The 114,626-nt window shown below is 37.4% G+C and overlaps 2 protein-coding genes across 9 annotated transcripts; one reads left to right on the top strand and one right to left on the bottom strand.

Annotated features, from left to right (window-relative positions):
• Positions 1–4,325: 4,325 nt before the first annotated feature.
• On the bottom strand, positions 4,326–35,781 carry LOC127620585 (tyrosine-protein phosphatase non-receptor type 18-like). Of its 7 annotated transcripts, none has more exons than XR_007967756.1 (18): positions 35,519–35,781; positions 31,021–31,129; positions 30,345–30,421; positions 30,022–30,117; positions 29,829–29,867; positions 28,593–28,661; positions 28,274–28,336; positions 27,301–27,443; positions 24,346–24,412; positions 19,582–19,659; positions 17,710–17,787; positions 16,441–16,532; positions 12,948–13,255; positions 10,038–10,069; positions 9,466–9,499; positions 8,638–8,736; positions 7,133–7,259; positions 4,326–4,514 (listed from the first exon to the last, which is right to left on the bottom strand). XR_007967756.1 is itself a non-coding variant. In XM_052093750.1 (17 exons), exons 1-17 carry the CDS (start codon positions 35,612–35,614, stop codon positions 7,186–7,188), a joined length of 1,554 nt encoding a protein of 517 aa, XP_051949710.1. In that variant the 5' UTR covers positions 35,615–35,781; the 3' UTR covers positions 5,979–7,185. The 7 variants fall into 7 exon arrangements, 4 of the variants coding, with proteins under 4 accessions (XP_051949710.1, XP_051949711.1, XP_051949713.1 ...); XR_007967755.1 differs by lacking the exon at positions 4,326–4,514 and adding an exon at positions 5,979–6,212; XM_052093750.1 differs by lacking the exon at positions 4,326–4,514 and having other exon boundaries at positions 5,979–7,259.
• A 14,975-nt stretch (positions 35,782–50,756) lies between these two features.
• On the top strand, positions 50,757–112,319 carry LOC127620583 (GRIP1-associated protein 1-like). Of its 2 annotated transcripts, XM_052093746.1 has the most exons (28): positions 50,757–50,955; positions 52,808–52,874; positions 53,286–53,347; positions 56,440–56,466; positions 57,569–57,676; positions 58,054–58,210; positions 58,339–58,475; positions 59,810–59,858; positions 60,514–60,584; positions 62,550–62,597; positions 62,820–62,851; positions 64,086–64,133; positions 66,778–66,877; positions 67,164–67,241; positions 68,849–68,941; positions 70,746–70,880; positions 71,667–71,762; positions 72,999–73,211; positions 73,466–73,579; positions 74,312–74,389; positions 74,879–74,974; positions 76,348–76,404; positions 76,771–76,870; positions 79,267–79,400; positions 82,649–82,765; positions 83,468–83,561; positions 104,724–104,893; positions 110,561–112,319. In XM_052093746.1, the coding sequence occupies exons 1-28, from the start codon at positions 50,914–50,916 to the stop codon at positions 110,639–110,641; spliced, it is 2,604 nt and encodes an 867-aa protein (XP_051949706.1). In that variant the 5' UTR covers positions 50,757–50,913; the 3' UTR covers positions 110,642–112,319. The 2 variants fall into 2 exon arrangements, with proteins under 2 accessions (XP_051949706.1, XP_051949707.1); XM_052093747.1 differs by lacking the exon at positions 68,849–68,941.
• The last annotated feature ends 2,307 nt before the right edge of the window (positions 112,320–114,626 follow it).

Raw genomic sequence — 114,626 nt, 5'->3', positions numbered from 1 at the left:
TTAAAAAGTAGTTAGCTACTCTACAAGCTACTACCAACATAGTCTCATCAGAATTCGTCACAATACTACAAGGTGTCGAATTTGTACCAATACGTACAAAAACGTATGACTACATTAACCAATCACAAACGCTTCACGAACACATGCTAGGAACCCGGAAGTGTCGCTTTCTTCCACATTACACTTTAGACCTTTTAACATTAATATCATGGTTATGTTTCTCCTTTGCGTAGGGTACGGTGTTACAATATATGGTAAGGTTTAGGGATCGTGTTAGGAGTTAAATTTACGGAAACAAAGTTTTGGATTAACACGGAACTACAAGGACACCAGGGAAGCGTCTCTCATTGGTGGGTGTATAACTCATACATTTTCAAATGAATTAACTTGAATTGGTACGAATTTGCCACCTCGTACTATTGTCACAAATTCTCGTGAAATCAGGTTGGTTAATACCCTGATAGCACACGTATATCACCCAGACGTCTATTTGATGTGTGTGTTTACATCTGGTAGACGTATTATTAAGATAATTTGCTCATTTGCTCATCTATAAGAGGTTTCCTTTCAGATGTCAAAAGGACATTCAGCAGATGTCGTTGAGAACTTTATGATTTAGAATGTAGTATGTAAATCTTCTCTTTTTAACCCTTAAATACTTGGGAAGTTCACCAAACACTCTTTCATATTTGGGTCTTTAGCGGACCGACACTTATACTGCATATCTATCACAAATGGATTTACAAAATGCACAGATATTGAAAATTTACTAAATATTTTCAAGACAATTAGAAATTAATAGAATCAAATATATTTCTGTTTATGTGTTACACTTGCAATAGTTTTCTTCCATGTTGTTTCTCCATAAAATAGTAATGTCGAATATAAATCAAGTCAAGTCACTGAAACAACAGTGCCACTTTGAATAAGAAATAAAATGTATTTTTTTAATTGATTACATATGTGTCCATGACAGAAGTGGGTACCCAAAATATTTACTCAAGTAAAAGTACAATTATTTTCAAAAAACTGATACTCAAATTGAAGTAAAAGTATTCATGTAAAACATTACTTGATTACGTGTTTGGGTAATTTCCATCTAAATGAATTGAATAGTCTTGAAGAAAATGTAATTAATAAAACTTTCATTTTGTAAGATTTATGCATTTTATTTTGTTAAAGATTAGGCAATTCAATTAGATGGAAATTTGTTATTCAATTGAAATTGATACATCTTGGAAATAGGCTAAAATATTTTTTTTGAGTGAGTAAGAAAGTATCCAATTAAAAGAATACTCAAGTAGCAAGTAACTAGTTACTTCCACAAAAAACATAATGGACGATAATGGATTTAACATGTAATACAGAATAATAATAATAATAATAATTTTTTATTAATGGAATTTGTCATCATACACCCTCATGTTGTTTCAAATCATATGACTTTCTTCAATGCAACACAATTAAAGAGATGTCAGACAGAATGATAGACTTATAGTCCCCATTTACTGTCTCTGCATGTTTGTATTTTCCTCCATATTTTAAAGGGAATGGTGACTGAGACTGTCAGTCTCTAACATTATGTCAAATATATTTTTTGGGTTCGACAAAATACACAAAGTCACATAGGTTTGGAACAACATGAGGGTGGGAAATTATGACAGAACATTAATTTATGGTTGAACTATCACTTTAAGTACACTTGTCAGATTTGGACGAATCTGTCAATTCGAAGAGAAGTTTGGAAACCAGTCCCACAGGCCCAATTATATGAATAAAACGAAACAAGATCATGCTTTATTAACGCCTACTGTCACTATTTCAAAAGTCCCTTTGCTTTTTAAAGTCCTGTATGGATTCTTAGATCAGTGTAGTTACAGTATTTTCAATGTTGAAAGACTTTAGATCATTAGTTCTGTACACTCATGGGAAAACTGCAACTTATCTCTGTATTTGGAAGCGTTTTGGGTTTATTTAAGAGCTCGGTTGTCCATGAGAAAAACGCGCCGCATCTGTCAAACGCAGAAATGCTGTGCATGCGCAGACATACTGTCAGCTCGCGCTCCAGAAGTCATGCACGCAGATCCGCAAAGCATAAAACATTCACACTTAACGCAGATGTTTACATGGATTTTGGAACTGATATATTGCAACACTGATATAAAAGTGTACACCTATAAACTGAGGTCATAAGAGCCCATAGTTACAGAATCACCCTGAACATGAGACTAATCTTGAAATATCCGCTTGTCTTGGTGTAAAATGTCACGGGATGATGAAACTACTGTTTTTCATGGTGTGGAGCGAAGAAAGTGTTTATTTAGCGCGCTTCCTGCTGCTGCAGTGGTGGACTCGACTCCATTGACAGAGCGCAGCTGTAAAGTTCTGCTGTTGTAAAAGTCCCTTTCAAAAATCTCAATAAAATACATATTTATTTACACGTATTCAATTAAAACCAGTAATGTAACAACAGGAAGATTGCCTATTGTAATGAAGTAAAAGGTTTTTTTTTTTCCATTCGAAATTTACTTGAGTAAGAGTGAAAAGTACCCAGCTTTAATTATACTCATAAAAGTTAATTATTTCCAAAAAGTTAATCAAGTAAATGTAACTGAGTAAATGCAGCACGTTACTACCCACCTCTGGTACATGCTTAAGAAATAATGATAATTCACCAATGTTGATCATTTACTGTTGCACCGAAAATCAACATGATATAGTATTTGTATGAATATAGTATTTGTATGAATATAGGGCTAATTTCTCTTGTAAAAAAACAAAGAAATACAGTAGATATCCTGTGATAGTAAACTTGAAATAATCATAAAAATATAATTTAAGGAAGTGAAAAAAGAAATTACACTCTAACACACCTAGGGTCTCTAATGACCCTATACACTTTTGATACCATTAAACAAATTGTATTTAGCAATTTTGGCTTTGTGTGTGTGTGTGTGTGTGTGTGTGTGTGTGTGTGTGTGTTTGTGTGTTACACTATTTATAAGAGTGAGGTTGAGGAATACCAAAGAGTTCACCGAACCATGGAAAGTCATTTCTTTGGGCACCGCTTTGTCCATTGTTCACTTTAATGGATTTTTACTGTGCCCAAATAAAAAAAATTCCCATCCTGTACCGTTGTGCACCGGATACATGTCCTGACAATTTCGGCGAAACTCTGCCTGCGACATTGAACCCGCCTCAATCAAGGGCATTGGCCCAGAGAAAGCCCAGAGGAGTCACAATGGAGCCCCGGAAGTTACAGTGGGAACGCAACTGGCCCTGGCAAGCACTAGCACGCCCACATTTGGCCTGATAGTGGGAACGCAGCTATTGATTTTAGTGAGTCAGATTTTTGCCGACAGTTTATGTAAATTAACTAGTTTACATAAATAATTCATTGATTCACTTTAGCGCCTCCAAAAGATTAGACGCCACTAAATTAGAATGCACTAATCCTAATTTCGCACACTATATAGAACAGATAGTATGCAAATTGAGGTGGAGCCAAAGACCATGACTGTAAATCACAATAATAGTTCACTTAAACCATAAAATTACACCCAATCTGAGCGATGGTGTGGATAAGAGAGATTTTATGGTAAGATCAAGAGTGTGTGTGCTAGCATGCTTGTGTGCCACTGTGTGGGCTTTCTTGGAGAGAGTGAGTCTCTATGGGTGAGATGTAGCTATGAGTTTGTTCAAGGCTGGGGTTGAAAAGCCATGGCAGAAGGTCATTAGATACAAGTTTCACATTAGCATGTGCTGAATGGGATTACCCAGCCAGAGGAGCTTAGAGGAGACCAACCAACCAACCCACACACACACTTAGTTCTCAGGAGTTATTGCAGATCTTGAGTTTGTGTTTGACGTAACTTTCACTGCATGCCTTTAAATGGATTCTTTGTTGACTGCATCTCCTTCAGAGAAAAACTCCCTCAGACTTAAAACACATCCAGAGGGCCATTTTGATATATTAATCATGTTTGGGTTTTTTTTTTTTTTTGCCAGCTCTTTTAGAGTAAATAAACAAAACCTGTCAAAAACATGCTGGGTCATATATATCACACCAAAATGATCAATTATTTATATTTTGCTTAAAGATACGCCTATTTCAGTACAATTAAATGTATAGTTCACCACAAAATATTTTTTTTTTTATAATTTACACACCCTCTCATGTTGTTCCAAACCCATATGACTTTTTTCCCCATTAAAATATCCATACCATACTTAAAAGCATAAGAAACACTTCCATTATCATATCATCTATGTGTGTTTCATATTTGCTGTGGCCACAAAAAAAGCAATAAGTCTTAACCAGGTGATATATGTTTAATATAGTGTAAACAGCAGAAGAGAGCAATGCACAGCATTTCTGCATAATTCTGCTGTTATACTGCAAGAATGATTCATCATGAAAGACATGCATCCAGGAACGCTGCCAGTTGACAGAGCATCTGGGAATATGTGCTCTCTGCTTTAAACACAACTTAAGATTCCATTGATTTTCATGACTGAAATAAAAAAGCACCAAAGTTTAAAGGGCAATCTTTATAGTTTTGTCCATGATGAATGCAAGTGTTTATACAGATCATCTACACTGACTTTAGAACTGTGATACAATGTTTTGTTATGGCTTAATATAAATTCATAAATAAAAGTCACAAGATGTGGCATCAATAAATATGCATACACATTACATTGCTTCTAAATAACTTTATTTTAAATAATGAGTAATATGTCCAGTCCAAAAAGGGAAATTAAACCTCAACACTGCCCTCTACTGGCAATAACATTATATCTCAACAACAGATTTCACATCGTATCACATTTTAATTTAAGAGTCATACATTGAGAACTCAAATTTCCTTGATGTTTGAAATTAAATGTTTGCTTAAAATGAAAATAAACTGTAAAATGACTTCACTATCCGTACTTCAGGAACTTTCTGACATCAGATGAATATTTTTGAACAAATAATGGTGTACATTTAGATGACAATGAGACCTAGGGTTGCAGCAGTATACCGGTTTTATGGTATACCACGGTTTGAAAATTGACTGTTATCATACCATGTACATTTGCTTATTATCTACGGTATTGAGAAAAAAAATGCAACCGGATGGAGAATCTCACATGCACGTGCGTGCGCATCTCCTTTCCTCCTTGTCTGTCAGGCTCGTCAACTTGCATCACACACACAAACACACATGCAGCAGAGAAAATGTCAGAGAGAAGCGAGGCGGTCTGAGTCAGAAACACTGCTTCAACTCACACACTCATGTCAGACCGTCTGACATGAGTGTGTGAGTTAAAGCAGTGTTTCTCAACTGGTCTATACGGACTGGGTTGTGGACAGCAGGGAAAGAACAATGCCATGGTTCTCCCATTGAAGATATTTTGCGGCCGCCCAAGTGATAGACTATTTAGGACTGCCGAGGCAGATTTAATGATCGCAAACAGCTAAAGCAGACATGGGCAATTTATGGCCCGCGGGCTGGATCAGGCCCTCCACATGGTTTATTGTGGCCCACGGCTCATTTATTGTAAAAGCATTTTTTGAATATTTCGGTTAACTTGCATTGGGATGCAAAGCATCTCCACAAGCGTTTAACATGCTATGGGTTGCCAGATAAGAGACGTAACACCCCAGTTCGAGATTTATACTTGCGCAAATTGGAAATTTTCCGCCTAATGTAATACTTGCACGCGAGTGCACTATTTCAGTCTCTCGTTTTCCCCTTTGAACAAATGTAGCGATCTGTAGTGCAATATTCTGCTCAAGGAAATGTGTTAAACGGCTACTCTGTGTCCATTCTTGAGGCTGCTTGTGATGTTTGGTGCTACTAATTTTGCATGTAAACCTCAGTGATTAAAATATAAATATATAATATAAATATAATGATATATATATAATTATATATATATATATATATATATATATATATATATATATATATATATATATAAAAGTAGATCTCAGCATCATTGACATGCGAGCAAAAGCAAGCCAGAGACAAATATGTATATGTATTTATTATTTGTGCAATTTAGAAATGTTGAAGTCCCTTCGCACCTGTATGTTAATCTAACTCTTGCAGTAATCAATCATAGTTATGCAGCCTGTGTTATTCAGTTGTGTGATGAAAGTCAAACGTTGACATCAACAACAAAAATAATGACACTTGATGCATGTCCTTGTACTGGAAAATCTACAAAAGGAAATTAGGATTCATTAAATACAGGTTATGTTTAATCTATAGCAGGTCGACACTTGATGTCCAATGTAAAATCTGCGTCCTGAAGCAAAACAAGTTGAGAACAAGTGAGTTAAATGTACAGAGAGGACCAGTCTGCCTGTGCTGTCGCACACCTACAGTACATGTTAACTGTTAATAATCATCGGACATTACTTTAAAAGCTCACACAGCTGATATTATTTTTCATTTAGTAGTTCATTTAACATATAAACTAACATGCTTTAGTTATATAACATGTTATAGTTACATGCTATTTTTTATCATGTTTATAATTCAATTTATTATTATAATTCTGTTAGATTTCTTATTTTTTCAATTAATTTTACTTTCAAAAGGGAGACTTTTTTATACACACTTCAATAAAATAAATTGTTTCAAGATTCAATTATAATAAAGTGTTTGCTCAAAAATAAATATATAAATAAAATAATCCTTCCATTTTCACTGATAATAGTAATTGTGTAATACCGTATATGTGATACCGTGAAACCGTGATATTTTCTGAGACGGTTATCATACTGTGAAAATCTCATACCGTTGCAACCCTAATGACGCCTATTCGTTGCTTAGATAGTAATTTTGAAAAAGACAAAAAAAAGTAAAAAAATAATAATAATACAAAAAATGAAACAAACACCTTTAAATTCTCACACAAGCATTCACACGTAAACTATTTGCATTGCAAAAATCAATAATCAAGAAATATACACTCTAATAAATTGAGTCAATTATACATTCCAACAGTAAATAAAACAATTAAATTAACAAAAACACAGAAAACAAACATAATTTGTGGTGTATATTCATACTGTATATATTTTAGAGGCAAGACATCCAAAACCCAGTGCAAAGAAAATGAATAAACAAATTACCAGTGTAAAAATAGGTGCATCTCTACAAGATCAGGTGGAAACCTGTCGCTGTTTCATCTTTCTGCTCGGCTCCATTCGGCCGGTGGATCTCGTGGGCCTTTGGGTTTCTTTACACGACAGTTAAAACCTGAATTGCAAGACAAACAATTTTACAAATCTCTTTACAGTCACATAAACACATGACACCAGCGCATAGGTCAAATAGAGAAATAATTTAGATTTAGATTGATCTTGGATTAGGATCATATTCAGGTAAACTAGATTTGCACATTTTCTAACACAAAACTTGCCACCATGATGATGTGCTGATGCCAGGGCATTGCTATATGGTTGCTAGTTGCAAGGACATTACTAGGGTCTTCTAGGGTGTAGCTAGGTTGTTGCTTACTAGCCCAAGTCATAAATGAGCTTTAAACTCGAATGGGCCCACCGAAAAAAAGAAATATTATCAAAACATTAATAACTACAGTCTTGACCAACACAAAACAGGTATGATTTTAAAGATTAGAAGCTCTACTTTACAATGCATGAAGGCATTATAACCAAAACTGAACAAGAGCTTTGAAATTTGCAGACAAATTTCAGATAGCGAATAAAAGCTAAGTATATGTCTTTGGCATACATGTTACATGCAGACAGGTGTTGCATTTATGCCGTTTTTTCGATTAGAAATTCACTGTTTATTTTCTCACTTACAAAATAAACAGAACATAAAATATCACATAGAGTTACTTAGAGGAAATTATTATCTTTAAAACAAGCCCACACACAACGTAATCAGATGCATAGAGTATTAGATAATCCACAAGAGGCACAATGTGCACACAGCACATAATGTCCAATCTGGTAATGACACGTTAGCTATCCTGGGTCTGATAAATTCATTGGAAATGATGTAGTAAGTTTTCATGGTATGCTAAACCAATCATATAAGGATTCAGATCCCTGCAACCAGTATGGAAGTCATCCAAATAAGGGCAGAGAGGATCCTTAATCTAATTACATATGGCCACCAGGAGATGGCGCCAAATACATGACACAGACTCAAAGATGACTCAAATGACACAGAATGGAACTGAATGATATCTCGTTACTCATGCCTGCAGGCTCTGGATAGCATTCATTTAGTCATTGTTGTATTTGCATGTGTAATTAGTTCTTATGTACAATTATTTGCATTTGTTTGGAGAGGCTTTTTGACACTTGAAGGCGTTTTTGGACACTAGGATAACATGTTTTGTAATGCTATAAGGTTTTAATTGATTTGTTGTATCAACACAAAATTTTACTCAGTTACAGGTGAAATGATTGGGAACAAAAGAAAAGAAGTTTTTCGTGAGACTAAATGTAATGTACTAAAAAGTGCATTTGGCAACACAAATGCTAGCCCATAACTAGAAGAATACTAATTTGTCCAAAAACTCATGAATAACCCATTCATGCAATTACTTTAACTAATCAAGACCTAAATCATTATGATTTAGCATTTATATGGGGTAACACACCTAGACTGCCAGGAGCAAACAGGCTGCTGGTGTCCTTGATCGGGTTTGACACATATTCATAATCATCATCTATAGAGGACTGGCTTGTGTGTATTTCAGCTGCAGGAAAAATATAGTTAGATGATGTTAACAAACAGAGAGATGTTTGTGAGAGAGAGTGAATATGAGACTGTGATCTAACACTTCTTGTTGACTGTTTGATACCATTTCACACTAATGTGTTCGATAAAGAGTCTCCAAAGAAGAGAATGACTCCTATCCCATCAACAACACAGACGTCACCCTTTACGACCCCGAATTTGAATACATTTATACAGTTAGTACATTATAAGTACATTTATACATTTTGACATAAACATCTTTAGTTTGTGGAGTAAAAAGGTTTTTGCAAAAAATTGAATGATGTGAATATCAGCCTGTTTCACACACAAAACTATTGTATGGCTTCAGAAGACTTGGAATATAGCACAGTCGTTTGGACCACTTTTATGATACACTAAAAAACATTTTAAGATTTACGCATTTCAATTTCATAACAAAATTCCATCAAATTGAACTGAGTAATCTTATTAAGTTTTATTAATATTTTTTTTAATTACTCAGTTCAATTGATTGAACAATTTTGTTATGAAATTGAAATGCTAAAATATGTTTTTTGTTTTGTTTTGTTGTGTGTTCCATGTAATAAAGAAGGTCATAAGAGTTTGAAATGACATGAAGGTGAATAAATAATGACAGAATTTTCAGTTGCATTTTAAGTGATAGTTTTGAAAAAACACTGAAAACATTTCTTCAGCTTTAATCAAACGATGTAAATGAAGCACTTACGTTTACTCGTGGTTCTTAAAAGGTGAGTTTTTGGCTGAGAAAAAAAACAAACGTAATTTAATTTAATTATATTCTTTGCAAATCTAAACCTATAAGCATCAGGGTTAAACCAACGACTATGTATATCAGTCAAAAACAAATAAGCCCCAAATTCTCTGGTTACATTCAGTCAGTCAAGTTATTTTTAATCTGAAGTGCAGTGTGCAAAGGCTTGTTAACTCAGTGAGTGAGAACTCAGCTAGAAGTCTCATATCACACAAAGAGAGAGCGTTGATGTGAAACGCAAACAAGCGAGAAACTTGACACATATACAAATGTGCAAACAAAAATTATAGACCGATAAAAGCATATAAGTGCATCATGTAAGAGTGAAGAACTTAATTACTTTTTTCAAGGGTAAAATTATCCAAATAAAACTTCGAGAGGGGCCAAACCTTTTTCAGATTAAATATAAGAGCACTTTAATTTGAAGTCTAACCTGTTAGCATGTAAAACAAAACTAAACCACTATCTGCCAATCAAATATCTGCAAAAACGTATGGCAAGTATCTTATTACCAAGAGGGCAGTTACCTGTGTGTCTCGATTCAATGACCTCAACTGCCCTGAGAAAACAAAACAAAACAAAGTTTTACTCAAATTTTTATTAAAGTTTTAATTTTCATAAAATGTTTCTTGTATGTAAATATTGACATTTAAAGGTGAACTGTGTAATTTCTGCACCACTACCATTACCAAACTTGCAAAACTACAAAAATAATGACTATCTTCAAACATTCCCCCTGTCTTCCATTGGTCGAATTAACAGATAGTTCCACCCAATCTGATTTAGCCAATGTTGTCCTGTTGGGATGCTCAAATAAATAATGTTTTATCAGTGCCACTGAGTCACAGTTTACACTTTTCGGAGGAATCAACCTAGTAAATGTGTGAAATGATGTGACTTTTTCAATGTCATTTTTGGTGGTTTTGACATACTAAATTTTTTTTTTACTTTCTCATATCTTCGCTTAAAGGAATAGTTCACCCAAAAATGAAAATTGTCATCATTTATTCATGCCATCCAATATGTTTACAACTTTCTTCTGATGAACACATACAAAGATTTTTAGAAGAATATCTCAATGCAAGTGAATGGTGGCCAGAACTTGGAAGCTCCAAAAGTATGTAAAGGTGGTATAAAAGTAATCTATATGACTCCAGTGGTTAAATCCATATCTTCAGAAGTGAGAAACTGGTCAATATTAACATTTCTTTTACTATAGATCTGTACTTTCATGTTCTTCTTGTTTTTATTTTGTTTTTTTGGTGATTAACATTCTTTGTACATATCGCCACCTACTGGGCAGAGAGGAGAATCTGTTGTAAACAATACTTAAACAGGAAACTGTTTCTCACTCACACCTATCATATTGCTTCTGAAGACATGACTTTAATTCACTCAAATCTTATGGATTACTTTTATGCTGTCTTTATGTGCTTTTTGGTGATTCAAACTTTCGATAAACATTCACTTGTATTTTATGAACCTACAGAGCTGAGATATTCTTCTAAAAACCTTTGTTAATGTTCAGCAGAAGATAGAAAGTGTGGGTAAGTAAATTATGTGAGATGAGAACATTTATTTTTAGGTGAACTATTCCTTTAATGTGGCATTTGTAATAAAGCCATTTGTAGGCTGACTTCCTGAAGACTTTTGTGGTGCTTTCAAAACATTATGACCAGCTTGACACAGCAACAATGGCACAACCAATGGTGAGAGTTTTGGGGAAGTTAGTGGCACGGAAATGACACTTCACCTTTAAGGACACTTAAGATGTATTTCAATTCCCTGAGAGATATGGTAATTTGAGCTTAAAAAGCATGTTGTTTTAAAAGATAAACACCAAACTAAATGGCTCTGAATATTCTGGTAATTTGACATTAACGAGAAGAACTCAAAAAGGACAGTCATTAGAGGACAGTAAAAACTGTAAGCAGAAGTTTCCTGACAATAACCCTCACTTTAGCCTCCTCTCCACAGAACAACAAAAAAGTTCCCATTCTTTCATAAATGATCACGAGACAAACTTATTTCTTCCTTTAAGTCATGAGTTTGCATTTTTGTCTATTCTGATTCATTTTCAATTCAGCACGTTTCTCAGTTTTCACAATTCTGAGAGAAAAAAACTGTGATTGAAAACAATCAAAAGAGGAAATAAGCTGTTGCCAAATAACATTGGTATTAAATCATTTGTTTCAGCATCAGGATTTTAGGTTAAAATTTGCATGAATATATAATGGTAATGTGCATTTACGTCTTGCGCACAGTCAAGTGCTCTAGCTTTTCAAAGAACACTCTGTTGACCACGAGCAGGGTTGGGGAGTAACAGAATACATGTAACAGGATTACATATTTAAAATACAAAATATAAGTAATTGTATTCCACTACAGTAACAGTTTAAATCATTGGTAAATAGAATACAGTTACATTCAAAAAGTAGTTTGATTACTGAAGAGATTACTTTGCATTTTATTGTCATTTGTGTCATTTAATATTTAGTCCTTTCAGATGGAAAACATTTATACATATAACTGATACGATCCAAAGTGCATTTGAACAGTGGTGAAACACTTTCTTATGATGTGTTCCATTCATACGAGCAAACGGAGAAGTAAGTTTGAAGTAAGTTTGGAGCAGAAGAAATAGAAATAAACCTTGTGTAAACTGTCAGCTTTACGCTAAGCTAAAATGCTATTTCTAGCCATTTAACATGCACGTGTTACCAGGCACGTTCCGTTTTTTTATCAAGAAAATTCAATTTTTGTCTTACTGTACTGCAAGAGTTTTTATAGTCAAAACAAGTGAAAAAATCTACCAGTGCTGAAGAAGTAATCCAAAGTATTTAGAATACATTAATGACCTTGAGAATTCTAACGGAATACGTTACAAATGACAATTTACAGCATGTATTCTGTAATCTGTAGTGGAATACATTTCAAAAGTAACCCTCCCAACCCTGACCACGAGAACGTACAGACACTTTCAACCAGTGCTGAATTCTCAGGGCTGGCCTAACATGCCAATAAATAAATATTATTCATCCATTCTTTCTCAATCACCTTTTTGCCTATGAATTTTTAATCGCTTTCCACTCTTAATTAATCTACAAACAAATAGAGAAAAATGCAAAGTTTAAATTGATGCAAACTAAAGCCAAATGGCTATTTAAAAAACAGACACGCCCTTAAATATGTCCTTCCCTAACTTCATGTTAGAATAGAAAATACTGTACATCAACACAGGTAAGAAAACTTCACTTGTCAAGCGATTTCATGGGGTCTTTAACTGTCTACTGTGCCAAATGAATATTTAAAAGTACAAATTTACCATATTATTATGAGGGCATAAAATCGGCATATATGATAATTATACAAGGATTGCCATGTCTACTACAAAAGTAATGTTTAATAAAAACAAAGCAATTCAATTAATCTCTTACCTGGCAATATCTCATAACCTTCATAGTCTGCCCCTTTAGGATCCACCCCTCCACTCTGATTGGCTGTTGCTCTATTATACACAGGTGTGAGTGAAGGGGGAATACAAGATCCAGGTCTGTTTTTAGGTTTGACTGTGCTGTAGAGAGCATTGTTGTTGGTTCGCTCTAAATTAGCATTGTCATAGTGATGAACAGTTACTGAAGGGGGGGTGGAGGTGGGCAGCTTGGGCTTGTTGACTATGGCGTAAGTGTCGTTCATTCTGGTCTGAGGAAGAGTATGAGAAAGCCGGGGCTTGAAAGGGGGATTTCTGTAAGACAGACAGGTACATATGTATGAGTTATGAATTTAGCCAACACTTTTCATAAGCAACTAACAGTTCACTTATTCCAGGAACAATCTCCCTGGTTCCTAGATACATTTTTGCAGGGTTTGAAACTACAACCTTTCAGATACCAGCCCAGTGAATGCTTGTCCTCAACACAGAATCCTGGTGTGCTGGTGTTGCAACAAGGCTTTTTGACAACCTTAACAAGCATTACCACAAAACCATGGTGGTCTACCAGCTAGACCAGCAGCAAGCCAGCACTGACCAGCATAAACCAACCTAGAGCAGCATGGAAAGTGCATGCTGGTTAAGCTGGTCTTTTGCAGCAGGGTACACCAACCACAGCTGTAATTATTATTGCAAAACATCTCTATTACAATTGCTCATAGTTAGGCAAAGGAATCTAAATATTAACTCTCTGATTGCATGACCCGGTGGAATTCAAGCTTATAAATCATACATAACCTGATGGTTTTTATCTAAAACTATATTGTAAGTCATTAATAAGTTCTCAACTATTAATACATGTGAAAATATTGATATTTTTGGCATGTTAACTGACAAATAAAAATTTCAAATATGCATTGTGAAGACATATTTTTCTCTAAATATAAAATAATATACAATTTATATAAAAATCTAATATGAGAATTACTAGTAAATTACATACATTTTCTATTACTTATAGAAAATGTAACCACCTAGTAATGCCCTAGTTACCACCCAGAATACCCTAGCAACTGCATAGCAACATGCTAAAAAAAAGAATCACACACATTAGGAACCACATAACAAAGCCTTTGTAAACAGAATCCCCTCCTGGGGTCACTAGCATGTCAATAACATTGCAAGTCTTTGTGTTAGTGTAGTTTGTATTAGATTTTACCAGAGATTATTTATCACAGATTGGCCACTTCTATTAAAATGAATGGGAGAAATTAGAACACTCAACCAAGAAGCTCTGAGTGCTCAACGGTCAAGTTTACAGTTAAAAGAGCCAATCACCTTTTAGATACAGACACTACCTGTCAATCAACTCTAGAATGCGCATGCACATTAGCTATACAAGCCTGGAAAACGTTGTTTTTTTAGCGTAATATGAGGTAAAGAATCCCAATTTATAATTCTAGTATTGTCATATTTTATTGCTGATTTGAAATATGTTCTTTGATCGTAATCTTGACCAAACATTTTGAGATTTTGTTATTTCGCCATTCAAGTAGATAGGAGCTGCACTGGCATGACTGGAAATAGCCTCCAGAGAGCATTCCAAAGATGGCCGACAGTGGACTGACTTGCTAGAAAGACTTTGATTATACCATTACATTCTATAGTATACAATCAAACAAAGGAAACACAGAGTTTATCTTCCACATTTTCCCCTGGGTGGCTTGAATACATTAGTGCATAGTGGGACTCTATTTACAGCAGCGTCTAATGACCAACTGTCACCATTTGCATTCAATGTCTCCTATGAAATATGTTATTGACCTGAGGGGAACTGCAATGGCAGAACATGATGACTCTAGAATTATTAAATAGCTTGTTTGCTCAGTATAATCTCAGCATTAAAATGGACAACTTTTGATCAATCATCATTACAAAAGTCATATTCCATCTGCATGCAAAACAGATGAACCATGAACAAGTGATAGCTGGATGCATTATTTGACTGCCTAAAAAAAATGAATGAAGGCAGCACAAAGATTTCGTCAACTACCCAAACCCTTTCTCAAGTACATTACATTCTGTAAGCCCCAAAAAATCCAGATTGAAAATAATCGACAATACAAAAATAAAATGTATTACAAAAAGTGTTATCAAATAGCATCATCATTTACTCACCCTCATGTTGCTCCAAACATCTGTGTCTTTCTTTCTTCCATGGAACTCACAGCTTCAGTCACCTTTCAATTTTATTATATGTAAAAAATATGCACTGAAAGTAGGGCTGCACAATGAATCGAAAAACTGATCGCGATTACGATTACGACTGCCACGATTATGTAATCGGTCAAAATGACGATTACGACGTTCAATTTAAGTCTGCTCCTGTTGCGTCAATGGTTTATATTTACAACATGTTTTTGCAGCGGTTGAGTATTTTATGTCCGTTGACCAATGAAATGGCAATGGCCAATCAGAGCCGCTTAGATTAGTCTTCCGTCCTATCAGTAAAGACAACTAATCCTAATGCACATCACCTGACACTTGAAAAGAAGCTGTAGAACAAGATTGAAAAGCACTTTGTAATTATTTTGGGTTCATTGCATATTGCACCGCTCGCTTTGAATGTAGATGTTAAATAGACTGAAAATGAGCAACACGACAAAACTAAAGGGATCCCGTTCTACAAGGCGCAGACACGGTGTAAATAATTGAATTGTTATGCTGGTTAGACAGCTTTGTTTTTAAAGAGAGCATTCATGAGAGTGCAGAACATTGCGCGGAGCGTCACTGAGCTCGCGTCGAAATGCAGATCTCAAACAGTGTAAACCTGCAGTGAGTGACAGCAGTCATTGTAATGGGAGAGTTTGTCTCGTTGTTTGATTTCTGTGTGCAATTTATAAAAAATGCAATTACAGTTTTGTTTTGTCATGTTAATAAGTAGGCCAATGCGAATTTGATTTGTACAAAATAGCAATAAAATAATTCATCTTAACTGTTCTAAGTGTGTTTTGGAGGTGTAGCCAACATAAAGAATATGGCATGAATAGCATATTTCAGGAATCACCGACATTATTATCGCGTCTGCTCTAAGAAGACCCATTTGCCATGCAGCTGGTATTGGTAGATTTAACATTTTCACAAATCACACCTAAAAAACCTGCCTTCTCATTTCATCAATCCACCACACCCACTGGCTGCAAGAATATATACTGCTATACATTGTTGACTCACAAAATTAACTAACATTAATGCTGACGTAGTAAGCGCTAAGGGTCAGACAAAGACAGTTTAAATTGCACCATGTAGTGTACGAAACAGAACTGACAACCGTTTGTTACAGACAGTGCTCTATATTTTTGCACTGGTTGTCCTTCTTAAATTGGCCCCCGGCAGGTGGACGCTGACGAGATGCAGGCTGTTGTTGTTATATTTTCTCTGCTAGTTTTAATCACAGATGTCCACAAACAGTCAAGCAAGGTTAGAAAATGTGGACTTACCTTGTTTTCGGAGGTGTGCCGATACTGCCAGACAATCCTGATTTCAGTGGCAGCTCTGGAGGGACTACATTGATGTCCAGAGTGTCCGAGGTCTTTTGTTTTAAATATGAAAAACAAGAAGGGATAAGAAAACAAAAGCAAAATGTGGTAAATGCACAGAGTGTGGAAGAACTAGTTAGACAGAGCGTCTGTGCTAAACCGTTAAAGGATGTGTGAGAATTTGCATTGAGGAAGCACAGAGTGTGACTGTTTCCTGTTAAACTTCTACAATTAACACTCACAGATGAAGGTCTGGGGGAAGTAAAACATGACATGTTAAAAAACAAAAGACAGCAGCAGATTAATTCATTTCAAACACACCAATTGCCATAGAGGAAATTTTGGATGCTTTTTCATGCTATGATGAAATTCCTCCTTTCTTTCAAAGAACAGTCACCTTCTAAAAATCACTACCCGTAATGACAAGCACTGGAACAGTAGTACGTCAGCCAGTAAAGAACATTATAGTAGTGTTCCCTATTGTGGCAAATGTTTGCTATTAAAGATCATTCAACTTTTAAAGGAATAGTTCACCCAAAAATGGAAAGATATTTTTTAGAATGTCCAATTCTCTCTTTTCTGCACTGAGGAGCTCTAGTAAAATTTTCCATTCAACCATATTCTATAAGTATCTGAAGCCGTATGATGGCTTTGTTTGACTGAAATTTAAACGATACACAGAAAGTGTTGCCCTCTGCAGTAGAGGTAGACCGATATATCGGTTTTACCGATTAATCGGTGCCGATAGTTGCTTTTTGGAACTATCGGTTATCTGCAAAAATCTATGCTGACAGATGCTGCTAGATTTTGTATCATTTTGTACTTTCAAAATAAGAGTCCCCAGTGTGTTTCGGGCTTGTTTATGCTTAAAAGTTCCTTATTATGCACCAAATCTTATTTGGTCATTATTGCGATTTTGGTTGAACAATAAACCACATTCGATTTTAAAAACTACAGTCCAATTAATCAGTTATCGGCCTTTCCCACCACCTTAGATATCGGTCTCTGCAATATTGGTCGACCTCTACTGCGCAGCAGTTCTCACATTTTTTGGTGGACCTTGACAGTGTTTGTCTCCATTCACTTTCATCATATGGAAAAGAACACCTTGGACATTCTTCAAAGCATCACCTTTTATGTTCCACAGAAGAAAGCAAGTCATCCCAATTTGGAATGACATGACGGTAAGTAAACAAACTTGTTTTCATTTTTGGGTTAGTTGGGCCCTACCTTGGTATTATTTTGTTGAGCTTGCAAGATCTTCTGAAACATCTGAGCAACCGTATGAAAGACAAATCCATACTGCTCCTGCATACATTCACAATAAACATGACACTTGACATCAGGATGTGTAAACACAGGGTTTGTACAGTGAACAGGGTTCGAACAGATGCTTCAATGTTACATTTTTATTTGTTTTCAAGGACTATGCTTGAGATGTCATTAAAACTAATTCTTTAATTATTAATTTTAAATAAAAATATTGTATTCACTCAGTTCATTTGTTTTGATAAAACACTACTTATTACAAGTACAACATATCTCAATGTGCATCTTTAACTACATATTCTCACAGTAACAATTCTTGGTTCATTCATGATAAAATTTACTTCACATTCCAACAAAAGTGAATAACTGGGTCCATAAATACTAGTGAATATGACTCATGTTTTCTAAAGTCACACAACAGATTTATTTGAGGAACTGACCGAAATTGCATATGGGTCATTCTCAAAATAATTTGACTTTCCAACTTACATAATATAGGAATTTTCCATTCTGTTTATTTTTTGCCCATAAAGGCTGAGGGTAAACATTTTTTAACATGTTGACATACATTTTTATTCAAAAAGGACAACTTGGCTGTTGTTCTTTCTTTTATTATTTAATGGGGTACAACACCAAATACTGAGGGTTCAGTGGGGTACAACCATTTGGTTTTTGTGTGAAAATATTACAGGTAAAATGTGAAATAATAACTTTTTAACATGCTGGGAAAACTCACTATATGCATATTTAAGCAGCCTCTGAAAATATTTTTACAACATAATTTTTTTTTTTTTTTTAATAAATCAAACATTCTTTTTAAACTATTTTAATTGTTAATAATAATTTTGTTTTGCTTTTTTGCACACTGTTTGGCCTTGCACTAATGCTTGTATTAAAAACAAGAACAAAATAAATACATAAATATCTTTACATTTCACAAGTGGTGTAGAAGAAGGGGACAAGGATTTTATTTGTATTTATTTTTCCAGGCAATTGATTTCAAATATATTTTCTAAATAAAATTGAAAACAGAGTCAAGCCATCAATATAATTTAAGGTTAGATTATAGAATGATATCTTTTATTTAATTGTATCGCTATTTGAAAGTTATTTCATGACTAATAAAGTCAAGGGACATATTTTGATATTGACCCAAATGTTGTCAGAAATAACTTATTTTGTGAGAAATAAAGCTGTCTTTACACCAGGGGGCGCTAGACTGCTAAACAAAACTGAATCTTCCATTGATCTGCATTCAGATCTCAGACCGTTTTACATCTCATCTAATTTTTTCACTCTGGAGAGTAATTTTTAATTAAAACTGATAGTTGAAACAATTTAAACTTGTTAAATCCACCACAGCAGTATCTATAAAATAAATATTTTCAAAATCCTCCAGTAACAATGATTGTGATTGTCCCATTCTGAACAGCGCTGCCAAAATAACAGGTGCCACGTGACAGCGCCTGTCGTTTTTTTCCGATACAAAATAAATACATTTAATTTATTAAATGATTTAAGCAACGCGTTTTACGTTTTTCTATAAATCAATCACTTTTTAAACACCTCTTGGTAAAAATGGCTATTTTCAAGGGTTTTCCAGGACTTAAATTTGAAAAAGCCAAATTCAAGTACAAGCACTTCAAGCACCTTGTTCGAACCCTGAGTGAAAATGACCGACAGGGTTAAATAGATATATCCATTGATAATCCTGGCTTAATATTGTTAAATTAAATGGCTAGAATGATCAATTAAAGTTCACAAATCCATAATGTACTGTAGATTAAGGCCATTGTTTGTGCTATGAAAAACACATTTTTAATGTTACCTTACCTTAGTCTGCACAGCAGAAGGTCTCTGTCTTCTAAGCTCCAACACCAGGTCCAAGATATTAAAATCCTCCTTTATTTGCTGAGAGAGAGAAACATAAGTCAAGAATCAGAGCTACCTTTTTCCACCATTTTTCTCCCCAATTTGGAATGCCCAATTCCCAATGCACTCTAGTGCCTCGTGGTGGTGTAGTGAATCAATCCGGGTGGCGAGGGACGAATCTCAGTTTCCTCCACGTCTGTGACCGTCAATCTGCGCATCTTATCACGTGTCTTGTTGAGCATGTTACCACGGAGACATAGCATGTGTGGAGGCTTCACGCTATTCTCCGAGGCAACCATGCACAACTCACCACACAGCCCACCTTGAGCGAGAACCACATTATAGTGACCACGAGGAGGTTACCCCATGTGACTCTACCCTTCCTAACATTACCTTAGGAGAATAGGAGACCTGGCTGGAGTCACTCAGCATACCCCGGCTTCGAACTCACGACTCCAGTTGTGGTAGTCAGAGTCTGTACTCACCGAGCTACCAAGGCCCCCGAATACTTTTACTTTACTTAAAGTTTCACTACATTTGCACTTACAACGTGTACAATATCAGTAATCAAATCATAATTAAAGCTGAAGTGTGTAATTTCTGCTATTTCAGCACCCAACAGAATTGCCAAAACAAGTGCATTTTTACATTTTCTTATGTGGTCCTTGCCCTTACAAAACTCACTGCTATAATTCCAGGGTGTCAAGGGTGGTGCAGAGTGTTGCTATATGGCTGCAAATATAGCGAGTGGTTTTTAGTACATTGCTGCTAATGCTCCTTCTGACTTTTGTTCTGAACATCAAGTAAAATACTTTCTTTGCACCTTGAATACATGAGAGTGTTCCCCCCATTCATCCATTATGTAGGTCTTCGGCTGCACAATTGTACGGGGTCTTCGTTGCCATATTGTGCGCTTCATAATGCACTACACATTATCAATTGGAGACAGGTCAGGACAGCAGGCAGGCCAATCTGGCACCCGCGCTCTCTGCTTATTTGGCCATGTGGTTTGAAATTGCCCTGCTGATAATGCCAGTACGTCCCTGGAAAAGACGGTGTTTGATAGCAGTATATGCTGCTCCAAAATTTGTACAAATCTGTCTGCATTCACGGTGTTCTCACAGATGTGCGAGTTACTCATGCCATGGGCACTGGCACGCCCCTGGCCCATACAGACACTGGCTTTTGGACCCGACACTGATAACAGCTTGGATGGTCCTTTTCCTCTTTGGCCCAGATAACACGATAGCTTTGTTTTTCAAAAACGTTTTGAACTGTGGACTCTTCAGACTAAAAAACACGGTTCCACTGTTCTACTTTCCATCTAAGATGAGACCAAGCCCAGAGAAGTTGGCAGCGCTTCAGGACAGTGTTGATGTACGGCTTCTGCTTTGCATAGTAAAGTCTTAACTTGCATCTGTGGATGCAGCAGTGAATGATGTTGACTAACAAATGTTTACTAAAGTAATCCCAAACCCATGTTCATGATATCCATTACAGATGAATTATGTTTTTTAAGACAGTGACATATGAGGGATCAGAGATCACGGGCATTCAGAAGTGGTTATCGCCTTGGCCTTTACTCACTGAGATTTGACCAGATCCTTGAATCTTTTAACTATATTGTAGACTGTAGAGGGTGAAATGCCCCAGATCCTTCCAATTTGTCTTTGAGGAACATTGTTCTTAAAGTGCTGGATTATTTGCTGAAGCATCTATTGGCAAATTGATAAGTCTTTAATTATCTTTGCTCTTGAAGGACTAAGCTGTTTTTGGAGACTCATACAGTATACAAAATGTTGACACAATTGACACAATACTATGACACAATTGCCTCACCTGTTTAACATCTGTTTCACATTGCCTTTTTAACTTTTTTATTAGTCTTAAATTCCCCCTGTCCCAACTTTTTGGAGTGTGTTGCAATCATCCGATTTGAAATTTCTGTATATTATATATATATATTTCACAAGGTAAAAACATCATATCAAGTTTAGTTGTAGTGCTTTCAATATAGCAAAGGGTGAACATAATTTACTAATCACTCCTTTTGTTTTTATTAGCATTTTTCATACTGTCCCAACATTTTTGGGATTGGGTTTGTAGATCACTGTAACATATACACATTTCTTCTACTCTAATAACTGAACTAGTAAAGGAAGTTTTGGCTGTTTCTAAGAAGGATGCTTAAGCATACTCAAACCAGCACGCTTAAAATTTTTCCCCATTCTGATGGTTGATGTGAATATTAACTGATATTACAGTTACATGACCCGTATCAGCATAATTTTATACATTGCACTGTCGTATGAATAAGTAGATGTACCTAATAAAGTGGCCGGTGGGTGTGTGTATATATATATATATATATATATATATATATATATATATATATATATATATATATATATATATATATATATAACAGTTAGTTCTGGACCTTGAATCTGATTGGACGAGAGACGTTCCATGAGCACTGATGGTGTGACACCTGCTACTCGGACGCTTCACTGTGTGTGTATCTCTCCGATTTATTACAGAACTCATGTGCTCGTGTGATATTGCTTAAAAAAAAAAAAAAAAGGTAAATCGTCATAATAATAAAGATGTAGCCTATGTATTAAGTAAACCAAGAACACAGTAGGCTAATAATAACAAATAAACAAAGAGCAGTCAGTGGCTTTCTTTTCAGTATTAATAATTCAGTATTAATTAATATTAACAACATGATAGACAGCTGCAGATCTATTAGGCTGCATTAGAGCATTTACACTGCGTCTTATGCACTGATCCGATATTTTGACACATACTGTATCTGATTTGTTGCAAGTGTTTGCATTAAAGTAAGACATAAGCGACTATACAGTATGTTATTTATTCATTGTATAGGCATTGACCATGATGCACATTTAAACGTTCGGCCACGCAGCTACATTTAAACATTCACCAATAGAGTGCATCAGTCTGGTTTTTGAAGTAAAAATCCCTTTAATTTCTCCCATAGATGATTAGATTATCAACGAGAACTTATAAACCTTTAAAGACAGACCTACCTTGAGCTCCGAAATTGTCCATCAATGGTATACGGCATGCTTCCGTAGAAGCCACAACTTCATTGTTTAATAGCAGAATTCATGTTAAACAACTACATTACCCATGGTCCAGCAGAGAAATCTTCACCAATCAGAGAATCGCGGCCAAGCAAGCCCGTGAAACGTACTTCGGAGCAACCATCCACTCTTATGACACTCTATGAGTGAGGTAATCGAGTTGATGTCTCTTCATCATTAAACTACTTCTGTATTTGTACATATCTGAATATTTAGCAATAAACATAAAATATATTGATTATATATTGATCCGTTTGGATTTAAATAATGGTTATGATCTGGTTATTGGGTTGCTTCAATTGGTCAGGTCTAGACTCAGCAACGTTATGTGGCAATGAAATTAAGTTAGTTGACAACCTGAATGTACTGAATGACCAGGTTATCCCATCAATGGATTTTTTCTTCCCTAACGGCACAGGCTTATTCCAGGATTACAATGCCAAGATTCCTTGGGCTTAAATTTTGAAAGAGTGGTTCAGGGAGCGTGTGGAATAAATTGGCCAACACAGAGTCCTGACATTATCCCCATTGAAAGTCTTTGGGATGTGCTGGAGAAGACTTTACGGAGACAACGGCAATTCTTGAACCTTTGTCTTTTTGTTCGAATTTCAAAACAAAGTTTGAGATGTTGTGATTTACCTCGGAGCTGGTTGGTTTGGTTCATGGATTACAACTCTTTTATGAAGGATATTATGAAAAGTCTATGGAAAAAATGAATGGGAAAAATACTTCTGGAACCAGAGGGCTGAAAAAGTGAGCAGACACTGTTGTGCTCTCTAGCGCTCATGCCTCATGGTAAATGGAGTTATGTGTATGTGTTGTTTCACGGCTCAATAATGCATATTTCTACCTTCTTTAAACACAATATTTCACTCAAAGCATTAGCTCCATACTGGGAAATAAATTCATATTAACACTCATATGGAAACACTTGCATGCATGTAGCTCTGATTTCAGAAAATCTCTAGGTTTTCCCACACACTTGAGTCTGCCATTTGATTGGCCGTTTTTTTTCCGTCTGCACAGGAGCAACATCAGAAGTGCATGACCATAAAGGCAAGCAGCTTAGAGGGAACATTGGTTGCTAGAGTGTTCTGGGTGGTTGCTTACTGGCCCGAGTCAAAAGAGCCCAGCCAGGTTTCTATGATATTTTAGTCCCTGGATATGGTTTGGGTCCCTCTTTCAATGTAAGTCTAATGGATTTTTCACCTGTTTTATCATCTAGAAGGTGAAATAACAAACCAGAGTGGTTAGAAACTTAATAGCACACCTCTCCTGCATGATTTGTGGTACTATTCATATCTGTAGCACAACAGTGCACTGAAGTTTACTAGACATACTCAGTAGCCCTAATCACAACTACTCCCACTCCAAACTCATGCCATTAGTTGAGCCAGTTGAAAAAAGCTGCTCAAATAAACAGAGCAATGTTTTGAAAATGCAGCAGAGCCACTGAGTTTAGACTTTTCAGGAAATCATCCAGCAAATGGCTTCATTTATAGTTGTTTCTGCACATTAGACTTGGATAGGAGAAGTATTTTAACATTGAACAAAATCAAATACTTCACATTTATGCCCTGTTTATAGAAATTTGGGTTGGTTATGGAGTTAATACCTGTGTAAGAAGTAGATCGTTGACATAGTCGATGGCACAGATCACCCCTGTTCTTCCGCAGCCAGCACTGTTAAAACAAGACAAGGCATCATAATTCCATTTCATGATATGATCCATAATCTCCCACATCTCAGTTCAGAGGATCAAAGGAGGAATTATGAGCCATATTGTCAGACAGAAACTCTCTTATGTACAGTATAGAGAGAGGGTAATGGGATGGAGTCTGGAAGTTAACTGGTTTTTCCAGCTTCACATCAGGTGCTGAATATTTAACATGTCTCGCTTTATTTAAATGGTGCTATTAAAATGCATGGAACCGCAGAAACACAGGCTGGCCCTGTCTTTACCCAAACAACACGGATGGACACAACCTGATGAATTTTCATGGGCAGATGGGTCATTTGTCGGAGACTTAGAAAAACACAGAGCCAGTCACAGAAAGGGAAAAAGGTTGGGGTGTGTGTGTGGACTGCAACAAATAATTTTCTTTATCAGTATTTTTGTCTTGTTTACTAGTAAAAAAATCTTAAATAAAAATTCTCTCATCATTTACACACCCTCATGCCATCTCAGATGTTTATGTCTTTCTACTGCTGAACACAAACAAAGATTTGTAGAAGAGCTCTGTAGGTGCATACAATGCAAGTGAATGGTGATCAGGCCTTTGAAGCTCCAAAAGGACATAAAATCATCATAAAAGTCATCCATAATACTCCAGTGGTTTATGCAATATCTTAAGCGGTCCAGATGGTTTTGGTTGAGAACAGAACAAAATATAACTCATTTTTTCATTATAAATCTTACAATTGTTATCTGTTGGCACAATCATGATTTTAAGTTCGATTACACATCCTAGTCCTTGAAGCATGCAAAGAGATGTCACTAGGAAAATGGCGCTAGGAAGTGTAAGTTGTCTTTGCTGTAGATTTGTGTTTGTATAAGTGTATTGTTCAAAATGTTCGTTTGGTGTGGATGCTTCAAACTTCAGAAACCCCAAAGAAAATGCACGCCGGGAAAAATCTAAACATTTCATCGATTGCTTATACATGATCACGAGCGATTGAAGCGCTGGCTTATCACGCTGAACCTGGATATCAGTTCACCCCTACATTCTCTCAAATATTGGAGTGTGTGCAGTGAACATTTTACCCCTGAGAATTTCAGACCATTGAAAGAAACAAAGGGTCGATATCTGAATTCAAGCGAACTCAAATATAACTTTGTCATTGTCACGCCTCCCTCGGGCTCTGCACCTCCCTCAGCGCACTGCTCCTCATAACCTGATTTCTAATTCACCGCACCTGCTCTCAATTCACTCGCTCATCACAAATATGTTTGTGATGCCTGTACCATTGATCTCACTGTGTAAATCCTGTGAATCTCAGTAAAATATATTTGATATAATCCCAGAATATATATTGTTTTTGAAATTGTTTTAGTTTGTGAACAGCGCTTGGTCTATTCAAGTTTCTTTTGTAAACAATAACACTCTTCCTGCCTCTTCCTCCACATGGCCTTACAAATGAGCTTACGTCATCCCTCTCATCATCCCTTTTTGGTATCACAGCATCAGAACCCGCACCAGCCTATATATTATATATACTCTCTCTTAGAACAATACAACCTACTGTATATTTGATATATACTTTATATACTATTTTTATTGTATATTCTATGTGTATTCTCTATTGTGTGTATAGTTTACTGTACATTGTATATTATTATTGGGTTGTATAATTATGTGTATATTAGATATGTAAATTGTGTTGTGTAAATCTGATGTTAATTGTAAATTGGTATATGTCTCATCATTGTCATGACTGCTATGTTGCTCGGGACTACACCCAAGACTTTCACCCACTGTTGCACTTGTGCACATGGTTGTGTGACAATAAAAGATATTTGATTTTGATTTTGATTCATGAGCACGGGTCACAAAGATGTACAGAACCGAACATTTGTAGTTAAAAAGTATAAATGTATTGTTTTGTATCTAAAAAGAATCAATCGTTTGGTTTCAGAAGAACTTTACTTGTTGACTGCAGTCATGTGGATTATTTTGATGCACCCTAAATATGCTTCAAACTTCAAAAAAATAATTTTGGACCGTCAAAAAAAACAGAGTACATTCACTTGCATTGTTTATAGGAGGAGGCCAGCAATGAAATCCTAAAAATCTTACATTTACATTTATGCATTTGGCAGACGCTTTTATCCAAAGCAACTTACAGAGCCCTTCTTACAGGGACAATCCCCCCAGAGTAACCTGGAGTTAAGTGCCTTGCTCAAGGACAAAATGGTGGTGGCTGTGGGGCTCAAACCAACATCCTTCTGATAACCAGATTACCAGTTATGTGCTTAGACCACTACACCACCACCACTCATCTTAAATTCTGTTTTGATGAAGAAAGAAACTCCGATACATCTTGGATGGCCTGAGGGTAAGTAAATTATCAACAAATTTAAATTTTTGCAAATTTTTGGGTGAACCTTTAACCAATGGAGTCTTATGGATTTCTTAATGATTACTTTCTATCTCCTTTTTGGAGATTCATTGTTTTGGTTAACATTCACTTGCACTATATGGGCCTACAGAGCTAATGTTCTTCTAAAACTCTTTGTTTGTGTTCTCCAGAAGAAAGGAAGTCATACACATCTGGGATGTCATGAGGGTGAGTAAATGATGAGGGAATTTGTATTTTTGAGTGAACTATTCCTTTAAACATAAACCTCACAAAATTGTATTAGATAAGCAATTGTATTAAGCATAAGCTTGAAATAAATGTAAAAAAATCCCAATGGGCTAAAAAAATAAAATAAAATTCAAGTCTTAATAAACGTATAGAATTTTGCTTCTCAAGTAATCTTGCAGTATCTTGTTTCAAGGATGTTCATATAATTCAATGGAAATAATGATTAAGAAAATGATTTTTGCAGTGTGTATGTGATACAGACCTGCAGTGGATAACTATAGGGTCCGTATGGTTGCACTGTGTTTGCCGTGCCAGCTCCATCATGCCCAATATGCCATCCGACATGTTTGGAATTCCATGATCCGGCCACGCCATGTACTGGAACTGAGATACTTTGCGAGTTTCCTGTGTGGAAAGTTGAACAGTTTTGACCTGTGAAGGGATTCCACACGTAAATTCTGTACACTGCACAAAATGTAAATGCTAAATTGGGAAATTTCCCACACTGAGGTAGTTCCTTATTTGGAATAGTTAGGGTAAACAGCATTTTTACAGGATATATTTAAAAAGAATACACTGCAATTATGTGGTTTGACAGAATTTTCTTTAAAACCCACAAATGAAAATCCAAAAATAATTCTTCTGCTTTTTGATACTGTTGGTAATGCATTTTTTAAATGTCCTTACATTTATATCCTACTTTCATACTTTGTTTCCACCTCTGTTGTTTTTATATGTGCTATATAAATAACCATTGACTTTGTGTCATCATTTACTCACACTTATGTCATTCTTAACCCATATGATTTAATATTCTTCAAATATCTCCTTTTGTGTATCATGGAAGAAATAATATAATTTGGGAATGGAAAGACATGGGGTGAGAAAATTATGACAGAATCTTCATTTTGGCCGAACTATCCCTTTAAAAATAAATGTTCTTTACAGCACCTTAAATTCAACAAAACACCTTTTTCTCGAGTTGCTATATGGATCTTTGGAAAGTTCTTGCTGTTTCAGATTATTGTTTTGATTTCTGGGTTCTTTAAAGCACTTAAAAACACTTTTAAGAAAAAAAACACTTTTAAAAAGGCATCCAATGACATCAGGCTGTGAAATACTTATGTTTCTAATTTAACCCTCTTTTTGAGTGAATGTGCCCATTGTGAATTAACTTCAGTGCTATAACATCATATCTAAGGGTTGACACACTGGAGACACCAGGGAACGCTTACATCACAATATTTTACTGTCAACATCCGAACAACGACTTCTTCATTTGGTCGGGACTCCTCAAACTGCAGACAAATGACATGAAAATTAAAATTCAGTAGAACTTCCTTTTGTGGGGCTTTCTTTGCAAATGAGAGTGTGCAAACTAAACTGAGCATTGAATTGCTGACAAAAAATGACAAAATGTGCATGTTTCATGAAGTGCAGAGAAAACATTAAAAGTCGTGAAACATGAATATCCTGTGTGATGCAGCTGAGCCCTAACTGTTGAATTACAAACAGTATTCACTTCCGTTTATGTGGAACAAAGCAAACACTTACAGTTGAAATAGTGAAGGGACCAAAAGTGGTTGTTACTTTGATTGGTGCCCAGTAGACCTCACATTTTTTCTAAAAAACAGAGGAACAGATGGATAGTTCTCCCAAAAATCATAATTTACTCACTTTCATGCCATCCCAGATAAGTATGACTTTCATTCTTCTGCAAAACACAAACAAAGATTTTAAGAACAATATCTCAGCTTTGTAGGTCCATATAATGCAATTTAATGGTGACCAAAACTTTGAAGCTCCAAAAAGCACATAAAGGCAGCATGAAATAATCAATATGTCTCCAGTGGTTTAATCCACATCTTCTGAAGCGATCCGGTCAATTTTGGGTGAAAACAGACCAAAAGAAAACTTCCTTTTTACTGTTCTTCTTGCCATTGTAGTCTCTAAGCATGATCATGATTTCAAGCTTGATAACACTTCCTGTGCAGAATGCTAGATGGTGCTAGGAAGTGTAATTTAGCTTAAAATCATGATCGCTTAGGAAATTGCAGAAGTCCAGTTTACTAGTGAAAATTGAGTTACATTTGGTCTGTTCTCACCCAAAACTGTTTAGATCACTCCCAAAGACATGGATTAAGACCACTAGTGTCTTACGGATTCCTTTTATATGACCTTTATGTGCTTTTTTGAGCTTCAAAATGTTGGTGACATTCACTTGCATTGGACCTACAGAGCTGAGATATTCTTCTAAAAATCTTTCTGCAGAAGAAAGTCATACATATCACCGTTCAACCTGAAGAGGGCAGCACTCAGACGTTTTTACACCATATATTGTAGAATTAAAACACTTTATACACAAATGTCAAAAAAATTACTTGAATCAATGACCAGTACTAATAAAGCCCCATGCTTACAGATCATTAACTAAAAAAAGTTGGTTTAGGGTTTAGTTACCCTTTAAAGGAATAATAAAACAAAAGTTCTGCTTCATGTTATTCCAAGCATGTATGCCTTTCTTCAATAGAACTTTTAAGCAATATTTTAAGGACCAACAGTCTCCATCACCATTCATTTTCATTGTATGGAAAAAAGATGCAATGAAAGCGAATGGTGACTGAGGCTGTCCTTCTGCGTAACATCTCCTTTTGTGTTAAAAAAGGTAGTCATACGGGTAAATGATGAAACTCAAATTTTCATTTTTGGCTAAACTATCCCTTTAAAACTGTAAATGCAAAAGAATGATAGGTGTATGATACAGACCATTAAAGTAAAAATGAATATTACCTTTCCCATCTCGATTTCTCTACATGCCATGATTATGACCTATCAGAAATAGACAGACCAAAACAAAATCAATGCTTTCTGTCCCACAATAAAATGCTTTAACTTTATAATATGACAATTAGGCAATAAGCTTAAAGTGAGATAATACATAATTATATATATTTTTTTAAATGCTTCTAAAAACACAGTTCACCTTAACATTGTGTTGCCAGATCATACGCCAGAAGTCAACCACAGTGCTGCTCAGAGGGCCTTGAGTGGCGATGTACATTCTGTTCCCAACGGCACCCTATTGAAGATACAATAAGAATTGGACTTTAACAAGAAGACACCTTAAATAGGTCACTGGACAGCTCTTTCTTTCCATCCAGACTGTGATTTCAGAAATTGCTCTAGTATTGAGACACTCCAAACAAAGACTGAACCCGCAACTTAAAAATGACCTGCCCAGGTTCTTCACCTACCATCTTGTTAACATGAAATGTATGGTTTTAAGGTTAGAAAATATTGCAGTACCTTGATGAAGTTGGCATTAATGTAATCAGACTCGTATTCAGATGTGGTTGGAGTCAGACATACTCTGGTTTGATCATCTGTGATAGAGAGGGAAAATAGAAGTCTTATTATTATGATTCTCTCATCAGTGTGACTAAGAGTATTTTGATCATTTATCATGCAACACATTTGGAGAATCAATTATGAACTATTATGACAATGTTAATGGCATTGTGGTGAGAACAAATATGAAATACAGTAACCATAGGTGGCATGTTTTGACAGATTTGCTCTATTATGACAGTGAATGCAAAATGATGTGACAGCGAACGCAGTAAGATCATTTCACTGCATCATTGTGTGTCACACTGTGAGCTACTGTGAGTCACATATGTTTAAAAACTGATGAGATCTGTGCTGTCTGTGAGTTAATATAATGTTGAATTCATAATAGTGCTGAGATCAAATCACATCTAAGCTAAATGCACCAGAGGTTATTCATTTTCTTCCAAAATACAGTAGTTCTTTAAATTGAGTTTTTACACCCATTTCTTATAAGAAAACATAAAAAAATGATTCATCTTTGTTCATAATTTATTTGTTGTTTGCCGTATTAATTTAGCAAAATGTTTACAAAAGAAATTAGCTTAATAACATCCCTATTATTTAAGCTCTTAAAGAAACTAAGACTACATACAGGGCAGAATATCCCTATAGCGGTTTTTCTTCACGTTTTCTTTGCTTTTTCCTGCCTCAGTGGTCAACCTATATTCATCTTTCATTGATGCATCTCTCTGTCGTACCAACTGCAAAGAGAAAGAGAAAACACAAAAAGTTAAAAGTCCACTTTTCAGGCCAGGCTCCACCTGGACCATGGCACTTGTTGTGTACATGAAAGTCCACTCAAGTCGTAATTATGTCTGGGAAACTCAGATAATTTTGATACCAGAATTTCCGAGATGGGAGGAGTCGTAAACTTTCAACATGGTGGAGAAGAGTACGTTTTCTGTAGTGAATGACGTTTCCAAAATTCCATTATCGTCAGCAAGCTGCGTAATTATTATTTTTTGGCAACATAAAGTTCCACAAGCTATATATATATATATATATATATATATATATATATATATATATATATATATATATATATATGAATGACATTTTTTTACAACAACAAAGCACTTTAATGCGACGTATTCATAATTACCACTTCAGAAATGGAAAGTAAGATAATTCTGATAGCGTATGAAGGCAGCATATATGTCTATAAAAAGAGGACCATTGATATTTGAGGATTGATGTGGTTTGTGAAACAGTACAGAGTAGACCCCCATAAACAAAGACGAAACACATAGGAAACACAGGTATTACTAGTTTATTTGAGCCAGAGTTAACCTATCAGACAAGTATAATTAAGCCACACAAAACCTCTCAGCACTTCACTAGAGCTATTCAGTAATGACAACAATTCATAGGCCAACCCAAAAGGCTATTTCCCCATGGATACCCTCTAATGTCTAATATCTGGAATGCTTTTAGAAAAACGGTTGTTGATTTATCACTAAAAATAAGCCTGTGGCAAACATTAGTTAAAGGGACAGTTCACTCAAAAATGTAAATTCACTCATCATTTACTCACCCTCATGCCATACCAGATATGTATGATTTTCTTTCTTCTGTTGAACACAAACAACATTTGTTTTAAATAGCTCAGCTCTGTTGGTCTACACAATGCAAGTGAAGCGTGGCCAGAACTTTGAAAGTCCAGAAAGCAAATAAATCCAGCATAAAAGTAATCCACACAACTCAAGTGGTTAATTCCATGTCTTTAGAAGTGATATGATAGGTGTGGGTGAGAAACATAAATATTTAAGTATTTTTTAACTATAAATTCTCATCCCTGCCCAGTAGGTGGTGATATGCAGAGAGAGTGTGAATCGTCAAAAACAAAAGAAGAATGTGAAAGAAAAAGTGGATATTTATAGTAAAAAAGGACTTAAATATTTATCTGTTTCTCACCCACACCAATCATATCCCTTCTGAAGACATGGAATTAACCACTGGAGTAGTATGAATTAATTTTCTGCTGCATTTATGAGCTTTTTGGACCTTCAAAGTTCTGGCCACCATTCACTTGCATTGTATGGCCCTACAGAGCTGAGATATTCTTCTAAAAATCTTTGTGTTCAGCAAAAGAAAGAAAGTCATAGACATCTGGGATGAAGATGAGTAAATGATGAAGAATTTGCATCTTTGGGTGAACTATACCTTTAAAGAGACATTTGTGTTTTGTTCCAAAACAAAAATTAGGAAAGTCATACAGCACCACAAATGTGAATTTTACAGCCGCTGTGTTATTCAAAATGCAAGTTGCTAAATAAGGACTACAACTACCACAAGGACGTGAATTTACATACTTGATGAATTGGACAGCCATTGCAGTCCTTAAGTAGCAACTTGTGTGGAAAAGTATGTTTTTGAAGGACACATTCATCTTATATGTGAATTTATTGTTAAAAACTTAATTTGCTAAATAAGGTTTACAACTACCACAAAGACATGAGTTTATGTTTACTTGAATCGGACAGCAAATTCCAGCAACTTACGTTTTTGAACACAAAGTCTCACCTCAAACATGACTTTTGATGCTGCTGTGTTTTTAAAAACACAGGTTGCTAAATAAGGACTATAACTACCACAAGGACATGTAATACAGACTTGAACAAGGAACATTTGAGGGCTATAAATGTCTGCAAACAGTCTGTAAAGAGAAACAGGTTCCGTTTCATGACTGTTTTACTTCCATATAATAGCAGAAAAGACATGTTTGCATGCACTATTTTCAGTTTTATACTCTCAGTTGGATCTCAGCCAAGCTACTTCTGTTTCTCTTTACCACAAGCACTACCTTTTCTTTCCACTGGTTTAAAACCAACCTAGCCTTAACGCTAGCCTTAGTTAATAAATGACTGTTGTTAAGAAACTCAGTGAGGAACTTCATTGGCATAAATGCCTTCTTGCTTTCATTAAATAAGCCAACTGAGTCAAAATGGACACTTCTGTAAATGTATGGCCTAACCTTAGGTTAAACCACAGCAGAAAATACTTGTTTTAAGATAATTAGTTCACTTGCACAGAGCAAGAGTTAAGTGAAATCACAACATTCAAACAAAAACTATTATGATGCTACCTACACTGTATACAATTAATGTGACGTTCTGCACTGTAAGTGGATCTCATTTCTGGTCTGGCTTCTGCAACATTCTCGGAGGAAATCAACTGATTAAGTTAACAGATTAAATCAACAGTTAAAATTTAGTGGACATATAAATGCCAAGTTACTTGCCATTTAGTATATACTTCCATTTGAATTTACTGTAGATGCAGTACACTAAATGCTGGCACAGGTTTATTAAAGGAATATTTCAGGTTCAAGTTAAGCTCAATCTACAGCATTTGTGGCATAATTTTGATAACCACAAAAATGAATTGACAATTTGTATTTTTTTTAATTTTTTTTTTTAAAGAGCAAACTTTGAACTTACAGTGAGGCAACTACAATGGAAGTGAATGGGGGACCATTTTTGGAGGGTTTAAAGGCAGAAATGTGAAGCTTATTGTTTTATAACATTAATTAAATCATCATTTTACAGTCGTTTTAGGGTTTGTTGATATTACATCGTCATGGCAATGAAGTTATAAAATTGGCTGTATCTTTACACAGAAAAGGTTATTAAGTGATTATATCACACTTAACACACATGTTAACACGCATATTGTTTAAGTCTTGTGGTTATCCTTTTAAAACTGTATTTTATCATTAATGGACATCATAATTCAGTTTTGAACCTGCAAATGTGGAGTGATCAGACCTGAACCTGAATGGTTGTATGGACATATACTGTACATCAATAAGCGGCAGACTAAAACTTTTAAACAATAAGATAATATTTATACTGACTAACATTTTTAACATTATTAACCAAAATGTATAATACTTAACAGGCCATTGATTAATGAACAGTGCATTCAATATGTTTGTGGCAGGGCGGAGGGCGGGGCCGGGCCGAGTCGTGATCCTACGCACCCGGTCCCGTATTTGGGTGCGTACACACTGAGAGAGATCATTAGCCTAATACGGGACCGGGTGTGTAGGATCACGACCCGGCCCCGCTCTGCCACAATGTTCATTAAACTTTGATTCATATTTTCATGCCTTTATAAAAAAAAAAAAAAGGTACTGTGGCAGTACCAGTGATGGTATCAGATGGTAATACCAAGATATTTTAATATATACCATGGTACTACAGTATATGATAACCATATGCAAATAGGCTCCTGTGGTGTTTCCATGGTACCTGAAAAGATAATTATGGCATTATTGAACTGACATCAACTAGCTGTTATGTATTTTAGAGAGGCCCAAAAAAGGACTGTATTTAGACACTTATGCCATGCTTAAAATGTATTAATGCCATTGCAGTACATAACAATATATATATATATATATCCAAGTGCCATTTATATAAAGAAGAAGAGGCATTTCACAAAAAGAGATTTGTTAGGTTTTGAATAGTAAAACAATAGACACTGTTCAAAACAAAAACGTATTTTCACATATTCTGGCTGTCAAACGTTAGTGCAACATGTCCATAGTTGATGAACTACACATGTGGTTTAGGCATGTTGGTTACAAGTAATCACAGGAATAAGAAAAGTGAAGTTTGTTCTGAGGAAAGCTCTAGCAACATTTGTTTGCACATACCACTTGTTTTGATATAGTTTGCTATTTAATGCATTGCCACTACATTTTTAAGTGTGACTTTAGTGTTGAAATAACTTGGCACCATATTACAGTGATGGTACCAGAAGGCAATAACATGGCATTTTGGTATAAGCTGCCTATAGTAATGAATGATTTTAATATTTATATAACATGGTATTCATAACCCATTCCGAGGAATTTAAAAAGTACCATGGTATTATCATATCGAAAAAAATGTTAATACATGTTACTTTTTTAATACAAATGTTGCTATGATAAGTTCATTTTAATACAAATGAACTTATCTGTTTCTAAGTATTATATCATGTTTTTAAATGACTTATTAATGTAAGTTATTATGAGGTTCTGACACTAATATAGAAGTAAAACGAATAAATACACTTGTTTAAAGTGAATATTACACACTCACGCTGAACTCGGTGAAGATATGTTGATCTCCTCTGCTGTCATTATCGGACAGACACCGGACCCGCTCCACGAACCGCAACAGGTGCGTCTCCATCATCAACAAAAGTTAATTCGCGTCAGCATCTTTCAGACTAGTCCCACAAATGTGTCTGAGGTATTTTACAAATGAATGGAGCACCTAACATCAAAAGCAAAACGGGTTCCGTCTTTGCAAAGCTGTTCAGCCAGCAGAAATGGCACGGCGAACTTTCCCCCGCTGATCTGAGGTCTGTTAACAGCGGTCAGTCATTTTCTAGCGTCATTTCCAGCGGCGAATCAATCACCAGCCACAGCCATGCCTACTTTCTAATTTCAGCCAATCCGCTGTCAGAACCTCAACTGTTGAAAATATGTGGTTGTTTGTCATGTAAAAACACCATCGAGTTAAAGGGTAACTAAACCCCTGCTCAGAGTCTGACTCCACCCACTAGCAATATTTGAAAAATGCTGGAAAAGTGGGCAGACATCAGAGGGGATAGAGGGGACGAAACGGGGGGCGTGCACCTGAGACCCGTAGTGACGGATTAATTGACAGCTGCTGTCAGACTCTAAAATGGAGAGTGACTGGAGTGGTAATTTTCTCCAGGAGTATTACTATTACGTTATTATTATTCCTCACACGGTCGCAAGACGACATGTACATGAATCTGATGAGTTTTATCGAGTTGATGTCAATAGCGCGCTCTGTAGGCATATTCATATTTTGCCGCTATGTGAAAAAATCTATATGATCACTCACCTCAAGACGCCACTGCGGTGGTGGAGTCCATGCAGGAGGAGCAGCGTTTGGCACTGCGTCGCTTTTCAGCGCGAGCTGTTTGGAGAAGCCCATTTCCACCTCCATTGCGCTGGAGAAGCAATCCCGCGTAAAATGCAGTTTGCACACTCCTACAGCTCTAGGCGGGAACTCGCGGTCTTCCAGGCCAAGGACATGCAACCACTGGCGCTTAATTTCCAAGTCTGCTGGAAAGCTATACAGTCCAGCAGTGCTGTTCCAACCAGCAACACTACACCTACATACCATCCTGACCACTGTACTAAATACAGATGATCTACGCTAACTTGAAGCTATCCTAACTGACGCAATACTATGCTACTAACTAACTATGCTTCTAACAATACTACACTAACAAATATGCTAATTAACTACCTAGACTACACTAAATAATCTAAATAACTATATAAATGCTATGCTAAATAGATGCTAAAATACTCTATCCTGATCGTTTTCAATACTCGCAATTCCAACTCCTGACTCGCTACAGTGGTTTTGACGAAACGAGATGGTTTTTATACTGCCATGGGCGTGGTAGCTCGTACCAAGGGCGTGGTGAGCTGGAACCTGCTTACGTCAGCTGTCACCGGTTACGTCACGAAGTACCGCAAACAGCCAATAGGAAAATTCAACTGCAGTAGCCACCGTTCAACCTGAAGAGGGCAGCACTCAGACGTTTTTACACCATATATTGTAAAATTAAAACGTATCGGTTACCTAACGTAACCTCGGTTCTCTCTAGATGAGGGAACGAGTATTGCGTAAGCTAGCTTACGCTACGGGAAAGATTAATCTTTTCTGAGATATTGAAGCCAAAAAATTATCCTTAATTTTTGTATCCATTGTCAACGCAGTGCAGCAGCTGCAGACCTTGAGCGGGCTAGCTAGCGAGCTCATAGGTTGCTCTGCGGCAACTGCTGCAGCCTATAGACGAGCTTGGGCTAACTCGCATCCAATGAGAGGCGTCCGCGGCTCACTGCAACAAAGCCCGCCAAAATGGGCATGACTAGAGTGCATATAAGCGTAGTTCGTAGGGCTGGAACCCTGGTTTTCATTGACTGAAGCGAAAAGTCGCCGTGGCGCGAAGCACGGCCGGCTACGCAATACTCGTTCCCTCATCTAGAGAGAACCGAGGTTACGTTAGGTAACCAATACGTTCTCTTACGAGAGGTTCTCTCAGATATGCGTAAGCTAGCTTACGCTACGGGAACCCATTGTCAATGCCGTGCGCGCCAAGCATCCACTGTATGAGCCCCAGGGAATTAAGGGGGACCCGGGAGCCCTTATGAGTGGGGAAATAATATTTGGCCGGCAAGAATGCGGGTCATTGATTGTGTAATACATAAGCACATAGTGGGAAGGGAACGACAGAGCGGCGGTGCCGGTCTGTGTGGAATGTGTCCCATCATTGCAGCTCACCAGGTGAGCTGTAGCGTATTAAACCGCTAGTAGTTTTGCCTGCAGAGCGGGCACTTCCATATTGTAAAATCTGACAAAGGTGGAGGGGGAAGTCCATCCCGCTGCCACACATATGTCGTGAATGGAAATCCCGCTGGACCATGCCCACGAGGATGCCATGCCTCTAGTGGAGTGAGCCCTAATGCCCAACGGGCATGGCAGGTCTTTTGACGCGTATGCAGCAGCAATAGCGTCCACTATCCATCTAGATAGCGTCTGTTTCGAGGCGGCGAGACCTTTGGTGCGCCCTCGAACCAAACGAAAAGCTGCTCAGAGCGCCTGAAAGCGGCGGAGCGCGCAGTATACAATCTCAGTGCTCTGACCGGGCAAAGGAGATTGGCGTCGCGTCGCTATCGGGTGCTGTCAGCGCCGATAGGGAAATGACCTGTGCTCTGAAAGGAGTACCGATCACCTTGGGAACATAGCCGTGTCTAGGCTTTAAAATGACCTTGGAGTCACTTGGTCCAAACTCAAGACACGCAGCGCTGACAGACAGCGCGTGAAGGTCTCCCACACGCTTGACTGATGACAGGGCAGTCAGAAAAACGGTTTTGAGTGAAAGGTATTTCAAATCCACGGATTGAAGTGGTTCGAAGGGGGGCTTTCATAGTTTCGAGAACTATAGAAAGATCCCAGATAGGAACCGATGGGGGCGCGGGGGTTCATCCTTCTAGCTCCCCTGAGGAAGCGGATGACCAGCTCGTTTTTACCCCATGACTGGCCGTGCAGGGTTCAGCGAACGCCGCAACGGCCGCCACATACACTTTGAGCGTGGATGGGGATCTGCCCTTATCCAGCAGCTCTTGTAGAAATACGAGCAGCTGACTGACACCCCACATGTCCGCGGGTCCAGGTCTCGGTCGGTGCACCATTTTGAGAACACAGACCATTTTGACGCATAGAGTCTTCTCGTGGAAGGGGCTCTAGCGTGTATGATGGTGTTTATTACTCCTTCTGGCAGAGCGACGGGTAGTCGCTGATCACCCACGCATGCAGCGCCCAGCCTCGGGTGGGGATGCCAGATTGTGCCCCGAGCTTGAGAGAGGAAATCTGCCTCACTGGGATGGGCCACGGCGCTGTCAGTGACAGCTGCGTAAGCTCCGGAACCATGTCTGATTCTCCCAACGCGGGCTAGTGTGTGTGACGCGAGTGACGCCGCTTCCTGATCCTCTGCATTACCTGTGGCAATAGCGAGACGGGAGGGAAGGCGTAAGCGGGCGCCTGGGCCAGTCCTGGGCCAGCTGGCCCTCGCTGAGAAAAATATTGGGCAGTGAGAGTTCTCTTTGGACGCAAAGAGGTCTATCTCCGCTCTGCCGAATAGGTGCCATAACGCCTGGACTGTTTGAGCGTGCAGGGACCATTCCCCTGGGGGAATATTGTCTCTGGACAGTCTGTCCGGGCCGCCGCTCAGGTGGCCTGGCACGCGCGTCGCCCTCAGCGAGCGCAGGTGGCACTGGGACCAACTCAGTATGCGTTTCGCCAGATGGAAGACGTTCCTGGATCTGACACCGCCGTGACGGTTTAGGTAGGATACCACAGATCTGTTGTCCGAACGGACCAGGACGCGGTGACCCTGAATGACCGGGAGAAAGCGACGAGCGCGCACTCGACCGCTATCATTTCCAGACAATTTATGTGAAGGAGCTTTTCCTGAACTGACCATAGGCCTAAAACCGAGAGCCCTCGCGAGACCACGCCCCAACCCGTGTTGGACGCTGCCTGTCGAGATGACTTTTCGGGCGAGATACAGCTCCCATTGTCACTCCCTCGCTGATACCATTCGCCACTGTCCAGGGCTGCAGAGCTGAAATACAGGTCTGAGTCACCTTGATGGGCTGGCGCCTGTGGCCCAAGCCCGGCGAGACGCCGGTCTTTAGCCAATGCTGAAGCGGGCGATGTGCAGTAAACCCAGCTGAAGTACTGCTGCGTTGAGGCCATGTAGCCTAGCACTCTCTGAAATTTCTTCAGAGGTGTGAGGCTGTTCATCTGAAATGACGCCGCTAGTCGCTGCACACGGCGCCGCTGTGTAGATAAGCTGAGCCGCCATTGCCATTGAGTCTAGTTCTATTCCAAGGAAGGAAATTGCCTGACTGGGCTGTAGTGAGCTCTTGGTCCAATTGACTGCAAGGCCCAAACTGTTCAGATGACTGAGGAGAACTGTCCTGTGAGACAGAAGCTCCGTATGTGATTGTGCCAAAATCAGCCAATCGTCCAAATAGTTCAGAATTCGCAAACCCTGACTCACGAGGGGTGCGAGCGCCAGGCCCATGCACTTCGCGTGAAAGTACGGGTGCTAAGGACAGGCCAAACGGAAGGACGGTGTATTGATAAACCTGGCCGTCGAGGCGTAATCTCAAGAATGGCCTGTGACGGGATTTATCTGAATCTGAAAGTATGCATTTTTCAGATCGAGAGAAATAAACCAGTCCCCTGGCGCACATGCGCAAGGAGTTTGCTGGTTGTAAGCATTTTGAACGGTCTTTTGCAAGCGCTTTGTTCAAAACCCTGAGATCTAATATTGGTCTGAGGCCGCCGTCTTTCTTGGGGACAAGAAAATAACGGCTGTAAAACCCCGACTCGCTCAGGGAGGCGGCACTCTCTATGGCCCTTTTGCACAGAAGGTTTGTTATTTCTGAACGAAGCATGCACGCTGCTTCCGTGTTCAAAGTAGTTTCGAGCCACGCTCTGAAGCAAGGAGGACGGCGATCGAACTGTAGCAAATAGCCCTGTTTTATTGTGCTTAACACCCATTCGGATATCCCTGGAATATCTTCCCACGCTTTGAAGCGTAATGTTAGAGGGTGAATGGCCAAATCGCTCTGATTGCCGCACACAGCCGCTGAACAGAATGTGTGAGCGCGCTTACTGTGCTTATGCTGGACTGCTCGCAGACAGCATGGACAGGCTGTTCTGTGAGTGACTTCCGATTGAGGTGAATGGGGAAAGAGTCACGCCTGTTAAGTGATGCGCAAGCATAGCCACGGGCACAGGACTTACATACAGAGAAGTGTTTGCTGGCCGTGTGACAGAGCGGGCAGAGAATGGGCGCGCACACGTATTCGTGAGCGCATTTATTGACTCTAACACTCGAGTGGTTCAGTAACCGCTTTTGAGTGTGCTCTGATGGGGACACGGAACGTGTAATGCTTGTGTGTAGAGGTGAACACTAGATTGTGGGCACATTTTCTACACATAAGGCTGGTCGCGGTGACAGAGCTGCCAGAGAATGGGCGCCGCGACGGATTCGTGGGTGCGCTTATTAACCCTAACACTCGAGCCGGTCGTGAACCGCTTTATGTGAGTGTGTTCTGATAGGGACACGGACGTGTAATGCTTGTGTGTAGGGGTGAACACTGAATTGTGGGCACATTTTCTACACATAAGGCTTTATTTTGGGTCGCCGTGGAAACGGGCGTTTGAGTGCAGGCAAGCCGGTAATATCACCGCTTGTTGGCTGCTGAATCCACCACTGCAGTAGCCTGAGAGAAGGGGACTGACAGGGGCGACGGGACTTACATACAGCTAGCCGCGTGACAGAGCCGGCAGAGGAGGGGCGCGCGACGGGCTCGTGGGCGCTTATTAACTCTAACACTCGAGCCGGTCGTGAACCGCTTATGTGAGTGTGCTCTGATAGGGACACGGATGTGTAATGCTTGTGTGTAGGGGTGAGCACTGGATTGTGGGCACATTTTCTACACATAAGGCATGTTTACTCTTTACAAGATTTCTATGGGTCGCCGTGAAAACGGCGCTTTGAGTGCAGGAAAATGGGTAGTGTCACCGCTTGTTGGCTGCTGAATCCACCACTGCAGTAGCCTGAGAGAAGGGGACTGACAGGGGCTAAGCTTTGACGGTGGTCCGGCCGTGGCGGGACTGAGCCGCCGCTTTCTCAACAACGCTTAGGAGGACTTCGGTTGCTCAGGTTTCAGTACAATCTTAGGCCGAGGCCCGCAGGGGGCGGCGGTCTGCGGCGGCTGTCTGAGCGCGATCGAGGGCAGCCGCCCTGTCGACGCTGAGAAGTCTGGCTTGTTGAGCTGGGCGCTGTGAAGAGGCTCGTGCAGGAGGCTGGTCACGTGGGCGGCCTGCAGAGGAGCTAGCGCGACGAGGCAGAAAGAGATTCATGGCTTGGGCTTCGGAAACGGTCAACAATGCCACTCACCGCGGAACCGAAGAGACCGGACAGAGAGAGCGGCGCGTAGTGCGCTCAGCTTCTCCCAAGTCGGCTAGTCAGATCTGAAACAGCCTCTGTCTGTAAGACGGCCATGGAATGCAGAGCAGATGCGGCTTGGCCGGGCGGCGTATAGGCGCCGCCAACACAGGCGGAAGTAGTTCTGCAAGCCTTAGACGGAGCACCAGCTTAGACCGCCATCTCGCGGAGGGCGGGCAAAGGTGCGGCGTGGAGTCTGTTGGGAGCCTGCTCAGGGGCGGTGACCACTGAGCCCGAGGCAGTCGACGGCCTGTGTGAGGAGGCGCGTTAGTTCCCCTTCGACTCGGGCGCTGGTCCTGCTGGATTCCTGGGCCGAGGAGGAGGCGCGTGAGCCTGACCACTCCTGCTGTCCGAGCCATGATGGAACAGCCCTTATCCTCCGCTTCTTTGTCCGAAATGGCAGCAGAGCAGCCGCCGGCGGCAACTGCGCGGTCCCGGTGGGCGGGAGGGTGAAGGCGATGCTCGAGGGAGGGGCTCCGGCGAGGCAATCGCTTCTACCACTGGTTCCGCAGCCTTTGAGAGCGGGCGCTTTTACTGCGCTGCTGAATGGAAGGCGCGCGGCGGCTCGGTCCTGAGCGCCGAGTCGAGCCCGCAGGGTCGACATCGAAGCTCCTCGCAGAGATCGCGATCCGCCTTCAGCGAGGGCGAGCTCTGCATGCCCCAGTCCCAGGCAGAGAGCGCAGATGACGTGGCGGTCTCCGGTGCTGAGAGGGGCGCGGCATGAGGCGCAAGTGGAGCAAGGCATCTTTAAAAAGACGCTCATACTCTTTTGTGAAGTTCATAAGAACTAGCTTGCTTTAAAAAGGATACATCGCCGGATGGCGTAGCTCGCAGGATGGCTGAAGGTGGCGAAGACGGCCGGCTTCTTCGAGCGCTGTCCACGCTTGCTTGATGCCCCTCGAACGGTGACGCGGCTTCCAGTTCAGAGGTGCGAAGAGCTTCGCTGAAGAGATGAAAATCAGGGTTCCAGCCTACGAACTACGCTTATATGCACTCTAGTCACGCCCATTTTGGCGGGCTTTGTTGCACTGAGCGCGCCGACGCCTCTCATTGGATGCGAGTTCGGCCAAGCTCGTCTATAGGCTGCAGCAGTTGCCGCAGAGCAACCTATGAGCTCGCTAGCTAGCCCGCTCAAGGTCTGCAGCTGCCGCACTGCGTTGACAATGGATACAAAAATTAAGGATAATTTTTTGGCTTCAATATCTCAGAAAAGATGAATCTTTCCCGTAGCGTAAGCTAGCTTATGCAATACGAGAGAACCTCTCGTAAGAGAACACTTTATACACAAATGTCAAAAAAATTACTTGAATCAATGACCAGTACTAATAAAGCCCCATTCTTACAGATCATTAACTAAAAAAAGTTGGTTTAGGGTTTAGTTACCCTTTAAACTTTGCTGGACCATTGTACGGAGCCCCCGAAGTGACCTGTGCAAAAAAAAAAAAAAAATATATAATCAAAGAGAATTTCGCGTGCGCACGAGAAACTTTCGAAGTTCGATAGTTGTTTATTTGCCCTTTAGTTTTGCTCGCAGTGGAACTGAGAAACCATGCATGGCTATGTACTTTAAAGACAGTTTCCTGCTGAAATACTACACTAAAATTAGTTTTATGGTTGTTAACCAGACATTATGGTTGTTAACATTGACCACCACTGTCATCAAAACAATTAAAAATAAACTTTGTCTGAAGCGTGAAACGTTTAGAAGGTAACACTTTCACTTCCTTAGAGAAAATATCCGATCAGTGCCTGATAATTTCATGAACACTTGGCATGCATACAGTGATGTAATAACATTTCATGACCAAAACAAAAATGCAATCAGTAATGTAATCTCATAGATTACATGTTTGAGGTAATCAAATTCAATTACTTTTAGGATTACTTTCAACGTGATATTTGATTTTATGTTGCATCGTGCATTTGAGTAGGATACATTTTTTATCATGAAGGTATCAAGAGGAAGCAAATGTATTCCATTCTTTATTAATAACAAAAGAGCCTCATAAAAAGAGCTTCATATGGTATTCAAAAAAAAGGTGCATTAAACATTGAATGAAATAAACATTAAATCAGCAGCATTACGAACACTAGACACTAGAATCAACATAAAACTGTCATGAAATTAATTAAAATAAATGACCATAAAATCAACAGCAACAACGTTGTGTAGGTAAAAGCTTTCATCTAAAAACACTGAAACACTTTTAACCCTTACTGATTACTGCTTACTGATAGTCCATCACCTACTATACCAAAGCTGAGGTGCAAGATATTGTCTTTTGAGCAGCAAGAATATTCTAAAAGAGCAGAATATTTTAAAACATCAGAGTTGATTCGAGTCACACAAGGAACAATTGTGTCAAGTTTTATGTCAAGTTTCATGCAGTGGACTCCACTGCATCAGCAGCAACAGTAGAGCTGGGCTTTTGGGCTTTCAGGGCTTTGTTCCATATTGCTGCACAGTTGAACTATTGTGTACCCTGCGGGCAGGATCCTTAGAGATGTCATCCACTAGATCCTTTGAAGCAATTAAGTTACATTTGTGAGCTGTACACAATTGGTGAGGTAGTAAGAAATAATAATTTTTTTTAAAACATATCTACATCATTTTAAGTGTATAAAACAACAGAAACATTACATGAACAAACAGTATGAACCTGAAATAAACAGCAATGACATTAGTAGGTCACAGCTAACAGTTCAAAACTCTGACCCACTTTTAACCCTTACTCCTAGTAATAGTCCATCATTGATATGAAAATGATTCTAAGAATTTACTGTCGTTGCCTTGTTAATATGTAATCATGTAATCTATTAAAAGTAACTGTAGTCTGATTATGAGTATTTAGAAATTGTATTTTATCCAATTACAAGTACTTGATATTTGTAATCTTATTATGTAATACAGATTACATGTAATCCATTACTACCTAGTACTGAATGCAGATTATGTACAGTAACATCGAGGTCATCGAGAATTTTCAACCTTCCAGGACACGCGCCTCCATTTGTCTAAGATCGCGACACCACCACCACCACCACCACTTCATCCCAAAATCCTTTGAAATAGAAATGCTTTGAAAACGAGGCTGTGAGGGATAGACTTAATGTCTGTTCAGTGACATGCACTGTATAAAGCTATCAAAAATCTCCTAGATCATACATAATTGTCCACAACTCATATTGTCTGAAGTTTTTTGTCTACTGAAATGTATTTTGGTTAATATGTTTTTTCAATGTTTCATCAGTGGAATGATTCAGAAACACTTTAACTGACTCTACAACCGATTGAAGAGACTGTTGTCATTCCCGTCAAAAATCAAAGATGTCACTGTGAATAAGGACTTTACCAGAAACCCAGGTCTACCAAGGGTGAGCCTAATGTTAGCAAAACAACGCATAACTCAGCGGTACACTGGCGAACTTGACCTGTGTAGACCTTTTTGAATGGACGTCTATGGAAGAGATGCTTCTGGAGAATAGCCGTAAACGTGCCACAAATTTGCAGTTCATTGTTATTAACTCAGATGTTTGCCAGAAGTTTGCACTGCAGCTCTTCACCAGTAGTGGTGAACCTGCAGCAAACCTTTGCCAACAATTTGTAAAAATTGACAATTTACCACAAAGTTGGTGTGAAAATAATCAGTGGCGAATTTGTGACAAATTTGCCGTGAACTCTCGATTTTTGTAAGGGTCGGTCCACTGAATAATGTGCTTTTGTGAAGACACATCTCATCACTTAATGAATTTACTGCCTGTCTGCTAATCTTCAACATGTTTTACACTATACAATCCTTTTGGAGTGAACTATATGTAGAGATTACTATGACAAAATCGCTGTTTTATAAGAGAAGTCACAGACAATTTTGCAACAGGTTTACGTCAGTTTACAGCTCAGCCCATTCATTTAAAAGATATCCACAAACGGTCATTTACTGTTGTTACACTCTGAATGCGGTTCACATAAAAAAAAGGCCAATTTTATGATTGGCTTTCATAGTCACTGGAATGAACACCGTAATATTGCACCTTTCCCAGAGGTTCAAAAACCCTGATCTATAGAACAAACCCAGCTTTGTGAGACTTCTTTTCTAATTTTTGTGTGTCAAGCTACATTTGTGATATAATCTACATATCAAGTGTTAATACACTGATAACGTATAGAAATCTCTTTAAAAACAAATTGAATGTCCTTAAGTGACAATGAAGAGAGTGACTTGTGACTAGTGACTTGGTATTAAGAAAATGCCAAGATCTATTTGGACGGAGCTTTATTATTCAAACAGTTACACATTTGCCCAACTGTAACCTCTCCTCCGTAAGTTCTGCCACTGACCAATAAGAACCATCATGTTTGTTCTATTACACAGTTTATTTACTGCACTGATCCCCAGGCATCATGTTATACCTTGGGTGTTTCACACTGAAATGTAATGGAGAGTCACAGGTTCATTGTGTAACATAAATAGAAAAGGTTTTTGCACCCTTAAAAGAGCACAATTCTGGATACAGAGGACACTCATAGAGGGAAATGAGACATAGACAACATGCTCAGGGGCCAGAATAGAGGAAATAGATTGTTTCAACCTGTGAAGCCAACAGATATCATTCAACAAATACTCTGGAAGATTCTAGTGAGTTTCCAGGTGCTTTGGCCCAGGTGAAACGCAAAGACCCCATGACTTATTGTGTTGTAGAAGTTCCAGCTTTGTCCTATTGTAATGAAAATATGATGGCAGATAGTTGGAGACAACAAAGGAAGCATGTGTTAGTGCTGAGCGAAGCCAGTAAGCCCATCTACTCGCACCATGGCAACGAGGAGGCCCTCCCTTTGGACGCAACACAATCCAGTCTGGTTTATATTTAGGTGCGATTCAGCATCTTCATCTTATTCTTCAATTTATGGACTATATAATAGTTTCACTAAATACAAATTATTGAATGGTTCTTTGCAGCACTTTTGGCAATGTACTGTAAAAGCACTTTGATATATTTGATTCTCGAGTTGGCTATATGGATATTTGGAGATTTAAAAAGTTCTTAATGTTACATTATACATCCTAAAGATCAGCATTTTGGTTCTAGGAATCTTTAAGGGAATTCAACACAAAAAAGTATGTGCAAAATTATTTATTTTAAGCTGTAAAGTTAAAGTCATGAACAATTATAATCTAAAACGAATGAGAACTGTTGATATTGATTATATATTTACTGGTATAATCAAAATAATAGAAAAAGTACCCTCTATGTCAGGAGTCAGCTACTTTTTTGACATGAACCACATACACAAAAAACATGGAAATTCATATGATTTTAATGTGATTACTGATCACGAAATTGTGTGGAATCTTAAATATCAGGTGTATGCTGGGTTGGAAATATCAAGGATTAATTGTGGTATTTTCCTTATTACATCAAGTGTTATTCTGAAAGCAAAAAGAAACAAATGAAACCAGAATGTAGGCCGTCATGCAGCCTGACCGAGGCAAAGCATGTGCATTTACACACGCGATTAACCAAAAGTGAAGCGCTGCCGGCTCGTGATGCACAAATGGCTTGCAGGTGCTGCACGAGTATACTGCAGTCTCGTCACAGTTTAACTTTTTGTTTAGCCTCCAAATCAGCTCACGAAACACGCTGTGTGATCATGAAGAAGGATTACATCAAGATGTAGACTGTAATGCAGTTGGGAATCTCCTCTCTCATTGCTGGCATGCCAGTGATTACCACTTCGCGTGACAATGCTCGCATGCTATAGGTTGCTGCCCCCTGCTCTATGTAATAAAGTATATTTAATATACTATGGATATTTATGAAAACATTTATAAAAGTTAAAATGCAATTATGTTACGCTGGGTCTCTGAGGCCACATTTCGTCATTTCAATTTATAGTCATTTCATGTTCCGCCGCCAGACAGCAATTCCGATTAAACTTCCCATCGACTTTTAGGAATGCAATGTGAATGTTGTACAAAGTAAAATGTATCTTTAACAACACTATCACAGTGAATAGCTTGCACAACAATGCTGCTACAATATTAGCCGCCATCTTCTTGATTGTTTTGGGTTGAATTGATCACATGATTGTAACACATGACAACAAATACATCATCATTTTAGAATATCTCCGTGTTACCTGTTCACACTACAGTGCAAAGGCGGCATTTTCAAATGTATCCACTTGGGAGAGCGATTTTGCAAAGCAGGAGAAAAACGCTGCCTCACTGTGGATGAAAACATTGCGAAATTAATGCGTGTGTAGGAGACATTTCATTGTTTGTTTTGTATTTTACATTTTGAATGTTGTATTTTAATATTTTCCTTTTAATCTACTGTAATTCCTTTGTTGAACACTGGGTGGCGCTTGGGAATGCAGGCGCTATATAGGTGATCACAGGGGAAGAGGAAGTGAGATGTTTTGGCAGGAAAGCACACATTTTTTTTTACCATGTATTATGTATTTGGATGGGGACCATGGTGTCGTGTTGGACCTGTATGGAATATATCTCTGGATTTTTAACTCTTTTTTTTTTTTTAAATAATAAATACATTAAAACATTATTCATCACTGGCTTGAAAATGTGTTGGAACAGGCCTCAGAAACCCTCCTGTCAACATGCGATTCAACAATTGGCGTTTGGTCACTACAGTGGCCTGATGTTTAACTGAAACAGGCTAGTTGGCACTGTAACTAAAATGTTCCCAAATCAATCAATATGAAATTCATTACAAATTGTATTGAATCGAGAGCTTGCAATTAAATCTTGAAAATCAGTATTGATACCCAGCCATTCTACACATAATTGATACCCACATAACTGATACCCAGCCATTCTACACAACTTATTTTTGTTTTTACAATTTCAGAAGCAAATGTGAGTGGTACTTGCCCATGCAGAAGTCGTTGCCAAAATGCTAGGGTGTTGTGCATGGTTGCTAGGATGTAGCTATGCAGCTGCAAGGGTGTTCAGAGTTGTGCTAAGTGGTTTCTTACCAGTCAAAAGAGCCAACCCCTAAGTCTTTTAAATATTGTGGTCCCTGGATATGGCTCGGGTCCTTCTTTCAATGCAAGTCTATGGGATTTTTCTGTCCGTTTTTGGTCTGCCATGTGAAAATCGTAAGTCTGATCACTAGCACACCTCTCGTCAACAAGCCACACAATTTGAGGTATCATTCATGTTTGTAGCACAAATTGTGCAGGATGAGTTCTGGACTGAAGTTTAATTCTTAATATATTTAAAATCAGTTTATTAAAATGATCATAATCAAAACTAATAGTGATGCTTGCTAAAAAGCTTTACACTAAATATAAACTGATGAAGCATTGGTAATTTGACTCATTAGAAGCTGATTTAGAACTTTGTTTATCTGAATCAGATGGCTCATAATTCCTGACAAATTATGGCCTTTTAGCCAGGATTTTCACATTCTCAATTGCAATGGGTTTTAACAGTAAGCTCTTGATTCAGCTGATCACATGCCTGTAATATTTCATACCCATCCCATACACAAATCCTGAGGTGCCTTTTATGCAAAAGATCCATGCAAATAAGCCTGATTAGATCTAAATGATGGCTGAAACAAGAGAAGAATCACGAACCTCACAATGCTTGAATTGAGTGGTGGATAGCTTAGGACCGCTTTATTTAAACACCACAAACCATGTCTACGTTGACTGAAACAGCACATAGAGATTTCATGATATGGCTAGTGTTGACAGACTATGTTTGCACATTATATTTTCTTAAAGTGATAGTTCACCCAAAAATGAAAATTCTCTCATCATTTACTCACCCTCATGCCATCCCAGATGTGTAAGACTTTCTTTCTTCAGCAGAACACAAATTAAGATTTTTAGAATAATATCTCAGCTCTGTAGGGCCATACAATGCAAGTCAGTGGTGGCCAGAAATGTAAAGGTCCATAAAGGCAGCATAAAAGTAACCCATAATACTCCAGTGGTTACATCCATGTTTTCAGCAGGAATATGATAGGTGGGGATGAGAAACAGATCAATATTTAAGTCCTTTTTTACTATAAAATTTGTGATTCTAACATGGCAGCCCCCATGTGTGGACCATCTCCATGTAGAACAAAACAGCATTTATAAGTTTACTGGTATGACTGGAGTCTTCATGTTAATATGAGTGGTCATGATTTCCTAAATATATTGCAAAATTACAATTCATGACTTTAAGAATTAAACTTTTTAATGAGGAAAAAATTATTGATTGCACTTTTAAATATTAAACACTTTCTCACCCACACCTATCATATTGCTTCTGAAGATATGGATTTAAACTCTAGAGTTATATGGATTATTTGTTATGCTGCCTTTATGTGCTTTTTGGAACTTCAACATTTTGGTACCCATTCACTTGCAGTGTGAGGACTACAGAGCTGAAATATTCTTCCAAAATCTTTGTTTGTGTTCAGCAGAAGAAAGAAAGACATACACCTCTCAGACAGCATGAGGTAAATGTTTAGAGAATCTATTATTTTTATTTTTGTGTGACCTATTCCTTTAATTCTGTTATAAATAGCAAAATCATTAACTCAATACCCCATGAGAACATACTGTAGCAATTAAAAACCATGGCTGCGACTCATAACCTAGTGAGCTGTCTACATAGACAGCATTTCTGAGCATTGTCGTCGCCCAAAAATCCTGTCTAGGTAGTAAGCTTGCTAGGCACTATGTCAGTGCGCCATCTGCAGGACACGTGTGAGCATTACACACGGATGCGTGTCTGTCAACAAACCAAGCCGTTCAGATGTAAAGATGGGAGAAACCGGAAAGTTGCAGCTTTAAGCATCATGTTATCAGAATGACACGCCGTTTGGTCATAAAATACAGTAATTGAGGAGATAGTGATTACTTATTTTTTATAGCAGTGTTTTGCTCTGGTTGAAGATGGCGCAAGCACTGTCAGAAGAGGAGTTCCACCGCATGCAGGTACAAATAACCTTATTTACGCTTTTATTGGGTTATAAAGATACGAGATTTTTGATATGTTTCGAAATAATTTTGAGGGGGAATATGTGGAAACATGGCTTTATGGGGTATGTATGTTGTGGAGGTTCATTCTGTGAGGCGGGTGGAGGCTGAAAGCGTTAGCCGTTAGCATGACAAGTTTACTGTAATCAGGCAAGAAAATCGTTTTTTAACGGTTTTATTGAATGCTTTAAATGATTTAGTCAATAACACGACTTTTTGGCGAAATGACACGAAATACAGGGGCTATTTAATGAGCTTGTGAGATATGTTAGCCTGCTAGCATGCTGACCTGTTATTTATGTCTATTAGTCACCGCAATCAAAGTACACAGATGTCATTATCTGAAGAACTAAATGCCGTATTATGCCAGAATTTATGTAATTTAAGCTACGTTTGCTGGCAGTGACTATCATACTAGCATAATGTTTTCAGGCTTTTAGATGTTATTCTCTTGTCATCATCTTGTTTACAAGCCCAGATGCATCTAATGCAACCAGTTTCCAGACCTTAAATTAAATGTTTCCATTACGTTAACAAACCCTTGTGCGTTAATAAATAAGTTACTCCAGAGGTCCTTCGAGGACAAAAATGTTCACGTCAAAAAACTGCCATAACATTATATATTAATATTATTTTCCACATTCAATGAGTTAATTTTATGTAACCAACATCAGTCCTGATTATAACTGCCAAATATTCATTGATTTTCAGGATTTTAACCCTTTAAAAGCCAGTTTGTTTACATAATGCCTCTGTTGTTTTACACACACACACACACACACACACACACACACACACACACACACACACACACACATTGGGTTTTCATGTTATATGAGGATTCTCCACAGACATAATGGTTTTTATACTGTACAAGCTTTCTATTCTATCCCCCACCCCTACCCTCACAGAAAATGTTCTGCATTTTTACATTATATAAAAACTTAATTTAGTATGATTTATAAGCTGTTTTCCTCATAGGGACCGGCTGATTGTCCCACAACATCAAACATTTCAGGTTTTACTATGCTTGTGGGGACATTTGGTCGCCACAACGTAGGGAATTCCTGGACACACACACACACACACACACACACACACACACACACACACACACACACACACACACACACACACACACACACACACACACACATTTCTCAATACACACATACAAAACACAGTCTGACATCCATATCAACACACCCACATAATTTTAGCTGCATCATTTATGAACTTTGCCTGCAGTGCTCTATAATACAGCAAGCTGAAAATAGGAAAAAAGTATGTATTTGGGCTAAACATGAGGAAAAATGGCACCATTTGGTGGAAAATATATTTCCTTTTAATTTTGAAGCCAGGGCTCCGGAATGAAAGCATAATATCATAGAATTCATGATTTTATATTTTATTAGGAACCGAGGTTCCCCCAAAAATACACGCCTTTGGCAACATTTATGCCGTTGGCATTAAGTTACGACTCAACATATTAACTGGCCTTATAACATAAACCAGGAGTCATATGATGCTACCATTGTGTTATATTTTTTTCTGGTGGTTACCATTGTGCTTTAATAGTCAATAATCTGTGTAATATAAGTTTCACTTCCATAAATAAATCCACAGTAAGGATTAAAAGCATAAACAGACTCAGGATTCATATGATTCTGCTATGATGATGTAATTGTTTTCTTGGTGATCAACATTGCTCTCAATAATCTATAATCAGTAATATTTATAATGCAATATAGTAATTTTATAATTCTGTTTTCTTCTGTTTGAACTGTTTTTTAAATTTGTGTAACTTTAGGCTCAACTCTTAGAGCTGAGAACGCAGAACTACCAATTGTCCGATGACTTGCGGAAAAATACAGCAGGTGAGTAAAGACTTGGTAATCCTAAACCTTTACTAATTCAAGACACAGGACAACAGAGGTGATTTCTTTAACCCAGCAGATTGTAACTAGTAGAACTTCATAACCAAATGTCTGGTAAGATAACATCTGTATGTTGCCAAATTAATGCATCGGCATCCAGATGCAATATGCAACATTTTTTTTCTTCTTTTAAAAATTAAATAAATCTACATTTTCTGTGCTTATTTGGGGTAAAACTTGGTGCATGGAGAATATATTTAAATATAGACAAATGTGTTAAACGCAGCTGAGATTTCTACACATAAATACAGGTAGCTACAGGTAATTGCACTCTATTGCACCACGTAAAAAGTGAGTTTATTATCTTGTTCCTATTTATTCTTAGTTGTAACTTCATGTTCTGTGTTATAGAGCTCAACAATGTCCGTCAGAAGATCTTGACTTTAGAGAAAGATTACGTCAAAGCACAGAAGGTAAAGGCTTCCTCAGTTTTTCACCAGGTCATTGCCATTAGGTGGACATCAGGATTTGCTGCAGGCTTGTTTTTCAAATGCACAGACTTGCAGATTCGCTTTGTGCTGTTTACTTGCCTTGTTTTAATGGGCTCTGAGTAATTATCCTTCATAGTTTAACACTACATTGACTGAGCCTGTGGGGTGAATATTAAGTAATTTCCTGGTGTTGCACTGAAAGTTAAAAAAGTCTTACTTTCACCTGGGTAGAAAGAGTGATTGCATTGTAACGATACAATATTGATTCATATGGGTAGGCCTGTCACAATTATTAAATAATTGTCTGATCATGGTAATTTGATCTAACTGCGGTTATTTGACATAACCACAGTTATTGTGCACTTCCAAATTCCAGTCACATATTAATGGGCAAATAAGGGAATTTTTAAGCGAATATATGAATATGAGTTTGTGTGCTACTCAGTTGAACACTGAGCACCGCACCATGAGCAGCTCCTGTCTGGAAGAGCACGTGAAGCACTTCTCAAGCGCTCTGATGTGTGCGCTGTCAGCAGAGGCTTGCGCCAAACTCCCACGAAAATATAAAAAGAGCAAAGATAAACTTTGATAGTTAACGCAAAGCACTCCGGTTTGACTTTAATGTAACAGTCGTGTAATGGCAAGTGTTCTGGTCAAAGTGGGTGCATAATGACACACAGTGACACAGAGGAGACACACTTTATTTCTGTGGAGTGATAAAATTATGAAATAAAATCTCATTCATGAGAAATAAGGGCTTGTGGGTTGAAACAAAGAACATTAACATGATGTGTGAAAGTGAAGAAATTAGGACTGAAATATTTTACTATTGTATAATATAATATTCTATAAATAGAATAAAAATATATTTTGTATTGTATTATCATTATTTATATGAAAAATTATTATTATATATATTTTTTTAACGAGTTCCAAAAACACCAAGTGTAAATGTAAAATTGACCAAAATTAAATATGGCCAAAAAGAGACATATTTTAAGTATTTTGAAATATTTTGATATTTAAAAAAAAAAAAATATATATATATATATATATATATATATATATATATATATATATATATATATATATATATATATATATATCAATATATAATTATACATAGTTATCTTTAAATATAAAAAAATGTATATATATATATATATATATATATATATATATATATATAGTATAGATAATAAAATATATTCAGATTATTACAATGCATTACATTCATGTACCAGAAGATTTAATCATTGATAAGACAATACAAAAAGTGGCTTTAGAATACAATGTATTGTTTACTACCATATTATTGATCACAGCAATCCATTTCACAAGTACATTTTTCAATCAGTTCGAGATTTATTATGAGTTTAAGGACCCAGTCTATTTACACATACGTCAGACATGCTTGTGTAGCGTCTCGGGTGTGTTGCATCATAAACATAAAATGTTTAGGTCACTGTGTCAAGTTAAATATAGTTTAATACTCAATCTTTAAACACATCTTGAGATCCCTTAGTTCGGATTTGTGCTCCATCAAGTGTTTTGAACTCAAGAATGTAACGTATGTTTGCGATGTTCTGCCTACTGAAGTCACTTCACTTACTGCCCTCTGGAGTAAACAGGTGGTACTACAAGCTTGCATTTCTCAGGAATCTTCCTTATTATGGTCCAGGGGCCGATTAGTGGCGTTAATGTTTTTAACGCGTTATTTTTTGTAAAATTAATCGCACTGAATTAACGTGTTAAATCGACAGCCCTAATAAATAAATAAATAAATATATATATATATATATATATATTAGTTACATGTTTGTTGTTTAATTGCATAATTTGTGCTATTTACAGGTATTTACATCGGTTTGTTGAAAACATGCTTAAACCGGTACTGTCTTTTTAAGGGAACCAGACATTTCTGTAAACAGCATCTGTAAATGAGCACATGTTAATGAGGGAGATTCAAATAGCTTTATATCTCATCTATGCAATGCCTTATTATAATTAATCAACAATAACTGACTGTAAAGAACAGAAAGGGTAATAAAAAAACAGTATTCAATGACAAATCTGCGTCGTCCCATGGAGTGGCGGAGGTTAGCACGTGTTCATTTTTTTGGCGTGCATGGTTCGTATTATTCGGTTAGTTTAGACTAAATCTGACTGTATAATTAATTTAACTCCAGTCATAATAGACCTCAAATTTTGATTAAGATTCCATTTAATTACTGAGTTTTTTTTAGATACAATCTTACTTTGATGCTTTGATTATTCGGTCGTTCTTTATTCTCATTATTTGTTCATTCGGACCCCAATGTCGCATAGAGTCATCGCTGGCAGGGTTAATACGTAGTTTTAACAGGCACGTTGTAGCCGCTAGCCAGTTCACTTGAAGTCAGAGGTTGCGAGGTTTACTGATATCATTAAGTCAGGCCGCCTACTGCTTGCTTATAAAGAAATGATAGTTTTGCTTAGTCACATACATACAACTTGCTAAGGTGAATGATAAGTCAGTGACTGATGGTCCGAGAGGATGCATCTACTGCTTCTCTCATTCAGGGTTCTGAGTAATGTTCTTATCCTTGATAAGACGATTGCGGTAACACCCGACTCCTCACAGTTTACTGATAATAATGAGTTCAGGAATGTCCTTGAACCTGTGTCTCAATTGTGTGAGAGAGTTCAGATGTTATACGTTTTTTTGTTTTCACCAGCTTTACATGACAATAGTTATAAATAATTACAAAAATAATAATAATACATCATTTTGAAATTACATATTTCTAAATGTACTTACAATTTTGGTATATTAATAATTTACTAAGCATGAGGGGGAGCTTAAAATCGCTTTCATTGTGCAGGTAACTGACAGCATAAAAGGGTATTTAAAGTTTCATGGTTTTGTGCTTGTTGCCATAGGGAAGGAAGTTGTCAATTTGCTAATGAAATCAGCTTCAGTGTGTTCTCTTATCTGTTTTTTTTTCTTCGTATGCATTTTATTGCATTTGAAATTGTGCATGATTTGACTTCACTTGTAATGCTGTTGTTGTCTTTTCTGTTTGTATTCTCAGGCTTTGAATAAGAGCAAGAAAGCACAGGTGAGTTTTCTGCAGTAAAAGAGAATAAATAAATGTATTTCTTTTCTCCACACCATATTGAATCAGTTTGGATTTTCAAAATGTGATTCACAATTTACTTATTTTTGCAGTATTAAGGTGTTTTCTAGTTGTATTTAGTTAGTAGTGGTCAATGTATTTGTTCAAGTTTAATGTTGTCACCCTAATTGAAATTCAAAAAGAGACAATAAATGCTCTGATACTGCAAAAATAAACTATTTCATCCGATTATATATTTGTATGTATTTCTAAAGATTTTGCCCCCTTAAATAACTTTGATGTAGTTGGCTATTTTTTGTTTTAGTAGCTTGTAGTGTAGTTTAAAGGAAAAGTTATATTTCTCTCATCATTTACTTACCCTTATGCTGTCTCAAACTGGTATGACTTTCTTTCTTCTGCAGAACACAAACAAAGATATTATCATAGATGTATGAGAAGTTTATATCCATACCATGCAAGTCCATGGGATCCATAATTCCAAGCTCAAAAAAAGGACGTAAAGGCAGCATAAAAGTAATCCATACAACTATAGTGGTTTAATCCATGTCTTCTGAAGCGATAAGATCGGTTTTGGGTGAGAACAGACCAAATCAATTACACATCTTCGCGCTTGTCGCATGCACAGAGTGCATGTACATTACATGCACGTGTCAGATGTCAGAGTTACATTTTAGTCTGTTCTTACGCAAAACCCATTGTATCGCTTCAGAAGACATGGATTTAACCATTCCAGTCAAATGGATTAACTTTTTGATGCCTTTATGTCTGTTTTGGAATCCATTGACTTGCATTGTATTTATATATGGACATCATACATCTATAAAAATATCTTTGTTTGTGTTCTGCAGAAGAAAGAAAGTCATGTCAAAGTCATTTTTTTTAATGAACTAGTCCTTTAACTTCTTATTCAAAATGGTAGCTAGACTGTAGCTCTAATACTTTAACTACTTCAGCTACTTTTAGGGAGTAGCTCAAACCTTTGGAGGTTTCAGTTTCAAAGTCATTTCCACAACACTGATCTAGACCACTATGGACAAAATAATCTTAATGTTTTATAGCAGTCATGCAATATTCTCTTTTTTAGGAGGTAGATGCCTTACTCAGTGAGAACAAGATGCTGCAGGGCAAGTTACACAGTCAGGAAGATGATTTCAGACTGCAGAACAGCACCCTAATGCAAGAACTTTCCAAGGTGCTGAGAACACACACACACTAATGCATAACCAGAAGTTCATCCACCTAGATAAGTTTTCGTACCATTAAAAAAAATATTTTGCCAACTTCACAGCTCAAATGATGCAGTTTTTTGTACGTAAGAATTAATTTAATATAATAAATAATATGAGGTACTTTGTTCCATGCGCCTTGCATTGTCAGTGTATTACAGAATACTTAATTTTTAGTAAAACTGAGAGATGTCTAAATTATTGTCTGTGGTAGCTGACAGCATGAACTTCTAGATGATTCCTTTAACAGCGATGATTACCACTTAGAGGGCCTGTTAAGTGTTTTTAAGTTTTTTTAAAATAATTATTCAGTTTTTTGATTGGTTGCCATGTGTTGGTGTAGTTATGTTCCCAGATCGAGCAGTTAGAACTAGAGAATCGGGGGTTGAGGGAGGATCAGGGTCTGGAAAGACCCATCTCCAGCCCCGCCTCAGGTCCAATAGATGCCGAGCTTCTGCAGCCACAGGCTGAGGACTCTGACATGCAGAAGAAATTAACAGGTAAGAGGTGCTCATGTCTGAGACTTTTGGGCATACAGACTTCACCTATTAATTTCCTCACATAAACTTATAGAAATCAACTATGTTTGGGAATTGACATAATATCCTGTGTGTATGTATGCATGCAGCTCTTCAAGAACATTCAGATATTTATGTTGGGAAAGCTGTGCTTAACGATGGATCAGCTGACACTAATGGTGTCCAATCAGATGCCAGCGGTCACAGTGAGGACACTGCAGCCCAGGGCAATGATGAGCTAGACAAGGTACCCAATAAAGAATTTGAATCCCACTTGGGGTATGAGATGGTGTACCACACAGTGGTGGTTTATTGTAATACAACCAAGAAAAAGTCTTTGTTCACAGCATCTTAGTGGGAAAATATTTGGTACAAATGAGATTTTCGAACAAATTGAGACATCATTCATGTCCGTAGCATAACGGAGCAGGAAAAGTTATGCAAAATGTTTCAACACTAATGGTTAGAGGGTTGTTCAAACCATGACCCTATGTATGAGCAATAGTAGAGTGATGCTTGCCTAAGCAAACATCATTAATAAACTACATTGTAACAGTTGCAAAGTTTTGAACATTTTTAGTTAAAGTAAATAAGTTGCAGTCTAGAATTTTCTGTTGAGTCTCAGAGTAAATCATTGATTCAGCTCCACAGTGCTGCACTCTTCCTCTAGTGGAGTTTGTTTATGTTTTATGCAGGGGGTACAGATGCTGGGTGAACTGTGGACACACAGCAGAGATGCCACAATCTGCTTTTTCTTTGAGATCAGCACTGTAAAGATAAAGGGAATCTAAGGGTGATTAACTAGTATCCAGTCCTTTACTTAATCAGTACTAGCAAGCTTTATAAAATAAGGGGTGCAGATAGTCTATTTTTTTCCAGACTTTTCCAAACAAATCCTTGCAATTAAAACCAAGTCCTGTCTTACATTTTTCCCCACTGTACATTCTGTGTCACTCAAAAATACATCACATAACAAATGCTATTTCATGTTGTGTTTAAAGGCAGAATTAAATCAAAATTTGAGTTTTTGTGGCTTGTAGTCCAAGTCTGTTAGCATTAACCCATCTCTATGCTAGCGAGTGTACTCTTAAAAGTTGATAACATTAACATGCAGATATACTCCTTAAAGTATCTTTCTTACCAGAAAATCGACCAAAAATTTTGGACCAGATTTTTTGTCCAATCAAATGCCCTCTAAAATGAGAATGTCCCTCCGCCTAACACCACTTGCTACCATCTAGCAAGTAGCAAATCATGGTTCATGGCTGTGCCTATTGCCGGAAGACAATCTCTTTGATATGTCCCGCCCAAACTTCCAGGAAATACGGCAACACAGGAAAGAAAACTGTTCTCATCAATCGATTTCATGGGGTTTTTAATGGTCTTTTTCCAGAAGTCTCGTATATCATATCTGTATGTATTGTATAAAGAGAGCTGTGTTACTGAATCAAGAAAGTAAATTATCACAAGCCATTGTTGTTAATCAAAGTTTTAATATTTGCCACAATAATTGAATACAAAAACTTGTTAAAACTGCACAAAAACTGGTGTTCATTTTCAGTGTGCTTTTTTTGTCTATAGGATGAGATGCAGTGCACTAAACCAGAACAGCAAGATAATAAGCTGAGCGGTGAGTACATCTTCCTGGAAACTTCCTTTTAACATTGTGACCTTATCAAACTCACTGAAGAGGTAACAGATTAGAACCAGTGAAGTTTGTGTTCTGATTCCTTAAACAGCACCACTGAAGAGGTGTTTTTATTAGACATTAACAAAATACCATTTGAGCCATTACATAAAAAACATTTGTTCAGTAACATGTTCTTTCTTAACCCAAGTTACTAAAGCTTGCCTACAATAATGATTTTGCTTTCAGAGCTGTAGGGTTTTATATTGTTGAACATTTTTAAGCTTCCATCATTTGTACTTGTGTGTTTGTGTACTTTCATGTTGTTAAACAAACAAAAGAAGCTACTTAATCAGATATATGTCTTGTAAGACTTCTTACTATCAGTGACTCTTGGTGTAGCTACTGTTCAGATCAGCTGTGATATGCTGATTACATGCTAAACCTCAAACCAGATTAATCCGTGCAGAAGAGCAGTGCCGAAGCACCACTGACGTAAAGAACAAAACATTGTTCCTTCACAAGTAACTTAGAAACCACATGTCGATAGAGAACCTTTTAAATGCTCAATGTTATGCCCTTGGCTGAGCACCATTTAAGCACTACTTCAATGTTTTAGGGGTCATGGGTTTTAATATCTGTTGACTTTGGTTTTCAGAGGTGGTGTTAAAGCTTCAAAAAGAGATGAAAGAGAAATGCTCACTGAGGGAACAGCTTCAGGCACTACAGGTAAAAATAATCAGTAGTACCCTCTAAATACACAATCCAACAGGAATCAGACAAAAGAAGAGTTCAGAATAATAGAATTAATTGTGCTGATTAGTGTGTGTATTTTTACCCTCACTGTGGGTGCTATTTTGGACACATTCAGGATCACCTTGCACCAGAGATTACTTAAGTTATTGATTCAACTTAAAGTTTATCCCTTATATTGTGTTCAGGTCAAAATTGATAGATTCACCGTTTTCTGAAATCTGTGGTTTATTTAATCCAGTTGGAATAAAATTACATGACTGTGTTCAAACAGTGCATCTGAACACAATTTTTTCTTTTTTTCTTTCTCAAATGTTTATGGTTCCATTTAATTTTGTTACACAAGTGGTGTTCCAGTTCTAAAGTGACCAGCCAATGTAAATTAATGGATTCGACCACAAAATACAGAAATATTAAATGTTCAGGAGCATCCCAATCCTTTAGATTAACACTGATGCGGATGTGTCCTCAGACATGCGCCCGCGCTCACGCACGCACGCACACACACACACACACACACACACACACACACACACACACACACACACACACATGCACAAAACGTGTTAAGCACTCTTTTGTGCATCGTCTTGCCATGTACACTCTTTGAGGAATATTTCAACATCTACTTGTCATATTATGTTGTGTTTGGGCTCGATAGAATCAGGAAAGTCTGCTGTAAGATATGTCATTGTCTATGTTTTATGTACAGTACTGTATGTTTTAGGAAGTAATATGGAAAAACGTTACCAAAACACACTCCTGTTTATTATTTTTATGTGTCAGTGGTAATTTCAAATACTAATACTCACTGCTGTTTTGCCTCTGAGTGAAAACAATTTGCTCATTGAATTTTATTAATTGAGACCTTTCCAACGATATATAACACATAACAAAAAATCTATTTTATTTAGGTTTTTACCAACTCTGAATATAATTGTTGTGATAACATATTTGCGAGTTGATTATGACTTATTAGAACAACTCTGTGTTAATTTGTCAATAAATTAAAAAGCATTATTTAAGAATTGGTAGGATCAGCTATATGCATTGTAAAGTCCAGATTGTAAGCTTTAAAATGATACCTATTTTGTTTAGATCAAGTAGTTATTAATTTATAACATTATTATAAAAAGGGTGTGCCCCCCACTTGCCTGGTATAAGCTCAGTATCAGAGATATATATATATATATTTATTTATTTATTTTAAGACTTAAAAAGATATAATGCAAGATCTTGGGATAAAATATGCAGTATGAGTATCAGTTGATGCAGTTTCATAAAATATGCAGATTTATTAACAATCTGAGTGAGCTGGTCATTTATGAAGGTGTTAGCACAAACAAACACAACACAAGGGTTACATTATTTATTTATAATTAAATATTTAACCTACCCTAATGTTGTTCCAAACCTTTATGACTTTCTCCCTTAACACATAAGAAGTTTCAATTAATGTTCATGCTTTTCTTTTCCATACTATAAAAGAAGATTGAATATCTTGACAACTGTGGTCACTCTCTTACATTGTATGAAGAAAATCAATAGCATCTTTTGTGGTCACTGGAAAAATCAACATTTTATAATTGATTGTGTAATTGATTTATCGATTTCTTAAATGATTAGTCAGTGGAACAAATGAGTACCCATGTCCTAGACCAGGGGTGTCAAACTCGGTTCCTGGAGGGCCACAGCCCTGCAGAGTTTAGTCCCATCCCTGTTCCAAAAAGCCTCCTTGTAATCTTTAATCTCTCCTCAAGACCTTGATTAGCTGTTTCAGGTGTGTTTAATTAGGGTTACAGCTAAACTCTGCTGGACTGTGGCCCTCTAGGAACCGAGTTTGACAGCCCTGTCCTAGACCTTTCTTGGTGTAATTTAAAATTTTCATCTTGGCAATTTAAGTGTGTTAAATTGTGGGGTGTTTTTGTATTTTGTTTTCAGACAACCAAACAGACAGAAATCACAAAACTACAAGAAGAGAACGCTAAAGTAAGTGTGACGTGTCTGTTTCAGGAAGCATTTCTGCTCATTGAAAACAATGCCAGTATGAAGTTAACATGAAATGAAAATTAAATCTAGTCACTTCCTTAATAAATGCTCTTGGTCTAATTATGCACAATGCCTTAGTGTAATTTATTCCACAACGCACTATGATGTAATATATATTAATGTCTCATGTTTACATGTTTTTGTATTTTTTTTTTTTTATAGTTTTCTGAGAAATTGAAGAAAAAACAAGAGAGGTAAGTTCTAGTTGCTTTACATACATTTTTACACTGTGTAAATGTTATGCATTATGTAACATTGTTCCATCACACGTACAAAACTGGAAATTATACTTTTATTTTTGGAATCAAATTTACAGATTCAGAAACATGCCCTTCTGTCCAGAAAAGTTTGCAGCTTTATGTTTAGGCTTATTTTGCCTTTTTTTTTCTCCCCAATTTGGAATGCCCAATTCCCAATGCACTCTAAGTCTTCATGGTGGCGTAGTGACTTGCCTCAATCCGGGTGGCAGAGGGTGAATCTCAGTTGCCTCCATGTCTGAAACTTTTAATCCGCGCATCTTATCACATTGCTTGTTGATTGTGTTAACTTGGAGACATAGCGCACATGGAGGCTTCACGCTATTCTCCAAGGCTTCCACACACAACTTACCACATGCCCCACAGAGAGCGAGAACCACATTATAGTGACCACGAGGAGGTTACCCCATGTGACTCTACCCTCCCTAGCAAACGGGCCAATTTAGTTGCTTAGTAGACCTGGCTGGAGTCACTCAGCACACACTGGATTCAAACTCATGACTCCAGGGGTGGTAGTCAGCATCTTTACTCGCTGAGTTACCCAGGCCCCTATTTTGACTTTTCGCATTGTATTTTGTAATTTCACAAAATGATCAAAGATGTCCATCTAGTGCATGCTTGCAGAAATTAAACAAACGCTACTCAACTGGTGTCAACTGTGTCCAATGTGAACTGTCCCTATGACTGCAGCTTACTGTGATTTATTTGGAAAGACAATGATGGAGTGATTTTTCACAATCTGCTGCAATATAAAAGAACAAATCATATTTACAGACATTGCTAATGGATGATGTCCATTTTAAACACATTACCTCCTCAAGTACAAGATAAATGACTGTCATCCCCTCTGATCCTCTGTACCGTAGTCCTTCAGCCAATCAGAACCCTTTTTGTGATGTCATCAGCCTGTAGTGTTCCATCTCAGTGCTGTGTTAACTGAGCTGTGGCTTAGCGACAGACACTGTGTCAAAGTAATGAGTCTGAACGTGAACTTGTTGTGCTGGCACTTGCTGTAGACTGCTGCATCAGCACAGAAAGCCTCCGCTCTGCATCCCTTTGGTCAACACTGGAACTGTTTCCCTGATCAGGAGATTCTGGCTTTTATTTATCATTGCTGTGTGGGTTTTTTAGGGCCAAGGAGGATTTAACTCTCTTTATGCTTGTTTTACAGCTTCCAGCGGCTACAAGTTGAAAAGGAAGCACTTTACAATGACAGCAGGTGAGGGGATAAACCAGCAGAGTTATTGTATAATAGATTTCAACAGTGACGCTCTCTTTTTCAGCAGCCTGGGTTCCAGAAGTATTTCCCTCTTTTCGTTTTCTCCATAGGGATTTCAAACACCACAACAATTGATTTGAAGCTAAAAATAAAGCATTTGAAAATTGAAAAACAAAACAAAAACAAAGGTACATGACCATACTCGGTCATGTACCTTTGTTTTTGTTTTGTCTTTTATTACTCGTCCTGTAAAGCATTGCGAATTATGTAAACAAATCAGTCTGGGTTTTATTTTATTTTTAGGTATTTTCATAACAGAAAATAGCACTTTTGTCTTTAATGCTAGAACATTACAGCCTTGCATATAACTAGGCCCACACAGAACTCTACAGAAAACTCTGAAGTTCTACACATCCGCCACCCCTTGAATCTTTGTTTCTTAAATAATTTGGCTAATTAGAAGAGGATTTTCAGCTACAAATTACAGTATAGTGCTCTCAGTGGCGTGCCGTGCATTAAAAGTCTAGGCCTTCAGTGTGATTCATGCCATTAAGAAAATAGTTTCACAATGAATAAGACACCCCTTTGTCTTTGGGCATCATACATTGTCACAGATAACTAATTACACAAAATTGACATTTTAAAAACGCACCCACACACACGTAATTTTAACTGCAGCGTGACTGTTTTGTGAAATGAACGTCTCCCGAACAGACATTCAAAAATCATAATTTTTCATATGAATCTACTAAGGAGGTATAATACCTGGAAAATCGATCTAATAATATATTTAAATGTTGCTTAGCAGAGGTTTGACTCTCATTGATGTCTCCTAGCAACCCAACTGATAAACAGTACTGCAGTGCTAGTATTTGTGCTTCAGGTGTACGATTATCAAAAGAGATGCTTTAAGATGCTTTCCATTGCACTTTTCCTTGTAGTAAGTTATGAAATCCAACTTTCCGAGTTGAATGGAACGCAGCTCTACTTTTCAAAACTTGATCTGACACGGAATGCTCCAGCAGCCTAATTTACATTTAGAAAACTCCTGATATTGCTATAACAATGAAAAAAGCACTTACCTATTTGCTAGAAGTGAAAATCAGTCCTCCTTTCCTGTTTAATAAATTAAGCAATCACATGGTCATGCAGAACATCTCGTGTTTTTAAATCCATAATGATCTCTTTCTCAATGGCGATAGCGGCAGTAATGACAGCCGTCTCGTCAGCAAGATCTCGTGCGCTTCGTGCTCAAATTATGTCACTTAAAGCGTGATTGCGTCACTCAAGGCCAGCTAGTAGGCCTCAACCAGGACAAATCCTAAAGATCACACCTACCAAGGACAAATAAATCAATCTGATTGGCTGATGTATGTGACCATCTGATTTTAGTTGCTCATTCATTTACACAGTTGAGAGATTCTGTGGCAGTTCTGAAGGCCTGATGGGGTGGAGCTCAAACTCACATGCTGCTTTAGGCATGTGATTTTTGAAACAGTTGTCAAGCTTCACTTGTAAGCATCAAGGAATACATTTAAAATAAAAAGGAGTAAACTTTTTGTTTTTCTCTATTTGTTTGTAGATTAATTAAGAATGGAAAGCGATTAAAAATACATGAAAGGATGAAAAATATTTATTTATTTGGCATGCTAGGCCAGCAGAGAAGGCTTTGCTGGCCCTTGAATTCGCCACTGAGTGCTCTTAGCTCTATTACAGGGTGTTCAGTGTGTTATTGTATTACGTTTAAATCACTTCCTCAGAATTCTGCAGATTTTAACTCGAAAATAGCACAGAAAATGCAAAAAAAACTAAACAAAAGTCTGCAGATTCCATCTGGGCCTGTGTATAACTAACTTGAGGTAGGTAGCTTGCTGACAATATCTAGCTGGACTGTACTAAACTGCAAAAAATTGCAATAGTTCCTGTTTTTCATGGTAACAAAAACTTTTCTGATTGGTGGATTTTGCTTTAGGATCGTGGTAAATGTAGTATTTTGCATAATTAGGGAACACGTGATTGTTTGAGACTTTTGCAAATCTTTTGTGGTTGATTTAATTGATAATGCATAATAAGGATGTAGTGGAAAGAGAAGTGAAAATTTGAAAAAATAAATAAAACTTTTACTTCTACACAACACATTTATGTAGGTATATGTTAGCAAATCAGAGCTTTAAACAGACAGTTTCAGCTGAGCTACCAGATATCCAATTTCTTGCTGTGATTTCAAATTTACAGGGTTGTGTCTACACCCTCAAAATGTCCAAAGCTCTGTTAGAGCTTTTTTAAGTCATGCCATAACACGCATAAAAAAATAAAATAAAAAAGAGGTTAAAATTGTGCTGACTTTGTGGTTCCAACTGAAACATATTTTATCGCCTAATAAACTCAACTCATGGTTAGTCTGTCCTGAACTGTGTTTATACAAAAACGCTTTTGATTCGCATTTTTACTTCTGCAACCCTGCTCTTGAATTTTGTTAGACTGTATCTTTTCACATGATGTCATTTGTACTCCACTGTAAAAACTTCAATTGGCTGAACTTATGGTTTTATTTCAGTATTCATTTAGCATTGTATGGAAATAAGCCTATCAAACATTGGTCACATTTAATCTCTGATAACTTATGTTGAATTTGTTTCCACAGGACTAAAATTGATGAGATCCAACAGCGGAAAGAGGAGGACCTTAAATCCATAAACCTCCGTGTGCAGAAATTGCAGGCAGATTTAATGACCGCCAACCAGGTGAGATCCGCTGCTGTCCACCCTGCCAAATTCTGTAATATTAGAGCCCATTTATTGCAGATATCAGTGGACGATCGATGTATGACCACTAAGGGAGTATGATGATAAACATTTGCTAACCCCTGGGAGTACACTAAAGACTGCAGTCAGTGCTTCAGGATCAAACTGTGGTACTGATGCCTGCCTGCAGAGATTAATGGACCTTAGATACGCTGTTGCATCCATCACTGTCATACTTAAAATGCATTGAATCTTTCTGCCTGACGGTTTGTGTGTGTGATTTCAGAACGTTGCTGAAACGAAGGAGCAGTTGCTGAGTAAACAGAAAGATCATGAGATGACCATCCATGCGCTCAAAGATCAGGTACAGGGCTTCGTCTGCTTCCTGTACTGTTTTTAAGTGTCTGCCGCACTGCAAAGTTAAAACGCAGTGACTGTACATTTTGTCCAAATTGAGTTAAAGAGTCATATTCATTTCTGGACAACTGGACACTGCTCGCTGACTTAAAACATGCAACGTAGTGAGGTCATGTGAAAACAATATGGCATAGAGATGTTTGAAATGTTTAATGTTGCGTACTGTGTACTGTGTACTGTATTACATACTGTTGTTTTTTAACAGCCATTATACACTGCCTGTATGTAAGCAGTAAGCTGTATGCAAGTTTTCCATTCCAAACATAGCCAAAACCACTCATGGGAAAAATACAGATTAATAGTTATTGAAAAAGTTCATTTAGCATTTTTATGTTCTTTAAAATGTCTTCCATCACAGATGGTCTTTAACACATCTCCGGAGAATTAAACCGCTATTTCCAAATCTGTTGGTTTGCTGTTTACTTAGAGGCTTATAAATGAAAGAAAGATGACAATTAATCTGCTTACAATTACTGTGGTTTTAATGAGAATAGGTGTTACAGATTCAATGAAATTCTTATTCTTAATTGCTGTATAAATAAACCATAAAAGGCTCATGTGGGTTTTGTTAGCAGCATGGAAGACAATTACATTTTTATAGTCCTGCGGATAAAATGTGTGACATCTTTTTAATGGTTGGATGCAGTTTCAAAATGATTTTACTTGGCATAGTTTTTTCCAGTTTTAAATGGTTAGTTCACCCAAAAATGAAGATTCTGGCATAATTTACTCCCCCTCATGTAGTTACAAACCCATATGACTTTTTGTAGAACACAAAATATGTTTTGTAGAATGTCCCAGCTGCTCTTTTCCATACTATTAAAAGCTCCTTTCTCACTTTCTTTTTGCTTAAAGAGAAGTTTTAGAAGTTTTTAATTACCTAGAGTTTAAAGAGAGACCTACCTGCATGTTTAATTGAGCATTTATGGAAGATGTTGCTAAGGATCAGCGGAATAATTAAGGATTAGTGGGGCTCAGTGCAGGTGGCTGAGGGGCACACACTCCACAGGGGCCCCTGAGGGAAGGGCCAGTTTTTAAAATGCTGATGACCCTACTGCAGGTCCTTTCAACACAAATGTCTTGCACTTCCTCTCTTAGGTCACAAATCTTAATTAAGCAGTTGTCTCTAATGAGCGGCAACCAGATAATGATAAAACCTTGCTGAGATGTTTTTCCCATTCTTTCCTTTTTGGTGCAGAAGCTCTTGACTGGGTCTCTAAAAAGCTGTCTTCTGTTGGCATGTCCTTTTCCACTTGGAATTTCTAACTTGGCCTGTATTCTTCTCTCTTCTTTTGGTTTGTTTTTGTGCTTTCTTCTCTCTTTATCATCATCTGGTCTTGTTCACCCATCTGGCTTATTCTTCTGTCTCCCCTGATGTATTTTCCCTGTATTTATCTTCTCTCACAATCCACCACTGTACATGAACATATCTGCTTCATTCATTCCTCATATCTATCCTTTCTTTCTTTCTTTCTTTCTTTCTTTCTTTCTTTCTTTCTTTCTTTCTCGCTCACCACTTGTGGTGGTGTTGGGTGGTGTTGGGTGGAGGTACAGGTAGCGTGTCAGAGCGCTGTCAGTCAGGAGCAGGTGGAGGGTATGCTGAGTGAGAATGATGCTCTCAGGACAAATCTAGCGGCCCTAGAACAGGTACTTGACTCTAATCCAGCATGACGTATTTCATTAACACCAGTTCCTGAATCATCTTCATAAATGACCATGTCTGGTCTAACACAAAATCTCTTTATCGTTAGAACTGTTAACCCTTTAAACTCGGATGGACCCGCCATGAGGAAACAATATTAACCTTCAAAATATTAACAAATACAGACTTAACAAACACAAAATAGGTATTGTTTGACAGTTTAGAAGCTCTACATTACAATGCATGCAGAACAAATAAGAAGTTTTCCGTTTTGATCATTTATTTAAAAAAAAAAAAATGTGCACTATACATATTATTGCAATCAGTAAAAACATCAAACTGATCAAATAGCCATGCCTATTTGTTTTACTCACAGACAAAAAGTATATTTCTTTGGCAATTATTTTGGCGTTGCTTATATGCCATGTTTTCGCTTATAACTGGATGAAAAATAAACTAAACATAAAATATCACATAATTATACATTATTTAGAGGAGTTGATTATCTTTCAAATGAGCCCACACACAAGGTAATCAGATGCATTGATCATTAGATAATCCATACAAAGTACAATGTTACATATGGCCACCAGGAGATGGCGCCATAACTCATTGAGTCAAATGGCACTCATTCTGTGAAATCTCATTACTAAAATCATGGCTCCATGCAATGCATACCTATAGTCATTGTGTGGTTGCATGTGTAATTCGTTTTTTTGTATCATTTTTATGTTTTATTTTTTTGGAGAGGCTTTTGGACACATGGAGACATTTTTGGACACTATGCTAAATTATATTTGTAATGCTATAACTTTTGATTGCTTTGTCATATCAACACAACATTTCTCAGATACAGCTGACATGATTGGGAACAAAATAAATGCAGTTTTATTTGGAGCCAGTTTTACACCCAGAGATAAATAATGTTAAATCAGAAAAATAAGAAAAAAGGATATTTTGGGCTAAATCTTTCAGCAGTTTTGTAGGCTGAGAGTCTCAGAATATATAATTTCTATCATTTATATTTTTTTTGTACATTTTCTTTATAGCAAACACTCTCCTTGTTTGTTTTTTGTCGAGTTATTAGCCTTTAATTTAGGTTATGTCACTGAAACATGAAATTTTTAAAAACACCTTCTGGGCTTAAAGGGTTAATACATATACAGTATGTGCATTCCCTAGGAATTCAGCCTATGACCTTGGCAGTGCTAGTGCCATTCTCTTCCAGTTGATGAACTCATAATCTGCTAATTAACAATGCCACCTCAATCATACAGATGCCACCCTCATCGCACTCATTCATTAGCAGTTATTTACAATCATAATCATGAAATTATTTAAGTTCATTCAGCTGGATTGAAGAGTAAGTATGACATAGCATATGTCATCATATGCTATGATGGCAGCTAGAGCTGAAACCCACAGCACTTTGACACTTAAGTTATTCATTAAAAACTTTCCATGTTTAATACTTTTATCTCTATATATTTACATTGTCCTTGCCAGCCGGGATATTTTGTGTATAAAAGCACATAAAATAAAGAAATAAATTATAAAATAAATGTATTTTAATCTTGCATGAAGGGTTAAATTTAGCATAAAAGCACTCATCGGTTCCTTTGTCAGTTTTGGATTCTGTATTCAGCTGAATTGCATTTCTTAGCTTATTACACAGCCAACATACATTCTCTTTATTTTCTAATTTGTCTTCTCTTCGCATTGTCTCACTCATCCAATAAGCCTGAATTAAATTAAGTTTGGTTTTTTGAGGATGTATCTCATTTTTATTTTTAATTTAATTTTTAACAGATACAAACCGAGAAGACTCAGGAACTGAATTTGCTGAGAGAGCAAAATATGGCGCTCAACATTGAGCTTCAACAGAGACGCACCGAGCAGGAGGGCTTCCTGGCGCAGAGAGATGACCTTAACTCACAGTTTCAGGTCAGTTTCTGGGTGCCTATTGAGTTTAAAGACATTCAAGGCATTCACAACTTCTGTATTCTGTATTGTATTTTTAAGTAAAACACAATATACAGTAAGGCGAAACAGCGGTATTTGATTGGATAGGAACATATTAGGCTATTATTATGAAGTGAGAGTGATACCATCTCCCTCATTAGGGGGTTTAAAAATAATAATATTATTAATCCATTGTATCTCAAATAAGAGCACACATTAAAGTAATAACATCATTGCTTTAATACTTAATAATGATACTGAATATTTTGCACCGTTATATGGCACTAATTATTTAACTGGTAGGAATAAAGTGATTAAAGCAAAAGTTTACATAGAATATTGCGAACAATAAGACAAGGGCCATCTATTGATCCTCAGGGGACATCCATTTTATCCCTTTAAGGCAATTACATATAATTACTTTAACATCACAAAATTACTTGTACATCACCAAAGTTTTCACTGTTAATCTGCAGTACTGTGTGTCTTGTTTAAAAAGCTGTAAGGTCTAGTTTTAACATCCTGGCCGATACCCTTGAACTGGCTGTCTCCTTTCATTTACCAGGAAAAACCATTATCTAAAGTAACGTAAAACAAAAGGCTGATGTTTTGCTTTATAAGGACAAGGCAGTTTCAAATGTTGCTCTGCAGTAATAATGCAGTATAAAAAGGAACACATTTTAATGCTGTTTGTTAATAACTCTGATATGTTGATGTATTTGTATAAATATGCTTAACACTAATTTATTGTTTCTCTCTACTGCTCAGGAGTCAAACCGAGCCAATGGTCGCTTATTGGAGCAACTCGCAGAACTGGGTCTGCAGAAAGACAAACTACAACAGGAGTTAGAAGAGGCAAGAAAGGTGACGATCTCTCTCTCCTTCTCTCTTACACACACACACCCCTTTCTGAACTCTCAGAATTCAGTTGACGAACGGCATCAGAAAAGATTTTGGCATTGACAATAGGGGCACTCATCATTTCTATCATCATCATCTGAGCTCCTTTAGTGAGACGGTATGCATCAGTTAATATTCTGATCTTCTGACCATTATAATGACTCTGTTAATGTAAAAGCCACGATCGGACTTAGACACAAATGAGCTCTGGAAGATCCACCTTGGAACTTTAGATTAATGAGGCTATATTGTACACCTTGAAGCATTTAACTTTTTCCCTGAAGTCTGCTAAAAATTTTAGTCAAGGTTTCTTTTGTCAAAAAAGCAATGTAGTTGAAGTTTTTTCATCTTCACTCTCATCCTTTTGAATTAAAGTGTAGTTTTGCTACTGTGTAAATGTGGGTGTCAAAATGTTAATGTGCTCATGTTTGTAGTGTAATATCGATGGTGATCTCTAAGTGAGCCGTTTTTGAAGTTTAGTGACCATAAACAATCTGGGTGAAGTGGTGAGAAAGCCCTCACGTCATCCCAGATGTATATATATATATATATTTTTCTTCTGCAGAACACTAACTAAGATTATTAGAAGACTATCTCAGCTCTGTTGGTCTATTCAGTGCAAGTGAATGGTGGCCAGAAATTTGAGTCTCCAAAAAGCACATAAAGGCAGCATAAAAGTAATCCACATAAAACCAGTGGTTAAATCCATGTCTTCTAAAGTAATATGAAAGGTGGGGGTGATCAATATTTAAGTACTTTTTTTATCCACCCTACCTAGTAAGTGGCAATATGCACAAAAAAATGCAAATTGCCAAAAACAAAAGAAGAACGCTTAGGGGAGAAGAGTGCTTTGCTCTGCACTTCTCTTACATTGTATGGACCAACAGAGCTGAGATATTCTTCTAAAAATCTTTGTTTGTGTTCATGACATAAAGGTAAATAAATGATGAGAGAATTTTATTTTTTGGGTGAACTATCCCTTTAATATAAAGAAAAACTTGCTAGCTTCTTGCTAGCTAAATCTCAATTGTGGATGCAAGTATTACTTCACAATATGACCTCTGATTGAGGTGTGAGAAAACCGCCAAACCGCTTTGAAACCGCCAAATTTCTATTTAAAATCTATTACAACCAACCCAATCAAGATGTTCTAGGTAATGATTCTTGAAGTTCATCTCCAGAGTGCTTTTGTTCTCCCAGACTGCAGATAAGCGAAAGGTGATGCTTGATGAACTGGCCATTGAGACCGTACAGGTGAAGTCTCGACACAAAGAGGAACTGAGTGATGTACGTCTCCAGCATGAGAAGGAGGTGCTGGGCATCAGGGCACGCTATGAGAAGGAGCTCCGCGGCCTCCATGAGGAGAAGAACCGCACAGAAGAGGAGATCCGCTCACAGCTAAGAGATGAGAAAGTAAGAAATAGGGTTAAGGAAAACTAATGGTTATTGAGTCCAAAATGTGGTAGAGAAGGTGGATGGATAATAGAAGAGGCTGTAGTGGTGGAGCCCCTGAGATGGTCTCAGTTCAGTTCACTTTATAGTTTGTTTGGAGTATTCACATTTAGGCCAAAATTCTTGCGAAACAATCTCAGACTCTTGAAACAAACCAAGTGTGAACGCCTTCGGTCACTGTATTACTACTTACAAATGGTTCTTTTTTTTTTCAGGCTCGTACCAAAGAGTTGGAGGGGCTTCAGCTGTATGTGGAGGAATTGAAAGCTCAGGTTCAGTCTATGGAGGGAACAAAGGGCTGGTTTGAGCGCAGACTCAAGGAAGCAGAGGTAGAGTGTGGTTACAGCTCTCTCTCACTGCAGAACACTGCGGGAGATGGACAGTCTTTGTTGTTCAAGTCTGAGTACATTAGTATCTTTCTGACCACTTGATGTCATTGTTGTTTTTTGTGTTATGTTCTTTTTTTCTTTCTTTTTATCCCCTTTTTCTCCCAATTTGGAATGCCCAATTCCCACTACTTAGTAGGTCCTCGTGATGGTGCGGTTACTCACTTCAATCTGGGTGGTGGAGGACAAGTCTCCGTTGCTTCCGCTTCTGAGACAATCAATCACGTGGCTCGTTGTGCATGACACCGTAGAGAATCACAGCATGGGAGTGTAATGCTACACTCTGCGATCCATGCACAACTTACCACGTGCCCCACCGAGATCGAGAACCCCTAATCGTGACCACGAGGAGGTTACCCCATGTGACTACCCTCCCTAGCAACTGGGCCAATTTGGTTGCCTAGGAGACCTGGCTGGAGTCATTCGAACTCACGACTCCAGGGGTGGTTGTCAGCGTAAATGCTCGCTGAGCTACCCATGCCCTTTGTGTCATGTTATTTATTAAGCTAAATCATTCAAAGGATTGCACAGTGGCTTTCAGTGGCTTTACATTTAGATTACAAACTAAAGCATGTCTTCTAATTCTGTGTTTGCATTAATCTTAAACTGTCACTCTCACAAGTCTGGCTGATATATTTGATGCTTAATTATGTGATTTGTGTGTGTTCTGAGCAGGAGACCATGGAAAAGAACAATCTGGACCATGCAGAGGAGATCCAGCGACTACATAAAGAACACACAATCCAGCTGGAGGTAAATTTAGAGTGTGTGACAATTATCTTCGTGAGTCCCTGATGTACATCAGCTCATCTTGAGGACTTGTGTTTATGATGCATTTATTATTTTAATACAATTTAAATCCTTAATCTCCCACCAGGAGGCTTTATTCTGTTACGTCTTGTTGAGTTGATGGATGTTTGCTTGACATACTTCACACACTTCACACACAAATGTATTGCTGAAAAAACTACATGAAATGCCATTCACAAATATTGTTTTCTTTAAAATAATGTAAACTTGTTAATTGTGCACAATAAGTTAAAATACGGATCGTATCCCAGCTTAATATGCAGAGACAACTATAAGTGAACTATTTGTTCTTTAAGAAAGTAAACTTTGATTTCGTATTGTCTTCATCTATTCAGAATTTCATTATATCTCTGTGGTTTTAGTACTCTATATTATGTGTGTTGCACGTGTGCTTTTCAACCCTGAAGAGAATATACATCTTAAATTTTTTAGGCTAAAGCTGCAGAGGTGGAGGCAGTCAAACAGCAAGTGACAAAGATGGAGAAAGAGAGAGAAGAGCTCGACAACACAATCAGCAAACTCAAACAGGTATGAGAGCAGAATGGATTCATTTGTAATGCACTGCTGGTTTCCTTGTGGCTCTGGTGGAGTGTTTTCACCCCCCTATATATATAAAATTGTTTTCCAAATAAAAATTTCGAACATTTCTCTCCATACATCATCCAAATTGTCTTTGACCTTTGAATAAATCCACTGACTTTTAAAAAAAATTATATAATCCTTTTTTTAGTCATCAGTTTAATATTTAATTCTTCACTCATAGCATCCAAAGTAACTGTCAATTTATTTATATCTCTGATCAGCTGATTTCCTCCAAGAGTAGCTTATCTCATGACCCCTAACACTTGAAAGCATCCCATACTACATGAGGGTTAGGAGTTTGATAATTTATATAAAAAAAATATCACCAGTCATTTGAAATGTTACTCAAGACCGATGTGTGAATAGAGTGATGAGATTGTTCTGTTTCTGTGTGCATGAGAGAGAGAACGTGCACACAATCTGGACATGGTAGCATTCACATCTGTTACCACCAGCTGCTTGGTGATTTTTCAGAACAACAAAATGTTTGTTTCACGGTCTCGTCTAAACATTAGAGAGTTTATTAGGACTGCCTTTCTTCTGATGTTTTGTGTGTGTGTGCATGTGTGTGTGCATGCGTGTGTGTGTGCATGCGTGTGTGTGTGCATGCGTGTGTGTGTGTGTGTGTGTGTGCGTGCGTGTGCGTGCGTGCGCGTGCGTGCGTGTGCGTGCGTGTGTGTGTGTGCGTGTGTTTGTTTGTGTCATTTTTTTCCCATAATAGTTAACATTGTATGCCAAAACTAAGATGAAAATTGGTGATTTAAAAAAATTAAAATCTGTAAAAAATGAAATAGGGTTGCACTGATACAAAATCAGTGTACCCATTATTTAGAAACAAAATCTGCCAGTACGATACCAATAGTTATCAGTAAAAAAATACAACTAAACAAAGTCAAAACTAATCTAAACATAAAATAGTGGTTGCAAAAATGTTGTCGGAATGGCGATATGACCACTTAGAGATGGCTAAATGGCATGTGACAAGTTAAATCGATGATTGCGGTAAAAATGCAGTTAACATCAGAACGTGTAATACAAACCAATGGCAGATGGGGGGAGTGCTTGGGAAACCGGCTTGAAATGTATTTTTGCATTTCCATTTGGTGATCAAAAGTGGCACAGAAATGACAACTTTTAAATGTATTTAAAAGTTCCACTAAAAGGTTTTGCCAGTCTAAACACTAAAACATAAAAATTAAACAGAAATGTGTCCTTGAATAAAAAAATAATACAGTTACTGAAAGTAATGTTGAAAGTGGTATTAAAAATAAAACATTATTGAAAACAGAGCTAAACCAACCTATATATGTATATTCCAGGAGATTAAAGACACAGTGGATGGCCAGAGAATCCTGGAGAAAAAAGGCAGTTCGGCGGTAAGTAGCCCCCACAATCTTTCACAGCTAGGAGAAAGAGATGAGTCAGGGCTTTCCCTTTTTTCATTTCCCAGAAAGTGAATTAAAAGAGTCCCAATCGATGACCAGCACACCTGAAACCAGAACCTTCCATTGATGAGGGTCGATCATGTTTCGTAAACGCTCTGTCCCATATCCATGTCACTGATGGAATCTCTTTGACAGCAAATCGATTTTGTGTGTCTATTTCCAGCCCCAGAAGATATTTAGAATTTTAGTTCAATAAATTAGGATTTGATAATCACTGAAATCAAGTTTTGGCTCTGTTTTTTAATTTCTTGGCGCTGTTTATCAGTCAGTTATATCACTTGTCTTTCCCTTCTGTAGCTGAAAGACTTGAAGAGACAACTCCATCTGGAGAGAAAGAGAGCTGATAAACTCCAGGAACGCCTGCAGGAGATTCTAACCAACACTAAGACCAGGACGGGTGATAAATTCCTTAAAATTTTAAACATGACCCCTCCATCCCTGAATAAAACAGTTATATGTTAAGTACATGGAGTAAGGCCTTTTAAAGTGGTTCGACCACCCGTTCAAGTGATTTAAACCACGATAGTCTCTGTTGTGGTTTTACATTGCAGAGTGCTACAAATGAGAAAAACAATGCATCTTTTTTCCACCTAAAGTGAATTCAAACGAACACGCCTGCTTTTTTGTGTCCTAGGACTTTTCTAGGTTTTGTTAAACAGTTCACGGGCTCCACTGGCTTATTGCTTAATGAGTGCAAATAGTTTTTGAAGTTTCCAAGAAAGATATTTGTTAACATTATAGTACATTATTGAATATACCTCCAATATCTGAATGCTTCTCCATGATAAAGTTGTGGGAATAGGTATTATGATTTTAAGGTATTATTGCAATGCATGTGTTTTCACTCGAGAGACCATTCAGCACATAATATATATATTAGGGCTGTCAATCGATAAAATTTTTTAATCAAATTAATTACATGGTGTCCTAATTAAATAATCGCATTTATTCGCATATACATATATTTGCTTAGAAAGCCCCTTATATAACAATAATATAAATAATACATGATTATATAATTATACATAGTTATTCAATATTTAAAAATGATACATACATAATTATATATAAGAATGCATTACACTCTTGTAGCAGAAGAGTTAATCATTGATAAGACAGTACAGAAAGCGGCTTTAGAATACAATGTATTGTTTGCTACCATATTATTGAACATAAGCCAATCATTGGCATACAGTTCACAGCAATCCATTACACAAGTCAATTTAACGCAAACACAAGAACGTAACGCATCTTTGAGTTGTGCTATCTGCTGGATGGTTGTTTTCTTCACTGTATAAACTGCACGTTGCCATACAGCTGAAGTTTCACTTACTGCCCTCTGGAGTAAACAGGTGGTACTACATGCTTGCATTTCTCAGGAATCTTCCTTAGTACTTTTTTTTAAAGCGTTATTTTTAATCAAATTAATCGCACTGATTTAACGTGTTAAATCTTCAGCCCTAATATAAATATATACACATTTAGTTTTAGCAATACTTAAAATTAATTTTGCATTATATATTTTATTAAGTCAGATTATGCAAGTAAGATTGGCTGCGAATTCCATTTCATGTTGACTTTTGGTTGTTTTTATATGACTTAACAACATTAGTCAAGTGAAAGAAAAAGAGCTTACATAAACAAAATCCTAACTTTAAATATTCAGCTATTCAGTAGACAATGATCCAGTTTTACTATTTGGGAATTTGTAATTATGGTAATTTCAAGATGACGTGAAGGCAGGATGAAGGGCTCTTCAAACCAAACATGCTCTTTCACTTATGAAAAACTAGATGCTGCACAACCAATAGAACAAAATGCAGATGTCTTGAGATATGTTTTTAATAGCTGAATTTCTTTTCAACTTGGCATCTAAAAAACATTGCTCCTGTGCAAGACATGGTGAAATGCTCTAAAACATCTGTCTAGTTTATGTTTACTCAAAAATGTGTTTGGTGCCTTCTAGAATCCAGGTGTTTTTCTTCCAATTTCACTATTGTGATTATGTAGAATATTACAACCCGAAGTTCCAGTGGCCCAACACTGATTCAAAATCAACAAATAATGTCCCAACTTAAAAGAAACTTCTTGGGTACATTGGGTTGTTGTGCCTTAAAAACATGAACTCCTGTAGGGACCAACCCAACACAGAAAGGGAGGCAGAGGCACAGCTGTAAATATTTGATGGAGACTCCCTCTAAAAATGTGCCACCGATCTATGCATACGTGCATTTGCTCTCTGTAGATTGTTGCCGATGCCAGGGCAGTCATCTTTTGAGCCATTCATAATTTAAAAGACTCTGAATGTTTAATGGTTGCTCTACAGAAAGTTTAGAATAAGACATTTTAAAGTAGGGAGCTTTATCTTTGTCAAGTGTCCAGAAGGGTTGGAAACTACACACACACACGCACGCACGCACGCACTTTAGCAAAGAGAGCTGCACAATGTGTTTTTTCAGAAAGTCGTTCTTTGGCCCAACCTGTGAGAAGAGAGAGCCAACAATTTAGCATAATATATTTAGATTACCATAATGGCTTCTATTCAATATAATGTTCTTTCTCTAAAAACAGCATTTACTCTATTACTATGCATACTTAAGTTAAAGGATTTCAACAAACCCCAAAACCTAAGTATTAAACTTTGGCGCATAACTAGTCCCACAACGTTGTGATACAGACATGAATGACACCTCAAAATGTATGGTTTGTGGAGGAGATATGCTGGTACATTTCTGCTAGTCTCCACTGAGTTGTTAAAATGCTCCTCTCATTGCTTTGTGTGTATATTTGCAGGTCTGGAGGAGCTGATGTTGTCAGAGCTCAGTTCCCCGAGCCGTACACAGCAGACGGGTGACAGCAGCAGTATTTCCTCCTTCAGCTACAGGGAGATTATGAAAGATGGGGCATCAGCTCCCAGCACCAATAAGGTAGAGCCGCACACTGGTGCTCATGCGACATTCACAAATACATTTGCCACAATTGACGCTTCCTTTTCCCAGAGCTCCACTGCATTTCTGTCCTCCAGAAGCCATTAATAAACTCCTAAACAGTGTAATTTCTATAAATACACTGTGCCTCTGAATAAACAGGGGAGCACAGATTATATATTTGTCCTAGCATGCTGGGAGTTCCTTGAGGGACACATGTGTTCTTGTGCAGGAAAACGATTTTCTTTACAAAACAGTCTGATGAATAAGTAATTTTTCACTTAAGTAATTTCAGTGCAGGCTTGTTTTGAGTTGATCCACGGTGCATACTACGGTCATCCTACTGCAAACGTGCATGTTTATACAACTTGAATGGAATAGTTTTTACTGCTACCAAAATGTCTTAAAAACTGTATGTTTCACAAATCACATCACTTGTTTATTATAAAACAAAAACTTTAGAATATTTTATTTAAAGACAATATTTAAAGACAATTTCTATGCATAAACAATCAGTGTTGAACGTTGCTCGGAGCCACTGATCCAGAGGTAGCTTTTCTCATCCCATTCTCCCAGTTACGGTGAGCTGTAACACAGAGCAGTTTGGCTTTATAAGTCCATGAATTGAGCGAGTATTTCATCCTGTATATCATGTCATGGCCAGTGGAAGACTAGTCTCATAATCCCTCTGCTTAAACACGTTTGCTGGTTTTTATTTTTAATGCAGCGTGTATTTACACATGAATCAATCGCATTTCACTCAACCAAATGTAGAATGTCAAAGGCTTTAAAAAAGCAGTTTGGATGCAGACTGATCCTAGAGAAGTAGTTACAGGCAGCTTTAAAACAAAGCAATTCGGATGCACAAACAGACATTGACAATTCCACGTTGTATATAACTGTATGATCATGCCGTGGCCACGGGAAGACTTCTCCAGGCTTATGCCTGTGCTATATTATACCACGAAAATGTATGTTTACACATTTTAAATGCAGCCTACATGAATCAGTCGTGATAATCAAAGTTTCACTTACCCGGATGTTACATTTTTGACAAAATGTTGCCTTATGATGACACATATCTTAACTATTGCTGTGATTGTCATGACAACGGCAAAGTTTATGACTGCTGCTCATGCAAGCTCCAGTGCACAAAAAGATCTACTGCTGCAAATGATGAGTACAACTGGATTCCACTGAAGCGTTTAGATTTACTTTCCTTTAACAGCAATATTTTTCAGTTTTTAAACAAATCTCAGGGTGGGCTAAAAGAAGACTTGTTGTGCTCTGCTCATTGCTGATAAGCATGGCTCATACTCTCTAGAACTACAATAACCGCCATGTGCACACTACGATGTCCATCATGCACTATGTCTCCTCCCCGAAGTTTGTACACTTTTACTCCTGATTTATCACAATACAGGGAAAGGAGAGGTGTACAAAAGCAACCGGTTACTTATTTGACTATTAAATGTTTTTTCTCACAAGCTCTGATTAAATCAATACAGTAAATTATGCAGAAATTATAAAAAGAAAAAAGTAGCAGTAGATAATAAAAAGGAAAGTTGGACAGGATTCAATAAAAGCTGTGGAGTAAAATATATAATTCATATCAACAAATGGTTAGTGATGAGCATTGAGCAATGTTTAGGTTGCATTAAGCAGTCTTATAACCTGTGGGTAGAAGCTGTTCCGTAGCCGGTTGGTTTTTGCTTGGACAGTTTGTATGATTTTCTTTCTTTTCTTTGATTGCTGTTTGGTTTTGGATTCCATTCCCCATCATAGGTTGCTGTTGTGCTTTTATCCCCATTAGGCTCCTTAAGCAGTTAGACTTCTTTGGCCAAGTTTTGCTGGTGAACATTATACAGTATGCTGGTCCACCAGGTAGACATGTGCGATACCAGTGTTAATTTTTACATTTTATTGTTTTCATTATAGTCTTTTTTTCTGGTAAGGAAAATAATCTTTAAATGTAATCAATATTACATTATGCCATATTCATACATTTTAAACAATTTTACTCAGATTATTTTTTTTTTGTTGTTGTTGATGATAACATGCAAAATTAATTAAATGTTGTGAATTAATCATGCTTTTGAGTCTGCTATTAATTTTCTGTGTTTAGAGACTGTTTAGGATACTGTGTTACCTATAGTGTATTTCTGTTACGTTTGTGGCGTATTTACTAAATTTACAATTTGGACTAGCATGTAACTTAGTTCTCCTTGCGCTTCTTTGTGTTTTTGCTTAATTGTCTGTACAGATACAAGTTGTAATATTATGTGTAATTAAACATAATATAGTTGAAGTCAGATGTTTACATACACCTTAACCTAATACATTTAAACTCAGTTTTTCACAATTCCTGACATTTAATTGTTAGAAAACATTCCCTATCTTAGGTCAGTTAGGATCACTACTTTATTTTAAGAATGTGAAATGTCAGGATACTTTTTCAGTTCTGCCCACAACTTTCTATCGGTTTGAGGTCAGGGCTTTGTGATGGCCACTCCAGTACCTTGATTTTGTTGTCCTTAAGCCATTTTGCCACACATTTGGAGGTATGCTTGAGGTTACTGTCCATTTGGAAGACCCATTTGTGACCAAGCTTTAACTTCCTGGCAGATGTCTTGATGTTGCTTCAGATGTTGGTGGTACCTTCAGGCATTTTGAAATTGCTCCCAAGGATGAACCAGACTTGTGGAGGTCCACAATGTTTTTTCTGAGGTCTTTGCTAATTTCTTTTGATTTTACCATGATGTCAAGCAAAGAGGCACTGAGTTTTAAGGTAGGCCTTAAAATACATCCTCAGGTGACTCCAATTAGCCAATCAGAAGCTAATTGTCTAAAAACTTGACAACATTTTATGGAATTTTCCAATCTGCTTAAAGGCACAGTTAACTTTGTAATCTTCTGACCCACTGGAATTGTGATATAGTCAATTAAAAGTGAAACAATCTGTCTGTAAACAATTCTTGGAAAAAATGACTTGTGTCATGTACAAAATATATGACCTAAACGACTTGCCAAAACTATAGTTTGCTAATATTACATCTGTGGAGTGGTAAAAAAAATACTTTTAATGACTTCAACCTAAGTGTATGTAAACTTCTGTCTTTAACTGTTTATAAATCTTAAAATCTATCAAAACAAGCCTTTGTCAACTTTTCAGCATAGTTTGGAATATAAATTCTGGTTAAGATATTGTATAGATGTTTAAACAAGATATAATTTTTCTCTTTCCACAGTCCAATACCAGCAGCCCTCAGTCTCAGCGACCTGCTGACCTTTCAGACGATGAGGTCAGCGAGCTCTTCCAAAGACTTGCAGAGGTCCAACAGGAGAAGTGGATGCTGGAGGAGAAGGTATGATGTATGAGAAGGTTAACCAATCCTAACAGTCTTGTGTTACTAAGAAAAGTTACCTCCCGTGGAAACGCTCAGGTTTGCAGTGTGTATACTGCAGCTAGCATTCACCCGGGCAGTTTCTCTATGTGATCCATAGAGGGTTGTAAGTGCTGAATTGTGTCTTTGAATCATAAAATATTCATGCAGGTATTGATGTTTTCACTCTTTAATCGATCTGTCTTGTTCAGTAACTACTGAAATGGAAATATGTATTTAGGGCATTGACAAGTTACTTCACTCTGCTTTAAAAGATACGTGATACTGTAAGTTCAAACAGGTCAATTCCAGTCACAATACACACGTCACGTCATCATCATCTGGATGAAATATACCCTGAAGGAACATTCTGGATTTTATTCAAACATAGTTGGATATGGCGTTGCACTGCCAGAGTTTGTAACCAATTTATTCACACTTCGCTTATTAGGCTGGCATAGAAGACTATTTTAACTTAAAAATAAATTGCACACTTCACCTTCAAAATGAGCATATTAACTTATAAATAAGCAGGCTTGTAGACAGTCAGCCAGACATCATTGTTGAGTTTGTTGGCAGGGATCACAATGCCTGTGACTTTACTTATCAGGTTAATTTACACTTTTGTATCGTTGTGGTGTGCAGCAGAGTTTGCCGCCGATCTTATCTGCGTTCTGTGTTCAGGTGAAACACTTGGAGGTCAGCTGCACATCAATGGCTGATGACATCTGTAAAAAGAGCACCATTATTGAGATGTACGTCATGGACAGCAGGAGAGGTAAGTGGCTTCTCTCTCCCTCTCTCTTATTGTTCTCGGCCATGGAAGTTCTCACTGTCTGAATGCAACCAACGTAAAGTTTTACAGATCAGATCAGCTGTTAGCTGCAGCCATTCATGCAGGAAAGCTTGATGGCTGCAAGAGTGTAAAATGTCTTCCAAAAACTGTGAGCAAATATTCTGGTCATATTTCAACTTAAAATCAAAAGATAGTTTAGAAAAAAATTTAATGCAACCAAACATTTCTTTTGTGAGATTCACCCCTTAACTCAATGAGAGAATATTAATTGAAAGGCTTGCAAAATTCTTTATTTCAGTCTTGAATATATTAGATGTAAGAATGTTGCTTTTTGAGAAATTAATATGATTTGCTAGGCACGCTCAATATTTTATGTAAACATGAATTGCCTTCATCGTAAAATTGTTTTGCATGCCCTCTGCTATTATACCTCAATCTCTAGAGCGCTAGAAGTTTTAAATAAAAGGAATTTTGGATTGTTGCAGACAAGCTGCATAAATAGTCAGGTTTTAATATTCTTTTTATGGCGCTGTATGTTTTTCTATGTTTATCTCTGAACTTTTCTTTCCTCTACTCATTTAATCTTCCACTAAATGTTTTATTGGTCTTATTTTTAATGCTGCTATTTTGGTGCCACTGTACTGTTCTCAGGTGCTCTTGAAAAAGCACTTTGCTGCAGAAAAAAGCAATGGCTAATAAAAATAAATGTTGCTTGTCTATCTGGATGTCATATCTACTGGACATTGCCCATCTGGAATGTACCACAGCTAAAGTGCTCGGAGCCAATAGAAAGACAATACAATTTTGGTTGGACCTTATTGAGACTTTATCAAGAAGTTTTTGAGATCCTTCTAAGTTTTGGTCAATTTTATTTGAATTTCTTGTCATGTTTATCTATTCTATGTATTTATATTTAGTCTTACGGTTATGGGCGATCTTGGGCTTTGTTGTAAATAGTTAGAAACACAAAATGTTTAATAAATAATCACAAAAAAAATAAATGTTGCTAGGTTCACTTATGACTCAGTACATTTGACATTGCGTTTGCTAATGCAAATGGGTAGTGTCCTTCCTCACAAACTAGTTGAAACCTCTCTACAATAATGGCAATATTCTAATATGCTGTGGTGTTTGAGTCCCGCCCTTTTATGCTCACACTTTTTCAATATAGGGCTTTACCACTTCAAGCCCACGTATTTTGCAAAACTGCTTCCAATGGTGAGTGGTGCATTATATCTTGTAATGAATTACAAAGACTGCAAAAAGATTACAGCGCTCATTGCGTATGCACGAGATGCTCACACTTTTTCACTAAAGAGCTTTCCCTCCTCAATGCCTCACATTATGCACAACTAGGGCTGCAACTAACGATTATTTTGATAACTGCAACACAAATGTTTGAGGGAACTGTCTATCAATTTAAAGTCCTTCATTTCAGTCTGTCTCTGGCTCCATGCACGTTCATGAAATGTATCAATGAACCCCATTGAAAATGAACGGTGTTTGTGTGTGAATTACCTCATCGATTGGTTATTACTAGCCAATCAGAGGCACTACTGAGCAAACACAACTGCTTTGCCATATGGTAAAGCTGGTCTAATGTCAACTGGGCGAAAAGGAAACTTTTAACCAGCCAGTAAATCTGCTTATTAGGAGTTCATGTGTGCCCACCTCATAAACGAACGTGTACAGACCATTGTTCTGTGTCTGTTTCAGTTCAAGCTGAAAAAACATTACCACTGAAGTAATTTCATTTTCATGTAGATTGCGGTAACTCGCCACTTTCTGCTGCTCTAGCACCATGGACAGTGCCACCCTTCTACCAACAGGGTGTTATGCTGGGTCAAGTTTCAGAAAGTGCTGACCACAAATGCATCCAGCACAGGTTGAGGCATGGTGTGTAATGGACGCTCTATTTGACACCTGGAAACAGGTGCGAAACGGCCGTGACATGTCAACCGCCTAGAGCTTGTGGCTGTCTTTCTAGCTTTGAGAGCTAGATATTGTGAATCACCACATTCTGATTAGTTCGGAAAACACAACAGTAGTGACGTTTATATGTCGCCATGTCGCGCTGGCCCATGTATGGCCGGTGAAATGCTAGTATGCGGTTCCCCCAGTGCGCCTCCTTCATTCGGTCATCAGCAAAGTCTGAATGGACAAGGAAACAGTTTTGTTAATTAAGGCGAAATGGCCCAATCAGTCCTGGATTCTGGAAATGGTAGAAATACTGGATAGGCCTCTATGGAAAATACAGCTGAAGAAAGATATTTTCTCTCAAACACATGGCAGTGCAGCGAAGCCTACACATGTGGCCTTTGAACGGGGAATGCTAAATGTGCCCGAACTGACACATTCAGTCATGAACACCATTTAACAGGTCAGAGCACCGTCCACAAGATGCCTCTATGTGCTTATATGGAATGTGTTCTCTGATTGGTGTCTTTCACATGGCAAAGACCCAGTAAACTGCCCCATACATGAAATTCTCATATTTTTGAAGAGCGATTAGACACAGGACTCACTCCATCAATGCTTAAAGTTTATGTGGTGACTATATCTGCATATCACCACCTGAATCAGGTGCCACTTCAGGCAAACATGATTTAATCATAAAGTTCCTTAGAGGAGATGATTAAATCTAACTCAGCCGGCAACAGTCCTGACTTGGGACCTAACTTTTGTCCTGAAAGCGCTCGCAGGGCCCCCTTAGAGAGTTGATTTGCACATACTCTCCATTAAGACCACACTACTGCTGGCTCTACCCTCAGTAAAACAAGGAAATGTGACTGCAGTAAGCTGTAGATATAGATATGCACACACAGTACCTTGCAAAAGTATTCAGACCCCTGACCAATTCTCTCATATTTCCGAATTACAAATGGTACACTGAAATTTCATTTTAATTGGTATTTTATTTTAAAACACTGAAACTCAAAATTAATTATTGTTTTTTTTATTTGGGAAATATTTTTATGAACAATAAAAAACTGATATGTCTTGCTTGCATAAGTATCCAACCCCCAAACATTAATATGTGGTTGAGCCACCTTTCGCTGCAATAACTGCTCTAAGTCTTTTGGGGTACATATGTACCAGCTTTGCACACAGTGACAAAGTTATTATGGCCCATTCTTCTTGGCAGATTTGCTCCAGGTTGTTCAGGTTGGTTGGGTGACGCTTGTGGACTTTTCAAATAGTTCCTCAGATTCTCAATCGGATTGAGATTAGGACTTTGATTGGGCCACTGTAGGACATTTATCTTTTTGTTCTTGAGCCACTCCAAAGTTGCTTTGGCCTTGTGCTTGGGATCATTGTCATGCTGAAAGGTGAATTTTCTCCCAAGCTTCAGTTTTTTAGCAGACTAAAGGAGGTTCTCTTGCAGTATTTCCCTATATTTTTCTCCATACATTATTCCTTCAATTCTAACAAGATGCCCAGTCCCTGCTGATGAGAAGCATCCCCACAGCATAATGCTGCCACCACAATATATCACTGTAGGGATGGTGTGTTTTGAGGCATAGGAAGTGTTAGGATGCGCCACAAATAGCGCTTTGAGTTTTGCTCAAAAAGCTCTGTCTTGGTCTCATCTGACCACATAACCTTCTCCCACACTGCAGCTGGGTCACTCACATGCTTTCTGGCAAACTCCAGATGTGCTTCCAGATTATACTTTTTGAGTAACGGCTTCTTTCTTGCCACCCTCCCATACAGGCCAGCATTATGCATTGCTCTTGATATGGTTGACTGGTGCACCATTAATCCACTCCCAGCCACTGAACTCTGTAGCTCCTTCAAAGTGATTGTTGGCCTCTCTGAGGCTTCTCTCACAAGTCTCCTTTTTGTTGGAGTGTTGAGTTTTGAGGGACAGCCTTTTCTTGGCAGTGCCAGGGTGGTGTGGTGCAGTTTCCTTTTCCTGATTATTGATCCAACTGTGCTTACTGGGATATCCAAACATTTGGATATTATTTTATACCCTTCCCCTAATCTATGCATTTTTATTACTTTATCTCTAACTTCTGTGGAATGCTCTTTGGTCTTCATTTTCCATCAGATTCACAGACTGACAAATTATTCTTCATCAATGGGGTTTTTAATCAAGAAAATGTGATTGCAACTTTAATGATTCAAATGTGGAAGCCAATGGTAAAGTAATTGTGTCCTTGTTAGGGCAATTTATTTCATCTGTGTAACCTGGCAGCTTCCACAGCACAGGGGTTGAATACTTATGCAAGTAAGAAACGTTATATATATATATATATATATATATATATATATATATATATATATATATATTATTAGTCATGGCCAAAAATATTGGCACCAAAAATCTAACCTTTAATTGAAATAAACTAATTGAAAGGGAGGAATGAATCTAAAAATTAAATAAATATTTTTCTCCAAAACACATTTGCCTCAATTATTGTCACCCCTAGAAATTTTTATGAATAAAATATATCTGAAGTATATTCCAATTCAATTTTACATTATTGTGGAATCTCTTCCAAAAATTGTCTCACATCCCAGAGCGTTTACTGCCTCACATTAATTCACATCAATACACATCCACATCAAATTATAAAGCACAATACAATAAACACCACTTAATACAAAACCCACATATAAGTATGTAAATACACAACCAGCTGTTGTGCATTGATTTAGTCCTTTCTATTTTTCAGCACCCTGAGGCCTACTTAGACCCCCAATCCTGATTGATTCATTTTACAGATGATGAACAAAAGATTTCCGTAATCTGTTAATTCTAGCATATGCTACTCTCTAAGTCTTCTGTTTGATGGCAAAAGTTGATTATATACACACACATACATAATTTTACCTGTCAGGGACAAATACATTTTTCTATACAAAACTTGGCTCAAGCATTTGGCTCACAATCTTAGAACAAATAGATATCAATCTAGCCAACTGAGCTTTAAGTTTAACAGAGAGATCGCTATACCATTCACATATTCCATATTGTACAGCACTCTATATTACAGATTGAAAGAATAATAGCAAGATCTGTTTGTTTGCTCTAAAGGAAGAGAAGAAAATAAATACGTTGTTGTACCTTACAACAAACATAATCTATATGTTCACTCCATGATAAAGCAGTGTCCAAATAGACACCAAAAATATTTATAAGACGAAACTTGTTCAATCTTTATATTATGTATAGTCACTTGTGTTTGATATCTATACTCTGGCAGACCAAAAATGATTTACTTTTGTTTACTTTTACTTCCTGTTTATAATAAGTCAATTCCTCTTGCACCTCTCCACTAATCTATCCTTTCAACCTTGATGTATACTGGAATCATCTTCAATCCCCAATAAAGACAACAGCACAGTATCATCTGAGAACTTCAATATATAAGCATTGACAATATCAGTTTTACAATCGTCTGTATGAAGGGTAAAAAAGAAAGTTGAGCTCAAACAACCCAGAGGCGCTCCTGAATAAGTGACAATGGGAGTTGAATAATTCTGATTGACTAACCATCTGTGTTCTTCCTGTCAAAAATGAATAGTACCAATGAATCAGGTAAGGATTAACTTTTATTTGAGTCATTTTGTCAATAGAAGCTCTGATTGTATCGTATTAAATGCAGAGGTAAAGTCCAAAAAAAGGGTTAACCAGATGTTTCAAGATCAGATATAACAATGTTACCACTGCATCTTCAGTACTGCGATTTTGCTTATATGCAAACTGATAAGTTAATTCGATTTTACCCTCTACTGACAATTTTCACTAAAGTTTTCATAACGATACAAGTTAAGGCTACGGGCCAAAAAACCCCAAATTCCTCCACCTCTACTTTCTTTGGAAGAGGTATTACATACGAAGTCTTCCACATTTCAGGGATAATATAAGTATCTCTGAAAAATAGGTTGGCACACAGGCGCAAGCTCATCGGCAACATTTTTGAAAATGAATGCGCTGAGATTATCAGGTCCTGTAGCCTTCCTCTGATTTAATTGTTTAAAAGTACGCACCTGTTCCGCAACATCAATTCTATATGACGAATCTGGTATAACCGAATTAGTAATACTCATACTCTGATCTGAATTTTTCTTTTTTAATTTCCTTTGTATCCTCCTTCTTAAAAGCAATTTTCCTCAAGTTCAGTCACATACTTAACATCTTTAGTTATAAACACCTTATTATTTGGATACATTTTTATGTCCTCTGTTGGTATCACTGACTGCACACAAAAACCTATAGAATCTTGGGGTTTTCACATTTCAAAATCCAATGTATCAAGAGGTCAAAGACGACTGTCTGTGTAAGTTTATGTGGAAACACATTGAAATACTGACAGGCACATGAAGGTGTCCTGTGAATGTCAATTTAGGATGAATCTCCCATCTCTCTCCACTTCAACTGTGTGCTGACTGAGCACCAGTGGGCGGGGCCAAGGGTGCAATGATGGAAAAATGGGCATAGCAGATGTATTTGGTCCTTGTGACATCACAAGTTCCACAAATTCCAAACGAGCCATTTTTGCATCTTGGTTTAAATAAATGCTCTTTTAAGAAGGAAGTTTTCAGTTCTGAAACTTACCGTATGTTTTTATAGTACAATGACCTCTTATATGTCAAAAAAGATCAAGGAAAATCTGATTCCTCATGTTATGACCCCTTTAAGCAAATAAATTCAGTTTTTCAGGTCTCAAATTTTTGTAATATAAATATTTTTCAAAGTTATGACATAAAATAGCCTATTTGGACACTTTCTCGTTGTAAAAATAACATGTCCATATTTCATGTGATGAACGACATCTCTGTGAACTTGACTTTATACACAAAAGTGACCTTGAGACCACTTGGTGAAAAGTAATTGCTAAGATGTCTTTAAGTTTGTTCTGAGAAAAGGCCTAGCATAATTTCTTTGCATATGCAACTTGATTTGATATTTTGTATCTAATTCAATGACGTTCTTTCACTTTAAATTTTGACTTGGGTTTCCAAAAGTGTGCAAATACCATTTGAGTCCACTGTGTATACCCCGTACCTTGTATAAGATATAGCCTAATTAGACAGTTTATCTGAAGCCCTTTGAAATGCTGTTATCTTTAATGTAGTCTACGGGAAATCTAAAGTTTTTTGAAAAGCATTGGAAAAAATCATGCATCTCCTTACAACAACAGAGGATAGATCTGGGCAGATGTACAATGGAGAGAGAGAGAAAAGGAGTAGAGAGATGGAAACTCTATAGAAAAATGAAGAAAGAAATGATTGCAAAAGGTAGCAGTGCTAGATGAGAGCTGACATTAGCAGGATGTAAATGATTCAGAATGCCGACATGCCTCAGTGAACCCAATGCTCATCCTCAATAATGCAGCAGAAAGACTGAGCACCCCTCTTGTCTCCTCTCCTCTGTCCTCTTCCCCTCCCTTTTTGCTTTATCCTTACACCAGTGCGGTTCCCCGTAAATTTATGCCAGAGATATAACAAATGAAACAGTGCAACATTTTATCTGAGATGTAGCCGTTTGAATCCGTGGAAGTTTCTGTTGTTGCCAATGTGTTGAAGAAATGGTAAGTTAGAAAACAGCTTTGCGGGGGGCGTAATAAGCCAGACATACATGCCACCTTGGAATATTGTTGACTTTTCACTTGCCAGAACTTTATGCATTGTTCTCCTGTTCAAATAGTGGATTGCAAAGAACAGTGGTTATTAATCCTGGTCCTGAAGTACACCAGCACCACACATTTTGGATGGCTCCCTTGTCTGACACACCCAGTTCGGGTCTTGGAGCCTCTACTAATGAGCTGATGAGTAAAATCAGGTGTGTTAAGTAAGAGAGACTGTGCCAAAATGTGCTGTTCTGGGGTATTCCATGACCAGAATAGACCGCAACAGTGCCTGCCCACGTTTTAGCCATCTAAGAGTTCAAAGCCATCAATCAAACCAACCAGATCCGAGGTGAATCGCAACATTAAAAACTTTAATCTGAAACAAATTGGTCAAAAAGACCAACATCTTAAATGAGGGAAAGAACTAAAATCCCAAGAAGCATTGCAAATAACGTAATAGAAACAAAAACTATGGAAGAATATAAAATTATTGATTTAAAATGTTAAGAAGTTGATTATGAGTTTAGAATAAATATATTTATATTGTAAAAGATTCAAATAAATACAAATATACAGACTCTTTTATCAGTAGATGTTTTCAGGATCATGGATATTTTGTTCCGAGCTATGGGTTGTTATGTCAGGTGTTGCAACAAGAACACTTATTCTGCTTTCCAAAAGGCATAAATGATGCCTTGACAGGGTACTTCGAAGGGAAAACAAAAATTATGTATACGCAGTAGGATTGTTACAATCAGAATTTTCCATTAAAATTACTTCAAAATGACCGTTATATTACACTTTTCAACACTCCAAAACTGACACTGGAAGGTAAAGTCTTTAAGGGGTACAATGTATTGGGAGAATCACTTTTGAATGGATTGCACCCATATGACAAATATATTATTATATATGTATATATATATATATATATATATATATATATAGTATCTCACAAAAGTGAGTACACACCTCACATTTTTGTTTATTTGATTATATCTTTTCAAGTGACAACACTGAAGAAATTACACTTTGCTACAATGTAAAGTAGTGAGTGTATAGCTTGTATAACTGTAAATTTTCTGTCCCCTCAAAATAACTCAACACACAGCCATTAATGTCTAAACCGCAGGCAACAAAAGTGAGTACAGTGGATATTAATTAATATGGAAAGAAATTGGTACTTTCATTCACCAAAGTTGCATTCAACTGATCACAGTGTATTGTCAGGACATCAATAACGTGAAAAATCACTATTACAATTATAATTTTTTTCTTAAACTACTTCAAAGAGTAAAAAAATCCTCCATGTGCCGCAATGACAGCTTTGCAGATCCTTGGCATTCTAGCTGCCAATTTGTCCAGATAATCAGGTGACATTTCACCCCACACTTCCTGTAGCACTTGCCATAGATGTGGCTGTCTTGTTGGGCACTTCTAACACACCTTACAGTCTAGCTGATCCCACAAAATCTCAATGGGGTTAAGAACCATAACACTTTTCCAATTATCTGTTGTCCAATGTCTATTTCTTTTCCCACTCTAACCTTTTTTTTTTCTGTTTCAAATGTGGCTTTTTCTTTGCAATTCTTCCGATAAGGCCTGAATTGCTTGCTTTGTCCCTCATTTGTAAGTCACTTTGGATAAATGTAAACGAAACTAAATGTAAATGAAAATCCTAATCAATGGCAAAACATCCATTGCTAAACTCTCACGCATGGTGACCATTTGCAAGTTTGAATCGTTACTATGACGACTAATGTGGATGTGCTAGCAAATGCGACTGAAGTCTAAAAATATCAGGACACAAAAAGATTTGTCATGTAGTGTGAACAAAGCCTAAGGGTTTATACAGGATGCCAAGTTATTGTGAATAATCAATTCCCCTATGGAAAAATGTATACGATTTTTAGAGACTGTTACACTCTATTGAGAACCTCTGTCATAGAAGATTCTATTGCAAAAGGTGTGTTTTGGCTCAACAGTTTCTCAATCATTCACCTTGTGACATTGCATCAATCAATCATATAACAACGGAATCCCTCAGCAGTATTCCAGAAACAACATGATGAGCTGCTTGATAGTGTCTTTATAATGAGTGGGCACATGCTCCCTGTAATGCAACCCCAGGATCATTCTGTTCATGTTGGTATTCATTAAGACAGATGCTGAAAATGCCAGCCGTTAAGCAGCAGTAGGCAATTATGTATAAATGTGCATCTGAAGAACTCTGCGTGTGTGAGAATGAGACGTGTGATGTAAGACAGCTGTAGGATGGTGTATCTGGCACGAACAGTCTCTCAACATGGTTGAGTTGAGAGGGTGGCGCAGCCTCCACTGATCAGCAACATGCCGCAGTCATGTGTGGACAGCCTTCACTCTGGCTAAGTGCTCCTCCCTGTGGGAGAAGTCAGATGGGGTAAGGTGCCCAGGAAAACACAAGCACTGCAGCAGTCTGGAAATCCTCTGGCTGCCTCCTTTTACCCTGTTTTAGGCATCTACTGAAGCGTTAAGTAACCTAACCTTTCAGTGTACTCCAACCCTTCCTGCTGCATCATTTAAGGGAGAAACTATCCTTGTCATGTGCCTTGTAGCTCCGAAACCTACTGAGATAATGGGAAGGAGTCATTGCAGAATTGAAAAATTTTCCTTTTACAAGTAAATTTACTACACTTGAGAGCGAATTATACCACTGGAAACATGTTAAAATAATAGTTTACCCAATAATTAATATTCTGGTATTATTTAATCTTCCTCATGTTGTTCAAACCAGGATGACTTTTGTTTTTATGAGCAACACAAAAGGAAATTAATGAATGTTCTGGTTCAATTCTTCTGGTCCAATCTGGTTCCAATGCAATAGCAGTTGTTAGGTCTTCAGAAGGCATACAATAGTTTTGATGGAAAACATCCTGAAATGTAAACAATGTTTCAGTGGAAGTCTTGACGTCCATTGCACGTTCATGAACAATAAAAGAGAAGATTCTTCACTGTGGGCATGTGTGCTAAACAACGGTCAATCTTTTCAAGACAATGACAGTGGATGGTGACTCATTTTCAAGTTTAAAACATTTTTCAAAAGTATCATAAAAGTAGTCAATGGGACTTGTAAGTCATACTCCAAATCTTCTGAAGGCGAACAATAGGTTTTAGTGAGAAACAACGTAAAATTGAAACACATCACTGTTTGATCCACATCTGGTTGCTAAAAGGTATCTCCTGTGACCATTTGTTTTCAGATATGGAGGGGAGGGTATCTGATTTCATGACGACATACCAGAACATTAATCACTATGTCAGTGTGCTACTGCATGGTAATAAACCGCAACCTACGCGCTGTGTGTATATATATATATATATATATATATATATATATATATATATATATATATATATATATATATATATATATATATATACATATATATATATATATATATATATATATATATATACACACACACACAGATCAGCCATGACATTAAAACCACCTTCCTAATTGTGGCAGACAGGTCTCTTGCTTATTGTAAAGGAGGAAGCGGGAACCGGGTTTACAACCTAAAGACTTTTAATTCAACACAACATAAAACTGCTTTTCAGCATAACAAAACCATAACACACACACACACACACACGCTTTGTGTGCTCTCTCATTTTTATGACTTTTCAGTCCAACTGGTGGAATGAACATATTTAACTGCTGTGTGCACCTCCCTCTCTCTCTCGAACTAGTGTCTCTTGCTCTTCTTTTATCCCTCACCCGGATGATTGCGGTAACTCGGCACCAGGCGTCCATCCCGGCCCCGCCCTCCTCCATGTCACACTAGTATTGTGCCAGTGCCAACCTGGTGAATATATATATATATATATATATATATATATATATATATATATATATATATATATACACACTCACCTAAAGGATTATTAGGAACACCATACTAATGCTGTGTTTGACTCCCTTTCGCCTTCAGAACTGCCTTAATTCTACGTGGCATTGATTCAACAAGGTGCTGAAAGCATTCTTTAGAAAAGTTGGCCCCTATTGATAGGATAGCATCTTGCAGTTGATGGAGATTTGTGGGATGCACATCCAGGGCACGAAGCTCCCGTTCCACCACATCCCAAAGATGCTCTATTGGGTTGAGATCTGGTGACTGTGGGGGCCATTTTAGTGTCATGTTCAAGAAACCAATTTGAAATGATTCAAGCTTTGTGACATGGTGCATTATCCTGCTGGAAGTAGCCATCAGAGGATGGGGACATGGTGGCCATAAAGGGATGGACATGGTCATAAACAATGCTCAGGTAGGCCGTGGCATTTAAACGATTCCCAATTGGCACTAAGGGGCCTAAAGTGTGCCAAGAAAACATCCCCCACACCATTACACCACCACCACCAGCCTGCACAGTGGTAACAAGGCATGATGGATCCATGTTCTCATTCTGTTTACGCCAAATTCTGACTCTACCATCTGAATGTCTCAACAGAAATCGAGACTCATCAGACCAGGCAACATTTTTCCAGTCTTCAACGGTCCAATTTTGTGAGCTCTTGCAAATTGTAGCCTCTTTTTCCTATTTGTGGAGATGAGTGGTACCCGGTGGGGTCTTCTGCTGTTGTAGCCCATCCGCCTCAAGGTTGTGCGTGTTGTGGCTTCACAAATGCTTTGCTGCATACCTCGGTTGTAACGAGTGGTTATTTCAGGCAAAGTTGCTCTTCTATCAGCTTGAATCAGTCGGCCCATTCTCCTCTGACCTCTAGCATCAACAAGGCATTTTCGCCCACAGGACTGCTGCATACTGGATGTTTTTCCCTTTTCACACCATTTTTTGTAAACCCTAGAAATGGTTGTGCGTGAAAATCCCAGTAACTGAGATTGTGAAATACTCAGACCGACCCGTCTGGCACCAACAACCATGCCACGCTCAAAATTGCTTAAATCACCTTTCTTTCCCATTCTGACATTCAGTTTGGAGTTCAAGGAGATTGTCTTGACCAGGACCACACCCCTAAATGCATTGAAGTAACTGCCATGTGATTGGTTGATTAGATAATTGCATTAATGAGAAATTAAACAGGTGTTCCTAATAATCCTTTAGGTGAGTGTATATATATATGTGTATATTTATATAACAGTCGATCAGCCACAACATTAAAACCACCTGCCTAATATTGTGTTGTTCTCCCTTGTGCCGCTAAAACAGCTGTTGAGTGTGAAAATCTCAGACGATCAGCAGTTACAGAAATCCTCAAAGCAGCCCATCTGACACCAGCAATCATCCCACGGTCCAAATCACAGAGATACATTTTTTCCCCCATTCTGATGGTTGATGTGAACTTTAACTGACTCTCCTGACCCGTATCTACTGCTTTTATTCACTGCACTGCTGCCACACGATTGGCTGATTAGATAATAGCATGGGTGATTGTTGGTGCCAGACAGGCTGGTTTGAGTATTTCTGTAGCTGCTGATTACCTGGGATCAGAATGGTGCCAAAAACATCTAGTGAGGAGTAGTTCTGCGGACGGAAACACCTTGTTGATGAGAGAGGTCAGCAGAGAATGGCCAGACTGATTCGAACTGACAGTCTATGGTAACTCGGATAACCGCTCTGTACAATTGAGGTGAGAAGAATAGCATCTCAGAATACTATTTTGAGATGCGGGTTGGTGCTGTTTTAGGCGGCACGAGGTGGACCAAAACAATATTAGACAGGTGGTTTTAATGTTGTGACTGATCGGTGTATATTCAAGGACATTTTCTGCCCTTACATTTTACATTTAAATTGTTCTTTTTTGGTGCCATTTTTACCCCAAGATTTCCTACATTTCTCACCCTGGTCCCTATGAACTGCCATTGTATTAAAAAGATGGTCTGGAAAATTTACAAACATTTGTCCTTTTATTTTACACATGAGAAAGAATGTCATCTGGGTTTTGAATAACAAGAGGGTGAGAAAATGATGACAGAATTGTCATTTTTATGTGAACTATTCCTTTAATGGACTTTTTGCTTACTGAGGTTTGAGAACAAATATGGGAAGAACAGATCTTCAATATCTGGAAGATCCCTAAAAAGAAGTGTGGAAACCCTTAATTTGCGGCAATACAAAAGCATGTTAAATTATAGATATGTTACTGGGAATAACACATGGCTGCAAACAGGAAGGAACCTTGTTGTGGAAATTTAATTTATTTTTGCCCCTGGCAATGTTCTCAGTTAAGCGCTGTTTCTCAGATGAGAGATGAATGCAAGGTTGCAGCCGGCGTGTAGGCTGCACCAGCTTGACTAATTTAAGAGTGCTGACTCTTCCACTGGCCTGAGGAGATTTACAATGAGGCTTGCAAAGATGTGGCCACCGTTGTCGCCTCTGTGGACTTGGGAGTTCAGTCGCATTGTATTTTTCTGTTATCTTTGCATTGGTGCTTTATGCCAAATCCTGAAGGGGACATTCTTTTAGGCCAAGCTCTTGCTAGCATGATTGTCCATTGCAACATCACAATCTTCCTCTTTATCTTTTACTTCTTGAATTCAGTAGGGATTCACTTTCGATCTTATCCCCCTATTTGGTTCCAGTGTGTTTTCTGCGGTAGTGACCTCAGCATTGTTCTGATGTTGTCCAGCCAACCATGTTATAAGGGATCCCCTGAGTCGGTAGTCCGGAACATCTGCTGCATGTCATTAGATTGTCCTCTACGAACCTACATTTGATTCCTCTTGGTGACTTGGCTTCTCAAGTTAATGTCCACTGTTGGTCCTACGGCGTAATTCCGACTGCAAGAGCGCCTAACGTGGTTCCAGGCTTCTGAAAGTCATCACACCAGCATTTTTTTTTGCCATTTGAGCTAGGAATCCTCATTGTAAATCTGCTTTGTGGATTTATCAAAGTGTCTGTGTAGAGAGCTCACCACAAATTAAAATGAATTCCACTGATCAATATGAAAGAAAAACGGGTTAGAGACAGGTGTGCAATTTTCCATTTGCAATGTCATTAGCACAGACGGTGATGTAGCCATCAAAGAATTTGCTCGTCCTTGTTCCCTAGAGGGTTGGATGCATTAACTTTGGCATGAGTTATTCGCACAGTGAGGGAATTTCACCATAGTGAATGGAGGCTCTAGAACATCACAGATGCAACCTGTGATTTGCCTACTGCAGATGTTAATAGAATTCTAATGAACCAATGGATTTTTTGTTATGGGCTGTTTGCCTGCTATGCCTAAGCAGTGCTTGCAGTATTCCAATACAGTGGTTATTGGTACCTATCTATTTTAAATTATTTTGTAAAACTATAAATAAAATGGCAGAAGATTAGGATCTGTACTGGTACGTATGGAGTGTATCCTTTTCACAGACTGCAATGATGCATTACCGCTTTAATTTAGAAAGGTGATTCTAGCAAACCTTTTTTACTTCATATTTTTTAATATCACTGTACTTTGAGTTACATCACCCGGGTATTAATAAAAAAATCCAGAAAATTAGTCAACACTGTTGCGATGGGTTTCAAATAAATTTTCTGAGGGAGTGACAGTAAATTTGGGATCTCTCTCTATACTAACACCCTTCATCTTTATTTCTAATTTATTTTCTCCTCTTTTCGAAAGTCATGGAAACATAATAGTAGATTTTTTTTCTTTTGCTGTTGGAGCAAATTAATAATTGCCATGGTCTCCCTTTCACAGATATAAAAGTTCCAAAATGTGAAAAGGGTTTATGGCATTCAATATCCTTTTTGTTTCCAAAATAGAGTAAACCATAATAGCCACACATTTTACCATGGTTTTACTACAGAAACTATAGTTCAATTATTGTATATGTGGTAAAAACATAACCATAAAATGTACCATAGTTTTACTATAGTCACCATAGTTTAACCATAACATTTGTGGGAAAACCATAATAAGCCTAAAAATACTGTAAAGCCAAAACTATGGTCATAAAATTCATAACCATTTTGCCAATAAACATGGTTGGGTTTACTTAAGTAACACCATGGTTAATTTGTGGTACATGTACCATGGTTCCATGGTTTTTACCACATAAACAATGGTTACTACATCGTTACTACTTTGTAAAGACAAGTTTTTGGTGGTTACCATGGTAAGACATGGTAAGGAATGGAAAAAGCTATTGTGAGCCCAAAATAATTTCTAGTGAATGTAAAACTTATTGCGATGGAACAAAACCTACTGTGTGGGAATGCAAAACTTTTTGTGAGGCAATGTAAACTATTGCGAGGGAATATAAATTCCACACCTGTCCACTTAAGCCCAAAGTATACTTTGGTTTTGATGTGAATGCTTAGCATATGCATACCGTTGAATGCCAAACATTTCGTAGTTTACTCCATTTGGCTATGCACGCATACACATGCAGTTGGCAAGCTACTGGAATATTTCTCTTCAGGAGTTTTAGAGTTCTATACATGTAAATACAAAAATCGGGCTACACACGTTCCATTGTTTCCTGTAGAATTCCGCGCTTGCAGCTGGGAAATGCCACATCTTAATGTCAAGCCCTAATTACAAATGTATTGTAGTAACTAATGGCAACAACCCTATTATTATTATTATACAAGTAATATTTCTCAAATAATTTCTTAATTTGTATGCGGCATTGCTATGGGATCTGGTTAAAAAAATGCCAAAATTTTGAGTGAAGTCGCGTTAACAAAAGCCTTTTAATGAGCACCTGTGAATTCCAAAATGTTAAAATTAGGGCTGTCAATCGATTACAATATTTAATCGAATTAATTACATGGTGTCCCGATTAATTAATCGCGATTAATCGCATATACAAATATTTGCTGAGAAAGCCCCTCATATAACAATAACTCAATATATAATGATTATACATATTTATATCAATATATAATTATACAGTTATCTTTAAATATATAAAAAAAATATATATATATATATATATATATATATATATATATATATATATATATATATATATATATATATATATACAAATTCGATAATTAAAATGCATTACATTCTTGTAGCAGAAGAGTTCATCATTGATAAGACAATACAAATAGCAGCTTTAGAATACAATGTATTGTTTACTACCATATTATTGATCATATGTCAATCATTGGCATACAGTTCACAGCAATCCATTACACAAGTCAATTTGTCAATCAGTTGGAGATTTATTATGAGGGCTTGTTTAAGAGCCCGTCAACCTACACCTGCGTCAGACATGCTTGTGTAGCGTCTCGGGTGCGTCGCATCATAAACATAAAAATTTTAGTTCACTGTTTCAAGCTAAATATTGTTTAATACTCAATCTTTAAACACATCTTGAGATCACTTAGTTCCCAGTTGCGCTCCTTCAAGTGTTTTGAATGCAAGAATGTAACGTATTCTTTTTCTCATCACATTGATTTCAGACTGCAAGCGCACAACTTGAGTATCATTCTCTTACTGGAGCGCTGCTGCTGACTGCTGGTGCAGGAAACACTGACTGGTTCAGTGCTCGACCAATCTCCTTTTCTCTGTGACCTCATCCATGTGAAGTGTCAAATCTGGGAATTTTCCCTCTTTGTCTTCATTTTATGGTTCTCTAGCAATCTGACAAGATGAATTATCTCAATGTCCAGATAAAGAGCAAAGGGTGCACTTAGCACCTTGTTGTGTTTACTGTCAGGCTTCAGGGCAAGGCAAATGTAATTCATGGCCTTCAACGCTTTCAAAGGTTGAACTGGTCTTGGGGCGGTGAAGTTAACATCTCAATTAGCAATGATGTGTCATGTTCTACTTCATTTTTGTGGCTCCGAGCTATGACACCAGCTCCCCGTGACCAGCAATGTAAGCATATGAGTGGTGCTCTACTGTTAGATGAACATACTCTACTCTTATGCCAATCTAATAAGGTTAGAGGCATGAGATTGCTAGCGCTTACCTTGATATACTGTAACAATGCATTAAGCTCCTCATCTAAACTGCAACATGGCCTGTCTTGGAGAACAAGCTCTCAGTCTGTTGAGCAACTTGGTTCACCCAAAAATATTTTCTCATTATTTACTCACCCTCGTGTCATTCAAAACATGTATTATTTTCTTTCTTCCATGGAACACAAAGGGACACAGGCATTTTTTGTTTAGTTTTGAAATTTTTGTGATTCGTGCAGATCCAATGTGATTATTTGTTTCGGAGGGGGTTCAGACTACCACGTGATTGATTACAACAGCAGTCAAGTACATTGCTTGATTGATTACAGCTACGGCCATTCGTGTACTTGGCTACAGTAGCACGTGCACAGTGATTCTGCATCTGAAAGGAATGGAGTGTGAAAGTTTCTAAAGAAGGGTCACTCGTGAAACTGGCAGAAGAGCTATTAATGTGTAAAAGCGACTGGTGTAAAAGCGACTGATGTTTATGCAATGTTGATTTCACATACATCAGCGCTGCAGAATACATTGAAGTCTATGGAGTGACACATCAGAACATTTTTGCCTCACAAAGGATTTTTTTTAAATACAAAACAGCAAGAAATATTTAAAAACTATCCAAATATATGAAGTGATATTGATTATAATTTATTTAATTTGAATATTACCTTTTTGTTTGCAAGTGTCCAGAGACCCCAGTAATTGCACTGCATTACATTAATTACATTCACTAAGAAAACCTAAGACCTTAACATAAATGAGTCCTTTTTTACTTTATGCAATCAAAGCAATTTTTTTTTCTCTTCCAAATACATGTTTCCATTGTTTATTGTGTACATCTCACACTTTCTTGCATGACAAAAATTGCACAATCCCTGTAGGCAGAATGTTTGGAACTGAGGCTTACATGTATCATCAACAACTCATATTTTCTTTAAGCATATGATAAAGTATTTATAGAGGGTTTTACTCTATTTACAGAGATTTATTTTATTCAAAATTGCATAGGAACACCCACAGGTCCATTTCCCTTGTGCGCCATCATCAGACCTGAGGTGTAAGAGGTTATTTGACAGCACTGTTTAGGAATACACTGTTGAGATGACCTTGAATGTCTCCACTCACCTAGATAGAGTGAAAACCGATAAAGAAGCAGCCCTATCGAACTTATTGCTTTTGCCCTTGACACGCAGAGGCTGCTTAGCTCGATTCTCTGCAGTCCCATAGAGAAAAACCTCCACTAAACTATCTTGACAGTTCACAATTTCACAATGCATGTTATTCAATGCAGGTTATGCATATTATGACTAAAAAGTAACTTTGTTCAAGTTGACCTGTTCATTCGCTTCATTATCTGTGTAAATGTAAGTTGTAATATTACGTATACCTTGTGGATATAGTGATTAATCTTATGTATAAATAGGATGTGTTTAAGTGAGGTAATTAACCCGTTTTAAAGCGGTTCATTTTGCTGGTGTTCTGCACATCAACTCTCACAGTTCTATTAGGGAAAGCCCCAATATACTGGATTATTGGATTAGATGAATCCATTGCTGCATCCGAATGTCCATTCTTCCCTACTTTAAAATACGGCAAAAAGCGTATGCCACTGGAGTTCTATGTCCGAATTCTCATTATTCTTTAAACAGTAATATTTGGATGACCTGCCATTTCTGGTGAGATTCTGAAGTGCCGATTGACTGCACACTTTACATTCCCATAATTCCTCGGGAGCTGAGGAGACGTCATGTTCAAAATGCTGCATTTAAAAGAAATGTTGTGAACCAAGAGTCTGACAGCTGTTCAGCCGTTAGTGTTATACGATCAGTCACAACAGGAACACCACCTGCCTAATATTGTGAAGGTCCCCCTTGTGCCACCAAAACAGCGCCAACCCGCATCTCAAAATAGTATTCTGAGATGATATTCTTCTCACCACAATTGTACAGAGTGGTTATCTGAGTTACCGTAGACTTTGTTAGTTTGAACCAGTCTGGCCATTCTCTGCTGACCTCTCTCATCAAGGCATTTCCTTCTGCAAAACTGCCCCTCACTTGGTGTTTTTTGTTTTTAAATTAATTTAGTGGATTATAATATGCAAAATGGCAAGCATATATCAAACTGTAACAGACCAAATATATGTTCAAATATTTAGAAACATTTAGAAACTACTATTTAAATATGTATCAAACATATTAAAGAATAATATGTTTCATATGTAAGATTAAACTATATGAGAAAACTGTCCTAAAAACCTGAACTTCTACAATAATAGCATATAATGTATATACTGAAGTATTATCTACTTTTAAAAGTTACTCTGTTGTGAATTAATTACGTTTAGACAGTATGGGATGTTGCGTTGTGTCGTGTGTTCTTAAAGAACAAGTTATACATTCCGACTAGCGCGTTACTTAGTTCAAGTTAACCTGTTCATTTTCTTTATTGTCTGTGGAGATGTACGTTGTAATATTATTCTATTATAGGCTTTCAGTTATGCCTATTTCCTTGTGTGTTCCACGGAAAAAAGTCATACAGGTTTGGAACAACTAGTGAGTAAATTATGACAGAATTAAATTTTAAGGTGTCCTTTTGTGCAGATGCAGTAAGAGGCCCTGATGTATCTCTTTCGTCTAACCCCTTCCACTCTGCCCCCTATTATTCATCAATTAAGCAACATGTTTCATTTTTTAACAAGCCACCTTGTCCAGTTACAACCCCACACAGGTGTCCTCTGCCTCTGGTGCTCTCCTGGTTGTATGTTACTGTCTTGAACTCTGTCAAGAGACTCAATTTGACTCCAGCGTTACTGTAAGTCTCCCTTAGGTCTTGACCAGGGTGTATGTTGTGGTTCGGGTTGAGTTTCTGAAGTAGAATGCTAGAATTCGATCTCGGCACACGGATGTGCTCTCATGATTGCAGCAGAGCACAGTGGTGTTTATTTGCCAACACGGGAGCGGCATTTCGTCCAACCTGCAAATGACTGTACTCTAGTTGCTCATAAAGGTTGGTGCGTAAGAGGGTGAGGGCCACTGGAAATGCGTTCCTCCAAACTCAAGCACTCTGTATTCACTTAGCAGACAATAATGGCCCTCTGATAGGAATCATCTTCATTTATGGGTGTTGAGGCATTACTGGGGAAAACATGATTCAAAGAAAAGCTTTAGATGGGGCCTGTATTCTTTTTGGCACCCATATTAAAAGGTTGCAGCATTTACACTGCATGTGTGAACTTCATGCAGTTTTTTTTTAAATGGACATCTGTTGTGCTTCATGTAAGTTAAACACAGTGACAGGCACACTTTCTATTTAGTGAATCTGTTGATTTAAGCCGTATTTATCTACACCTGGTGTTTGGGTTCCTTACTGTGTGAATGTTTAAATGTGATCCTCCCTCTATATGTTAATTATATTTCATGATGATCAAGCTTGTAATAATCATCAATGGTTCACTCCTGATAACCAACTTTTAGAAATCATTAAAGGAAATATCTAATGTAGTAACTCAGATCTCTTTGAGCATAGCAGCAACGTCATTGTGAAAGCACAACACAAGCATGCTCGAGACGCTGACGCCCTGCAAAAGCATTATGTCTGGTTCTTTTCTATGAATTTGACGTTTATCTGTTCACTCTGTCTCTTCTACTCTCAGATATATCAGGAGGAGTTGGGGTGGCCCATGGTGCTCAGGGAGAACGTGGAAGTTTGAGCTCTGTGCTAAGGGACTTCGTGAAACCTGGAGATGAGAACCTGCGTGAGATGAACAAAAAACTGCAGAACATGCTGGAAGAACAACTGACAAAGAACATGCATCTACAGAAGGTAAAGGAAGAGCAGCCATGTGGGCTGGGGGAAAACATACCAATCTGATCTAAGACCGATCTTCAATTTAGGCTAAATAGCCTTCATTTGAAAGATGATTAATAGGCCAGCAGTGGAGATTCCACAGAATTCTAACTTCCCTCGTTCACAAAATTCATTACATTTAGGTGCTTTCAAAGCTGCACAATATTGATATTCCTCAAACATTTTGGTTAGGGGTTGTCCTTAACCCCTAACCCAAAGTATTGAACTTTTGTAATTAATTCATCCTGAACCACTTAATAAATGGGTGTTTCTTATGAAATCCGTAAAAATATGGCAACAACAAAAACCATAAAAAAAAATTTTATTATAATTTTTTGCATATAGAAAATGAAGCCTATTTATAGGGCCATTAAGGTTTTGTACATTGTGACATTACAGCAATGTAAAAAAAATATTGGTCAGTGTTGTCAGTTGATGAAAATATTTACATTTATGCATTTGGCAGTTAAGTGCTGGAGTTAAGTGCCTTGCTCAATGACACAATGGTGGTGGCCGTGGGGATCGAACCAGCAACCTTCTGATTGTTAGTTATGTGCTTTAGCCCACTACGCCACCACCACTCACCACAAAAAATATTTACCAAAGCAGCTCTTATGTGTCATTTAATTTATGCAGACCAAAAGCCTAAAACCTAAACATACAAAACATTTTTTTTTACCACATTAAGAGCTCTGATTCATGACCTCAATTTAACCATTTTTACATTAATTCTGGAGAATTCCACAGATTGTTTGCAGCAATTAGTGCAAACATGTGAAAAAAGATGCCATGTGGGTCTTATAATTAAACATTAGTCATGTACTTGCCACATCCTTGATTCCTTTCAGTTAGTTTCCAAGTTAAACTTGCATTTGATGCTTCATGCACAATAAAAATCTTATTTGTATTGAGCAATGACTCATCTAGGTGAGTGGAGGTGAACTGACCATAAAGACTTTTACAGAGCTGCTGATTTCCACTCTAGATGGAGAAAGATCAGGTGGCTACAGTTGCACTCACAGTGAAACTCAAAATTTGGACGTAAGTCCTGACGTAAGTCTGTTATAATCGGGCTAAAGTGGGTTTTTGCATAGTCCAACTACAGTCTTCATTTGTATATCCTAGTTTACATGACACAATGCGTAATCAAATATTTGAAGGAAGGACGTCAAATATGCTGGGCTATATACCATGCGTCACCTGTCTTTCAGAGCATGCACACTATACCAAGGCCAATTGTGGTCAGAATAATGCATTCTGTATGCATAATTGCATTATCTAGCTCTGTTAGTCCAACTTCGCAAAATCAGACTTTTCGGAACTTTTCCTAACGAAAGCGTTTACATGACATTATAAAAAGATTAATTATTGTTTTAGTATGACTGAAATCAAAATTTTATAGTGCATGAAAATGTACTGTGTAAACAACCATATTTAGCACTCAAACAGGAATGACACCTGTATTCTGCTTCTGTGTCAATGCAACCCGTATGAATGTGTGTTAGGGCTGTCAACGAATATTCTAAATTCGAATATATATTCGAATAGTTTTAAAAAACAGAAATTCGAAGGTGAAAATTAATATTCGAATGTGGAAAAAAGCAGCCCGCGGTAGCAGATGTGCGGCTGTCTGCTTTAGCGAGTGGGCGTGCTGCCTGAGGGGTCTTTGTTGTCACATTTCTCGAATTGTGTGCCTCATTTTATTTAACGTTAAACAGAAACATGACTAAAATGTAAGGCTACTGTACTGACTGAATAGATGTTGCATGAATAAGGTAGGTTAGATACAGCAGTTTCATGCACTGCAGGCTTCCACTGGTTTGATTATTTACCGTTTCATGTCAAGGAAAAGTTCCATGTTTACCACAGCACAGCTCGCTCGGAGCGTTCAATGTCGGTTCTATATACTGTAAAACTTCAATTAATGTTAATAATTTGTTTTAATCACTGAATGAAGCCTGCTATATTTGGGACAAGAGTCGCGACCTTATATTGCTTGCACAAAACTCTTGATCAGCACTCAACATTTGTTTATTGTTGTTGTTCTTTTAAACCGTTATGCGCAGAGAGCGTGAGGGCGAGAGAGAGAGAAAGAGTGCCTGCGCGTGCGAGCGAGAGTGAGGTCTTGGCCATTAGTTGATTTACTTGTTTTTGTGTAGGTAATACGTTGTCAAATATGTTTAAACTTAAATAAACTACCTATACAAATAGTTATGTCTCTTTGTATTAATTTGTCCTGTTATTGACGTAATGCGCGTCATTGACCAAATGCGCAACCAGATATTCGAATAGTTCGAATATATGTGTTTTTTTTAGAGGGAATATTCGAATGTCATTTTTGAGCAATTTTGACAGCCCTAATGTGTGTTTCCTTTTGTTTGCATGTAAGGAGTGTGAAAATGTCTCTGTGTAAAAAAAAAAATAAATAAAAATCTTTACTGAGGTGTGGTTTGATCCATTGGAGTCAGTCTAGATCTTTGGCTAAGTGCTATGTGTGTATGTGTGAGTGTGTGCGTATGAGAGTGTGGTGGTGCCCAGGGGGAGTTGTAGGTTACACAAACAACCAGCCATAACCTTGGGAGAGACGAACAAAGCAAACTAAGACCAAGATGGAGTGACAAAGTTTGTCCATGAAAAGGTTGCATCGCAGTGAACTTTCTAAATTCACATCTTTTAACATCTACAGTAGCTTTTAAAGGGTCTAGAGTAAATAATTGCTTTGTGTATGTTTATAAAACCGATAGTTCTGTCTCTGTCTCTGTGGCTGCTAAAATCAGTTAAATTCTATATTAATGCACCAAGTTGCTTGGCAACAGCATATAGCCTATAGTTAGACTAACAGACTTGCCGGACAAATGTGAAATTATTAATAAATATAATTATTGAAGATTTTCTTATATTGCTTTATTATAAAATATATTATTATTATTATATTGTATGACATATACAATAATACAGTAATTATATTTATATATTATTTATTAGTAATTAATACTATATAAATAAAAGTGTTATTATATTATTTATTATTCTATTATATCATGATAGATTTTGAATTACAGATGCCTAAATTTTAAATGCAGAGCATGAATATTTGCAGGTTAGTTTCTCATGGCTTGAGGGTGGTGTTTGATAATACAGCAACACATTGGAAAACTATCCGCAGGCTGCTACAGCAGTGAGCCCAGATGATGTGTGGAGCTCGTTAACAACCGATTAAGCACTCATTTCTCCTGCAGACAAGATGAGAAAAATTTGGAGCTGCTTAAACGTGGATGAGCTTGTGAACTGTTCACAACCTCCTTTCTCTTGCCTCTCTCTGATGAATTGCATCAATTCATCAAAGCCTTTGTCAAGAACAACTGTATTTTAAAGACTCAATGAAATCAAATTTGTAGTTTTGTGCATTTTAGTCTGTGTATATTAGCTTTGAAGCCATCTATAAGCTAGTGAACACCTAAATGCTGACAAAATGATCTTGCAAGCAGATATACGCATTTCAAATTTACAGGAAAACTGACAGATTTTTGTCCAAGTCAAACCTCATGGTTCTTGGCTGTAATAATTAAAGCATGTGGTCCTAAAAATAAAAATGGACGAGCCCTTTGATATGTCCTGCCCAGACTTCCTGTTTCAATGGGAAAAATGTCAACACAGGACAGAAAACTGTGCTTATCTAGTGGTTTCATGCGGTCTTGAACTTAATGTGACACCGATGTCACTTTATATCTCAAACTATTCAAGTAAGAAATCCAAATCCCTGCATCAGAACAGACCGTTAATGTGTACTGCATTGCTATAACTACAAAGCAAAATGGCGGCCATCTACTGTTGTGGATTTTAGATATGTCTCTCTCGAATCCAGCTACACCAGCAAGCAACTTCCTCATTAATATTTACTGGCAGTTGGGGTCGACAGTCCAGAAATAAACACTCCACTTAATATGTAATGGCTTTAGAGTGAGCACATGGTGCATGTAATGCTCCCTCTACTTGTGCATTTTACACATATGTGAGATTAAGTGCATAATTGAATGTGAGATTGCAGTTGAACTCAGGCCTGACTACCTTAATGGGGCCTCTACAAAATTCCACACCACACACGTTTTAAAGATCTTATGTAGAGCTGTGGCCAAAAGTATTGGCAGTGACATTCATTTTGTGTTTTGCAAAGTTTGCTTTTTCAGTATTTGTAGATTATTTTTTTCACATATTTCTATGGTATACTGGAAAACAATGATAAGCGTTTCATCGGTTTTAAAGGCTTTTATTGGCAAAAACATTCAATATATGCAAAGAGTCAATATTTACAATGTTGATCCTTGTTCTTCATAACCTCTGCAATTTGCACTGGCATGCTGGATATCAGCTTCTGGGCCAAATCCTGACTGATGGCGATCCATTCTTGCCTTATTAGTGCTCGGAGTTGATCACAAATTGTTGGCTTCTGCTTGTTCGCTTGCCTTTTGAGGATTGACCACAGGTTCTCTATGGAATTAAGATCCAGGGAGTTGCCTGGCCACAGATCCAATATTTCAATGTAATGATCTATGAGCCACTTCATTATTACTCTTGCCTTGTGACATGGTGCTCCATCATGCTGTAAAATGCATGGATCATCATCAAATTGCTCCTGGATCTTTGGGAGAAGTTGCTCTTGCAGAACATTTTGATAACATTCTTTATTCATGGCAGTGTTTTTGGGCAGAATTGTGAGAGAGCCCACTCCCTTGGATGAAAAGCAAATGAAAAGGATGGTCTTAGGATGCTTCACTGTTGGCACGACACAGGACTCATGGTAGCGTTCACCTTTTGTTCTCCCGACTATCTTTTTTTCAGATGTCCCAATCAGTCGGAAGGGGTCTTCATCAGAGAAGTACAATCCTTGTACTTCCTGCAGAATGTCCTTGATATTTTTCTTGGAGAGAAGTGGCTTCTTTGCTGCCCTTCTTGACACCAGCCCATTGTCCAAAAGTCTTTGCCTCACTGTGCGTGCAGATGCACTCACACCAACCTGCTGCCAATATTGAGCAAGCTCTGCACTGGTGGTGACACTCTGAGACATCCTTAAACCTTCTTCACCGCAGCTGAACCTCTCTCCTTGAAGTTCTTGATGATCCGGTAAATGGTTCTTTCGGTTGCAATATTCTTTGCAGCAATTTCCTTGCATGTGAGGCCATTTTGATGCAAAGTAATGATGGCTGCACATCTTTCTTTAGAGGTAACATTTGCTAACAAGAACACAATGATTGGAAGCACTTCTTCCCTCCTTTTATAGCAATCAGTCTGCTCTTATAATCCAATCAGAATGAAGGAGTGATTTCACCTAAATAGTACTCGTTCACACTTTCCCAGATGCTGCTGATATAATTAGTGAAATTAATTTACCTTGTCATTTTTTGCCAGGGCCAAAAAACTGTGAAATTAGATTTTTTTTTGTGATAAAGTTAATTTTTTTGGCCAATGAAGCTTTTTGCAATTATTTAAAATGTATCTGATCACTCTGCACAATAATCTAGAAACAATGTGAAGCAACACCACAATAAAATAAATGTTGGTCTATTTAGCCTATTTAGATTATTCTATTAGAGCTTTTTTTAGAATCCATGTTGACGCCTAAACTCTTGGTTTGTTGTTTTGCAGGATCTGGAAGTTTTGTCTCAGGAGATCTTCTGTTTGAGTAAAGACACCGGCCCTGCGGAAAACTCCAAAGCTACGGGCTAAAACCAAACACATCCGCCCAATGATTTAATACTCTTCTCTAGCTCTCGTCTCTTCATGGCTACCAGAAATAAACTCCACCCATCTGTTAAGACATGACCTCCAGCTGAAATCTCAGATGAACAAGAAAGATGGAGGGTCAAAGTGCGTGTCCATCTGTGATTTACATACTACTGAATGTAACGTAACACTTTATATGTATTTTCGTGGAAACAGCTGGTCAAAAGGGGCATCTTACCACACCCCTTGCTGCTTGATATCCGTGAACTGTATGCACGGGACAGTGGCGTGACATTTGTCGTCCAAACGGGCCTCTACCCACCACTAATTCCACCATTCAGGAGAGTCATACATTGGTGTCTTTAAACTGCTCACTGTTGTGTTGCCTGTTTTGTATATTTGTTTCACTAAAGAAGCTTTTTCTGTGTGTGAATGTGTGTATATGGGGCATCGAAGAGATCTGATCATCAAAATTGTATTTATGTGTGCAAAAAAAAAAATCAAAATATCGTAGTGTCTCGTAGTATCTCTACAGAATGCTGCTTGGTGCATGATGTTTCCTAATCAGGAAGAAAAAAAATAGGCTACAATTTGCATCATAAAAGTTTTGCTGGGTTCGTTATATAAACAAATTGAGAGTTTTTTGTTCGATTTTAATCGCTGTGATAATATCGGAGCATTTTATGGGGGCTCTCAAAATGTTCCTGTGAAGGAAAGCGGCTCCCAGGACATGTTAAGCAGCAATCTTTCCGCAGCTTAACGATTTAATTTGATTTAATTAGTCTCAGAACTGACAACACTGTTGAGAAACACCGCAATTTCTTGCAGCGCCTACCTGACTCACGCTCTATTCCCGTGGAAAAACTGGTGTTTTTCAACACCAGTTTTGGCCGTATTTGTTGATGCCCCTTGTTCTGATTTTCATTTCGTGAATGTTGCGACATCATTCCACTTTTACTAGTTCAACTTTGCTTTGTAAGCATTTTAAATTCTGACACAACAAAAACGTTTTTATTTGGATTGTGTTAGAAAGTTAAATATTTAACAACAATGAATTGACAGTAATTGTTGGGACATTTCAATCTGAACTTTGCTAAACAGTATTCCGCTGTTTTTGTGATGGAGAGTTTGTTGAAAATGCAAAATGTATTTTGCATCAATCCTCAGGATCAGTTTTTGTGTAACAGTTTTCATTGAAATCAATCCCTCTTGTATCTTGATTTTTTTTTAAATCGTTAACCAACATACAACAGACATTTGTTGTAGTTAACACACATTTAATATGCCACAATGATAGACTGAGTAATAGACGTACAGTTCCCTGTGTCAATTTCCCAAAAAAAGATTATCACCTAAATTAATTTGGACTTGTCCATCCTTTTCTTAAAAGAAAAAGCAAAAATCTGGGTAATAGTGAGGCACTTACAATGGGCCCAATTCAAAAGCATTCAAATAGACACTGTTTAAAAATGTACAGCCACAAAACGCAAACAATATGTGTTAAAATGATTTTAAAGTGATAAAATTGCATACTAACCTTATCTGTGTAAAGTTATATCCAAATTTACAACCTTGTTGCCATTACGTAGTAATGCCATAAACCCTAAAATGATAATTTAAACAACTTTACGGCTAAAATAATACACTAATTTTAACAGAAGAACTAATGTGCTTTATATATATATATATATATATATATATATATATATATATATATATATATATATATATATATATATATATATATATATAAGCTGCACATTTCTGCATTTAAACCCTCTTAAAAATTGGCCCCATTTACTTCCATTGTAAATGCCTCACTGTAACCTTGATTTTTTAATTAAAAAGAAAGAAAAGGAGGGATGAATCGAAATAATTCTGTCGTTTGAGCTTTACTTGTATTGAACATTAAATATTATTTTAAGACTGTACAACCTATAGGGGGTCTTTCATGAAACATGCATTTTTTGTGTAAATTGTTGCATTCTGTGCAGTAATTTACACAAGAATGGTTTTACAAGCAAATTATGCAGAAATTTGATTTGCTCGTGTTTCATTAACAAGGCCCATTGAACGGTATGTACTATTTAGCCCTCAAAGCTTCATGTTAATTTGCCTCAAACTAAATTAGAAGTGTGCCATGACTATGATCCATTGATTATTTTAAATGCGATTAATTATCACCAAGCTACTTAGAAAAATGATTGTTTGTTTAGTCCATTCTGATAGCACAACAGAGCCTAGTAAATATTCCAGACTATTTGGTGATATGAGATTATGGATTCAGTATCCTCTTTGTTTATTAACAGTTCTATTTTAAGACATGTGTATATATACATACACTACCGTTCAAAACATTTGAAACACTTGACTGAAATGTTTCTCATGATCTGAAGGTGTATGCTTAAATGTTTGAAAAATAGTTTTGTAGACAAAAATATTTTTGTGCCACCATATTCATTTATTTCATTATTAAACTAAAACGTAATAAAGCAGTTTTTAACATAGATTGAAACTCCTTCAATACTGTTTAAAAAGCATCCCAGGGTGATACCTCAAGAAGTTGGTTGAGAAAATGTCAAGAGTCAATTTCTGCAAATTCTAGGCAAAGTGTGACTACTTTGAAGATGCTAAAATATAACAGTTTTATAACATTTCCCATAGTTCCATTTATGTTATTCCATAGTTTTGATGACTTTACTATTATTCTAAAATGTGAAAAAAAATATATATATATATATATAATTATAATAAAGAATGAGTAAGTGTTTCAAAACTTTTGACCGGTACTGTATGTGTATGTATACATTTTAGAAAAATATGTTTTATGATTTATGAGATGTGCACAGTTACCATTGTGTTTATTTCACATTTCTGTAAAGTTATTGCAATGCTTTAATACGTTTATTTCTATGTTATCGAGACATGAACTTAATGTTCTTGAATGCTGTGTTAAATGCCTGTCAAATCCCTCATTCTAGCTTCTAAAGGAAATCCTGACTTGATGATTTGCCATTTTCCATTTATCACCCATGATTTATGCCATGTAGATGTAGGAAGACTATATTCTTTCATTATGGCTTTTAAGGAAACTGGCATACCAGTAATAATTGGCTCACATCATTGTGCTCTAAAGGATGAAGGATTTTTGCCTATGAAGCTCAGATTGTTTAATTATTACTTTTATTTGCCTTTTTAGTCTTATGCCAAATTAACTCTTCTTTAATTAGGATCATTGGTTAATTATCGCTTATTACATGAAAACAAATTGTATTATTAATCTCCAATCTCCAAATATGCGCTGTAGGCTTAATATTTATTTTTGTGCATTTGTCAACTGTCCTGTTCCATAACGAGACTTCCATAACTTGCAGTGATAATAAAGAATGGCTGGAAAAACTAAATATGAGTTGAAGATTTTCTTTATTCAGTGTTTTTTATCAAATAAAAAAGGCTTTTCACTTTTGTAGTAAGCTTTTAGTGTAATGAAGATTTAAAAATAGGAAATAAAAAAAGATTTGCAAATGAAATGTTACCATTTTGTCATGTTAAGATGCTCTCAATGGTAAACTTGTACTTTAGCCGTCTTGTCCTGATCACAGATCATCAAAGTTGGGTGACGGCATGTACTCCGAAACATGTCACATTAGTAAAATGGGATGTGAATGCTATTTCATGTTGACGATAAAGGCCCAGATATACTTCATATGAAATTGAAGAACGAAAGAGTGTGATGTAATTTCGAACAAAATCTGGCCAAAAAGGGGTTTATGTGTTCGTTTCGGTGGTTTGGTACAGCTCACCTGGGGAGAAGGGTGTAGCTGCAGGCACTGCTCCAAAAAGCAACCTCCTTTTGGAGAAACCCCACCCTCTTTTGGAGATTCCGCCCCATTTGGAGGTCACTGGCCTGCCGCTATACCCACTTGGTGCCTGGGTGAACTTTTAGGAGAAATTCTTACCGGCTGCTAAACACTTTGCTGCCACTGAA

The sequence above is a fragment of the Xyrauchen texanus genome, chromosome 27 (genome assembly GCF_025860055.1).
Source record: "Xyrauchen texanus isolate HMW12.3.18 chromosome 27, RBS_HiC_50CHRs, whole genome shotgun sequence".
NCBI lineage: Eukaryota > Metazoa > Chordata > Actinopteri > Cypriniformes > Catostomidae > Xyrauchen > Xyrauchen texanus.
Note: the sequence above shows the minus strand (reverse complement) of the source record. Positions and strands in the feature narration are given on the sequence as shown.

Excerpts from the sequence above, each read along its gene's own strand:
- LOC127620585 (XM_052093750.1), bottom strand. The coding sequence starts at position 35,614 with ATGATGGAGACGCACCTGTTGCGGTTCGTGGAGCGGGTCCGGTGTCTG. Across the intron at positions 28,337-28,592 it reads GTCCCTTCACTATTTCAACT|TTTGAGGAGTCCCGACCAAA; the intron begins GTAAGTGTTTGC and ends ATTTGTCTGCAG. Across the intron at positions 17,788-19,581 it reads CTTCTGCTGTGCAGACTAAG|GAGCAGTATGGATTTGTCTT; the intron begins GTAAGGTAACAT and ends GAATGTATGCAG.
- LOC127620583 (XM_052093746.1), top strand. The coding sequence starts at position 50,914 with ATGGCGCAAGCACTGTCAGAAGAGGAGTTCCACCGCATGCAG. Across the intron at positions 56,467-57,568 it reads ATAAGAGCAAGAAAGCACAG|GAGGTAGATGCCTTACTCAG; the intron begins GTGAGTTTTCTG and ends TCTCTTTTTTAG. Across the intron at positions 57,677-58,053 it reads TAATGCAAGAACTTTCCAAG|TTATGTTCCCAGATCGAGCA; the intron begins GTGCTGAGAACA and ends GTGTTGGTGTAG.